General features: G+C 37.5%; 1 protein-coding gene across 1 annotated transcript; it reads left to right on the top strand.

The window, feature by feature from the left end:
• Positions 1 to 86,263: 86,263 nt before the first annotated feature.
• Positions 86,264 to 133,139, top strand: LOC129241916 (kin of IRRE-like protein 3). Its single transcript, XM_054878467.1, has 4 exons — positions 86,264 to 86,485; positions 106,715 to 106,925; positions 107,533 to 107,660; positions 132,945 to 133,139. Exons 1-4 carry the CDS (start codon positions 86,264 to 86,266, stop codon positions 133,137 to 133,139), a joined length of 756 nt encoding a protein of 251 aa, XP_054734442.1.
• The last annotated feature ends 11,040 nt before the right edge of the window (positions 133,140 to 144,179 follow it).

Below are 144,179 nucleotides of genomic sequence, written 5' to 3'. Positions count from 1 at the left end.
GCTTGAACTATAGGTCCCTCCATTTATGGAACAACATCGAGACGCACACACAAAAAAGGTGTACGCGCTAATTATATATATGTATAACTGACCTGGTAATCCAACGTAGAATCTCTCTTGCCAACAAGTGCTACTTTGGACTAAGTAGGCAACTGAGTAGTAAAGTCCTCTCTCGACGAACAAAACTAACACTCTACAAGACTCTCATCATGCCCGTCCTAACGTATGGCGCAGAAGCTTGGACGATGACAACATCCGATGAAGCGACGCTTGGAGTGTTCGAGAGAAAGATTCTGCGTAAGATTTTTGGACCTTTGCACGTTGGCAACGGCGAATATCGCAGACGATGGAACGATGAGCTGTATGAGCTTTACGACGACATAGACATAGCGCAGCGAATAAAGATCCAGCGGCTACGTTGGCTGGGTCATGTCGTCCGAATGGATACAAACGCTCCGGCTTTGAAAGTATTCGATGCGGTACCAGCTGGTGGTAGCAGAGGAAGAGGGCGGCCTCCACTGCGTTGGAAAGATCAGGTGGAGAAGGACTTGGCTTCACTTGGTGTGTCCAACTGGCGCCGGTTAGCACGAGAAAGAAACGACTGGCGCGCTTTGTTAAACTCGGCCAAAATCGCGTAAGCGGTTATCGCGCCAATTAAGAAGAAGAAGAAGATAACTGACCTGGTTGAAAAATTGAAAGGCTTTAGAAAGGTGTGAATAATGTTACCCCTTTTATTCAATATTTACTCTGAAGCAATTTTTAAGAAGCCATGAATAGTAAATGATTTTTAACAACATGAGGCATGCTGATGACACGACACTTGTTGTAGACAGTATGAAAGATCTACAAAGACTTTGAGATAAGGTTGGCGAATAGAACAATAAATTCATAGATGTTTGTAAAAAAATATTTGCAATAACTTAGCCTTATGGATGAACCCATAGAAAGAGTACCCAAATTCAGATATTGTATCCAAATCCTTTGATATTGATTATTAAGAACTGGGACTGCACCGAAGAAATTAAGTCACGATTATCATTGAAATTAAGACAATCAATCATTTCATATCATTGAAATTAAGATAATCAAGAAATTAAGACACGATTATCATTGGAATTGAAGCAGTTATGAAATTAAAATCTAGTTAAAAATTCGTTTTATCAAATGCTACGTAAGGTCAGTACTTTTGTATGCTGACATTAAGCCTTTCAAATGCTGATATACAGCAGAATGTGTAAAATCCCATGGACTGATCACGTTTCCAGCAGTGAAGTTCTTCGCCGAATAAACTAGAGTAGGCAGCTTCTCAAGGAAGCTTACTCAAGGCATATTATACGCAATCGAAAGTACAAAATGTTGCCATTCTTCCTGGAAGATAAAACAAGAGGAAGATGAAGTATTGGAAGAAAAAAAAATATCGTGGCTGGCTAAACACTGGACAGGCATAGGAAACATTAGAGACAGACAGACAGATAAGCTTTTAACGAAATCAAAAACAATGGTTTTTAGAAACTTTAAATAGTAAATTGTAATTGAATTGAAATTAAACTTAAATTGAGTCGCTTTTGTTGGAAAAGAAGAATAAAATGCCTTCATTTTGAACGCTTTAATTTAACCAAACATATAACAGTCAAATACCTTTCTTAGAATCGTAATGTTACCTTTGAAAGCATCTAGGGGAAGAAATTCAGAGTTTTTTCTCATATTAATATCGGGTGTTTTTTTAGCTGCATTAAAACTACCAATATCTACAAGCTCAGAATGGCAAACTGTGATGAAATTTCTATTCAATAAAGTTCCGCTTTCGCTTCCAAATTGTTGAAATTTACTTTGAGAAAAGGAAAAAATTACTGTTCCCGAAGTACAAAGAGCGAAATGTGAAGAATACGTCTAAATGTCGCTTTGCCGTTGTTTTCAACATGTTAGTCTTTTTCATTTGTCTTTTTATAATATTGCATAACAAAGGCCGAGTTAATTAAATTTCCAAACTTTGTACGAAATTCACAAAAATTAAACAAATTTCAAAAAATTGTCATACATACTTTATGCTTTTTAATCTTTGGAAAACTCTGGGTGTGCAGTTTTATTCTCCAATAAATTTTAGTACAATAAAGTGTAAGTTTGAAGTCGCTCAAAAACGCGTTGAGTTTGGATCTAGTTTTTCTTTTTTTTCATATTTCATATTATTTCACCTATCTGCAGGAGCTGTGGAATTGAAGAAGAAATAGAGTTGGCACAAGAGCTCCTCTGTGAAGCTCCTGCACTTCAAAGAAGCCGTGCCAAATATCTTGGCAGGAAAAAATGTACCGCTAAAATGCCTAGTATGCTGGCTGTGTGAATGCGTATCTGAAGGACACAATTAACCCAGAAGGAAATCAATTAAATCGGAAGGTTTAAAATGCAAAACACTTGTTTCCAGTATAGAGAAAACTAATTATCGCAGCCGAGTAAGGATATTCGATCAAGTGTTGGCAGAAGCAACGGCTGCCAGCGAGGACTCTGCTCATCGATATCAGCTTTGAGCACCTGGGAAATACCGCGTGTGTTGCCTTGGACAAGCAACTTGGCTAACCTAACCTTACATATTTCACTTCCAATGCCGACAGATGGTTTACAATTATGTTCTGCACCTTTTGTTATCAATTTTTATAATTACTGCTAATGAGGTAGTTATTTTCCAAAACAAAAAAACATAAAAAAACAAAAATAAAAATAAAAAAATAAACAAAAAAACAAAAGTGAGTATTCCATCCAATTTCCCAAATGATGAAAGAAAATAAAACAAGGCTTATGAATTGTCTTGCTTTCATGCGCCATTTATTTTCGTTCCTTGTTTTTATTGGCACCACAAACTTTTTATCACTCTAAAATCTAAATGGCGAATATTTCACAAAGTAAGTAAATCGATAATTCGTATGAGCAAACTAACTGTATTCATAAATCTCACAAGTTCCTTTAATGCTTTTGGTATTGAGGATAAATATTTTCGCTTATCACAAAAGAGAAAAGGATCCCTACATTTTGTGCCGTGAAGTGTCACATTTTATCCGATTCGTATTTTGCCAGTGTTTGTACTTTGTTTTCGTTTTTCCACATTATCTTTATTGCTATTCTATGAAGCGGTTTGCTTTATGATATTTGCCAATTTCCAATTGGTTTTACGTGTATGCGTGGTGTGTTCAAAAAGTATTTTCGCAGGTTACGTATATTCGAATTTCGATTTTTTTGTGGCGATCTCTTGGTACTCATGTCTCTCACTCATGCCGCCGAGTCCGGCCATTTTGAATGTTCAGTTAATTGTTGATAGCTGCGCTGCTTGCCTGTGTTTTGGCTCGTCTTCGATTTTTACCTATTCAAAATGATGGAACAAAGAACCTGTATCAAATTTTGTGTGAAAAACGAAATTAAGTGCGTGGATGCATTCCGAATGTTGACTGTGTAATACGGAGAAGCTACTTTGGATCAAAGCTTCGTTTATCGGCGGTACAAAATGTTCTGAGAAGGCCGAGAAGATATTAACGACGAAAAGCGTGTCGGACGCCCGAGCACTTCAACAACAGTCGAAAAAATTGATGAAGTGAAGAAAATGGTGTTGGCCAATCGTCGAATCACCGTTAGAGAAGTTGTTGAGGGCCTAGACATATCGATTGGCTGGTGCCATTCGATTTTTTTCAATGATTGAGGCATGAGAGGGGTCGCCGCAAAATTAAAATCAAAACTGCTCAATTTCGGCGAACATTGTTAATGGGATGTTGGACTTTGTCCGCGACGACCCAAATTTGCTCCAGAGGGTCATAACTGGTAACGAATAGGTGGGTTATGATTATGGCGTGGAAACCAAAGCTCAATCATCTCAATGGGAGCTGCCATACGAACCAAGACTGAAAAAAGCGCGCCAAGTGCGGTCGAATGTAAAAGTTTTGCTTACCGTTTTCTTCGATTGTAGGGGCGTTGTGCATCATGAGTTTTTGGCATAGGGTAAAACGGTCAACAAGGAATATTACTTGCAAGTTATGCGCTGGGCAATTTGCGCAAAGCAATCCGCCAGAAACGCCCGGATTTGTGGAGGAACAAAAATTGGCTCTTGCATCACGTTAACGCCCCTACTCACAGATCGTTGCTTGTGCGCGACCTTTTTGGCCAAAAACAACACAATAATGGTGCCACAGTCACCGTATTACCCAGATATGAATCCCTATGACTTTTTCTTGTTCCCGAAACTGAAGAGGTCCCTGAAAGGACGACGCTACGCTACGATTGACGAGATAAACAGGGCATCGAAGGAGAAGCTGAACAAAATTAAAAAAAAAATGACGTTGGCACAAGTGCATAATATCTCATGGGGATTACTTTGAAGGGGTCAAAATAGATATTAATGAATAAATAAATAATTTTTGAAAAAAAAAGACAAAACTCGCGATACTTTTTGAAGAGACCTCGTGCTATTGGGCATATACAAGCATTTCTTGTTGTTATTGTTTTCGATTTTCACAACATAATCTATCATATCAATGTGTCGACCTAACAATGATCTACCTAAGTCCATACTTATTTAATGCTCCCATAACATCTCGATAACAATTCATAATTGTATAAACAGTTATAATATAACGAGTGTAATTGTTGAAGCAAAAGTTTTCTGCGAATGTTACAGCCATTCATTTCACTGATAAATACATACAAACATATGTTTTGCTATGCTCATCACTATGTACATACACACTCGATTGATTTCTATAGTTCCTTTTGTGCGTAGTGCACATGTAATAGCCTGGAAAAAGGTCACCAAAACATATCAAAATACATCTGAACGCACATACATCCGTACATATGCATGACCGCTTATGGGTGAGTATTCAGCCTGTTGTCATAATAAGCTGAATAAAAGATGAATAACCCATTAATAAAGCGAGTTCCTAGAACGGATGGCAGTTCCGGAACGTTACGTGGCTGGAATCATACCTTTTACTTTTAGAAAAGTTGGAGAGCTTTGCATTGTTTTAGTTTTAGAAACATAACCCTGTCGAATCTTATGAGGCAAATCGGGGAAGATTCGGGGTAGATTCGCGGTTGAGAAAATACCGCTAATCGGCTTTCAGTGTATCTAACAGAGTCAGCGGATGAGTTGACGCAATTCATGATATTCATTAAATGTTTTGTTTGCTTATGAATAATATTTGCTCTTTCTATCTCTTTTGGATAATTCGCTTTGTTTATATTAACTTAACCTAACATTTTATTTAGGTGATGTATTGTATTGATGACTTTTCTAGACTATAAAAAAGCTTTTGACACAGTGTAACATGACAAGCTCTTTGGCATTATAGCATCACCTGGCGTTAATAGAAAAGAGTTACTATGTTTAAGGAATCTTTATTGGAACCAGATGGCCGAAATTAATGTTGACAATGGAAAATCGCAAGAAATCTTCATTTTCAAAGGCGTGAAAATCACACCTGAGAAAATCTTTCAAGAATCTCTTTAGGATCCACATGAAGGCATAAAAGAATTTGCAAGCAAATCAACGTTTTCTGTAATTTTTTTTCCTTGTTCACTCCACTCGGGAGCATAGAGCCTCGACAAGACTCAGTCTTGCGCTGGTTTCGTTAATCTATTTGCTTTCTGACAGGGTAGGTGATTAGCATGCCGCTACCAGTCCTAAGTAGTGGGAAGGCCCACATGTCGTTGCTTAGGAACAAAGCTTTCTTACTGCTTGAAGCACCATCTGTGTGAAAAATTTTTCTGGCAGAAGGATTACTCAGATGGTTGAGGAATTCGCTAAATTTGGTGTGTCTGCGCTATTACCGCGATTGACTGTTTCCTCTTGCTGGCGCCACTGATGCAATGTGTACTTGTGTCTTTTTCTTTATTTCTTATTCCTTTTTGTTTTGCTTGTTTTAGCAGCCACAATGCAAGTAACGCCCTGAGTAAGGATTGGAAGGATAGGCTTCTTGAGGGTTGTGGGATTATAATTTTTTTGTTGTTTTTTATTATTTTTTTTATTTTTTTATAAAAACTAGGAAAATAGGTAAGTATGGAAAAGTGCGAGGACCGTGCTTTACGTGGGATTCGAGCCAACAACATCTGGCATGGCAGGCTAGTGCACTTTTTTGGGTATATCTTTAAAAGCACGTAAAACGGATATGAAAAAAATGTTTTTTTATTTTTGTTTTCAGTATTTTATTGTATTTCCTGATCTATTGTTAAATAAATTTTTTTTTGGGCTTACGAAGTTCGTTTAAAAGGTTGTCAGTCTTCACATGCACCATGGACACAGATATAGCCGGTTCTGCTGAACCGATTTTGATGAAAGAAAATTTAAATGACATAGAATTAATGTTGTTATCGTGTGAAGTACGATCATTCGGAAAAAAAAAATTTTATTACTTTTTCGGACTCTTAAAATAAAAAAAGAGTAAAAAACGGGTTTTCACCTATAAACTTCCGCCATTTTGTCAAACCTTTTTAAAATTGTAGTTCACACTACCAACAAGAACCTTTTTGTCTTTTTGATTTCAGACACCTGAGAGTCGTGGAATCCGTGCCACCATCGACATACCCTGTTTTTGGAAGACTCCGAGCGGCAGTTAGTTTTGTATTTCACGAGTTTATACTAGAACAAATGGGAAATATAAATAACCCCAAAACGTTTGAAAGTTTTCAAATCCCCTATCGCACTTACTTATAACAATATTTATAAACAAGTTTTCGCATTTTATTCATTTATTAATTTAAGTATGAAACGACTTGCATGCCAAATTATTTTAATATCTTTCGTGTCTCCGCCGTACATCGCCTTATTGTGCTAGTTGTTAACGGATCCTACGTATACACATACGTATACTCGTATTATAATTCATGAGCTTTTTTGTTGCTTGCAAAATGTTTTCGTAGTGAGCATTTTTATGCACTACTGTCAGCGCCACCAAAGCTGTTTCTCCAGACGTTTTGTGAATGCACTCAGAACTCATTCATAAATATGCTTCCAATATCCACTGGATGATTATTTACCGGGTCCGAAAAGTCAGAACATGCTGGTGCCGCACATTTTTCTTCGATAAGCACCAACACGCAAACACACTTACATACAAACGTACAGTTACCCAAAGTATTGATCGAATGTGGGGGATATTTTTAAACATGTTGCTTATACCGTGCTGCTGCGAAAAATATACTATGTATAAATATGATATATGCCAAAAATTCTGTATTGTTAGGTTACTTTATTTATTCTTTTAAATTTTAAAATTTTTACCTCTGGCTCCCTCACTGCTGGCTAAAGGCTCCAAAATTTCTGAAGCTCAACGAAGCATTTCCTTTACCCAAAACATACAAATATGCAAAGGTACGTAGGCTGGTGAAAATAATGTAGAAGGTATTTTATTAAGAACTGACCTTTAATTGTCCCGTATATGACAGACTCAGCTGATGGGTTGATGTTACAGGGAATATGTTTATAAAAATGAGATTGTGTTGGTGATATAGGAAAAAAAGTCAATAGAATGCCACTTCGTTGCTCTCTGAATAACGACTGATTGACGAGTGTGTGAATATTTGTGAAATGATCGTGCAGAAATCGGCTGCCGAATCACCTGTGGCGTGCCAGCCGAAATTCCCATCATAGCTTCTTTTTTCACCACCGTTTATGACCAAACCTGGTAAATCTATCTTACGGGCGTGCGCAGTTGAATCGTGTTCCAGACATAAATATTCGTATTTTTTTATTTTACCAGTAATAAACTGGAAAACACGCCAACTTTTGTGAGGCACAAAAAACTTTTTAGATTGCTGGGAGGTGTTAAGGATAGGATTAGTGTAGTAACTGCAATACATCGGTGGCCAGCTAAGCAGTTTATGAGGTTAGGGGTAGTCAGAATTTTCAAAAAATTGAATTTTTGTTTGCATTTTTTGAAAGTATAATATTTTAAAAATATTGTGTGAAAATTTGAAGTGAATGCGAATAATAATTTTAGAGTTATTCAACAATTAAAAAGGGCGCTCGGGCGCTCCGGAGCAGGTAGCAAAACTTTAAATGCGTTTTTCTCAAAACTATGTGTTTTGAATTGGTGATCACTGTAACTTAAAAACTGCTTGGGAGATTTCAATAAAATTTTTACTGCTTTTGAAAAACATAAAAAGCTTCAAAAATTTCGATTTTTTTAAAGAATTAATCGTGGTTTTTTTCTCGAAAATCTGAAAAATATTTCCTGAAGATATTTTGAAAAAAAAAGCTTCGATCACAGGCATAAGATTATCTATTAATAAAACTAATTTCTCTTGTCCAATTAATAGATGATTCTCCAATGACTGTGATGATCATCGCAAGGGACTTCTGGAAAAACTGGCTCCACAAAAACAACGATAACTTTTATAATTATTAATTCTTGTTTTTGAAATTTTGCTAAAGTCAAGTCGAAGCATGTTGTATTAATGCTATTTTTTTATTTTTGTAAAATTAAGCAATTGCCTATCAAAAAAAATTATTGAAAATCATAATTTTTTCGAGTCTCTGACTACCCCCAATTCTGCTGCTAATGCAATGGAATGAGCTGGAGTGGAGTCGGAATATGTTACAATAATGATGTAGGAATAATAGCGTAGGATTATATAAAAAGTTTGAATCATCATCATCTGTTTGAACGCTCCAGTGTTTTTCGTAGTAGTGACAGTATCACTTTCACATTTACATATTCAACAGGATACTGACCACAAACATATCGCCAAGGGAACAACATAAATGTGATTTTAAGAAAAGTGTATCGAAGTACCCGACGAACCCGGGAGTGCTGAGCTAAAGATATGCTTGGAAAAATTATTCTCCTACCCTCGATCCACCATATACAAAAGTGGAAACAAAATGCTATCAAATTATTAAAGATACTTGCCTTATACATGAAAAGTCAAAAAATGAATACTCTATATTTTATATTACAGTTAGCCGGAATCTTTGTTAAATTTACATTTTTTTTTTTTTGGTTCCTAAATATATTAATGATTTTGTTTGAGAGTAAAAATGGTTTAAATTCATATAATATAACTTCAGTAATATTTTTATTTCACTACTAAAATTCGATCAATAATTTTAGCCACTGTTACCGTTTGCTAGTTGCCTTTACTATACTAATTCCCGTTTTCATATAAACTTTTGAAATTTATTATTAAAATATGAGCACATGCATGCATATGAGGCCCATTATTTATATGATCCGACAATTGTGCGCGCTCGGAATTCGGTGAAGTTGCGGAGCAGCGTTGAATATGAACATATTTACATATGTTTGTGTGTGTTTATTCACATTGGATTGCCCTTAGATATTTATTTTCTGTAAGAATTTTTCAGCAGTAACCAAATCACGTAATCCGTGTGCTTTGATTTTTTGTGGTGGAAATTTTATTTGATTTGTTTGGTCTATTTAATAAAGAAAATCCATGGGGTTTTACTACAGGTTTGGGATTTTATATGTTACAGATTTATTTGTCTTATGGATGTTCGCAAAAATTCTTTACATATATATACGAGTATATGTGTATGTGTATGCATGTAAATATGTGCATTTTGCAAAGGAAATCGCCAATTTCTTTTGCTCTATTGTTACTCCCTAAGGCCAAGTGAAAAGCTATCAGCTGAAGTTTCGTGAACTTCATTTTCTTCTTGGTGATTGGCGCGATTTGGCTGAGCTTGACCTAGATATGCCTAGCATACATATACATATATATGTATAACTGGCGTGTACACCCTGTTTGGGGTGGTGTGTCTTGATGTTGTTCCACAAACGGAAGGACCTACAGTTTTAAGTCGATTCCGAACTGCATATATTTTTATGACGCACTTTTTCGTGGCAGAAATATGCTCGGAGATTTGTCATTGCCTGTCGAGGAGCGACCGCTGTTAGAAAAAACTTTTTCGTTTTGGTATTTCATGCACGGAGATTCGCATCTACGCACTTTCGAATGATGGTTACGCGCCAATCCATTCGGTTACAGCGGCATTTTAGTTTTGTAATACATTTTGTCACTATAAACCAAGAAAATTCTTCCGCTAGTAAGTTTGCTAGGTTACCTGTATTCTCCTAACCCTTCCTCACCTAATCTCCTTACCCTGCTACGAATGATTTCACAGTTGTAGTATTAGTCATTTTTATAAAGCATGAATTGCATTTCATAAGCTAAGTAGACTGTGGCGATCCCGCACCCGGTCACTAAAAATTAAACATAAAACCTTCATTACCAGCGTAAAACCAGCCCTGCATCATGGTCCCCTTGTTGGAAGTGTGGCAATACAGTTCAGCAAATTAAGTCACGGGCAAAATTTTATGAGGAACCAACATCAACAAGTCTCTTTCTAACTGAAATACGTCAAACTTGAGACTTCCTTGGTCACTCTCCGAAGTTAGCCCGATCGAAAACACGACTGTAGGTTACTTATTTTCAGCATTTAATCTTGCATTCTGCACGAGCTATGCACCAGCGCATTATTGTGCTGCAAGATTCATTTTTGGCAAGTTAGGCCTCCATACGGGAAATGAAAACCCGACGCCGCTCCAGGAAGGCAAAAAAACTGCCGGATTACTGTCTGTTCAGGAGGATCAACTTTTATTTTAGTCGCGATTTGGACATATCCTCTTTGGTTTTGTGATTTGGAAACTTTTTTGAAGTTCGATAATATCATTTTGCTTGTACCTTCATTAGCTTAAGGGTATTTTCAGGATTTTTGTTTTACAATGAAAAAGCAATATATAATTTTTTTAGGCTTTTTATTTAACTTCTTTTACATAGAAAAATTATTTTTTTTTTAATTCTAAAAATGGCGCTGAAGTTGACCCTCCCTAAAAATTTAATCTGGACGGTGTTGTCCATTTAGGCTCTTCTATTTATCTGAATCACAAACAACAAATAAAATAATTAATCTGTATGACTGTAGCTATGTCCCGCTACCAGAATAAAAAAAAAATAAGACAAAGTGGCGGGGTTTGGAATTTGCGACTCTAAAACTCGGGTTTTTTACAGTTTTTTAATAAAAAAAATAGGAAATAATCGAAATAATAATATGATTATAGTACGGGCGATAGCCATTGATGTTGTGATTAACATAGCAAAATTTCAGAAGATTCGGTTGGCTATTTTTTTCTGCCTTCTTTTTTTTTATGATAACACCAGGCCGAACAAAGTCGTTTCGTGATAAACTAGTTTAAAGTTTGAGGCACAGGAGCTCTACCTGGCTGATGTCCTGTAGAAGCTATAATATTCCACATTCCGCATGAAAATTTCGCAATATATTCTTAAGATACTGTACTTTCAAAATATTGAAAAAACAAAAACTCGATTTTTTGAAATTTCTGGATCACCGGGTGCCCTTAATACAAAAAAAACTCGGCCGAAAAGCAGACATTCTTAGAGCTTTAAATCTGCCTGTGGCGAAATACTTATTAGGCCCAAAATGCTCAGGTTGCCACATTACACCAGGGTCTCATAGGCACATCGATGTTTTGTATACTCACGTCTTAATACCTAAATCCCTAAATCTTCATCAAATATGTAAGTAGATAAATAAAATCTGACATATCTCACAGACATTCCTTAAGTGGAAAAATCACTCCAACACCCCTCATATATTCTCAGCTAACATATCTACCTTTTCTATCTTTTGGTTTGACACTGTTTAGGAGGTAAGTTTCCTGGGTATTACTTCAAAATATTACTGCAACAACAACAGCTTCATAGTTGACTCTTCATTGAATGAAAGTCAAGTTAATTTAAAATTCGTAGACTTTTATTTTTCAGACTTCTGTTCACACTGTTTCCATTGAAACGTTGATATTTCTACTACCCACTTTCCACATTTCTGGCAATGTAAATTATTAAAATATGCTTTCTATTTACAACTCTACGCAAAGGTAACTTTTTCTCGCCATATACTACAAGTACATTTTATGAAGTCACAAAGCGCATATATTCAAGGTCATTACTGTAACTTTTAAAAGACTTTTTCTCCTTGGCCGAGTGCAGTGGCATTTCTGCCATGAAGTAGAAAACTTTCAAATCACCTTAAAGTTTTTAAGACTCAACTTGTTTTCCACTTTTTAGCTGTGGTGATGTGTGACAAAATTTGCATCATACCAGAAAGACTAAGAGAGAATAAATTCTTGAAATTATGCGGCAGCCAAAAAAAGTGGGATTGCCTCGAAAAGGACTAGTACTGCACTGTACTCTTAGTGACTATCTTCGTCATTGCGAAAAACCAATACCAAGATTGGTAGTTGCTGTGCGATTTGGTGATACGGCTCATATTTGTACTTTCACCAGCTTTTTGCATGAATATTTTTAATTTCTTCAAAATGTATGTTGCAAATTTACTGAAAAATAAAATATTTTCAAATAGTCATTGCAGTAACTATTTTTTTTTTTATATTTTTATTATTGTTATTATTTTTTTATTGCAGGAACTGATGTTGCAGTTATCAGGGACGTTCACTGGGCGAGAAGTGTGGTCAGTTGAGTTTAGTGATTTATACCGCTTTTGGTTCTTTGGATTAGTTCGTTAAAACAGGTTGTACTTGTCTTCAAAACTAACAAAAAAAAAAACGCTTCAAACAATTAAAAAAATTAATTTAAAAATTGGTATATTGTTGTATTATTTTTAATCAGTAAAATTATTATAAAAAAAACAAAAATGTATATATACAAATGTATATAAGTACATGCAGCTTGAAAATGTTTTGATATACTAAAATATTCAATCCAGTTATATACGTAATATATATATACAGGGTAGGCCATTTAAAGCGGGCCCATCGGGCAACCCTATAACTTTTGACAGGAACGTCAGATCGACTAATGACATAGCGCGTTGGAAGCGTCAGTCCAAGACAATTTTTACCATGGAGCAGTACACTCCAAAAGAACGCGCTGAAATAATTCAGCTTTACATCCAAAATAACTTCTCAATTGTGAAAACTCAACGTGCGTTTAAAAAAAAAAATAAAGTTAAAAGTGCGCCATCCAAAAGCACTTTACAGCGTTTATACGCAAAATTTATTAACCACGGTAGTCTCAGCAATACCAGCCACGCATCCAGACAACGTACACGACGTTCTGCTGAAAATATCGAGGCTGTACGAGCCAGTGTTGAGGAGGCTCCGCGAACATCGAGTTATCGTCGTTCTCAGGAATTAGGCATCGCCAGGACAACACTCAGGCGCATGGAAGGCTACTGGTTCCAACAGGACGGGGCTACATGCCACACTTCACGCGCTACAATCGATTTTTTGAAGCCATTGTTCCCTGGAAGGTTGATTTCGAAAAATGGTGATTTTCCGTGGCCACCGAGATCACCAGATTTGACGCCACCGGACTTTTATTTGTGGGGTTATCTGAAATCCAAGGTATACATCAACAAGCCAAGGACTCTAACTCAACTTAAAAACAATATCCGACGCGAAATCGCCGCCATACCGGCCGAAATATTGGCCAAAACGATGGAAAACGCCGAAAAAAGGACACATTTGGCCATCAAGGCCAGAGGCAAACATTTGAAGGATATCATTTTCAAAAACTAGCTGGAACAAATCTCCTTGAATCAAAATAAATGATTTTTCATATCAACACAAAAAAAAATGTTTTTTTCAATGTTTTTGTGATGTGGGTTGATCTCCATACCTTGTCTAACATGCCAAATGCAACGCGTTCCTTAAATATTCGCTTGCGTATGTCAGTTGCGGATCCGTCGTTTTTTGAAATTATGCTCCCAAGCTAGCAAAATTCATTTACATCTTCAAGCGACGTGTCTGCAATTTGAAGGGCTTGCGTTTCGGTGGTGTTAATCCACATTCCATTAGTCTTTGCTATGTTAATTCCTAGACCTGTTTGTGCTACTGCATATCGCTTGTAGTTTAGCTGATGTATTTGAGTATTTGTGCGATAGTAAGCAAATGTCGTCCGCGTAGTCTAGGTCTTCAAGCCGGCCGCATAAACCCCACGAAATGCCCCTGCTGACCGCATACGCTTGTCGCATTGCTAGGTTCAGGACTAGGTTGAACTAGAGTGGAGATAATACACATCCTTACCTAACACCGGTTTGAACTTCGACACTATCACTTAGAGCATTTTCGAATTTCCTTTCAGGCACTCCTTTGCAATCCAATTGCACTTCTTTAAATAAAACCATCGCTTCTTATTAAATTTGGCACTTTGTAACGGTAAACTTTTTGAATCCACCAAAGCAAACAAAAACCAAAATACAAAAACAAAACAAATGTTTCTCTCAGTTGTCAAGAAAGTGTTTTTACATATCTCTTTCAGCATCGAGTTGTTACACGCGCGCTAGTCATCAATCGGTCATAAAATGATCGTAACAATGATTTGCTGATCAAAATATCAAATCGTACGTAATTTACATAGAACGCAATAATGCCTACGGATATCCTTTGAAGGGACGCAGTCGGTCTATTATCATTATACAATAGGAAAAATTGTGCAACAGTTATCAGAAATGTATGATTTAGCCCTACAAACTATTTATAACATAATAAATCGTGCAGAAACTAAAATAGGCTGGAGCCAAAATCTGCATGTGGAAGACCACGAAAAGTATGTGTCCGTGCCGAGAATAGTTTTTTGAGAAAAGTAGACACAATCAGCAGATGTCGACTAGTTAATGGAAATACCGACAGTGAAATTTGACAAAATTTCAGACACGGCGTGGGGAAGCATATCCATCAAGTCAATGGGTTATTTGGTGTTTATAGAAGATAAGATGTATGAACGGCTATATTTGAATATTTTGCAATGCCGTTTGAAAAATAGTGCAACAAAATTTAGCTTGGCAATAAACGTCAGTTAAAATTATAACGGGATAACGATCCAAAACATAAAACTCATATTTCTGAATTTCTGTGGCTTTTTATTTTTGGTACAGTAATAAGTATTGGATGCCACAACCCAAAGCCCGGTTACTAGTAAGAGTAATAATCATACATACAAAGAACTGATTCATATTTCATGTTTTAAAACTTATGACTTAAAGCTAACAACTTCAAATATAAAAAAAACAGCTGTCAGTGTTTGAAGTGTGTACTCCGTTTGATTTTTTTTTCGTAAATTTTGCCTTAACGGAGTAAATTTCTTTTCTACTATTGGTTTATAAATTTTTTATATTACTCAAATAAAATTCAAATAAAATGAAAGATTGAAAGAAAACCATGGAAAAATACATATTTTCTTACGCAATGTGTTTGAGTTTCGCTAGATTAATAGTTGTCAAAATATTTGCGATAACCTGTACCACAAACTGCATAAAAAACAAAAAAATGCGTATGTATGTGAAACTATATATTTTATATAGTAACGCTGCATACTCAGTTTTTCATTTTCTTTTCAATTTAATTTTTCAAAGGTCTTTGGAGCTTGAGACGAGTAAATTTCGAACACTTATATTCACTCTGGATATCAAAAGATATCAAATACACGATCAAATTATTGTAAAGAATTGTATACTAAAATATGAATATTCAAGTATTTTGATTTGTTTTAAATTTTCTTCAAATAAGCACATAAGAACCCATAGCAATTTGACTTATAGTGCAATTACTCCAGACGTAAACTTAACTGAAGTTACATAAGAACTTAAAAATGTTTACTTAAGCTGTAAAATCAGCTTACCTATACAGCCTCGTGCCACACAAATAAGAGCACACAATTTTTTCTTATGTTCCAGCTTCATTGAACTCGATAAATACTCATAACAAAAAGTACTCCGTACTTCCTGTACCTTGGTTCTAGCTCTAGACCTGGTCTTCTGCTTTCCCTCACCTAAATAATGCTTTTAACTCTAGGAGCCACTTTTTGAATACCCGCCGATTCGACGACGCCTATTTTAATGTGATGTCCAGTGCTTCCGATGTTAAACAAATTAAGATTTTCTTATGCATTTAATCAAATGCTTTATTTATGGATGTAAAGTTGATTTTTTAATTTTTTGTATACATTTTTAACTTATAATTTAAATAGGGAAATAATACCGCTTTACGGTGAGCTCAAACGCCAATTCATTGAAAGCCTAGTAGCGTAGTGAAAAATGTGTCCCAAGGGAAGTTATGCTTATTGAATCCCAATGAATTATTTTCACCAAATTTGGTAGTATTTGATAAAATTGTCTCAGAGTTACAAAATTTTATTTAAAGCCCTTTCCGAAAATTTTGTTATATCGTAATTTTTTTATTACAATTTTTGCAATACATAATCGAATGTTGCTACAGACTAAGTAAATTAATTTATTAATTTAATTATTAGCTAATTTATTTCTTTTTTTCAATTTTATTTATTTTCAATGCCAACTTACCCGTAGCCAGTGTTTTAAATTTCGTTACCTCTCGCAATCTTTATTCGAGTTATTGTTTGCGAACGGACGGACATATGGCGCAGTCAAATAAATACGGCTAAATCGATTTCTCTCAACATTTTGATATGTAAATTTAATCACCCAATTTAATTTTTGTTTAACTTTTTTATTCAAAAAAATCATTTTGAGTTATAGAAATCTTTATTTTGACCTTTACGCGCCCTATTACTTGTCTGTTTGTATACTGCAGCTGTCTAGTTCCTACGCATCAAATATGATTGACCTACGACGCCATTTGTAAAAATTATAAATCTTCTGAAAGGGTTATTAATTTTGCGCCACCTTATACCTATCATGGCCGCCGTAGCCGGATGGACTGGTGTATATGGTAATTTGATAGCGCTCGGGTTCGAAATATCGCTCATGAAACACTAAAAAAGTTTCTAATAGCGGCACGCAATGACAAACCTCCGAGTGAATTTCTGCCATGAAAAAGCTCCTCATAAAATAACTTCTGCCATGCAAGTTAAACTACACTTCTGTGACCTAGTGTCTCAAATGTAGCAAGTTGAAAGCATTGTACGGGGATCAACAGTGAACCAGTATTGCTCTCAAATTATATTGTATACAGAACTACTCGCTGTTCAATTTACTGCAGGGTACATGCGAAGAGGACATATGAGAATCCACTGCCGTCATAGGTCGCTTGGTAATACAAAAGTATGGCGTTAATTTTCTTATGTTGCAATATTCTACTCAACTTTGTTGAAATTCCACAATTAAGTTAAAGTTACCTAAGAATTTTAAAACAAAATAAGAAATGCCAGTAAAGGTAAAAAACAACGTAAATATTTGCGCCAAAAAGTCACTTGCGGAGACTTGTAGTCCCCCGACAGTGTTGCGTGAAATGCCGTATGTTCCAAGCGCTCACGCGTTGTGTACAAGTTTGTTATCCAATTATCCCATCCTTTTTGCAAATTAAATAGCTCTTGCTCCAATTTTCGTAGCAGTACATTCTGGTGAAGCAAAGCGCATGATGCGGCGTCACAACTTGAATTAATAGTTTCAGTGTTTAATTAATTTCCAGTGGATTCATTAATTTTCAACATGAGAGCAGACGAATTGTAGTGTGACTTAGAATATATATTCCTTTTTTTTTCCTAACGTTGTAATATTTTTGTTTTAAGTTGTGTTATGTTTGAATATTTGTTTTTGTGAATACATATGCGTTTTTTAACTTATTTCTGAAGTATTTAGTGGACTTGACATAGATTTGGGGCGAGCATTTTTTTGTTTTACTTTTGGGACAATGAATATGTGATACATTTTTTAGTTGCTTCAATTTCCTTTTGAGTTGTTGTTGTTGTTGAAGACGTTGAGTATTTCCAATTGAAATAATTCTAATTAGCGACTAGCGCCGCTTTACTATTACTGTTCGTGCGCGATGTCCAGTTTTTTTTCCTCTGTAATTGCTGTGAGAAAGGCTTACTTGCTTCAGCTAGACCTGGACATTCGCATTTGCTTCCACCTTCTTTCGGATGGATGTTTTTATTGTATCGAATGTGGTAGCTACTGGCACGGCCTCTGTTATGTCTAGCGCAGAACCTCTTGCTAGCTCACCTGCTATCTCATCCCCATCTGTATTCCTGTGACCTGGAACCCATATCAGAGTAATTTCAAGCCAACGACCAGGCAATTCTAGTTCCTCTCTATACTGTAAAACTAGTTTGGATGAAACGGAATTGGAATCTAAGCTATTGATAGCTGCTTGACTGTCTAAAAAGATTCTTTCCCAATTTCTTTGTAGTATTTTAGTATTTATTTTCTTCTTTGATTGCTAATAGTTCTGTCTAGAATTGATTTGAATAATTTGTGCGGGTCCGAATAGAGGCAAACTCCCACATCACAGTTTATCTTAGAACCCCGTCAGTGTAGATTTTAACATCAAATCAACCAATCATCTTCACTTTCCTTCATTCGGCTCTCTATGGCAACCATACAGTAAAATTTTCCTTCGTTAAGTTAAGGTCGCGGATTGTGAAGTCTCATGTGTTTTTGAGCAGTGAAGGTCGCTGTAGGACGATTGGTCGCTGAAGGAAGTTAGGCATCTTGATTATTTTAGTGAATAGCATCAGTTCAGTTTTACTCCGGTTTACACCTCAAATACAGTCTGTGACCCAATTGCTGAGTAATCCCAGAGCTCCTTCCGTGATCTCACTATGTCATCCGCATACGCCACTGCTTTAATTCCCTTTCGGTCGAACTAGGAAAGGTTATTGACAATTATAACTACAGCAGAGGGGATAAAACTCCCCCTTGTGGTGTTTCCGCGTTGGTAGGGCGTTTAACTGTGCTACTGCTCACCTCGCCGATTATTACTCTAGTTTTCAGCATGTTCTTTATCCAGTTATTGAGACCTAGGTCCGAGTCTAACGTATTAAGTGCCTCAGTTGTGGAGCTTGTGTTAACGTTGTTACAACATTTTCTATGTCCAGGAAGGTGACAAGTGAATATTGTTTGTGTTGTATGCCTCTCTCAATCGTAGTTTTGAGTACTTTTGATAAATTTAATTGAATAAAGCAAGTTCGAGCAAATAATTTGTTTTCCTGGTAGATTTTCCTGAAATCAAATGGTAATCATGGAGATACATAGATATGGATATTTCTTCACATGTATGAGGAATACATTTTGACTTGAAAATCTGGTGTGTAATCTTCTCTTCATTGTGCACTTTCCTCTTCTTCGTTTACACCCAATGATATATTATTATAAAGTCAATCAGTCTTTTGTTTTGTGGTGTACGTGGTTGTTTTCTTCTTTTCTTCGAGATGACATCGCATACGACTAAAATTACTTTTACCATAACGTTAGACTGTGAAAATTACCTCTGTAATGAGCCGCGAGCAAGCCTGTGAGTATTTGCATTACGGAGCACTTCGTCTTCGGAGGGCTTATACAACATTTGAATCCTTCAAACCTGCACACTACCAGTAAGAATATCGTGCATTCCTTAACGTGATTCCACATTTTGTTACCTGTGTACCTATTGTAGCTTTTTCTCCCCTCAGGAGACCTCAAATCTTTAATGGTGTGCTGCTCAAACACCAGAAAGTGCGCGGATTCTATTGGTCTAGTTCCGCAACCCCTCTGGTCAACCTTTCAGTTTCCTCGTTCTCGCTAATGCCTTATTGGCTCAACATCGGCGGGATGCGATTGTTTCCTTATGAGCCCCATATCTCGAAAATATCCTCAATCACATCAGTCAAACAATTGATGCAGCTGTTCGTAAACAGTATGCGGACTTTAGAGCCCACCGTTCTTGCATCGATCAAATTAACAATTTACGGATTATTGTTGAGCAAATAAACAAGCGACAAACTTCGCTACAACTGACATTTATTGACTGTCGTACGGCCTTCGACAGTATTCACCGTAACTGCATATGGGAAGTGCTTCCAAACTGTAAAATTCCAGGCTCTGAGGTTATTACTTTGTTGCGACAACTTCAGCTATATGAGGGTAGACACCGGCCGACTATACTTATCTTGCTAGTCATGGACAATGCTCTGCATAAATCTCTTGATGACAAACACTGCAGCATCCAATGGATTTTTCGGAGCGTCTCGCAGATCTCGATTATGCTGATGACTTATTTTAAATCCTAACGAAAAACCAATATATCCTCGAATTTCATTATAAAGGGCGACTATTTTCAACACCTTAAAAATGAGATTACTATGGATGGTGTTCAAAGAAAGATATAAAATACCGGTTAACAAAAAGAGCTTGAAATTTTACCAGCTTCAGTTAAATTTTTGCATATGTTAAGTTAAAAATTTAGCTTGACTTTTTTTAAGCATACGCATACATGCGAACATCGTTTACTAGGCATTCTAGAGCTGTTAAAAAACTAAAAAAAAAATCTCAAACAGTCCTAACAATTAACAGCCGTTTGCTGTTTTACAAACCAGCGGCCTATTACGCTTGGCTACACTGTGGCACAAAAGAGTTAGAACGCAACACTTCAACTACATAAAAACTGCAATCGTTGCGCAGTCACAAAGTGGAAGAAGTGGTGCTAGTTTAACCGGCCTACTGCAAAGAAAAAAAACCACATACGAAAGGCAAAACAGCAAAACAGTAAAAAGAAAGAAAAAAATAACTAATATATAAAAATATAAAATAAAAAGCTGCCTTCTGTAGTAAAACAAGTTAGAAAGTGCTAACTACATTCGGTCCGGACCAAACTTTATATAACCGCGCACATTTAAGTAAAATTTAATTTGTCTCAACTTTTCTTTTTTCATATTTTTGATTGATTGATTCAACTGTCGTAACAATTGAAGGCAATTTAAGTCCCTTGCCCACATATACATATTGTGCTTATATACATATTTAAATGACATCACGGAGTCTTCCTGAATATGAGCAAAGAATTGCTTAACCTGGGAAAGAGCCAAAAAGGAGCCCTATGTTACCATTATTGCAGAAAATAAAACTAAAAAACTGAAGTTTTGCAAAGCTTTCTAATAATACAATATAATGAAAATTGGACAATTATAATTATTTATAAGGGGTGATTTATTCATATCCGTTTTTGCATAGAGCAGCACTCTCCTGATTATGTATTAGAACTATGGAGCCCCAAAGCACAAGGGAATTATATTGGTAGCTGTGGACATGTACGAAATATACCAAACTATTCAGGATTTGAAAAAATCGTTTCGAGATAAATGAGTTTTAAGTTTGAGAGGTACAGGAGCGCGCGCACCGCTATCTACCTACATAGTCAATGAACTGTAGAAGCTGTAATATTGGGAAGTCCCGCATGAAAATTTCAAAGTATATTTTTAAGATGCTCTGGAGACAATTTCCTGTAGGACATAGTAGCATCTTGAAGCAGATCTACCCTTCCTTCTCTTTTCTTCGCACTGATCTCTCCATCCGCAAACTGTGTTTTGAGGGTTGTGCTAGGGCTACCTTTCCGAGCAGGCAAGACTGGAAGGAAGGGAGAGTCGGCACGGCAGGTACCTATACCTCTGTTTTCACTGAAGGATCCAAAATGGAATTTGGAGTAGGAGCGGGGGTTTTCTTTAAATCAGCCAGCATTTCGGTCTCCTTTGAACTGGCGTAAACAAGCATCGTTTTCCATTCGATGCATTTTTTAAGAGATATTTTTCATGGCACAAACACATCCATAGATTGTGGCCTGTAATTAGTCCTATCAGGGCTAGCATCTAATCACAAAGGAACGCACACATCTACTGGTGTATAAGTAAATAAATCTATATAAACATGTAAGCAAAAAACAAAAAACCACTATTGCCACAAGTGTCAATTTAACTGTCAAAATCAAGGCTAATGTAAGATGAGGGCAGTTTAACTGATTCACAGGGCGAATTAAATTTTACTGCAGGCATTTCGTATGCCCGAGATTACTTACTGCTGGGAATGCAATTATTTCTAATTATATTTCTCGCATATATAAAAGTATATATATATATATATATGTATACCTATTTAGTGGTTGTGTTAAATAGCTGTCGTGGGCAAATCATAATTGCGTCAAATCATAATTGCGTAGTTGAAACAGTTTTTTGTGTGCGCCATTTCACTTTATTTAATTACAAATTTAGAGTCAAAGTAGTTATTACTTTACCCAGCCAGAGACTAAGCAAAATCATGTGAGTGACGTGATAAAATTCAAACACGTTAATAAAGGGTCCGCCATATAACTTTACGGAATTAAAAATGCTATAAAAAAGGAACTACTCAATATTTTTCCAAACTGCTTTTTTTATTTTGAAGTACAATCCTTCCGGTTAATGACGGAACACAATTTCATTCATATGGCTGCCTCGGCTAGCCATGCACCATCCCATACGATCGGTCCAATTTTTCAACACATTTTCGATTGTATGCGGCTGTATATTAGACCGGAGTGAAATACGTAAATTTTTTCAAATCATATCGTAATAGCAGGGAAAAGTTGCTACATATCAATACAAATTCAGGAAAAAAAAGAAATTTCAAATCGGTTAATATCTTCCGATCGCGCATTGCATTGTGCTATGTATAAAAAGGGAGCTCGATCTTTAATCATTTACCACTTCTACAAGTTTTCGTAAATCAGCTAGATTTGGGATAAAATTTGTAAATTTTAAATGCAATGCGCGAACGGAAGATATTAACCGATTTGAAATTTCTTTTTTTTCCTAAATTTGTATTGATATGTAGCAACTTTTCCCTGCTATTACGATATGATTTGAAAACATTTACGTATTTCACTCCGGTCTACTGTATATCAGCTATGACATCGCGTTTGTTGGTCTTCAGTGCATCAATTGCTGCTGGTTTGTTGGCATAACACTGGTCTTTGAGCAACAGCAATATTTTCGGATGTACGCACGGTTTTTGGTCGGTCACGCGTTGGTTGTCAATAAGCAACCCAGTTTCTCTTACTTTTATCGCCAAGTAACGCACATACGCTCCATTCGGTGCTTTTCTTCTTCCCATTGCCGTACGTAATTTTCGTACACATTCTGCAACATTACCATGATTTTCAAAGTAATGTCGCAATATTTCCCAGCGTTCTTTGAGCGTATACACAACCATTTTCGTTCAGCGGAAGAATAAAACTAATTTTCTGTGAAATCAGATGACAGCTAAGTGTTACCATTCTTCAAATAATACCTAGTTCAAATCCGTAACGATAGATGGCGGGCCCTGTATTAGGTTGACGGTATTAAGATTTAGTAACGGGGAGTAGGATTCCTGCTAGGCATACAAATGCCAGGATAGATATTAAAAGTATAACCGAATGAGTGATACATAAGTGTTGTTGACTCAATTAGCTGGGTAAAGGGTGTTCCACATATGTATAAGAGACAGGAGTACCTTCTTGAACATTTGGCCAAGTTCCTCTTCCTATCTGTGGTGTGCGTCTTGATGTTTTTCCTCAAATGGAGACACCCGCAGCAGTATGCTACCTCCAGACGGCGAATGGTTCTTTATGAGAAGATTTTTCATAGCAGAAATACACTTGGAGGTTTGCCGTTGCCCGCCGAGGGGTGATCGCTATTCGAAAAGCTTTCTCTACAATTTAATGTTTCGTTCCGCGGGTTTTTCAGAATTAAATAAATAAAATAATTTGTTGGTTGACAACTCGCTTGACACTTAGTGTGCAATCAGCAGTAATAAATTTTAAAGAACTACCTGAAATTTTCTGCTTTATGGTTAATATTTAAGAAGCAACTGTTGTTTGAACTCCATATTGCTTTAAACATTTTTTTAAAATCTGTAATTCTTTTCAGCTTAGAAATCAAGTAAGCCTTGAAAATAAATTATTTATCATTTGAAACGTTTGAAAGCAAATTTTTGTCGCGTTCACTTTTTGTTACGTTATGGCCAACTTTGATTTGTGAATGGCTTTTTGTGTGTTTTAATTTTTAGGCAAGCGTTTGGACTTCTGGTGTACAAATGGCCATCCAAAACATCTTACTCCAGATATTCAACGGGGATTCCTACTCTGATCGATGACAATTTCGAAACAGGCCTACGCCTATGGCATACAAAAATTCTTAAATGCACGATTATGCTTAGCTTCGCCCTAAGAAGAGCAAGAAGTTTTGAATTTTATTGTTGTAGATTAAACCCTAAGTGTCAGGCAAGTTGGAGTAACCACCTGCCGATAAATGTCAAAACACAATGATGAGACAAAAAATTGACAAAATAAACTTTTCCTTTTTTTGTTCGCTTGTTGTAAGTGTTTGATAAGAAACCAGAATAATTTTTATTGCTATCTGGTAGTTGATGAACCTATTCTTGTGTACACAACCAGTTTTAGCTCTCTTTTATCTTGAAATTAATCGAAATTTGTTCTTGTTTTTTTTTTATTGTTATTAACATTATTGCATTAAGTTATACATATTTTCATGATCGAGCAATATGCGTTAAGAGTGTCAGCAATCTCAGAATTGTACTCTAGATGCCGATACTTGCTTGTGTCACAATTTGCTTGTACAGCAGGACTTTGATGAATATTGATCACTTGGACCTTTTGCCCATGAGCCAATAGAGATTTTTATATTTCCCTTCAAGTTCTTCTCCCTTTATCTTAATGTGTTCGTTCCACTTAAGCTCATCATCTAGTGCCGTACTTAAGTATTTCGCGGTGTTATGATACGGTGTTTGGATGTCAGTTAGATACAATGGAAGATATCCCATTTTATTATAGGAGAAATTTGTATGGACTTTTTTGATTTGTTAAGCTTAATTCGCCATGTTTTCGTCCAAGCAAGAATATCATTTAGAGCGCATTGAAGTTGTGTTTTAGCCTCGCTTTCTATGTTACCATAAGAAATTATTGCTGTGTCAACGACAAATGTTGCAGTAGCGTAGTTTTGTTGACTGGTAAAATGACATGTAAAATTAAATAGGTCCCAACACGCTCCCCTGATGAACTCCAGCTTCAATTTCCTTCAGCTCACTGTATTCATCATCTTGTTTGACCCGGACTTAAGTAGATGACAATATTGTTGGGGCATATACTGGAAGACATCATGAAACACCATTTACTGGCTTGTTGAACATAATTACCCCAGCGGTTTTCCAATATATGGGGAGACATATTTTATTTTTAACGATGCGTTCATAGTTTGAGTCAGATTTTACATTGTACTTTAAGGGAGCTGCCTCTATATTTCGCTAGTTATAAGATCCTATCCGGCTTAAATTTATATACCTCTTCAATTATTTTTGATGATACAGTAATTTGTAAAATATCGGTATCAGCATCAAATTGGCAAAGTAGACCAAGTATCTATTTTTTCTTTGCTGCCTCTGGCCCACGTGTTATCGAGTTTCTTCATTGGAGGATGTTGTGCAATTCGTCGTGTAAGCGGTTTTGTGTATTTTAATGAGTGAGCCATTTTTAAAAACCTTGCTTTTTTATAACAATTTTTTGGAATTTTATTGAGAAGTTTTTGGTCCGCGGGAGACCGTTATGCCAGTGTTGGCGTAGTCTACGCCAATCCTTAACCTTTTCTTTATTCCTTGTGGGTACTTGTACCAGCCGAGTGGCTTGTATGATACGCCGAGAATTAAATCTTAAAGTCTTTGTTCGGTAAAAAACAGTCTGTATTTAGTCTTGCCATAAATTATGTGATAAATTTTACAATGAATACGGCGAGAACAAGAAAAGAAAAATTTTGTAGGAATGCCTTTAGAAAGCTTAAAGTCATGTCCAGAAAAATGAATGTATCGACCAGATCCTTGTCAAGACTAATTAGAGATGTTCTCCACATGAAAATCTTTCGTCGATCTACTGGTAATTTTTTGGCAACGCGTTTGAAGAAAATTAGACTCGGCAGATCCAAGCAGCTTCTTCGGTGGCACGCGGTCAACGGCCATGAAAATAATCTTTTCACAGTTGAGACAATTTTCACTGTTGAAGTAGTTTTTAATAAGCAAAACGTCATAGTCCATTCCAAAACTTCTAAAGGCTCAAAAAATGTTGGTTCAAGGGTTCAGCGTAGTCACCAACCATCCTCTGTGATGGTTTGGTGGGGAGTGTCTTGTAAAGGCGTTACATCTTTTCTGTGAAAACGGAGTTAAGATATGGGCAAAAGTGTACCAGGAGAATGAGGAAGACATTTTAGAAGGTATGAGAAAGCACTTGAGCAGTACTCTTTTCCAAGAATTTTGGCAAGATTCCTCTCCAGCTCATAAGGCAAAAACCACGCAGCAGTGGCTAAAAAACAATATTCCTGGGTTCATAACCGCAGAAGAGTGGCCGTCTGGAAGTTCAGATCTGAATCCATTGGACTACAGTTTGTGATCAGAATTGGGGAACATGGCCTGTCGAAGACATCACCGAAATTTGGAGAGCTTCAAGCAATCTATGGTTGGAACAGAGACGCTAATATCCATGGAAACCGTGGTGCTGCAATAGATGGATGGCCTGATCCTTTGAATGCTTGGGAAAAGCAAATAATTACATAATTAAATAAAACTAAAACAGTCTAGCAATCTGAACTAGCGAGATGCATGTATGTATTAAGTAGGTTTATTGGTCAAAGCAAAGTTTACAGTGCATTTGCATTAGTGAGTTTGGTAGCATGCCAATAACATCTACGTGGTTGGTACGCTAACACTAATGAAATAGTTAACTTACCAGTAGTAGCGAGGTGACTGACTGACAAATGGGAATGCAAAAGGAAGGTAATCGGCCTCCTCTTGAGGTATGCGAACGCAAAATTCGTCAGTTGATTACAGGGAGTGCATATAAGTTGGCCTGAGACTAGTGACGACCGCCGAAGTTTACTGAACTCGGTTCTTCAGAATAAGACTGGGTTCGCTACAGGGAATTTCGGTATTTTCGTACATGCGTTTGCTTATTTGTGTATGTGTGTTAAATTCGTTTAATTACCAGAATATGTATTTTAAATATGCAAACTTAATTTTATTTTGAATAACAGCCGCCAAGTGGTGAGCCTCTAACCGCTGTTACCTCCTTCGCGTTTCATGGGCATATAAAGTTGGTTTGGAAACTTTTTTAATATTACAAATAATTTTTCTCCTGAAATGCCAAATTTTGAAAGCCATTAAATGCGAAATTCAATTTATGTATATTTCTATATATGTATGAATGGAAGTGTATGCGTATATATAGACACTTGGTCGTACTTTGGTGTATAAATTCACGTAACTTAAAATCAGTTCTTTTTTGCTTTGGTTTTCAGAGTGTCTTCAGAGAATCCTTTAAACTACTTAATCACTGCAGAGTTTTTCATGCGGAAATAAACGCTATTCATGAAGCCTTAAGTTGGTTGGAGATAAACAGAATATCATTAAAAGTTGTTTGCATTCTATCAGACAGCCAAGTTGTCCTACAGGTTCTGGAAGCATTCCAAATAAAATCAAGGAGTGTCTTACATTGCCGCCAATCTTATATAGTTACTAGGCAATTGTAGGACTAACCAATTTGCAAGAGAAGCTGTATGCCAATCATTAATCATTTTATGACGGTACCTCTCCTAACTTGTTAGCTTCTTGTTATGGGCGCACTAATCAATTCTTCGCTACAGACATGGCGAAGGCTGCATTTACCTCTATCTAAGAATATTATAAGATTGAGTAGATCTCTAATAAGGACCATAAAGGAGCCTTTACAAGATTAGGTATTTATATGCATGATTTCTGTCGTAGCTGTAGTAGTGAGGAGCGGTTGAAAACAATTCAATACATGTTTTGCACATGCCCGGCTCTAACCAAAAGCAGGAACTGATATTTAAGACCCTACTTCTTAATGAATATAGATAATCTATATACTTTAGGTATCAATAATCTTTTACGCTTTGTTCAAAATGCAGAATGGTTTAATCTGGGCGGGGAAACGCAGCCCAGCCCCTGCAACTCATAACGGACCCAACTACCCTCACGGATCTTAACTGGGAGCATTCGTTTTCAATTCATTACTATGCTATATTTCATTTCATATGCAATTGGCTGAGGAAATTCCGAAGAATAATAGAAGAAGAAGGGTGGAAAAGAGGAATGAAACATAGTTCCAATACGTTTAATTTATTTACTGACAGCTCGAAAATGTAAGACGGAGTAGGTGCAGGGGTCTATTGCGCAGAGCTGGGCAACAGACAGCCAGTCGAGCTGCCTGATCATTCCAGTAGAAAAGTCTTTGCTGTAGGAAAGACTGTAGAATTAGCAATCGCAAAGACTTCGAGCAACTCCAATATAAATATATATGCGTTGGCAGCCAAGCTGCAATAAAAGCAATAAACTCATATGAAATTTTATCTAAAAATGTTCTTAAAAGCAGGGATGGCCTCCCTAGAGAGATTGGTCGCAGGCAGACGGTTGTACATCTATCGGGTAGCCATAAGGGCATTTCAGGTAATGAAATAGTAGATGAGATTGCCAAGAGCACAGTTTACATGTCAATTGAACAAGAAAATGTCATATTAAAGCTCTTAAAGACGATCTACAATGACATCGTTGCGGTCATGAAAAGACGGATAGATAGGAGGTGGTATAACCCGACCTCTCGAAAAACCGCTAAAATCATGTGTAAACAGAATGAAGATAAATACGCCAGATTCGTACTAGATATATCTCGAAACGAAAGCGGAACTATCATAGGTATAATGACAGGACAAAACTTGCTAGCGGCACACGCCTACAAAGATAGGAATTGCAAACAATGATACCTGCAGATTTTGCAATGAACTGGAAGAGAAGGAAACTTTAGAACACTTTCTATGTTCTTGTCCTTGGTTTAGCTAGAACACGAATGAAATGCTTAGGAGCTCTACGAGAAGTTGGAATATATCTCGGGGTTAGAGCTTCAGAGTTTACTTAGATTCAAAAAAGACGCAAACTTATCAGAAGATGTCCATTATAGAGAAACGTAAAGGTCTAGGTCCATCTCGTACCAATAGGTCTATGTAATGGCTTTCAGCCAGCCAGGTCAACCTAACCCAATATTTCATTTCATAACATGGCCAAATCGCATTTCTTTGAATGTCTCTCATAACACTGGTGGGCGGTGGAACGCTCCTCATATACGCCGCTATAAAACATATTATATGTACGAAAAGTCACTCATACGCCACGTGCAACGCTTTATGTAGCAGTAAAAAGAAAATATACAATCAAAAAAGCAATTGAACTTCATCCAACTTATAAATAAAATTGCTTAAATTGCATGAAAAATTCAAAAATTATACCAAAGCATTTGGCACCGCATATACGCAAAGTTCGCTCTAAGTCAAGTGTAATAATTATTGAAACTACAATAAAAACACAAAAAATATTTCAAAGAAATTAGGCGAAGGACAAACATAATTATAGGTCAAAGTTTAAATTAAAATTGGGTGCAGAAACATTTCAAAGCAAAATGTCAAAATGTTATTAAAAAATAAATGAACGCACGTGTGTGATGTTGAAGTCGGCCTAGCAGACGGCGCACCGCAGCCATGTAATTTGCGAATAAATATTACATTATGGGTATGGGTACCAGTATGTAGTATATAGTATGCTGAGTAAATGTATACATCATATGCAGGCGTATATCACAAATGTTAATGAGAATGCTGAGAAAGTGCCTGCCATGTGTTTTGGTATACATAATTGTGAGTTCTGTAAGAAGTCTGCGGCAAAACGTTGAAAGAAATATTTATTTTGAAGTGGAATTACTTATGAACATTCAAGTAAAAAGTTTTTGTATGAATATATAAATATGCACATATGTATCACATACTCGTGCATACAACATCTTTCGGTTCAGCGCTTGCCTGATCATATTTTTACCATTCGCAAGTCAATAAACTTTGGTTGCAAGTAAATGAATTCAAACAGATGTGTAAAAGCGGTTTTTGTTAGCCTTGTCGAGGTCTCTCATATCACTTCGGGTTTGCTCAAGTTAATGCTGCAGACAGAAATAAGAAAAGTTGTTTTTTTCCTTGTCTTTTGTTTTGTAGTAAAATAGCACGCGCCGATTGATTTATTTGAACTTTGACAAACAAATTTCTTCTTCGGCTAGAATGTAATGAAACCAATGTGAAATTCATGTCAAGGACAATTAGGAACCTATAATTCTTTAACGTGGCCAAGTACTTGTGAAGTGATAAGTGCGTGTTTTAAATGCATGAAAAATTGACTCAGCTTGCAAGTCAGAGACATTGTCATTAACAAATATATTTCATCGTAATTTTTAGTTATTTTATTCTTTAATTATTTGTGGGTTGGGGCGACTCTACCATTTGACAGTGCGTAGGTTCGAATCTCCGCGCATGAAACGTCAAAACGATAGAAAAATTTGTTTTTAATAGCGGTTGCCCCTCGGTACGTAAACCTCCGGTTTTATTTCTGCCCTGAAAAAATCTTTCATAAAAAACCATTTGCCGGTCTCTCCATTTGTGGAATAACATCAAGACGTACACTACAAATAAGAGTAGAAGCTCGTCCAAGTGCCTAAATGTAGTGTACGCGCAGACACACAGTAAAATTATAATGAAAACAACTTTATTGATTTTTCTTGTAATATATTTGTTTTTTTTTTTGATGTTCGAGAACAAAATGAAATCGTTAGATGCCAGGTAAGGTGGATGACTCATTAATTCGATCTTTTGGGTACCAACAAGCTCTCTTGCGTGAGCAGATACGTGAGAGCTTGCATTGTCTTGGTGAACAATTATTCTTCTTCGGCGATAAGTTTTTCTTAATTCTTCTAAAACTTGTGGTTTTATATCACTCAAGATTGCCTATTTTAAGTTTTTCTAGTTGTGCGCTTTGCGACATGAATAGATTTTCCGAAAAAACAAGCAACCATATGCCTTGCAGTGCTGCTTCCGTGAACATATTTTCTTGGAATAATCTCGTCTCGGAAATCTATACTATCGATTACTGCTTTATCTCGTTTCATATACATAGAGGTAAGGTTCATCGTCTGCTACCACGTCATAGATGTGATATGAACCACTGCGGCTGAATTTCTTCAACATTTCTTTAGATCAATCGGCACGAGCTCGTTTTTAAGCAATTTCCACATTATGCGGCATTTAAGCCCAATAAATCGCCTTGCATATTCAATGCTATGCAATATTGAATGTATGCTGGTCACACTAATGCCTCTAAGATACTTCTGTCCCACGATATGTCACATGACGATCTGGCGTTCAATCTACAAGGATCAACGGCCACAGTGGTTAAGTGTGGTGCTTCAACGCCAAGAGTTGAGGTGTGCAAAGTAAGGTGATAAACGCACTTCTGCCTCGATAATCACGTCGAAAGTCTTAATAAATTATGGTACTGATACGCGTTCATTCCATCTTTTGGGTGAAACTAATTTTTCAACTCACCGGAAAAAATAACACATAAACTTCGCATGTGAAAATGATCCATGTAAAAAATATCAAACGTTTTGATAAATAATTAATAGTAATAAATAATTTATAATAATAAATAATTCATAATAATTAAAATAAGAAATTATTAAGCGTAAGAATTCAAGAGATTTAAAGGAAAAACCGCCTTTGCTAGAGTAAAATCAGTCACCACAGCGTTGCTTAGAGCAATGAATTCTCGAAGAGTATGAAAAGTACAATCAATAGACTTTTTTTCTACCAACAAATATTAAAGAAATCGAGGAAGTTGGGAAAATTAAATTTAGTCCATTGCAAGTGAGGACAGCTAGCAACACTGTAAGTAATAGATACATACAATACGGGTTTGCGGCTATCAAAAGACTTAAAATTTAAATGTATTGTACTAGGGGAAAAGAATACGACGGTGTTGGATCTGAAATGTTTAAATGTTCAAAGAGCCAAGAACGAATTTGAGGAATATTTTATGAAATTTAGAGGCGGTACGTCCTAGCTAAGCCCAGCGAAGAGTAGTGATTTGACGTTAGCTAATTAAAGTGTTTATTAAAAGAAAATCTTTAAACAAATTTTACGCCAAGGTCCTTAACAAATATATAAGTAATGCCTAGTGGGCAGTGTTTTAAACACATTCGTGCAAGCTACCTGATAATATTTGCTGAAATTCAAGAAGAGGTGAATCTTTAGGTAGCACATTTCAAGTTGATAAGCTATCGCCGTGAAAACCAGCTGCATCTGAACTATTTTTAGTCACAAATTTGACATTCTGTATGGAGCAGAAAATTCGGAAGGGAAAATCAGTTATTAATATCATTGATGAAAAAGAAAAGGAGAAGTGGGAAGTACTTATCTACCTACTAGGGCATTACCTTGGTGAACCCCCAAAGATGGAACGAAAGGACTAGAAGTCACTCCATCAATTGATACAACAAAATATCTGTTACGCAGGTAGAAGTCTAATCATCAAAGAAAAGCCGAATGAGAGCCAAGAGATCCCACCTCTCGACCAATTTGTTGATGCCCTTCCGCCAAAAATCGTCTGGTCTGAGAAGTTGTTGGGTCATATTTAAGGACTTAATTGTTATCGAAGGTAACACCTTTCAGATGGTAATCGGTCCGTGTAAAATCCGGAAAATACGTCGGATGCTGAATGACCTCCAATTTAGCCATTGGAGGGCGGCTTTGACGATTTGTGCAACACGAGTCCTGGTTTTGTCGTGAAGCAGTATGGTTTGACCATGTCAATCAGGTCTTTTCGGTCGAATAGCCTCATTTACACGGTGTAGCTCGACAATGTAGAACTCTTTGTTCACCGTGCCAGTCTTTTCGAGTATTTTCCAGTGCAAAACACCCTCCCCGTCCCATCAAACACAAATCATGGTCTTCTTTTAATGAATATACGGCAGCTTTTTGACCTCGATGAAAAGCAAATAAGCAGAAAAGCTGGTGTCGAAAATATTGATTTTTGCCTCCTAGGTGTTCCAATTCTAAACCTCGAGACTAATAAAAAATTAAATAACTGAAAAATAGAATTAACATAGTTTTGTAGAGCAGAAAGAGTTCTATAGAATGAATATTTACCCTTTGCCAAGCAGCAAACAAATCGTTGTAAAATAAAAGAAAATATAAAAACGTTACGAACTTATTTCCCAACCCAATACTTGAAAGCTAGATAAAAATACGCGAAGTAATATTTACTAAAGCTAGGAAGATTGGGAACAATGCATCTTCCAGCAACAAAACCATGCTGATACGTAGTAATATAAAATTTTGCTACAAAACGGGGCTTAGCACCCTTGTAAATATTTCATGACAAGGACTGTTGAGAAAATAAAGAATTACGTGAACCAGAATATTATAGATTTCGCTCCGTGCTAAGTTATAAAGGCGGTTGCTCGAACACGAGATCTACTGTTCACACGAAACATCAAATGACCACCTAAGGTGTAGTTATTATTATTATTATTGTTGACGTGCTCAAAAAATATAAACATATACATATTTAGGAATTTCGTCTAGCCACAAAGTAATTCCAACAATTTCTATCGCGTGATAAAGCACTGAGCTGACTATTTATCTCTAACATATTTCGCTCACAGGTTTGCGTAGGGTGTGGCCGTTCCAGCCATACTTTATTCTCATAATTTGTTTGTTCAGTGGTTGTTGTTGTGTTAAAGCCTAGCTGTTCGTTGCTTATTGTTCTCGGCCAGCATATTTTTTAAATTTAGCTCAAGCATCTATTAATAAAAATTCGGAAGTTATATGTGATGGAAACTGTCACAAACCAAGCTTCGGAGGCAGAGAGTAGCTCGCTTTTGACACATTAAACATTTTTAATTTATTATTTAGGAGCAAGCCTCTGTGTCTCCAGATCTTATTTAAATTGGCAAAAGCATACATGTCTGTTTTTAACCGGTTGGTGATGTCAATGATGGTATCCCTGTCAATAGTAACAATAGTTCAAATGTACTGGAATAACGTCTTTTACTAAATTGCCACTAATATAAAACTGTGCATCATTGCATTTAGTTTTGTCGTTGTTGATATTCGAACCAGTTTTTCTCTTTAAATTAATTTTTGGTCTACCACGGGATCATCAGGATATTGATTTTGAGTGATTTATTGTTTTTATTATGAAAAATTGGCTAGTAAAATTGAGTCTGCCATTCGGTAGGTGACTCGTTCCATTTGTTTACTATCAGAAATAATGAATAATGAAACGCCTACGTAAATAAATATAAAAGCTTGACCAAAAATACTTAACAGAGAATATATAGAGGAATAATCTGAAAGTTGGTCGTGAATTATTTTATTATTATGATTTATATCATCCTTATTATATAAACCCCAAATTTTTCATTCATTAGTACTTATTTCGTAAAATTAGATTTTCAGCTTCCGATGAGCTTCTATTACCGCCACATTCAAAGATATGCACTACACTTGTATAGTGAGATGACTCTCACAAATAACTCATTGCGGATCCTTTAATTTTTCGCTTTTTAGCCAGTCTTTGAAGCCCTATGCTTCAATGGGAAATAAAGGAAATTATGATGATGATGATTTTCGGCTGTTTGTAGTTTCCATTTAAACTTTAGCAAATTTTCTGTTCAAGCTCGCAGAATAATGCAATCCGATTGAGTATTAAACAAATTTCGAATTGAAATTCATATTTCTATTTATTTATAAATTTTTTTTTCTCTAGTTTAATTAGCCTACTCTTGCCATAAGAAATAAAGGCGGAATTTGGTGGCTGTTGTTGGCATTGTTTTTACAACCATTCACGGAAATTTCATTAGATATTGAAAGTTGTTTTAATCAAATTCTCACCAAGACATATCCCTGGAATGCAATTCAATTAATTTTTGAAACATTTCAGCCGCGTGCCATTTATTTGCTTTGAAGTGAACAATTTACGAAATTTTAGATTGAATATCCTGTAGTACTATATATCAATTATTGCTACAGCAACTCCAAGATTTCAAAAAGCATTGCAGATCATACACGCATGCAATCAAGGTGGTGCAAAATGTATAACATTAGCAAATGGCAAGGCACGTCAATCTTATTTGCCACGTGTGAGCTAGGCTATGAAAAACATATAAATGCAAACGGAGAAGGAAAAATGTAAGAGAATATTTGGAGTCTAGTTAAATAATTCATTTAGTAGCAATTTGAAGTGGTACTTTGTGGACGAAACATCTAGGCTAATATGATCTGAAAGCCTATTACATTCTCACAAAACTCTAGAAATCGGAGCATTAGAATAATAATTAGTTCTATTAATCCTTAACCAGAAAATATCATGATTTCGTAAGCTTCACTGAAGAACATTCAAATTAATTTTCTCAAGTAGCGATGGTGACTCAATTGCCCTACTTAACAAATCAAAAACAAAAGTGAGAGAGATTATAATTGTTATTATGGCTAGTGTTTTGCAGTTAATTAGAAAGCACGAACCGAATCAAACGTGTAAGCTTACTATGAAATACAAAAAGCATAATATGGCTTCTAAACAGAGATGGCAAATTCCAGCTTCGAGCGCACAAAAGAGGTATATAACAGCTATTGAGTGTATAGATCAACAAGTATCAAAATCAAGTACGGCATATGACTTTGCAATTTTTTTTTCCTTGTTCATTCCTCTCGGGAGCATGGAACCTCGATAAGACTTTTCCATCGTACAGGGTTCTGTGCTGTTGTTTTTACACCTTCCCATGAGACGTCGGCATCTGTTAGTTCGCGCAGCATCTTCTCCAAGTGTTTTTTGGTAGACCGCGACCTCTGCTCCCTTGCGGGTTCTAGTCCAGTGCCATTTTCGTGATGCTAACTGGTGGTTTTCTCAATGTGTGACCTATCCATCGCCACTTTCTGCATTTCATTTGCCTAAGGATGGGTTCCTCGTTCATTAACCTCCACAGTGCAGCTTGGGCAGCTTCACTATGATGCCTTTTGTCCAGGACGGAGGCAGCTTTTCATTGCTCCAGACGGCAGTGATGTGGGGATGGAGAATTTCCGCTGATAATTGCGGGTCGGCTGTTATTAGTTCAGGCTGTATGCCATTTTCGTCCGCAGCTTTGTTGAACTCCAGCTTCTTAATTGAATCCCTAATCTCCGCTAGGCTGGGGCAGGATGTTGTTATTTTATTGCTGGTTGTTATGCTGCCCACTTCAAAGCTAGGTATACGGCTAAGAGCAATGTTGCTTCAAAGTTTTCCTTCCATCTACGAATCTGGTACTACTTCGCTAACTGTTTATTCGGCCAACTATGCGGTACATTTGACTTTGCACTGGTTTCATCTAAATGACCACCAATATCGATAATTTCACCTAGATTGGGTACACTGGAACCATCAATGTGATAGGAAGTAGGTACAAAGTATGGAGATTTAGAATGAGATACACAAAAAAACTTGCTTGTATTGAAATTTAACTTATTTCTCTTACTCTACGGACGACATTATCTAAATTAGATTGACGGTTTATGGAGTCTGCTGTAGTGGCAATCTATCTTCAAATCGTAAGCACACAAACAAAACCATTTAAAAAAAAAAAAAACAAAAAATAAATGGAAATGTCATTAACAAAAATTATAAAAAGTAGGGTACACAGAATATTACCTACCGCAGAGGGGAGCATCATTTTTGTATTACGGGCCAATTTAAATTTTAAAATTTTTTGAAGGGCGCATATAAAATAACAAAACAAACCCAAACAAAAAAAAAACAGAAACTAAATTTATATTAAATTTTTCAGTTTGACACTGTTTTTTCGATGCAAGCTAATCAATATCACCCAGAATTGATGAGGAAGTTACACGTACGCAGCTGTCTAATCTTGCATTACTCAGTTTTGACGATGGTTTGACTAATTTCATGGTTGAAAATATTATAATTGTTTGGAAATTATTAGGGCTCACATAAGATTTATAAAAATTTTAGATGTTTATTAAAAAATTACATTTTTTATATTATTATTATTCTGTATGTCAATCGCTTCCATTTGCAAGCCTTCGCGAACTGTATCCATATCGGTATTAAATGGCGCGGAAAATATTTTCGTGGAACCTTTGTCTTCTCAGCTCTAAACATTTGAAATTGATTAAATCCATTGGTTAAAATGTCTACATATTCTGCGTATTTTTGAGAAGTAGAAATGTTTTCTTTTTCTAAATGTGGAGAGTGAAATAAATTGTTCCACTATTTTAATTTGCACTCAAAGCCCTGATTTGTATGATATAAATTGTGAATAAACTGTCCTTTGCCTTGAAGTTGCATATCAAGATCATAGAGTTGCTGAGCCATATCGATAAGAAACTCAAAATCGTACATCCATTCTTTATCATCAAATGAGGAAAGCCATATCCTTTCATATCCAAGAACAATTGTACTTCGTTTTTTTATTCGTAAACTCTTTTATTAAACACTTAATAACCTGTGTCCTACAAAATTTTTCAAAATTTTAAAATTTTTGGAAAAACTTTTAATAAAAAAAATTGGAATACCTCCAAGAGCCAACTTGGAGAAATTTCGACCCACATGCTAAGTATTGTAGCTCGTTAAGGTTTGAATAAGAAAAGATAAAATAAATTTTCTAATATTTTAATAAGATTTTTTTTTTTGTGTTATGCAATGCTATAAGCCTGTTTGATATACCTGTATATAAAAAACAAATACGATTAATATCAGCGTGCATAACTACGTAGTTAGTAAAAACGTGCAATTAGCAAGAAGCGCAGAACACATTTTTCTATCCGCGCTAAGCTCAACGCAACGACCGTAGTTCAAAAGAAGAAAAAAAAGCATAAATCAAATGAGCTACATGTCAATGTCCCAACTCACACAGCGTCAGAATTTGGTTGCTCGCCGACCCTCTACTTTTGCTTCCTACCTGTTCACTTTCATTTTGATGTGCTTTACTTTTCTACTGCAGAGATATGTACGTGTAAGAGTAAGTGAGATTTAATGTTTTTAATGAATTTATCGCATGTTGGGAATTTCACAGCATATTCAGCTGAGAAATGAAAACTAAACAATAAGGACATGACATTCAACTTTGCAAGGTACCTATCCACTATAAGTATGTAAGTAAATACCGAAATGTGTATAACTGTTTGCATAGGTTGAGAGTTCAGTAGCGGCGTTCTTCTAGTAATTTCCATTAATTTTTTTGTGGCTGTGCATAATACAAATTAGTGTCGCTTAACAGCGGTTTTATGTATACACTGAGGTCACATGGAAAATAACGTATACGCCCAGGTGGCCCAAAAAAAACTAGTACGTACAAGTATGTAACAGTACTTATGCAGGCATTTATAAATATGCAGTGCTTTTGATGATTAAACATTTTACTATCGCGCCTTAATGAAGTATTTAAATGCACCGTTAACTACGGAAAAACAAGTTTTTTCATTAGGAGCGGTGCTAATGTGGCAGCTTTAGTGCTAAGATTTTCACAAAAATGAGTCATTTACGCGAAGGCAAAGCAAAAAAAAATGTTTTTATTATGGAGCAGGTACATGTGAGAAACTACTTAAAATTTCGCGAAAGATTAGCGTTTAGTCTCCATTTTACTTATCCTCCATCGTAATAAGTATTTTTAAAACAAAACGAATATGCAGACAAGAAATGGCAAAAAAAAACGTTTTTATGTTATTAGGTGAAGTAAAATTTGTAGTGATGTATTAGGTGAAGTAAAACGCTTGCTTTACTTTAACAATGGAATTAAAGTACTTAGTTAAAATTACTCGCACACAAATGATTCAAAATAGTTTTCTGACTAATCGTCAGTTCCTCGGTAATGGGCTATGTAAGTGCTCACACGTCAATTCGCCAGGGGATTTTTAATACTGCCCTACTGAAGGCAATTATTAAATCTTTGGATAAACTGAGATTGAAGCCGCCCTCATCAGGTTTACCTACAGAATTCTTAACTACAAAATAGTCGTGGCAGAGTGGGGTGCCATTTCTCTCCGCTGACAGGTGGAAAAAAATTAAGTTCTATTCTTGATATCAATTTTTGAAATCCAGAAAAAAACACATTTAATTATTTTTTTTCTTTTTTGGTTCATTGTAGAAATAAGTGCTAAACTACAAATATTGATAAAACAACTAACCTTAAAGCGTTCTCTGTGTCAATTTTTACAACTTCTAAATTGAAGTGCACATATCTTTACAATTTGCATACAAATTCAATTGGGTTTTAAGCTCAACTTGAAAATTATATACCGGCTTTCATTTCAGTCGGTACACAATGACATCTCATTCGAAAAAAAAAAATTAAAAACATATTTTGCAAATAACCGTTAGAATTGTATAGTTTATAGGCGATAGCCTGCAGCAGCAAAAATAAAGAGTAAAAAAATGAAATTTATTTAGAACTAAAAATAATTTAGTAATATTTATATATGCTCGTCAACAATTTTCAATTACTTTTGCCAGAACTAAGCTGATAGAGAAACAATAAAAAATTGAGAAGAGAAATACAATTTAAAATTCAATTCAAATTCGCATTCAAACACAAGCGCTTATTCACTCAACCAGTATCAGCAGTTGGCCACCAATCCACAGTCTGTGGATTCGAACACCCTTTCACTTGTTCAACTATTCATTTCAGCTTCGCGAGGTTCACGGGTGGCCCGCCCGCACCCTAAGCAAATTTAAAAGAAAATCCATTTCGAAAAGTGCACAAATCGAATGATTTGAATGAATGAATGTTGTTGGCACATGCATGCAATGTGAAAAGCATGTGGCATACACTCACACACAAGTACACTATGCATATGCGTATCTAAATACGTTTGCGTGCATGTGCATATGCTTGAAGTTATAAAACTATTCATTCAAGTAGAGAAATCGCAGAAATGCTGTGCAAGATGAAATCAGACAAAAGTGTTTGACTTACACAATAAATGTCGGTTTGAGTGAGTGCCATAATGACTAACGTTATGCACTACCATTTGCACATAGGGTGATCCAGGAGTGATACTGAACTTTCACAGCGATTATTTCTGATATGTTAGTGCTTTTTATATATTTTTTCTTTGCAGAAAACTGCTAGTACAGGCTCTTGCTAACTTAGCCATGGAGCGATACTCAGTTGAAAAGTGCATAAATTATTATTATTATAGTTTACTCAAGCGCCGCTTATGTGGCGCACAGTGACAAAGTTAATGATTTCCACTTATCTTTTCGTTTGCGCTTTGCCTCAGTTGAGTCCGGGTGACCTCATAGCGAGTTATTCCGACTGTGTCATATACTATCATACTATGTCCACGCCAAATGCGTAAAAATGATCTAAAAATATATAAACAAAAACTAAAAAAAAAAACATTTTATGAAAATGGTCACTCTGAACGGAGTACATTTTGCACATTGGGTAATTTGTTGAGCAAAACTAGCGCATTTCATTTGTAATTCAAGAAAAAACTATGTACCCTCAATGAATCAGTGCGTGGTGTGGTCTTGAGTTGATTTATGAGGCTTGCACTTTCGTTCACGGCTTGGTTTGCATTTGTTGTGACTCGTGACTCGAATTAAATCACTTGGACCTGGCCAATATGTGGCTCACACAGGACGATGGCATTTGCCCAGCAGCACACAAAACGAAGAGCATATTGTGAATAATGGTTACATAACCCATTTTCTTACGAAATAACGAGGTGAAAAGTCCATTGTAATTTGGAAATTTGACACCTTTGGACTTTTCTCTGGAGCAACGTGAAAAATATAGTTTATCCTGTTAAAAATTAGAACTCTTTAAAGACAAATCTCTTAGTTCACATCGAATAATTTATTGGAAGTTTAAAATGTTTAATATAAGTCAGTTTAGTACGTAAAATGAATCATCACATCATCGCGAATTCCTGTAAAATATATTGCCACAGTTGGGATGTTCCCATAATCGCAGATGTGCCCAAGATTCCAGAGCTGAAGAACGAAATAGTGCGCATTATAAATTTCATGTTGCCCGAATCATGCCAAAAGGTAATGGAGAAGTTTGATATGTGCATCCGGTGTTACTATAAGATTTGAGTGCATGATGAAAAAAAAAAATATCCGCAAATTTAAAACAAAGTAACATTTACTTCATAGCCCTAAAATTTGGTTTAGGAATGGGAAATCGGTGTCTGATTCACGAATTTATTTATATCAACAGATCAAGCACTTCCTTAACTTAAAGGAACACATATCCGTTATATCGCTTGGCTGTTCCAAAGCGTTCGGCGTATATACAGTCCTAGATTAACGTATAACCGAAAAATCAGAATAAGAATCGGCTAATATTTCTATCCTATCCATTTCGAAACGCCCAATGCCTTGGGGGCTTTCCTCTATCAGCCTTTTTTTAATCGGCTACAATGAACTTTCTGATATTCTTTCCTTATATAAAGATTATAAAGAGCTAGATTTTCTAGCTTATGCAGATAGATTTATATTAATAAAAAAAATTAATAAAAATATAAACTTAAGCCTACCTGCGACGACTCAGATGTAGAACTTTCTTTAGAAAAATGCTAACATATGCCCTAAACTGCCGCACAGAAATATTTTCGAATAGTTCGGTAATGAACACACTAAACTCAAACTATTAAGATCCTAGGCCTCGACTTTAATTCAAGACACAATTGCAATACATTCATTCAAAATCATCTTTTATTTTTTTTAGATAAACGTTTTAATATTACAAAATGCCTATCTAACCAAAACTACAACTGAACCTATGACTATGACTTTTATCCCTCTAGATACTCTTCAAAATCACTATTAAACAAATTAAAAACCATATTAAATGAGGCTAAAATAATTCGACGAAGCCAACTTTACCCCAATAAATTTAAGCCGAAAGCTCATTACCGAAAAATACTACAAATCAATGCTTGTAAATCCATCCCCTATATCTATCTAAATAACTGAAATTAATACATCTAAAAGACTCAAAAGGATGCCTTCAATAATAAATAGAACTACCGGCTATGCTAATCGTTACGGTATTCCAATAAATATTTAGTAAATATCGTCTCCTAAGTTTCCCAGTTGGCAGATCCTTTTAAACTCTGTAGAGATGATTACTTTTCTTTTCCAAAATATCAACAGAAATGTACAACAAACACTTCTTTGAACGCACAAATAGGTTTAAAACTTTTAAACTTTTCTACATAGATGGCTTTAACATAGAAAGTTATGTCAGTTTCAGTGCAGTCTACAATGATGAAAGAATTATTGTAGGATAGTAACCAGCCTATAGCTGGAGTTTTGCGGCAGAAATTATAGCCTTCTCTGAAGCCCCAAAAATTTCCAGCTATAGGTGAGGTTAATTTGCAATTATCACAGACTAACTTTCATTTTTCGAAACCATAAAATCCTAAAAAATAATGATATTTATGCAGAAACTAGTAGAAATTCATTTATAAAACATAAAAATAAAATAAAACTTGTTTGAGTACAAAGCCACGTATAAATTAAAGGCAACGAAATAGCCTATTTAACTGCAAAGGAGGTCTTGAGACGCCTCCTTATTGTGTTCAATAATCACTTAGACAACGGCATTATTATTAAAAAAATTAAACCGCAAAGATTAGCTATGAACGAATTCTCCAAAATCGGCTACAACTGTGAACTAAAAAAAAGGAGAATAAAGCTTACAAAATAAAGATTAGGATACACCACTTTGACAAACCAACTTTAAATAAATAAAACACAACCAATATATGTAAATACTGCAATAGATCCCTAACCAGCATAGAAGATATTTTAGAAAAATGTGAATTTTTCAACCAATATACAATAAAATCAATCAAATTGACGGCCCGTGCTGACTGACGGCAGTTATCATCTAAGGTAGGTGTCCACAAACGGCGTGCGAAGTACTCACCAGGATGCTTAGAGAGATCTGCAAGTGAACGACTATGGTCGGACTGGAAGTATGTCCAAACAAGACGGACTTAGCACTCTTACAAATTAATATTATTAAAATTAAAATTAATATTATTCCATCGATCCACATTTCCAAACATTCATTGGAGAGCTACTGTCGTAAGGCACAAACGTCAGTATAAGTTTTTTATTTGAAGCGTAAACAACAATATTTTTATCACACTTGAAAATGTCGAATTTCGTGCCAAATAATGTGTTTTTGCGGGGAATTTTTTAATATGAAGAAAAAAGCAGCCGAAAGTCATCGTATCTTGGTGGAAGTTTATGGTGAGCATGCTCTAGCTGAGCGAACGTGCCAGAAGTGGTTTGCACGCTTTAAAAGTGGTGATTTTGGCCGCGCCGCCAAAGTTCATGGATACCGAATTGGAGGAATTGCTCGATCAAGATCCGGCTCAAATGCAAGAAGAGGTTGCAAAAACTTTGGGAGTTGATCAATCAACCATTTCCAAACGTTTAAAAGCCATGGGAATGATCCGACATTCAAATTTCGAAAAAAAACCGCACGAACTTATTCATAGTCCTATTACAATATCCCTAACGGGTCACCTCAAAGGCTGGGAGGAGTTGTGTTGATGCTAAAAACTTAGGCATTGTTGTGGATAGCAAACTGTCAAATGTAGAAAAAAGCGCAAAGAAAGCCTCTAATACCTTATAAGCATGTAGAAGAATGCTCGTTAAGACTTGGGGCTTATCTCCTCGAGTCGTATGGCGGTCATTAGACCAATTATGCTCAGGGTCATTAATATGGTGGACGGCGCCCAAAAAAGTGACTTACGTGAAAAGGATTGTACGAATATTTATAACCGATGGTATGAGCTCAACTCTAACAGCGTCAATAGAAAGAATTCCCAACTGATATCCAAACAACTATTAGGAAGAAACTCAGCCAAAAAATCTACGCTAAGACTGAAGATGTTAGGAAAATTCTCACAGCGGCTTTCTGGTCACAGCCACATTCTGGATTCAAACGGAAAGTCAGACTACGTGATTCCACGAGTTAAATTTGGTAAAAAGTCTTTCATCATTATAGAGCAAAATCGTAGAAAAGTCTGGAATCTATTTACAATTTATACATTTCTGTACAGATGGGTCCAGAAACAAACTTTATTTTATCTCTGTTTAGGAAAAACTGCAAAATATTGGTTGAACTACTTACGGCACATTGTCTCCCCCCATATCACGCAGCCGAAATGGGATTTGCCCAGAGCGATGCGTGTAACACATATAACAACAAAGGAACAACTGCACTGCTCTTTGTTGGACTCGACAAATGTGCCTAGCATCAACATATTTTTAATCCTTGCAGGCTATTGCTGACAAAAGGCTGAAGAGGTTGTTAAAACTTGCGAAGACATGTATTATGAATTATATAAAATTATATCTTCGACTCCAGGTACATAGCACTGGTAAAATAGTGGACCCTAAGTGCGACCTTTTCACAGATCAGCCAGCACTACCTAACCTTACTTAACCAATATAAAATCACTTTGCCCAATACAAAGCCAATGCACTTCCTTACCAATACAACCCTAGAAAACCTCAAAACTTTTTTAAGACATTTAAAATCTTGGAATATATACGACAAAGTCTCGACTTCGTTTTTTCTTTTTCTTTTTCTTCATTCTACTTTCTTATTATTCTATTTACCTTAGGTCACCGCAGTCATAGCTTAGATATTTGTTGTAATTAAGATTTAACTATGTATAAGTAAAAATTTCTTAATAAAAACCAAAATAACATCCACAAATTTTGTTGTGTTTTGGCATATTTATAATAGAGCGCGTGGGTCAGCGGTCTTGTTACAACACCCTATATTACAAAAACAAGACATGTTCGACAGCAAATAGGTGGTATTCTTAGACGTACCACGACGGATCGTACTGAAACCATTCCAAGTTTTCAGCTCCTTCCAACAATCATATACCTATTTTCGAAGAAAGCCAACAGCAAACAAATTTATCTTATGTGGCGGTGGGAAAGGGTGCGAAAAGTAAGAAAAAAGTACTATGGGAGCATTGCTTTCCTCAAGCAATATAATGCCTATTTTTGATATTTACAAACTTTTAAATCACCTGATAAATGTACAACGTAACTGAATACCTCATGCCTGTCACTATGCCCGCACATGGCTTCTTGAGCTTTCATGGCAATAGGCAAATCATATGTCTGTCTTGTCTGGGATTTAAGAGTACTCGTATCTAAGAGGCGGTATTTCCTTTTGTTCGTATGTCGACGCAAGTAAATGTGTGCGGTGCGCTCATGGACGAAGCATTTCAATATTGAGCTTCTTCAATTAGAAACGTGCTGCATGTTTTATTGCGCCATCACCTCGAGGTTCCTCAAAACCAAGGCTTCGCAATCGATTTGCCCAACTGCAAATGTTTTTAAATGACTTGCATGTTACAACAAAAGCAACAATATTAGCAGAAATCAACTGTAAAAGCACCATTCAGCTTCTACCATTCGCATTAATTTGCTTTTTGCCTTGGCGTTGATGAAACGATTTTTGCATTTTAGGTTTGTAAGTACGTCGCATAAGCATTGCTGAATTGTAATGAGTTGTAGATGTGGATTGAGTGTGCAGTGGAGTGAATGCGGTGGCGCTGTTTGATATTGAATTGGGTCGAATGGAAATTTTAGCATAGAATAAATGTCGAAACTGATGAATTTTTGGATTAAACCCTATACGCGCTTCACTCAATGGTAATTTATGTTTATCTCTTTTAGTTTGGCTGGCGATCTATGTGAATAGTTTATAAATTAAAGCAGCATTTTGAGAGTTGGAATTTATTTGCAATTCATTATTTTTTAAGGATATGTTGCCAAATCGGGACATTAACCTTTGAAGGTGTTCAACACTTCAAATATTTGGGAGTGTTAATAAAAAATGACAACAGTATAATGGCAGCAAACAAAGCATATTACGCCCACACAAAATTGCTGAAGTCCAAACTGCTCACACGTGAATGTAAACTTCGCCTCTACCAGGCAATAATACTACCGGTGCTGTCCTACGGCTGCGAGTGCTGGACATTGACAAGCAAAGACGAAAGTAGCTTAAGAGTTTTCGAACGAAAAGTACTCCGGAGGGTGTTTGGCCCCATACGCAGCAACGGTGGAACGTACCGAATACGCTACAACGATGAGTTGCTAAACTTATGTCAGCGAGAAGACGTCGTGAAATTCATTAAATCCCAAAGGCTTCGATGGTTATGGCCCACTGTGCGCATGGAAGACAGCCACCCCCAAAAATCTTTTTTATCAGCGGATTGTCTAATGACCCGAGCCCGAGGACGTCCAAGGTTAACCTGGCTTGACCAAGCCATAGCCGACCTGAAAACCTACGAGTTAGGAGCTGGAGATCTGTTGTTATGAACCGTGCAGATTGGAAGAGGATTGTGGATGAAACTAAAGCTCATCCTGAGCTGTAATCGCTACCTGATGATGATGATGATTGCAAATGCCTAGTAGCTTCGGCAGCCGCATTTGTTGGCGAGTGATTGCTAATTTGTAGTTCACATGTTGGAGTTTCGAAATGAAGTACCATCAAATACTAAATAACAGAAAAGGTTTCATTTTTTTTAATAGCGGTCACTCCTTGGAGGGCAATGGTAATCCTCTGAATGCATTTCTGCCATGAAAAACTTTTCATATAAAAAAATCAGCAATTCGGAGACGGCAAAAAACTGTACGTTCCCTCATTTGGTGAAAAACCATCAAGACGCACACCCCAAATAAGAAGAGAAGCTCGATCAAACAACCAACAAAGGATGTAAGCGCCAATTATACGAAGGTGGCTCAATAAGTACCCGTATTAAAAATGAAGACACCTCCTCGTTCGAACTTAATTTTTTTCCCCGCGAGTCATTTTTTCATGTTAGGGAACACGATAAAGTCGCTGGGAGCCAGATCGGCTAAATACGAGGTATGCGGCAGCAATTCATGCAGTTTAGCGGCGACAACTCCGGATGAATGTGCTGGTGCGTTATCGTGGTGAAACAGCACCTTCTTTTTCGCCAAATGCGGCCGTGTATCCATCAATTTTCATGTGAAGACGGTTAAACAACTCACTGTAGTAATATCCAGTGATCGCTCTTTCTTTTTTTAAAAAAGCCATGACTGTTTTCGCCTTTGGAGCAGATTCACCATTCGCTGTTACATTGGCACTAGTCTTGTCTTTAAAGATATATGGGCCGATGATTCCTTCAGTCCATAGGCCACACCAAACGGTTGTTTTCAATGGATATAAAGGCTGTGCTTGAATGACTTCGGATTGCTTTTCAGCTCAAATATGGCAATTTTGCTTATAAGACAATAAGCCATTGTTATTTCTTTGAATCTCGCTTAAATTGCTCCAAACACAGCTGCGAAATTAACAGCCTCATCTGCTTCTTGTTCTCTGTGAGCTATCACGGCATCCATCGGGCCGATAATTTTTTCATCGCCAACTTATCACGTAAAATATTAATTGCCGTTCCGGTCGACACACCTGTGGCCTCTGTTACTTTGCGCACTTTCGTTCGTTGATCAGCGAGAATCATGTCGTAGACTTTTTGAATGATCTCCTCGCTAACCACGTTTGCAGGGCGTTCTGGTCGCTCCTTATCAAAAACAGAGATGGTAGTGCACGATGCTAACACCAACTTCCCTCAGCAACTCTTTCTGTCATCAAACACGGGTACTTATTAAACCACCCTCGTATATGCTGAAAATACTTAAATAACTAAACTATGTAAATTTTAAATTATGCTGAATGCAGTAGTGCATAGATGCTTAGAATGCAAAGCTGTCGGTCGAATTTTTTAAACTCAAATCACAGAAATAAGCTCTATTCCTACAAAAAACTACAGCAGATGCAGTTAGAAAATGTTCCTATAAATTTAATAGTAATTAAGAATCCATATTACTTATAAAAAAAGATAGCTTCCTGTGCGACGTTTTGACTTTTTCATTCAACAAAAGAGCTGTAAGTTCATCTGTTGTGTACTACAACGTAGAAGAGGTCTTCCTCTGCTACCACCAGCTGGGACCGCATCGAATAATTTCAAAGCGGATCTTTTGTATCTATTCGGACGATATGACCCAGCTAACGTATCCGCTGGATCTTTATTCGCTGCTCTATGTCTATGTCGTCGTAAAGCTCATATAGCCCATCGTTCCACGTCTGCGATACTCTCCGTCACCAACGTGCAAGAATATTTCTCTCAAACATTCCCAGGGTCGCCTCATCGAATGCTGTCATCGACCAAGCTTCTGCGCCATACGATATGACGGGAATGATACGAGCCTTATAAAGTGTGAGTTTGGTTGGCCAAGAGAGGACTTAACTACTCAATTGCCTTTTTAGTTCAAAGTAGCACTTGCTCGCAGGAGCGATTCTACGTTGGATTTCAAGGCTGACATTGTTATCGGTACTAATTCAGATTCCCAAATGAACGAAGTCTTTTACAACCTCGATCTCATAACTGTCGACAGTGACGTGGGTGCCGATACGCGATGCGACTGTTTGTTTGAAGACAGGAGATACTTCGTTTTATCCTCGTTCACCAAGAGCGAATCACCCTGTTTGAAGCCTCGTTTGGTATCAAACGGCTCGGAGAGGTATTTCCCAATTCTGACGGCGCTGCTGGTATGGAGCAACGTCATCTTGCATAGCCGTATTAGTTTTGCGGGAATAGCAAATTCAGACATCTGGACATATAGGTAACTTGTTTTCGTGCAGTCGAATGCATCTATGAATCGACGAAAAGATGATGTCTGTCGATTCTCCTTTCATGGGTCTTTTCCAAGACTTGGCGTATTGTGAATATTTGGTCGATGGTGGATTTATGAGATCTAAAGCCACATTGATAAGGTTCAGTCTGTTTCTTGATGGTGGCCTTCAGCCTTTTACACAATACGTTGACTAGGACCTTATACGCTATATTTAGAAGGCTAATCTCACAGTGAATTGTGGATTGGGAAAAGCACAGCGAAATTCCAATCAGCAAGCATGCTTTTATCTGACAATATTTTGTATCTAACCAGCTCCTCACTGCCGTGTTTGAATAGCTCAGCCGGCAGTCCCTCGACGCGCTAGGCTATGTTGTTCTTTAGCCGCGTTATCGCTATGCTCACCTCGTCATGGTCGGGTAGCAGAACGACAGTCCTGTCGTCAACGATTGGGTTATCGGTTACCACTATTTATATATATATATTAAAAAATTCTCCTGGTCTAGAAGAGTGTCTATTTAACAGCCAATGACCGGTGACAGTAGCCACGACCTTCGAGATGTTCTCTCTTCAGAGGTAAAGTAATTCTCCCGATATTTTCTTACCTATTTGCAACCAAATCAGCCTGGCTGTAACACAGGTACATATTTTCTTCTCATCTTGGCCATGACGACTAGGTGCAGGGAATACTTGTGAAGATCTAATAAGAAGCAGCCCCAACCTTTTCCGGCGTTTGGAGACATATTATGTTGCTCTGTGTAGCCCTTTTAGTTTTATGCAAAGTAATTCTAAATCAAATTGAATTGGGTTGACCATACGTTGCGCAAGCCCAAATTAACATGAACGCGATTAGTAGACAACATTGCAAAGTATTTATATCGGCGCTAAGCGCACGAAGACGGCGCGACAGCAACAATTATCAATAATAATAATGACCTTTTTGGGGTGCTGGAGAATATTATTTTGCAATCTCGCCTTGCAACTTCCTTTAAAATCACTATGTCTCGGCACCCATATAAGACTGATCTTGAAGACGGTGCTAGTATCATTTAGGGCTGCCAGGCATTCCTGAGCAGCCTTTGATTTTAGTATAACTGCTTCCATTGATTTGTAATTTCGTAATTTTTGTTATGGCGTGTGTATTAAGGTACTCAGTTACTTCCTCTACGGCTAAGACTACTGCTTGGTAGACGTTAGAGTACTTTGGAAGTCTGACAGATGATTTCAGTCTTAATTTTTTGATAAAACTCCAAATCTTAATTTATTTTCTAGCTTGGATCCATCCGTGTAAAAATTTATTTCCTCTTTTGTTCATGGTCTTTGAGTTTGCCACACTCTTATTGATGGGATGTTAGCCTTCAATTTTTTTTTTATTATAACGACTGATAGTATTTAATATAGAAGCGTAGCCTAACCGCGGCTGCTACGTGTTTTCCTATCAGACTTAGAGTAGGCAAATAGACGAGCATCTCGAGCGCCTTATATGGGGTATTCCTACAGCGTCGGTGATGCATAGAAACGCAGTTCTTTGGACCTTGCTTAGCAGTTTCGTATAACTTGCCAGTTGAGTTTACGGCCACCACACAATTATTCCATATAGCAAAATAGGCTGAAGTGCCGAAGTGTAAAAGTCAATGTGTAATGTGAGGTGTTAATCTTCATTAAATTGCGACCGCTTTTTTGCATGTGTGCGGTGCAATGTTGGCTGTTTGAATCCTATTCTCAATATTTTAAAATACCAAGCAAACTAAAAAAATATTCAAGTCATTTTGCTTGCAGTCAAATTAACATAGCAGCAAATTTTTTTAAGGATCGGTATACAAAAGCGTATTTATACTTAAAAGTGTAGATTTTACAATAATGAAGTTCCGCACAATAAGGCGCTTGTTCTCAATGTTGCACAATAAAAATGTTAACTTCAAAAGACTGTTTCTTGTTTTCACAAAAAAAATACAAAAACAAACAAACAAAAAACACACACACAGAAAAATAGTGTATTATAAGGAATTAAAATAAAAATATTAAAAAAAAGAGCAGACTTTATCTGATATTTTCCTCTATTATAAATTAATATTAAAACTTTTTTGAAAATTTTAACTATGCATGAATAAAATATAAGAAATCAATTAGCCCAAAGTGCCCTTCTGATTGTGCCAATAACTGCTGTTATTAGTTTGTCCAAATCAACTCCCTTAAAGTATGCTTGTAATTTCGTATTATGTTTATAATTACGGAATATGTACTCAATAAGTATTGGCATCAGCAAAGAGAAGCATGCACTCTCTCTTGCTCAATTGCGCACTCCTACATCTGACCTCTCCAAAGAACTATGTGCACATACATATATGTATACACGTGAGAGCGTGAACAGTAATTACCATCTTAAAATCTATTAAGCAGAATTTCACTTATACACGGATATATACACACATATATGTTGTATTTGCATATGACCTTCATCGTCCGCAGGAGTACAGCAGAAAGCATAAGTTGTGAGAAGGATTACGATAATGGGCATGCCAAATGAGTAAATTGTTATTGTTATAAGAACCATACAATACTAAATACGACTACCTACGTAGTCCCAAACTACTCACAAGTTGGCTGACTTTAGCCTAGTTGAAGGAAGTGTACTTATGTTAAATAAACTCTTTCCGTAAGTGGTCATGCATTTTATATGAAAATGTGAGATATTCAGAAATCTTCTGTTATTCTTTTGATTTAGGGAAACATTTTTCTAGTATTGAGCATAGGAAATAAGTATGAAATATATGTAGAATATCATTTAGAAATTCACATCATTTCATGATGCATACTCGGGTTGTAGAATTTGGCATATTTTCTTCATTTTGTTGACTTTGAGGAAATCAATTGGATAAGGGTTTTTTAACACCTAGAGTTTTCATTTCATTTCATTTAGATACATACGCACATATGTATATTTACTTAAGCCTAGTTCTTACATGCCAGAACAAAATATAGATATTATGAGTAATCGAACTCATTCTAGAACTATAGAGATACATTGGCATAGCAAAATCTTGATCAAGTAATCTGTAGCTACTTTTTATGCAACTCTGTACGCGCCTTCGTAATAAGGACAAAGTTAGCGCAATTAGAGAAATTTTTCTAAAATTTCTGAATAAAAGTTGTGAAATTTTTATGAACATTCTTAGATTTTCCTTTAACTTGCTCACATTTTGCATCCCGATTTATATGGCTTTTGTGGGAGAATGAAAGTATTTTCATAAAAAAAATTTTAAAACCAAATAAATAATTCATAAATTGTGCAAACTTTTCAATAATTCCAATTTCTATACTTTTCAACGCAGTCTAACACATGCAACCCAGCCTTAGGCAAATCAAACGCAGAAAGTGGCGATAGATGGTACCCGCAAGGGAGCATAGGTCGCGATCGACCGAAAAACACTTGAGGAAGATGCTGCGCGAACTAGCAGATGCCGACATCTCATGGGACGGTGTAAAAACAACAGCACAGAACCGTGTACGATGAAAGAATCTTGTCGTTGCCTTATGCTCCCGAGAGGAGTGAACAAGGAAAAAAACACAAAACGCTGAAAAGCCAAGGGCCTAACAAAAACACAGGTTTTTTTTCGTCCAAAATTAACTTTATTCATTGACGTACAATAATTTCCATCTAGAACAACGCAATCATTCTAGCGCGCTCTAACATTTCAATACCACTTTTGTAGAACGATTTATCTTTTGCCTTAAAATATGCCTCAGTTTCAGCGACAACCTCTTCATTCGAGCGCCATTTCTTACCGACGACCATTTTTTAGGTCTACGGACAGCCAGTAGTCGCTGGGAGTTAAATGTGGCGCATAAAGGGGATGTGGGAGCAATTCGAAGTTCAATCCACGTAATTTTGCCATTGTTTTCATTGACTTGTAACACGGCGCGTTGTCTTGCTGAAGCAAGATTTTTTTTTTTGCCATATGCGACCTTCACTGCTCCAATAATGCTTTGTAATATTTATCTACTGTTGACGGTATTTCTCTTCTCAAGATAGTCGTTGAATATTACCCAACGCACATCCCAAAATACCGAGGCCGTAACCTTTCCTGCCGATTGCAGTGATTTTGTGCACGTGACGGGTCCATATAACATCCACTGTCACATACCGATGCAAAAACTCTTTATGACGTGGCCACATGACCAAACACTGCTCAGAGTCATCAAAACGTTCCCGTTTTTGGTGAGCAAACGCAGTGGGTGCACTTTGAACAGAGCTTTCTAATGGTCAAATGCTCATGCAATAAAAAGACGAAACGTTTTTTGATATCTTTACTATGTCAGTTAACTCATGCAGCTTCACTGTTCGATCATTCAAAACGATTGTGAGGATTTTTTTTATGTATTCTGGTATTATCACCTCATTTGGCCGACCACTGCGTGGTGCATCATCGGTGTCTCTACGGCCACGGTTTAAGTCAGGAAACCATCGTTTTATTGTTGTTTCTGATAGGGCGGAGCCGCCATAACACTTTTCCTACTATTGCTTTGCTTGAACGATATATTTTCCCCATCAAAAAGCAGTGTAAAATTAAAACATGAAATTATTTTTGATCCATTGTTTTGAAAAAAAAAACTAAAGTAGCAAAGAAAATAGCAAACATTTATTACAACTTTAAGTGAATGCTGCTAAAGTCAACTTTTTGGGTGTTTAGTTTCCTCCTATTTATGTTATGCGTCTTTATGTTTTCCACAATTGGAGGGACCTACCAAATTAAACCGACTGCGAACGGCAGATAGCTTTTTACGAGGAGCTTTTTTTAGTAGAAATGCACTGGGAGGTTGGCCATTCAAGCAGATACCACTATTAGAAACGCTTTTTGTAATAAGAGAGTGTGCCGTGTCTGGGGTTTCTAACCTGAATTAATCACCCACCAACCCACTGGGCTGCAGCATATAAATCATACTTACAATATAATAATATTAAATTTCAATTGCTATTTTCACAGCAAGCCCCTAAAATTTATTTAAAACCTTATAAATATTAAAACTTTTACGCAGAAATATGTCTCTTAGCAGCACTTTATGGCTATTAAGCGTGATTCAATACTGTTCCGAAATTGAATAGTCCCAAGTAAGTCTGTATACAGTTTGTCATTTATAACGGATGATGTGCATACATCTACATACATACCATATATACACATAGCCACCTTAAGGAGGAAACGAATTGAGTTTTGCGTTGAAGCGCTCAGTTGCCTTATTGCGCTGCGAGGGGTAAATGGAAGTAGTGGTCAACAGCTTAGCTGGTCATTAAGTAGTGCGAGCACAGATCAACTGACCGCAATGAATAGATGACAATAATTTAGAATTGCAATGGCGGCAAATTGAGGAGATGCGACCAGTAGCAGTGGAGATCTATTGATTATATCAAAGCCACTCACAATGGCGTTTAGTATTTATGCGAGCATAAGTAAATATGGCCTTCAGGGAAAACATGTAGGCAGATTTATAGTTCAATGCCGCAGTTACACATTTCCGTGACTGAATCAGTTTGTTAGTGATTAAAATTTCTCCTACTTTATATAGAGTAAACGCAATTAGTCATTATATGGCCTATTTTACGCTTGATTGTGTATCGATAGGGAGTTTGGTTTATGAATATTCTACAAGCAGTAGATTAAGTTTTTTAAGGTAGTATACCGAATTGAAATAATATTTAAAAAATATTCAAACGCACAAATATTGATAAGCGCCGACGTCTAAAACTGTGAGGGTAAAAACTGAGGTAAAACTGAGTAAGAGGTGAGCTGTAAAAAAATGTTGAGGCATACCATCGTCAATCGTTTATAGAGAGATAGATTATACAATATTATTATTTTCTTAACGATAAAAAGTAAAAATGAGAGTTATTATCTTGGTTTATGGATTATTTGATCATTAAATTTAACTTCGGTCAGAAGAATTAGGCCAGAAATATGAACTCATATACATTACTATAATCATCATCAGCATCACCATCATCTGTTAGCGTTGCAGCCCGGGGTGGGCTTTAGCTACCTCAGCACTCTTCCTCCATTCAACACGATCCAGCGCTAGAGGTTTCCAGTTCTTGACGCCTAATTATTTGAGGTCATCAGTGACATTATGCAGTCAAGTAGTTTTTTGTCTGCCATGGGGTCCTGAGCATAAACGATTGTAGTCCAGCAGCAGTTTTGTGGCCTACCGTCGTGCATACGGATGATAAGACCTGTCCATCTGATAAATATTATAATTACTCGTTAGCAGAAACTTAGCAGCTCCTTATTGTATGTGATTCTGTATTCGCCATCTTCTTCGCGTATTGGGCCAAATACTTTACGCAACATTTTGCGCTCAAATATTCTCAGGCGCTCCTCGTCTGTAAAAGATTCATGCTCCAAATTTTTGCGCCGTAGGTCAATACGGGTCAAATGAGCGATTTATAAATAGCAAGTTTGCATTTACACGAGAGAGATCTTTTATTCAGGAGTTTTATGTTAGCGTAGTATGCACGATCCCTGCAATTGTCCTGTCAGATGTACAGTCCTGCATGCTGGGGTTGTTACCTATTAGTTCGCCGAGATATGTAAATTTGAACGCGCTCTCAAAACTGTAGTCTTTGCCCCCTCTCTCTCTCTCTCTCTCTCTCTCTTAGCTTCACAGTCCATGGCTTCATCAAGAATCTTCCTCCAATTCAGTCTCTCTCTTATATCATTTCTTCAATTACGAACGTTCATCGCTTTTAGGTCTACTTCGATGTCATCAAGCCATCTCTTTCTTGGTCGGCCTCTTTTTCTTCCTCCTATTGGACGCAAAACAAACACCCTTTTTTCTTTCGATTGACCAATACATCTAACCCGCTGCGCTTTAATAAAACGTATTACATTTTCGCCTTGTTAAATTTCCCTCTTATTCTTAGCCAACAGATGCGGTAATTTATTGGGTTATACACCAAAAGATGTTTATTTCGCCTACGTCCCTCCAGCGTATTTATTGCAACGCGTGAATATCAGTTTTTAGCCGTAACATTTCATTGGCTGTTTCGATCATGACGCCTGGTCTTAGTACTGTTCTACTATGCCATGTTCCAATAGTCAAATCCCGAGTCCTTTTCGTTGCTAAGTATGGCGATCTGGTTTTTCCGAGGGCGTGACAGAAGTTTCATAACAAGTTTTTTTTTGCGAGGTGGGTTGCTAATCCAACGCTCAGCCAAGATTTTTGGGTAGTGGATTACTTCTACCTTCGGTGCTCTTCTTCTACCTTGCCGGAAAGGATGGCCATACCAGTAGCTACGCTATCGCCGGCATCGCTCTCTCTGTCATCGCGCCTACTAAGCCCTCCTACAACGGCAATGAGTGAGAGATATACAGCACTAACTAAATATTATTCATACTAACTACAAATATTATTCCTAGTATTTTTCTACGACGCGCTAGAGTGGAAAATTCGATGAGTTTTTACGACTGCTGGGTGAGAGTAGATCACTTAGCCTTTTCAAATCTTTTTTTTTCAATATGTTTCTCATTATTTATATCCTACTCAATTAGTGCCAGGTCTAAATAAACGTGAAGTTTTTTTCTGCATTTCATTTGACATTTTTCAATTTTAGACTAACTCAATTTGAACCGGACTGATTTGAAAGATACACAATCGAGCAACGCGTTAAAGTTATTCAGGCTTATTATGAAAACGAGCGTTCAAATCAAAATCGCGCATTTCGTGATTTCAGTGATGAGGCACATTCTCACCTGAGTGGATTCATCAATAAGCAGAATTGCCGCATTTGGGCGAATGATGATCCAAGAGTGATTGTCGAAAAACCAATGCACCCACAAAGAGTGACTGTTTGGTGCGGTTTATGGGCCGGCGGCATTATTGGGCCGTATTTTTTCCAAAATGAGGCCGGTCAGGCAGTTACTGTGAATAGTGTTCGCTATCGTGAGATGATAACGATCTTTTTATGGCCCGAATTGGAAGATATGGATGTGGACGATATGTGGTTTCAACAGGACGGTGCCACTTGTCACACAGCTAACGAAACAATGGCTCTTTTGCGTGAAAAATTTGATGGCAGAATAATCTCACGTCGCGGCGATGTCAATTGGCCGCCAAGATCATGTGATTTGACACCGTTGGACTTCTTTCTTTGGGGTTATTTGAAAGAAAAGGTGTACGTCGATAAGCCAGCAACAAATCAAGGGCTAAAGGATGAGATAATTTGGCACATTAACGGCACAGAACCTCAATTATGCCTCAGCGTCACCGAAAATTTGGGCCATGGGATGGAGGTGTGCCACCGAGGCCGCCGTGGCTATTTGGCCAATATTTTGTTCTATACGCAATTTAGCCACACCAATATTATCATAATAAAGATAAATGACAATAATTTCCTGAAAAAATTGTATTTATTCAAAATCAACACCGGCCCTTGAAACTTAACCACCCTTTATAACTAATTGTGCTATGAAGCGCAATTTATAGTAAATAGAGAACATCTTTGAACCAGCCTACTTCACTATTAGAGCATCAGTTCAAAATTATTGTATTTCCCTACAGGCTACTGGGTTGTTCAATAAGTTTTGCGGTTCGATAAGAAAAATATTATTTATGGGTTGAAATGCACTTCATTATTCAGTATAGTCTCTTTGAACATCAATACACCTGATCCAACGAGATTCCAATTTGTAACTTCCATCCCTGAAGTGAGAATCTGGAAGGGCGGCAAAATATGCTTCCACAGCTGTGGATAAAATGTTTTCCACGCATGCATTTTTTTAGGTCTAGAAACAGATGGAAGTCGGTATTGGTCAATAATTCGAACTATATTTCGTGGATTTAAGCCATTGGCAAAATGTTCTTGTCACACGGTGCATTGCCCTGAAGAAAAATAATATTTTTCTTTTGAAAACTGGGTCCTTTTCTCGAATTTTTTCCTTCGACTGGTCCAAAAGCATACAATAATATTCAGAATTTATTGTTTTACCAGCTTGCAAGTAATCCACAAACAAAATTGCTTTCACATCACAAAAACTGATGCTAACACCGTCCTCGGCCTATTTCTGGACACAAACTCGTTTCGGAGCCGAAGAGTCAGGTTCACACCACTCTTTGCTCTCTTCTTTTGATTAAGGATGATGGTGATAGACCCAAGTCTCATCCATAGTGATGAATCGACGCACAATATCCACATTATCCTTTCACAAACGCTCTAAATCTTTTTGAGAAAGTGACATTCGAATGTGGTTTTATTCCATTGTTAGCGAATGCGGCACCCATTGTGAAACCCAACACTTAAGTCAAAATATTGCTTAGACTACCCAATGAGATGCCTAGGGCTTCTACTAAATATCTTTCAGTCAGTCGGTGATATCCTGTATTTTTTCAAAGAGTTTTGGTGTTGTTGCTGTTTTTGGGTGTCCTTGACGTGGATTGTGTTCAAGGCTTGTACGACCGCGCTTACATTCAGCAACCCATCTTTCTACTGAACTTATTTATGACGGAAAGTCCATAGTTTATATGAAGACTGTACCAAAATAATAAAAAAACATATAGGCTAACAGCAACACCCTCTCTTAGCGAACCGCAGAACTTATGGAACAACAAGTAAAGGGTTTTCCAATAAGAGGTGTTATTTTGGTAAAATATCAATGGTTTCGTTGCTTGTGTAGCACGTAGCGTCGTTTTGTTGAAAATAAACGTTGTCCAGATCAATACCACTCAATTTCGGCCATAAAAAATCGTTAATCATCTCTCAAAAGCGCAATCCATTCACCGTAACTGTTGCTCCAGCTTCATTTTCGAAAAAGTAAGGTCCAATGACTCCGCCGGACCATAAACCGCATCAAACAGTCACACGTTGAGGATAGAGAGGCTTTTCAACAATAACTCTTGGATTTTCTGAGCCCCAGATCCGATAATTTTGCTTGTTGACGAAGCCACCGAGGTGAAAATGGGCCTGATCACTCAAGATGATTTTTCGATGGAATTGCGGATCATTTTCATGCATTTCAACGACGCAATCAGCAAAGACACGTCGTTGTTGATGATCGGCTGGATTGAGTTCTTGTGTCAACGGGAATTTATATGCCTTAAGACCCAAATCGGCCGCCGTAGCCGACTGGGTTGGTGCGTGACTACCATTCGGAATTCATAGAGAAAACGTTGGTTCGAATCTCGGTGAAACACCAAAATTGGCAGGTAATGGCAAACCCATGAATGTGAAACTGTAGGTCCCTACATTTGTGAAACAACGTCAAGACGCACACCACAAATAGGAGGAGGAGTTCGGCCAAACACCCAAAAGGGGGGTATACGCGCCAATTATATATATATATGAGACCCAAATCTTTGTGTAATGACGTTTGTGGAATGCCTAATTTCAAAGAACGACGGGGAATGGACAAACCTGGGTTTCTTCAACACTTTCGGCTACAACAGCAATATTTTCGGCTGTTCTTGAGCGACGTGCACGGGTTTTATTCTTTACATCCCTAACTTGTCCCAATAGCTCGAGTCTCTTCACCAATTTCTGTATTGCGGTCCGACAAGGTGCTTCTTGATGACCCAAAAATATTCGAGTTTTACGAGCCATCTCTGCCAAATTTTCACCATTTTTGTAGTGAATTTTAATAGTTTCAATACGTTGTTTAAGCGTGTATCGTTCCATTTATATTAATGGCGTAGTTTGTACTTGTCAAATATCAGAAAATGGCAGCTTCAAAAGTGACATCTATCGAAATAGCTGGCTATTCAAAATAACACCTGTTACTGGAAAACCCTTTATATGTAATGCTTTAGTTCATATTGAGGAAGAAGCATCGAAAGCCGGTGCCTAGGCAGTGTTGGACTTTAACCCGAACTAAATCTCATGCCGTCTAAGTACCGAACTCCTTCCGGTATTCGTCGGGAGGCGGTTTGAGCACTAGGCTCTACGTCAGTTACTCTTCACATACAGTCAGTCAAAAGGTGCATGCACTTTAATCTTAAATTTATATTCTTATATATCTACTTGTAATGTCACAGCAAGGCCGAGCATACGCATTCATCTACGTTCACTAGTCATTTATACACGCACGTTATGCAACATATTTTATGGATATGCACCCATTTCTATTCGCATGAAATATATAATATATAATTATAAATATATACATATATTCTTTTGAAATATATTTATATTTAAGCGAGAAGATTCACACTTCAATTGGCCTCTTTGTAATTGTGGTCTGAGTGCCTTGATAGCAACGTTCTCTTTCTCGTTCTCACTCTCCTCTTTCTTTGTAATTTTCGTTGTCGTTGTGCACTATGTAATTGACATTTATTAATTGGAAAACAATAATTCCCCATGAACAAACTTTCTTCTGTCACCGACTCAATACTTTACGACTGCTAGCTCTGATCATGGACGCTCAGCTCATTGCCGGATTGGTTAGCTTCCGCTTCAGTTATCTTCAATTACATGGCGTTCACATTCTTCCAGTTCTCCGATTTTTCAGTTGCTCAGTGGCTCATTCAGTCTTTAGCCCATTTACTATTCGGTTTGATATAAGTAATACCTTTCATATATGCGGCTGTAGTTACTTACAACTGTAATTTGTATTTTCTTCCGCTTCATGTTTGCAATTTTGTAATTGATAGTGGTGCAGATATGAATATGAATGCATGGAGGCGTACAACCAAGATTTATTTTCAGGGGCGCGTGGCGGTTTTGTAAATATATAAAGTAAGAATTTATTTATAGGTTTTTATTTATAAAATGCGGGAAAAACTTAAAAACAGGCACACAAACTCGGGCACATAGCCACAGAAGTGTATAAAAATGGAAATAAAATAAATGTCTAATTTCTTTAAAAAGGATTAATAATAAAGCAAAAACAGATATATTATAATACAAAAACAAAAAAAATAAATAAACTAATGGCGAGTACACTTCTGTTAGGTTTTTGGCGGACCTTCTCCTCCAATTTGTGGAGTGCATCCTGATGTTGCTCTACAAATTGACCTAGCCGCCTCTAAACGGCAGATATTCTTTATGAGGAGCTTTTTCATGGCGGCCGCCGTAGCCGAATGGGTTGGTGCGTGATTACCATACGGAATTCACAGAGGGAACGTTGGTTCAAATCTCGGTGAAACACCAAAATTAACAAAAATATTTTTCTAATAGCGGACCCCCTCGGCAGGCAATGGCAAACCTCCGAGTATATTTGTGCCATGAAAAAGCTCCTCATAAAAATATCTGCCGTTCGGAGTCGGCTTGAAACTGTACGCCCCTCCATTTGTGGAACAACATCAAGAGGCACACCGCAAATATGAGGAGGAGTTCGGCCGAACACCCAAAAAGGGTGTACGCACCAATTATATATATAAATTATACATATATGCACTAAATAACACGCCTTATTAAATAAAATTAAAACAACCAATTAGAAAAATATTAAACAAATTTACTTATCCAATTTTGTTTTTAAATAACTTTTGTACTAAACAAAAAAACTTCTTTTGAATGATGGAAATCTTTACTCTGACCTTTACGCGCTCCATTACTTGCCTGTTTGTATACTACAGCTGTCTAGTTCGCAAATGTCAAATGTGATGGACGACGCCATTTGCAAAAATTATAAAATTGCCAACAGGGTGATTCATTTTGCGCCACTTTTTACTAATTTGCTATCTCTACCCAGTCGATAAACAACATTTCTGACCTGCCCCATTCGGGACTGTTAATAATAAAAATGTGTGCAGTGAAAACACCTTGTTACCGGATTTTTAGTTCTTATTAAATTTCATGGCTCATATGAAAACAAATTTTAGACAAATGTCCAATACGAAAAGCACAGAATATATATATATTTTTTTATTTTCGAATGCCTCTTCATATAAATTAGTTCTGAATACTTGGATAGTCTGAAATTTGTAGAATATTAATGCAGAAATGTAAGGAACATAAAAAACATATTTCGTGTCACGTATATGTATTTTGTAATGTAATACTGTTCAAGTGGCTATTAAGGAATATGGCAAGTTATTGATTGCGCTGTAAGAATCTTTGTCGGGAGAACTAGCAAGCACATCACTCAGACAACATTAAGTCTTTTGGACTGCACTTGGGTCCCCTTTTTAATTTTCTTTAAATCTACCCGACCTGCGAAGAAATCTGAGTACATCTTGTGGTGCCAAGGAGCGAAGGTGGTCGCTTCTTAACCCATCAGTGTCAAAGACCTCAAATCTGATTCGAGCGAAGGTTGTGCAGACGCACAGGTAGTCGTCCGCCGTCTCATTCTCCTCTCCACATGTTGGGCAGAGTGCATTGTCTGAGATGCATACCCTTTCCCGTGCTTCGCCCATAGAAAGTGACCCGTCTTCAGTTCAACCAGCTGCCTACAGTCCCTTCTGCTTAATGAAAGGAGGTTATGCGACAGTCGGTGGGACATGACAGGTAACATCAGTTTAATTCATGATACATGGAAATCATTTAGAAATTTTGATGACTTTCGATAGTATTCATTAGTATGCTGTTTTTATCAAATCTACGTTTTCAAGAGGTGGCAACCCTATACAAAACATATTTCAAATAAAGACTTTTCACACATATTTCCTTTGGCTTCCAGAGCAGTATTTTAGTTCATTTTTTTATCCAATTGAACTAATAACCCTTGCAAACAGGTGGCAACCATATCCACAAATATTTTTTGAAATCCTTTTCTTTTTAAATTCACACATATCGAAAATATTTTAGTGATTTTTTTATTTATTATGTATCAGGTCAGTCCATAAGTTAATGCGTTTTTTAAAGGTGGTTTTAAAATTAATAAAAATGATGTTTAAAGTATTTATTAATCAATAATATATTTTCCTTCATTATTTACAATGTCTTCCCAACGCTTAGGCAAATTTTTAATTCCCTGCTCAAAAATTGTTTGTCGTTGGAGCCAAAATACGCTTCGATATCCCTTTTTATGGTATAGCTTCTTTTGAGGAGTAGTTCTTGTTACTCATATGGGACTAAAGTCCACTGAAAAGGTGATAATCACAAGGTGCAATATCCGGAGAGTATGGTGGATGCGTCACTAGCTCCCATCCGAGCTCGTTCAGCTTGCCTAATGTTTGCCTTGCGGTATGAGGTCTTGCGTTGTCGTGGTGGCAATAATAATCAGCAGCAATAATAATCAGAAGTTCACAATAAACAATACCGGCCATATCCCACCAATTAGACAGGAGAATCTTCTTGGGGTGAAGGCCATCTCTAGGGGTCGGTTGTGGTGTTTCATCTTTATCTAACCATTGGTGTTTGCGAACAGGATTATTGTAAAGGACCCATTTTTCATCACCAGTAACGATACGGTACAAACAAAACTTTCATTTTCTAGCCGATGCAGCAGCTGAGTACACACATTCACTCTCTGCTGAAGGTTGGCGACAGAAAGTCTATGCGCAACCCATTTCCCCAGCTTTGAAACCTTTCCCAACTGAACCAGGTGCCTGCGAACTGTTCCACGCGATGAATTTGACCTCTCAGCTATCATATCGACTGGCAAATTTGGCTCAGCTTCACCGAGTTCGAGCAAGGCGAAGGAGTTAAAGGCTTCAGGACGACCAGCGCGCGGGGCATCCTCCACATCGCAGCTACCACTTCGGAATTCTGAAAACCAGGTTTGCGCAGTCCTTTATTTTTGCAGCAGCAGTTGTTGCATTTTTACCACTTTTATAAAAAAAACTAGCACACCCGGCCCGCTTCGCTGAGCACACTAAAATAGAATAGATATGGTTTAGAACAGAAAAGATATGGTTTTCATATTATTTATTTCTTTATTCTTTATTCAAGCGCTTTGGCATAAGCAATATTTTTTGTTTTTCTATTTGTTTTTGAGTAAATATAAAATATAAATTGAAAATCAGGAAAAAAGAAGATTGTTTTTGAATTTCAAATCAACGCAAATGAATAACTAAGAAACAATCGTCTTTTTTCTTGATCATCCATGAATTTTCCGTTTCAATTTATATGTTTTATTAAGCATTGGAGCTTTTTTAACCATTATCCATTTATATTTTTCAAAAAAAAAAAAACGAAAAAATTTTTTTTTTCCACGAACACATAATTTTATTTGAACATTCCCCAGTCACGGAGCGGCATGAAAAATACTCTGAACTAAAGCATTAACTAACAGCTTTCATTTGATACCCATATTGTACATACACTTCCGAAAGTTACCCGGGTCCACGTTTTGACCTATATCTCGAGACCCTATCTACCAATAGGTATCCAAACTATACGGAAGCCATCTTCAATACCTACTTAACAATGTGTGTAAGTTTGGTTTAATTCGGTTCGAAGGCACGGCGGGTCCACGTTTTGGCATATATTTCGAGACCCTAGTCATTAATAGGTATCAAAATTACCCCGTATTAAAGCACTTATCAACAGCTTTCATTTGATATGTACCCATATTGTACATACACAACCAAAGGTTACCCGGGTCCACGTTTTAACCTATATCTCGAGACCCCAGTCACGGAGCGGCATGAAAAATACTCTGTACTAAAGCATTCACCAACAGCTTCAATTTGATATCCATATTGTACAAACACATTCTAGGGTCCACGTTTTGGTCTCTATCTCGAGACCCTAGTCACGGAGCGGCATTAAAAATACTCTGAACTAAAGCATTCACCAACAGCTTCCATTTGATACCCATATTGTACATACACATCCGAAGGTTACCTGGGTCCACGTTTTGACCTATATTTCGAACCCTATCCACAAATCAATAGGTATCCTATGTTACTTCTATCACCTCCAAAAACATGTGTACAAAGTTTCGTAATAATCGGTTAAGTAGTTTTGGCGTGAAAGCGTAACAAACAAACTTACATTCACATTTATAATATTAGTAGGGATAGGGATACAAAATATGCCTCTTATACGCATTGGAAAATTCCATTTTATTTTTTAACAACACGTGCTTCTATCCGCGATTAAAATCACTTGTTGAATGCACAATATATCAAAGAAAATATAAATAGTTCCTTTATATTCCGCGAATAATTTTTTGTATGCAAAAATCTTACAAAAGTGAAATTATGAGTAAAATACGCGCGAACTTATGGACTGACCTAATAATTTATTGAATTTATTTTTGAAACATGTGGCAACTCAATTCAAAAGTATATTTGAGATTTTTCAAACCTCTTTCCTTTCATCCCCATTTCACCTTATTCCATTTTTTTTACCATTTTTATTTGAACTTATTTTTTCAAACAGATGGCAACCCTCTTCAAAACTATTTTCACAACCAAGCTCTCTTAATCTTTTTTCATTTGGTTTTTGATTCTTAATATTTTACGTTCACATATGCAGTAATTATCAATAAATGCAGAAAAATTAAACTACCCGTTCACATATGGCGGATTAACTGCAAAATTGACACTCAACTGAGAAGACTATTTTGAGCGGTTTTTCTTTATAGAAATTGGTTTAGTGGAATATTTTAACTTGCTTAATTATAACTGACGATATAAAAGAAGTAATAGTTAATTTAAATGTGCTCCTAGTAATAGACAGTTGAAAGAAATCCGTAAGCGACGTCTACTTAGGCAGCAATACGCATGCGAAATTCAATATTACATTTTATAATAAGAAATAATAGGGCAAAGCCTCTAAAGATAAACGCTTGTTTCGGTTATATGAATGAATAATTAATAATATCTGAAAAAAATTTTATTACAATTGTGTCTACATATCTCCTTTCTTTGCCGGTGTCCATTTTATTTAATTTTTTTTCAAAGGTATATTTATAGTCTAAGATTATAAAATAATTTGGAGGAGAGATTTTGTATGGGCAATCTTGCTTTTTTTCGCACGACACAAATAGCGGCAAATAGAGCTCGGCAAAAACACCTAACAAAAATTTTCGGGCCAATTTTTTAATCTCACTTTTTAATTACGGATTGAGAGTTAAGCTCAAAAAAATGAAACATCTAGTATATGACCTATTATATAGACCTATTATTAGCTGGTTTATCAGGTAGTCAATTTTTCAATCTAGTTCATAAAATAATTGTGTGCATAATTGAGTTAAAAACGCCCAAACTCACAAATATACAATGATTCTCATTTATTATATTTGCAGCATTCCACAGTGTAACTTTTCAACACAGTTCAATGACAATTGTCGCCCTATACCAGGACTTTATATTGCAAGTAGTTGTACAACAAAGACTTCCATCGAAGTTTTTTTAAAATCTTCTACTATAAGTCATCACTATAAAGAGTGTAACATATTGAAGAATTTTGTATAGCAGTATCGCCAAAACTCGATGTATTATCGTCGAAATATGTTGAAAGCCAAGTAGTGTATCTTTTTTTTTCTTTAAATTGATCTTGTAAATCGCGAATAAACTGCATATAATGTACTTTGACACATAGTGCTTCAGAAATCGTAAGTCCGGTTTTTTTTTAAATCAAGCCATTATTTTCAATTTACTTCCCATTATTACGGTATACGTTTTTAAACTGAACTTCGGCATTACTTCTTATAAGCATTAAAAAATTGCCTAACCGCTTGCTACGAGTTCGAAGAAATTCGCACAATAAAAAGAGGTTTGGAACCCCAAAACTGCTCCCTTGGGTGTGCGCGTGCATGCATGTGCGTGTAAGTACACATAATTTTATGTGCATAGATTCATTTAGTATAATGAAGAGAAATGCTTTCAATTTATTGTTGTCACACGCACTAAGCTCTATTCATTTTTCCTTGTCATCAATGCGTTTATTGTTCTGTTGCTCAATATACGAGTACATTTTTTGTTGTTTGTATCATGGACACTGGAGAGTGTATGCCAGTTAGAAAGCCTTTAAGTTCCGAAATACAGTGTGAGCTCTATTACAAACGTATTGAATAAGAATGCAATTTCGAGAAACTTTGTCTGTCAATTGTAGGCTTAGAAATAAAAAATAGTTTAAAAAAACTAAAAAACACGCTTTTATTGCTAATCGAACTAAAAAGTAGAAAATAAATGTTAATGAAAAAGGGACCTATAATGAAGTAATAGCAAATCGAACGATCAGTCATAGTCAACTACCTCAGAACAGAATTATAACAAAAATTAAGATACAAATAGAGTAATTTAAATTAGAGTTAAAAGCGTGGGATGCTTGATATAGTAAATATTACAATCATTCTATTGGCAGCTACCTATGTACAGAAGGTTATGAAAGTGAAGCAAAATGCATCCCACGCTTTTAACTATAATTTGAATTGCTCTATTTGTATCTTAATTTTTGTTATAATTCTGTTCTGAGGTAGTTGACTATGACTTATCGTTCGATTTGCTATTACTTCATTATAGGTCCCTTTGTCATTAACATTTATTTTCTACTTTTTAGTTCGATTAGCAATAAAAGCGTGTTTTTTAGTTTTTTCAAACTATTTTTTATTTTCTACTTTTTAGTTCGATTAGCAATAAAAGCGTGTTTTTTAGTTTTTTTTTAACTATTTTTTATTTTTAGTATATGTAGGTGTTTACGAGTAATATACTATATTATTACACAACCGCACACTAAATACTAACCTCAATGGTGGTGTGGAAACTAAAAATTCCCAATTTTTGTTTAAAAAAATACTCAATTCATGGTTCTACCGGTGTGGCAATATTGGCAAATGTTATAAAAAATGCACATTTTTCAGCGCTCTCACGAGAAAAAGAGTTTCCCATCTAAACCAAATTCCCCTTACTTTTTGCCCACAGTAAAAAAAAGAAAATATTAATCCTGGCAATCCTAATAAGGATAATGGAAAACTTTTATCAAATTATTGCATTGTCATCGGTCCTTGATAGGTGTGCAAAATTTCAAGTCGATCAGATTCTTAGAAGCCAGTGAAAATTAAGCTCAAAGATTCCGTTACATACATACATACATACATACAACCCGACCTAATAAAAGTGTGTTAAAAAAGATGTGAAACGAAATTTTTTGAGGACTTTATCCATTGGACCTGGCAAACATTAAAAATCGTATGAATAATCCAGCCATTATCAGTTCACTAGTTGTTTGATTATGGAATCATTTTTCAATAATCCAAATACTATCTCTGGGAATATTGTAGTCAATCAACAAACCGGAGCCGATAAACTCACAGCGAAGTGAGATTGTCGTCGTTGTCTACAAGGAGCCGAAAGGCTTCTTCGAAAAACTCGTTTCTATTGTACTCGTGTTGCGTACAAGAATCCAGTATGTCAACAGAACGCAAACATCTCTTATACATGTTTTGCTTGCCTTCTTTCGAATCCATAAAGGAATACTATTTCATATTTTAGTATAAATTTCATTACAATCACCTTTTTTCTTCAACCTTTTTCAAAATGAATCAAAATAAAGAATCAACCAAAACAAAATCAGAGACACTTTTTTTTCACAAAGCAAAAGATTTTCAGCGGTGTGGCGCAGTTGGCACATATTCCCATACAAATGCATGTAAATATATAGGGGTCCAGCCAGACCCGAAGGTGTAACTTTTTAAATCTCTTTTTTTCGCCCTCGATGCTTTTTAAAAGGTTATATCCATAAATCGATAGAAAATTAAATTTTAGGAAGCTAATTTTAGGAAGATCAAGTCGTTAGCTATGGTAAATTCACGTCCAAAGTCGAAAAAGGTCTGGCTAGACCTGAGTAGACTCGGAGTTGCTTATTTTACGGGGCCAGAAGATTCGTAGCATGCGTTGGAGGTAGCGATTGATGAAAATTTTAAGGTGTTTTATGATTGTCACTGTAACCTTCCAAGTAGTGCACCCATATAGGAACACAGACTTAACGCAGGCATTGAATATTTTCAGTTTGGTACCGACGCTTATGTAGTTGTTCTGCCATAGACGCGCGAGAATACCAAATGCAGACTTCGCTTTGCATACTCTTTGTTCAACTTCTGTGCAGAGCCTCCACTTGAGTCGGCAATACTCCCGAGGTAGTAAAACTTCTCCACGCTACAGAACTGCTGCCCATCGACGTCCATTGATTCAGGGGTGGTACTGTTGAGATACAAAGATTTAATTTTATTGACGTTGATTTTAAGTCCAGTCGAACAAAGACGCTGCTGCACGGACGTTGTCATAACCTTAAGATCAGAAAGCTTGAGTCACAGTAAGCAGATGTCATCGCCATAGGCCAGGTATCTCAACCTGGTGTTATCAAGGTTCCATTGAATGCCACTCCGATCACCAACAGGAAAAGTAGAGGAAATGATATCTTCAATAACCAAAAGAAAAATAATTGGGGAGAGGATACACCCTTGTCGTGCTCCACTCTCAACTCGAAAAAGCTCTGACAACGCACCTTTGTGGAGAACCCGGCAACCATAGCACATTTATATCAGAAAAATGCAAAAAGTAAACACAATTTGTCGCGTATACAAAGTTATTTAAATAATTCAATAAACATTTGGTATTTTCTTTTCTTTAAATTGGTATTTTAGTGCCTTTTTATATCCAAAAAAAGCAACTCTGCAGATGTGAGGGAGAGATTTTTTACACCGGGCCTAGAGTTCTCAGAGGTGCCCGGACTCGATATTATACGTTTTTATATGAATTAGACATAATTGGAAAGGGCCCGCATTTGTAATTTTCCCCCGGGGCCCTGATATGCAATTGGAGCGGCGAATCGAAGCCGCCTATAATCAATTTATATCCTAATGTCATCAATTATTTTCAAACTGGATGTAGATCAGTAGGATGGCGGCAACCGTAGCCGAATAGGTTGATGTGTGACTAACATTCAAGAGTGCATAGGTTCGAACCTGCGTGCATAAAACCCTAAAATTATAGAAACAGTTTTTTCCAAAAGCGGCTGCCCCTCGGCAGGCAATGGTAAGCCTCTGAGTTTATTTCTGCCATCAAAAAGCTCCTCATAAAACACATTTGCCGTTAGGAGTCGACTTAAAACTGGAGGTTTCTGTTTCTCCATTTGTGAAACTCCAAGAAGGGAGTAAGCTGTGTTTAGGTCTAAGCCATGACTGCAATGATAATTGCATGTTATTTTGTGACATTTCTGACTCATATGCTTCGAAAAAGCCTGACAGAATGTTTATCAGCCTTTAATTATAGGGTTTAATAATAATTTTATATCTGTAGGGTGTCCGATTTTCCACAATTCGACCCAAAAGAAAGTTTGTATTCTGATTACAGGGCTTAGTGGCTTTCTACTTTTTGGCAACTGGACATAAAACTTCAATTTATGACAGATTCTTAGATAAATTTTCACTATGGAATCATATTTCCTGTGCGCCTAATTATCGCTTTGCTCAGTTTTGTAAGTTACCACCATACATTTTCGACATCGACATCATCAAGAACATTAGTGACAGGTGGATTGAATATAATTACATCGAATAAATGAGTTAGGGCTTCTAGAAGCTTAATTGTGCTGTTGCAAAATAGCTTACACAACAAATTTCCTATGATTTATTTTCAAATTTTTTGTGGGTCTCGTTTTCATTGTGCTCGTATGTGTTTGGTAATATCGTAGGTAGTTTTTTTTTTTGGAAAATGCTGAAACTCAGTGATTTATTTACAATAATATGCGACTGCGTTAGTTGCCAATTTATTATTTGTAACAAACAAAATCAGAGACGTCAACAATGCTTAGATGTTTGTGGTTCGGAAAAATAATGGTATGGTGGAGAAGGTGGTGAGAGTATTACATAGTATTGCGAATATATGTGAAAAAAGTATAGCAAATCCCATAAATAAATGCATTAATAAATATGTAAATACATATGCATGTAGTAGAAAAAGTGTATAACTAGCGTATGCGTGCGTTTTCTAATTTCAAAAACAAAATTCTTGTAAATCACAGTAATTATAGATCTGAGCCCAAGCTATGCACGTGCCATCATTCACGCGCACACATACCCCCATACATACATGCATTGAATGTTTACTTTGTTTTGCCTTCAGTAGCTTTCGCACCTTCTCTGCCCATTTTTTGCTTCTCCTTCGAGGCTAGTTGTGACCAGGTATATACATATATATGTGTACCGCTAGCCATAGTTTAATTTAGATTTTTTCGCCCAGCAGTTACCAAGTGTTTAACTAACAAACTCGGGTACCGACAATGTCGTCTGCTTGGCATTCCGCCAGCTCCATTTCACACTTCTGTCTCGGTATAAAATCTACACACGCGCAGTGATTTATGTGCCTTCTTCAGTGGTTATTATGCAATTTTCCAATTTTTCTACGAAGGCCATTGCCGCTACACTACTGAGGCGTTTGCAGTTACAAACGTAGCATTTACCAATCCCGAGGGCGCAACCCGTTAAAGTAAGAATTGCAATTTTACATTTGCGCGAAAATTGTAGATATGTAGATGAAGAAGTTACAGTGGCGGTCAGGCAATTAGGAACGCTGGAGACCGAAAGCCAATGAAGTGATCCAAATTTGGTGCAAATCGTGGACCACGAAAAATAATATCACGCAAGTAAAATTTTTTAAAAGATGCGCGTTGCCACACCCGTTGTTGGATAAATGCGTATATCTCGATAACAACTTTATAAAACTCTTCTAAGCTTGATACACATGGTGTTCCGCGCCTCTTTTAAATCCGACTGGAATGGTATTTAGATCGGACGAAAGTCCAAACACTTTTTATGTGTTAGGCATAAACTTCCGTCCGTTCACCTGATGTTACGAGATATAACTCAGGAAAATTTTAGATATTTATGCGAAAATCGTCCAGGACATTGTCCTTGATCCTTGATGTAAGGTACGTTTCTATTAAAAATCAAAAATTGCCGAAGTTCAGACGGAACCAAACTTTGTAAGGGTTACCTTTTATATTTTGCGTCTTTAGAATACTTCGTGAGATGAGCTACAATATGAAATTTTTATCAAAGAGTTAAGTAGTTTTTAGCATCAACTTACATAGAACGTTTTCACTTACGAACTTATTTTTTTCATCTGATGATTTATTACGAGTTTCGAGACAGAAGACAGGAATGCATTGATCAACTTACTTCGATTTGGCGTTGTTCGCGGAAGAAGCACTTCAAAACAAATGGACACGCCTGTTTTCGGAAAATTTGATCATATATGCATATATAATGTGCGGACACACCCTTCTTGGGTGTTTGGCGGAGCTCGTCCTCCTATTTGTGGCGTGTATCTTGATGTTGTTCCACAAATGGAGAGGTCTACAGTTCTAAGCCGAGTTTCGCACCTGAGTTCTCTCTGTATACCGAATGGTAGTCACACCAACCTATTCGGCTACGGCGGCCGATACCACTAGAGAAACAGCCACTACTAAATGATGCAATACCATTTTTTTGCCAAAAAGTTTTCGGAGAATTAAAGAATTAAACCAACCGTAGAATAAGAATTCTCCTCTATCAAAGCAATGCAAGCTCTTAGGTATCGGCTCACACAAGAGAGTTTTTGAGTACTCAAAAGATCGAATTAGTGAGTCATTCGCCTTACAACCCTGATTTGGCAACTAATGTTTTCTTTTTGTTCTCGAACAGCAAAAATAAAATGCGAGGTCAACGTCTTTCGACTCCCGAAGAACCTGTTGAAGCCTTTAAATAGCTCATATTGGAAGTATTCACATCTGAAGGGCATAGGTGCTTTGAAAATTGGTTCAAGCGAACCCAGAAAGAAAATATTTTGAAAAATACTGAAACCATTCACTTTATTATTTTCCTTATTTTTCATTATTGAGCGCAAAATACAAAAGATACATACCAATTTTAGCAAAATATATAGCAGCCGCCGTAGCTGAATGGGTTGGTGCGTGGCTACCATTCGGAACTCACAGAAAGAACGTAGGTTCGAATCTCGGTGAAACACCAAAATTAAGAAAACCATTTTTCTTATAGCGGTCGCCGCTCAGCAGGTAATGGCAAGCCTCCGAGTGTATTTCTGCCATGAAAAAGCTCCTCATAAAAAATATCTGCCGTTCGGAGTCGGCTTGAAACTGTAGGCCCCTCCATTTTTGTGGAACAAACACCTAAAAAGGGTGTACGCGCCAGTTATATATATACATACATACATACACAAGTCTGAACTGATACTAACTTTGAAATCAAACAATGAGAAATAATATTTTAATAATATTTTTACCTCTCTAGACCATATTAAATTTTACTGAATTGTTCGCGGCTCCAAAGAGTTCGATCTGGCCTGAATTTAGCACCTCACTACTTGCTTCTATGGGATCTGATGGAAAATACTACATAGATATAAAAAAACTTGGCTATGACTAACTCATAATGGCGGCGTGCTCTAATTAACTTATCGAAGTTAGTTTCATGCAAATCTTCCCTAAAACATTGCCTTGTAAAATCCACTAGTTCTAGGAAAAAACATGAAAAAGGGCGACTATATTTTGCCAAATTTAGTACTGAATTCACTAGGCAGTTATGCAACGGCTCAGAACGCATTGATTTTTCTACAGCGCCACAATATTCATTTGCGTGTGTCAACAGTTTAGTTTGTGCGTTTGTTCGATGTCCAGTGCTCGTACTCACTTTTCATCTGCGCCTTGGAAACGTTGGATGGCCGTGCTCCACTTCTTCGTTTACTTTTCTCCGTTTTCTGTGCTTTTCCACCTTCAGTGAAAATCCTCTATGTGTGTGTGGGCCAGGGGGGGCTGTATTTCTGTTTTGTGTGTGTATGTATGTTTCATTTAATTTCTGCATTCATCTTTGCTGATGGCAGAACTCTGACGCTTTAAGCTCCCTGGTGGCGCTTGTGGTGCACTTCACCAGTTCGGTCAGTTGTCCAAGCCATCCAATCGACTACTCAATGATTTCCCATTTGCCTGCATTGTGACACCATTTCGTTCTGTGCTCTTTATTTTACTCTTCTACTTTATCGTCCCCAATACCCTTAGCTACGATTATGTGCATGCAATTTTTGTACTTTAAAGGTACATACATATCTTTTATTTTCTTATTTTACCATTTGTGGGATTATTCGGGTAGCCGATGACACATATTAATACTTTTACTGTCCTCATTTTTTAGCAGTGGCAAATATTGGTTATTTATATATTTTTTTCGGTTTTTTTTTTATAAAATCTTTGAGGAACAAATTAATGCATTCCTTAGAGACTCTCAGTATAGTTTGAGATAAAAAAATAAGAAAATTGCTATAGTTGTTAATATCCGAACATCAAAATTAAGAAATGTTCTAACGGCGAAGCAAACAACGGGCATCTTACTAATTCTTTTGCTTGTTTTTGGGATGCTTTTAAGTTTTACAACTTGTGAAACAATGAACTATCAAGCAGCCTTCTGGTCTTTAAAGAAAATAGTATTAAATTTCCATGCATAAGCAATGGTGTGTTAAGAATGACTAGATATACCCTACACCTACCCTTTGCGGATATAAGAGCTGTAAGCTCTGTGTCGAAAATTTAACTTTGATCAGCTGAGGAAAAAGGTGACCAAAGAACAGAGGAGAGCGGTAATATTACCGATTTGGTCTTTATAGTTTCTGCAGTCATTTAATGCACTTTGATGCATCTAACTATCTTTTTTTCAAAATTATTTAGACATTGACTTCAGGCTCGGTAGGCTGTTTAAGACAGTGAATGAGCTTGACGCAACTATCATAGTTAGTTGTAGTATGCAGGTAATTTTCGCTTAAAATTCATTAGCCATTTGAGAAATGCGGACATGTGAAGCGAGATGCTAAATGGAGATGGAAAATGTTCAGTCTTGTCACTGAATCTAACGCAGAAAAAATTATGTCGAAAGACTGAAATTCCACAAACCAATGATTCGAAATCAGAAAATTATAGAAAAAAGTAAAAACAAAACAAACAACAAAAAAACAAAAGAATCATTCTTGGAACAGAATTCTATAATGCATCCCCCTTAACCTTCCGTTGAACACATTTTTTTTAATTTTTAGTTGTCCTGTTCGAGGATTCTTTCTAAATGGTCCTGCGTCCTTCCTCGAAGAATTGAGTGTACATCTGCCATTTTAAATGATTTAAATTAAAAAAACATTTTTATATTATTGGGTAGTCGAAAAAGTCTTTTCGTATTTCTAATCAAACTTCAACTCATTTTTTTTATATTTATAATGAACTTTATTAAACCAAATATGTACCATTTTGGTCGACCACCTTTTGCCATTTTTCTTCTAGAGACATTCTTCCATCAGTGTAAAACTTTTGTGGTTTTTCGGAGAAAAACTGCGACAAGTAATTTTCACAGGCTTCTCTTGAAGCCAACTTTACTCCATTAAAGGAGTTCTGCATTGACCGAAACAAATGGTAGTCCGATGGTGCAAGGTCAGGGCTATATGGTGGATGCATCAAAACTTCCCAGCCAAGCTCTCCCAGTTTTTGCCGAGTCATCAAAGATGTGTGTGGCCTAGCGTTGTCCTGATGAAAGACGACGCCCTTTCTGTGGATCAGTTCTGGCCGTTTTCAATCTCATCAGTTGTTGGCAGCAAAGTGTAGAATCAATCGTTCACGCAGGCTGGAGCAGCTCATAGTGGATGATTCCTTTCCAATCCCACCAAACACACAGCATAACCAATCGAGGCGTCAATCCTGGCTTTGCGACCATTTGTTGAGCATCACCACCCTTGCACCATGATCTTTTTCGCAAATTATTGTCGTATTTGACCCACTTTTCGTCTCCTGTTACCATTCCAGAAATACCCGAATCGCAGATGTTAATTCGGTCCATTAAATTTTTCACAGACAATTCATGTGGTACCCAAACATCGAGCTTCTTTTTGTAACCAGTCTTTTTTAAATGGTTCAAAACCGTTTGATGGTTAATGTTTAGTGCCTTGGCGATGTCATAGCAGCTTATGTGACGGTCCTGATCAATCTTTTCCATAATTTCATAGACTTTTTCAACGATAGGTCGACCGGAGCAAGGTGCATCTTTCACATCGAAATTTCCAGAACGGAAGCGATAACGGCATTGTTGTGCTACACGAACTGATACAGCATCGTCTCCGTAAACTTCACAAATTTCATTGGTGGCTTGCGTGGCATTCTTCCCTTTTTTATACAAAAATTGCAAACCATAGCGAATTTCTTCATTATTTTCATTCATTTTTGAACAGCTATAACTTTTTTCAACTTCTCCGAATTTAATTTGTTTTGTATTAAATGAAGCTTATGTCACCTTTCTAACACCATATGATATGACGCAATGTGATTGGTAGCACTCAAGATAGATGACTCCAACGACATCTACTGACAAAATACGAAAAGACTTTTTTAACTACCCAATATTTTAATGTATAAATAAACTGTATGCCAATTTTGAAAAAAAAAATATTGACTTCTTCATTTTAAATAATTTTAATGAAAATCAGGGAAAATATGGCCGTTTACAGGTATCCGTCCCCTTAAATTTACGTCCAAAGTCGAAAGGTCTGCCCAGACCCGGGTGCCCAAGGGAGGTATAATATTTTGCTAATACTGTTTAAGTGCCAGTCAGTGGTATCTCGTAACTGAACTCTATTGAATGGTGATTCTTTGGCGTGACCGACCTACAGTTAAAAACACAGAGTTTCTCGAAAATAATGTCACCGCATTTTTTATCGCCAATACGAAAGTATTGTCATTTGCTCTGTAAAAATGTTTCCTAGTTCTTATAAGAATAGAATACAAATAATTCAGCACTTCCACAAATTGTAGATTTTATATGATCAAATACAATATAATATATATGTGTATGTATTGAGCGTAATAAAATATCATAGAACGATTTGCTTTAAATTTTCGTAACAATTAAAGTTTCCGTACAACTATTTTCACGCACTTGCGTACACAGATAAGCAAAAAATCAGCTGAAAAAGGCTTACTGCCCACACTTGGTAGAGCTCAGAAAATTTGTTCCACTAGACTGGTCAGAGTGTAACAGTTTAAGAAAAGAAAACGAAAATTTTACACCTCTGGAGAAGGGCGGCGTAAATGCGACTTTATTGCGAGAAAAGAAAGCACTAAAAGATTCAGTACTCATACGTGACTTCGAAGCTTTGGTGAAAAGATTTTTACAGATGCGGCCAATATCCAGACCGTTAGCCGGCTCTCAATGAATTTGAGAGAATCAGCTGGTGGGCTGACTAACGCATTTCGTTTCCGTCTGAACAACGACTGAATAAGTTGGAAGCGTTTTTATCGAAGAATTTTATTTAAACAAACAATAGTAATTATATCAATACGTTAATCAATTATATATTCGCCGTTGTTGTTTACAACCATTTCCCAAATCTCGGGCGTCAAAGAAGTTGTTGAGCCAGTTTTTAAGCACCTCTTTGTTATCGAAGGTAGCCCTTCATATGGCTCGACAGGGAGCGGAAAAGATGATAATCGGTTGGCGCAAGGTCCAGAGAATACGACGGATGCTGAAGGACCTCCTATTCGAGCTCTTTTTGCTTCATATTGACGGATATCCATCACTTCTCATCTCCTCTGACGATTCGGTACAAAAAGCGCTGTTTATGACTGCGTGTTGCTCGATGGCGGGCGAGATGCTGAGAAGCACTTTGATGGTGACTTTCTTTATTCCTTTCGTTGAACTCTTGAGGCACCCAGGCTCCCAATTTTTCGGTAGATCCGATTGAATGGAGGTGATTGAGAATTGCTTTATGATCGCAATCATTTCTTCCGCCAACTCACTGGTTTGACGACTGTTCTTCTTCAAAAGTTTCCATTGCGAGACGTGTCATCGACGTCAAAGTCGCCATTTTGGACTTTGCCAACCATTTCCGTGATGTAGACTCGCTTAAGACACCTTTGCCGTATATAATACGTCGCAAATGTCCCGGACGGCTTCGGCAGCTTTTTAACCTCGATGAAAAGCAAAGAAAAGCAGGTGTCGAAAATATTGGTTTTTGCCTCTTGGGTATTCCATTTCTAAGCCTCGAAGCTAATACTTAAATAATTCAAAAATACAATTAACGTACTTTCGTAGAGCAGAAACAGTTCTATCAGATGAATACTTAACCTTTGCCAAACAGCAAACAAATCGTTGTAAAATAAAAGAAAATATAAAAACGCTATGAACTTATTCCCCAACCCATAACATATTGTATTTTCCATTTCGCAAGTTGCTCTTAAGTTTGTTAAGTTACGTATACTCATAAGTCTATAAAAATTACACCATAAAACATGTAGAGAAATTTTAAGAAAATTTGATGCACATTTCACCTGTTTTAAATGCCTTTAGAAGATAATTCAAACAATGTGGCTGGAACTTTGAATTTATATTTTATATTTTCCATCATAACTCTTAACATCTGAAAACCTCAAAAGCTATGCGATGAGAAAAAAATGCAAATAACAATAAAAAATTTCATTTTAAAATGCACACACACACAATCAAAACGAGGCGAATCAAATATAAAATGCAATAGTGGCATACAGACGTGATACAATTTTCACACCAAGCTAAATTACAGTTATTGAAAGAAGATTTATGACGCCTAGAGAAAGAGTGCGCATTTTTGTCATTCCAATTTGTATGTATGTGTGCATTTATTTGCATGTATGCACATCTGGAAATATCCTGTAGTGAATGGCAAAAGCTCCAAACTAATGTAGGACTAGACCATTTCGGACAAGAGTAAATAAAGCGAAAATTTAGATATACAAAACAAGTGCAGTAAATCAGTAGATGTTTGCTTTTGGATGAGCACGCAATGATTTGCTGGAAGTCGAAATTTAAGAGAGAAAAGTTTTAATATTAATGCATTCTTCCAAGATGACAAGTCTTTAGAATCCCTATCAAATAATGAAAATAATAAATTCGGATGTGTAAGTGCCCTTGGCGGCAGCCGTAGACGAACGAGTTGGTTCGGGACCCGAATCTCTGTGCACGAAACCCAAAAGAATAGAAAATATTTTTTCTAATAGCGGTCGTCTCTTGGCAGGTAATGGCAAACCTTCGAGTGTATTTCTGCCATAAAAAGTGCATTTCTCCCCACAAAAAAATTCGTGAATAACTTTTGTAATATTGACAAAGTGTTTAGACTTTACATAACCTCACAAATAAAAGTCCGAAAGTGCGGTATCACACGATCTTGTTGCTCAATCCACTGGTCTGAGATGAGAGATAAATTGCTCAGCGAAATGACGACGCAGGGGGCTGTATGACAAGTAGCGCCATCTTGTTGAAACCAAATGTTGCTCTTCAGTCCAATTGCGGAAGTTTTGCTTATTGACATATCTGTTAAGCCAAGAATGTTTAATTAATTTACATAGAGTGTCGATTTTCGTAATACAACTTTGCGATTTGTAAACGTTGATGAGGCGTAAGTCGTTCCATGTTGAAATGTCAGTGAATACTGAAAAAAGACAATGGTCACGCGTGATGTGCCAAAAAGGCTCTATTGGAGAAAGTACTTCCAATCTGATCACCCTTTACACTTTATTGTCGCAACAAAGTGAAAAGAATACAGTAATTACATTTTGCTTCAGCTAAGGCAAATATATTTCCTGGACCAGCTAGGTGGCGCTACTCTCAAAGTATTTCTAAACATCCTAAGTTTTATTGGTCCAGGTCGTATTCATACTATGTATTTAACTCAGTAAGAGCCATCGTATTAGGGGCCAAGTAATAATAGTTTCGTTTGACTGTTTTGAAACTAAATGGATGGTAAAAGCATTGAGTAATATGAGGAACATTGAAGATAATATGTTCAAGAACAACAAAATGACAAATAACATCAAAAACAAAGGATACGTTTATCGGCAAGGGAGCCTAGACGTATTATATATATTATAGTGGTGGAGACAGACCCCAATGTCATTAATAAAATTTCAAATAAAATATGGTCAAGAGTAATCCTCTGTGGATACCCGTGGAGGCTACAAAAACTTGAGATTTAGTGTACTCAATTTGTACAAACGATTTTCTTTTGGAAAGATAATATCTGAACTATTAGAGTCTCCGCAATAGGATATGTGCGAAACAATGACCTCGTTTCAGCCTCCTTTGAACGGCGCCAGGTGGTTCGCGACCCGCCTACATTTCGCCCATCTGCTGGAAGTGGTGCCAATGGAGCCCCGGTTCTGCTATGTCGTCATCAGTCTTTCAATGTTAGGTATAGTTCGAAGCCAGAAATAATTTTGTAATGGAGTCAAGAATTCTCAAAAATTGTATTAAGGGACCCAGACAAGAGTCCTAAAAGAGTCCTAACACTGAGAAATGCCAAGTAAATTTAGAAATAAAAGTGTAGCAATAAAAAAACAATAATTGGCACTTACACTTCTATTGGGTGTTGAACCAAAATCTTCATTCTATATGTGGCGTGCGTTTTAAAAGCAGTCGAAAATATTTGTCACAAAAAACAGAAAAAAAATTAATTAAATTAATTAGAAAAATAAATAAAAGAAACTCAGAAATTTGCACAGCAGGATGAGTCGGTACGGCTTTTTCCGAGTTTTGTGAAAGAAATCAAAATTCTAAGCTATTTCTTAGCAATTCAATTGATAACTGGTTCTTTTCGGAGACAATCGCATTCCCTACTGCACACAGTTTACTCCCATGAATGCAGGCGCAGACACAACAGAAAGGCCATAACAATGCATTGCGTAAAATATTAACTTCACGTCGCTACCGCAATACGAAATTCGACGTTTGCTAAAAGCAAATACTTGCATTAAACACTCACTTATGTATATGCATGTGTGACTATGAGTGAGTGAATGTGTGAGTATTAGAACACGCAGACCATAAACATAGGGGCATACATGCATTCGCTCTCATATGCATATTTACACAAATGCATGACACAACACCAGCGGAAGATGAACTTTATTTTGTGCGTGCTGATGCATTTCAATGAAAACTACTTTGCGCACAAAAGTGTGTGGTAGCCGTACACATAAACATGGAATATTGTTTTTGCTTGCACTTCCAAGACGTTGGAGAAGTGATGCATTTGAAAATATTCCTAGTGTGCGCACTTGCGTGTGTGTGCTCGCTTTCAGATAGTACTAGATTTGCAGTAAATAAACGAGTGCTGCTAAAAATTTTCCTTTTTGCACATAACAGACACTATTTACTGTACGAAAAGGAAAATAAAAAATATCGTGAAATAAGAATGGATGGCAACAAAAAAAAATAAGGTTTTTGAAATTTTAGAAATCTTTTTGAATGTAGGTGGTAAAGCGTAAAAAACTGTGGTGAAGAAAGTAAAGTGCAAACAACTCGAAACGGAAATGAAGAGAGTTGTGGTAAGACTCCCATACTATTCTATATAATATAAATATGTATATATAAACCATCTTCATATGTGTATGTGAATCGCGAGTGGCGGGCACACACAATAAAATTGCTGCTAGCATTTCAAACTTCAGCAGAATAGAATGTCTAGAGTAGGGTAGAACTGCTAATGCAGTCGGAGCCGCAGAAGCGCCACCGCTTTACAACCAACAGAAATGCTTTTTACCCTATTATTTGGCGAGTGTTTTCATGTTGTGTTAAAAGTACTTTTTCAAATTATGCCAACGCGATGTTAGTGACTCCATTTGCATTCAAGCTGAAGTTCATTTTAAGCATTTGCTTTCAGATCATTTCCTCATTACAACTATTATTTGATAAAAGCACACAGCTCTAAAAAAAATTGTCAAAAATCAAAGTGTTTCGAGTCAGTTTGACTGACTAAGAAGCAAATAAATTATCAAAACATGTCATTAAGTCTTAGTGCTAAGGTAGTAGTATTTTTTTATTTATTCGTAAATATTCAAATATTAAAAAATTATTATTGTATGATACAATAATTCAATTAAATAAATAAATTAGTAAATGACAAGCCGCGGCCGCCGTATCCGAGCGGGTTGGTGCGTGACTACCATTCGGAGAGAACATAGGTTCGAATCTCGGTGAACCAGCAAAATTAAAAAAAGTTTTTTCTAATAGCTATCGCCCCTCGGCAAGCAATGGCAAATCTCCGAGTGTATTTCTGCCATGAAAAAGCTCCTCATAAAAATATCTGCCGTTCGGAGTCGGCTTGAAACTGTAGGTCCCTCCATTTGTGGAAAAACAGCAAGACGCACACCACAAATAAAAGGAGGAGCTCGGCCAAACAGCCAAAAAGGATGTAACCGCCAATTATATATATATATATGACAAATTTGTGGCAACAACAATGTTGTTTGTCACAGCTCAAAAATTAATGAGAAATTCTGCATAGCGTAAGGCTGACATGGGTCCCGGGACTCGTGGATTTCGCGGGTAACGAGACCTCTCACTCTTTAGCTAGGATGAGCTCTGGGGCCAACTTCTTCCGTTCTGCTACTACCATCTGCTGTCGTCAAAGCTACGGTTAGCAAACGGGTTACTTCAGCTTACTGCGAGCTTGGCAAATTGAGAGAGGCTGCAGATGGAAAAAACTGCTGTTATCTGTCTTGCCCGAACGACTATCGCAGACCTTTCTATCACTAAGTAACGTAAGGGTCTGTAGGCAGTTGGTTGGCCACATGACGGGCAACTTCGGTCAAAGAAAAGGTAGGCATCTCACATAGTGCACTCTGGCAGGCATGTGGAGAGGAGGATGAGACGGCGGACCACTTTCTGTGCGTCTGCCCAGCCTTCACTCGAAGCAGGCTTGAGGTCTTTGGCAGTGAAATATTAAGAAGTGACCGCCTCGGCTTTGTGGCTAATCAAATTTCTTCGCAATCCTGGTAGATTTAAGGAAAATTAAAAAGGGAACCTGAGTGCAGCGTTATCTAAGTGCTATACTTGTTAGTTTTATCAATAAAAAAACAGGCTGAGTATATAAACAAGTTAAGATTTTCCAATTGTGGCCATAAATGATATCTACTATTTCTGCTTCATTTAGCTTGAGTACCGGACATCTTCCTAAGAAGTGCTGCATGTCTTCTTCTTCGTTTAAATAGTGTGCTGGCCGAGCAGCAAGATATTTGTATTCTGGCTTTAGTTCCTTCACCTAGATACCACCATTTTTCTGACTTGGAAGGTCGTCCACGTCATCTAAAGGCCATGATCTCCAAATTATTTGGGCTTACTTCCATATTCCACTCAACGAAGTATTTCTCCAGGTCATTAATCATAGATTGCATGACCTAAGAGTTACCAGCCAGGAGAATAATATCATTGGCATAAAGAAGAAGACGTATATTCATGCCCTCAATCAATAGTTCACCTTCCAGCTGATTCTTTCAGATCCCAAATCTCAAACCAATGTGTTGTTGCTGTTCCGCCAAAAATCGTCAGGTTTGGTGTCAAAGATAGAGCTCCTTGTTGAACGTGGCTTTCTTTTCAAGCATTTTCCAATGTACCACGCCCTCCCAGTCCCACCAAACGCATATCATGATCATTTTGGATGAAGATCCGGCTTGACTCTTGTGAAAGTACTAGTACTGCGCTCCAGGTTAAGGCCGGTTAGGCTAGTCGAATTTTATGTCTTCCGAGCTCCTTAATACTATAAGGAGATTTGTGGACGGTCCGGCATTAGAAGCTTAATTTCAGACGGGTGTGAATCTTGGATCTAGCATTAAGTGCTACACCAATAGCATACTCAGTTTTGAATCTTATGGAAGAGCTGCGGAAAATTTGTCTGTACAATTTTTTTAACTGTCCACGACGGGTAATTGTAGAACTCACATGCTCCGTATACATTTCTGCGACCAATCCCAAGAGACTTCAATGCACCTTTTCCTTGAATGTGATGCTATAGCGCGGAGAAGAAAGGAACATACCCAGCTCTATCTTGAGTTTAACAAGGGAACTGGGTCTGGATAAGATAATTTGAGAGAACTAGAAACCAGGAGGTCGAACTGCAAACTTCGAAGTAATCTAATCTAATCTAAGACTTACGGATGTTAAGTGCATGACTTTTAGCGGGATAGAAGAATTCTTACAATTAGCGGAAAAATTATACACACTTATTGCATATTCTTCTTCCTCTTCTATGTTATATGACTGCTTTTTTTTTAGTAAAAAATTTAGTACCACAACCGTTAGTATTTTAATTTTCTTCTCCTTCTTGATTGGCGCGATAACCGCTTAATAAATTTTGGCCGAGTTTAACAAAGCACGCCAGTCGTTTTTTTCTTGTGCTGACCGACGCCAATTGGAGACACCAAGTGAAGCCAAGTCCTTCTCCATCTTATCGTTCCAACGCAGAGGAGGCCTTCCTTTTCCTCTGCTACTACCAGCTGGTACCGCATCGAATAATTTCAAAGCGGATCTTTTGTATCTATTCGGACAACATGAGCTAGCTAACGTAGCCGCTGGATCTTTATTCGCTGCGCTATGTCTATGTCGTCGTAAAGCTCATACAGCTCATCGTTCCATCGTCTGCGATATTCGCCGTTGCCAACGTGCAAAGGTCCAAAAATCTTACGCAGAATCTTTCTCTCAAGCAATCCAAGGTTTTGTTCGTCAAGAGAGGACTTTACTACTTAATTGTCTACTTAGCCCAAAGTAGCACTTGCTGGCAAGAGAAATTCTCTGTTGGATTTCAAGGATGACATTGGAATCGGTTAAGGCTGGTTCCTAAATAAAGGAAGTCTTTTACAATCTCGAAATCATAATATAACTGTCAGCAGTAAAGTGGGGGCCGACACGCGAGTGCGCCGACCATTTGTTTAATGAGAAAAGGTACTCCGTTTTGTCCTCGTTCACCCCCAGACCCATTAGCTTTGCTTCGTTATTGACTTTAAAAAAGGAAGAACTAACAACGTGGTTGTTAAAGCTGATGATATTAATCTCATATTTTAATTATAGAAAAGGTGTGCGTCTTGATGTTGTTCATAAAATGCTGGGACCTTCAGTTTTACGCCGCCTCCAAAAGGAATTTTTTTTTATGGGCAGCTTATTCTTGGCAGAATTAAAAATGCTAAGTACATATTTTACAAATATCGATTATTACTCAATAATTCAATGTTTGGTTATCACTTTATTCTTGATTGTTTCGTTCATACAGGGTGGCTGATGAATTTTGCTACATTAAGAAACTCAAATAACTTTTTTTTTTAGTGCATGGAATTCATTTATTTTTTTTTCAAGTTGAAGGTCATTAAATTTTATTAAATGTAGCTTAACTAGTTTTAAAAATAATTGAATTTAAATGCCCCCCCATGCTCGTTGACACAAGTGCGGCATCTTACTAAAAAATTGTTCATTGCTGCTTTGAGAGTTGCGAAAGGAATAGCCGCAATTGTTGCCCGGATGGATTGTTTTAGTTCATCCAAATTTATTGGCTTTGTTTTATAAACTTCTTGTTTACATAAACCCCACAAGAAAAAGTCAGGTGCAGTAAGGTCAGGCGACCTGGGGGGCCAACGAAATTCGGAGTTTCTCGAAATCAGTTTATTGGGAAATTTTCGTCGCAACTCTGTCATAACAGTCTGGGCTATGTGAGACGTTGCCCCATCTTGTTGAAACCACACAGAGTTGAAAGGAATTCTCTTTCGGCGTAGTTCTGGATAGAAAAATTCTTTCAGCATTTTCAAATAACGGTCTCCAGTAACCGTAACGGTGTGACCATTTTCTTCAAAAAAATAAGGCCCGACAATACAGCGTGAAGAAACCGCACACCACACTGTCACGCGAAGAGGATGCAATTCCGTCTCGTGGAGTATCAGTGGGTTAGAAGTACTCCATATTCGACAATTTTGTTTGTTCACAGTGCCGTTTAAATCGAAATGGGCCTCATCAGACATGAAAAGGCAGTTTAACATGTTTTGGTCTTCTTCCACCATTTGCAGGATCTTCTGGCAAAATTCCAAGCGAATCGGCAAGTCTGCTGTATTCAGTTTGTTAACCATTTGAATTTTGTAGGGAAATAAGTCTAAATCTTTGTGCATTATTGTTTGCAAAGACTGTCGGCTGACACCAAGTTGAGCAGATAAGCTTCTTGTTGAAACCCTTGGATTGCTTTGTATAGCTGCAGCTACAGCAGCGATCGTTTCCTCCGTCCGAACTGGTGGGTTTCGATGATAAGGCCTTCTTGCGACTGTTCCTTGCTCAGCAAAATTATTCACCAGTCTCATTATGGTCCATCTGCTCGGGGGATCGCCGCCAAACATCCGCCTGTACTCTCTCTGTACCAAAACTACGGACTCCAGTGCGTGATAGCGGCGGACTATCCAAATTCTTGTTTGCGTGTCCCAGTTATCCATTTTAATAAATTTTAAAGATCAATTTGCAAATTAAAACAAAAATGGAACAGATAATTTAAAAAGAAAAAAAGTTATTCAATTTTTTTTGGTAGCGACTTTCATCAGCTACCCTGTACTTTTCGAGTTCCAAAGTAATTTATTGTTATTAAATATTACTAAGCCTTTCTAGAAACTAGTATAATAACTTATGAAAAAGCTTTATTAGAGACTTAAAAGCTTATATAAATTAGTTAACTGTAAAAATAGACTGAAGTCTTCAGGGTCAACGAAGGTGACTCATGGCGCCGTCGCATCGAAAATGAAATATAATAGAAGCTGTGAGAAAAACCCCGCGGTCGTGGCAGCAAAAGCAGGGAACAGAACGGAGTAAACAAATTTTGCTTTATAGATCTGTTATGCGGCACGTTTGTGCAACAGACCCATTGATCCTTTCCTCCGCAATGGAGCTCGTGGAAATATTATATGATGATGGTGAAATTGCAATAATAAGAAAATTTCCAAATTCCACATTTTATTCTCGCAAAAATATCTCACCCCGATGTATATAATTTTGCCAAGCGACCATTCCTGCATACTCTTACGGACGTGCATACCTGTATATACATACATTCATTAGTAAAACTCTATAAGTAAATATACTCCTGCGGACGTGTTGAAAATACCCTTATATATGACTGCACAGTTTGAACACTGCACAATGGCTTAAAATTTCAATTTTCTTCTTTTGTTTTCTCTTCTCTTTCCATGTACGTATTTGCTCCGCTTCAAAAGATATGACAAATGGTGGCATGCAAGGATCTATGGAGGGCTACAATTTGTTGGAGGAGCATATGCTATCCATGAGTACAACGCAATTCCCACCTACCACCCTTAGCTACGTACATCCAAAGTGGATGGAACCATACTTTGATCCATCAACGCCGCGCAATGTCACCGCATTAATGGGCAAATCGGCGTATTTGAGTTGCCGTGTGCGCAATTTGGGCAACAAAACGGTGAGTACTTACGCGTAAAAGTGTGGTACACTTACTCACACCCACTCATACACACACAGCAACATGCAGATTCCACAATACCAATACCCACACGAAATTACTTTGATATACACGCACACATACGCGCATATGCACATAAATCCAGAAATGTAAATGCCAATGGCACCGCAGATACTCTCGTCATACTGAACAGTGCAGCGCTACCCAATGAACCAATTGTGTTAAGTAACGGAAATAAATGTTAAAATCGTTTGATATGTTTTTCTAAAGCCATGCATTGTTCGCAAAAACTGTTTTCAAACTTTTCGTTTTTTAAGAATTTTTTACAGGCCTACCAGGAAAATCATCCTCGAGGTAAATGATAGCAAAGCATTCAGAATTACTAGACGTATCGATTTAAGTCTATTTGCCTCTTCGACCATCCATGTAAACATTAGCGTGGTTGCAAACATACAAGTTTTAACCTTGGTTCTAGGTGGAATAGTATAAAATTTGGGCAAAAGTTTTAACTAACCAAATCTACTTTTCATATGGCGATAAGTTTTTACAAATGAAAAAAATACGGCTTCGTCAGTATTTACTAAAGAAAATTTGCTAAAACTTGTTTAAATGCATATTTTTAAAATTGTCCGGTACACGACTTTATAAGCCTGAAGACCCAAATCCTTTTGCAAAATACGGTGTAATGACGTTTGTGGAATGCCTAATTCCAAAGAACGACGAGGAATGGACAAACCTGGGTTTTCTTCAACTCTTTCGGCAACAACAGCAATATTTTCGGCTGGTCTTAAGCGACGTGCACGGGTTTTATTCTTCCCATCACTAACTTGTCCCAACAGCTCAAAATTTTTCACCAATTGACCCAAAAATGTTCGAGTTTTACGAACCGTCTTGCCAAATGTTCACCATTTTTAAAGTGAATTTTAATAATTTTATTGCGTTGTTTAAGCGTCTTTCGCTCCATTTTTATAAATAGCGTGGTTTCTACTTGTCAAATATCAAAAAATGACAGCTTCAAAAGTAACAAAAAAAAGACGAAATTCAAAATGTCATCAAAACATCCAAGGATAATAAAGCAACAGGTCCGGATGAACTTTCTTCTGAAATTTTTAAATTAATAAAATAATGAAAGCAATGAAATCCTCGAAATAATTTTCAGCTACATTTACGACACGGGAAAGTATCCATAAGACTGGCTTCAATCTACTTTTATTGCATTGCCGCAGAAGAAATCTTCAAAGAAAGAATCTGCCAAGAAGCACTACAAGGATTAGAAGCAGTACAAGGAAAAGGAGTTAAATGGGATACATTTTATATTAAAAACATCAGGTCAACGTATCAAATGCAACCCTCTTAGCAGATAGTCTATGTTCTCTACAAAGAACTAGTAAATGCTCTTACGCTTTGCATTAAAACCTTTGATTCAAAAATAAAAGTCAATAAAGCTAAATATATGATCGTCAGCAGAAGAAACACCTATACTCATACAAGCCTCTAATCATGAGCCCATGGAAAGAGTGCGAAATTTCAAATATTCAGGCTGTTGGAAGAACGAAAATTGGGATTCTTCAAAAGAAATGCTCGCATAAATACGAGTTGAAGCTTCAAGGACAGCAACCATTAAGTGCAAAAAAGTTGTCAATAATCACGACTTCTGGGTGAAACTGAAAATTTGATTTGTTAAGTGTTACGTGTTGGACTTTAAAAACCACTATCATAAATAAAATATAAGTATTTTTCAAAACACCCTGGCCAGATAGAGTAACAAATCCTGAAGCACTGCGTAAAATTTAATATTCTCGGCAACTGCTTACTACGATCAAAAAAGAAAAACTGCGTATTTGGGTCACAAGCTTTTCAAAGAAGGTCGAGAAGATGTGAATGACGACGCCCCAGCACATCAACAACCGATGAAAATGTTGAGAAAGTGATCAAAATCGTCGAATCACAAGTAGAGAAGTTTCTGAAGATGTCGGCATATTGGTTGGCTCACGCCATGCAATCTTTTTGGAAATTATTGGAAATTGGTTATGAAGCGTGTGGCAACGAAGTTCGTACCAAAAACAACGTCATATGAGCATCGCTCAGAAACTGTTGAATGACGTCAACGATGATTTAGATATGCTTGAAAGGGTCATTACTGGTGACGATCATGGGTATATGGTTATGACATCGAAAACCACTGACTGGCACAAGTGTATTATATCTGAGGGGGACTACTTTGACGGAGAAAAAATAGAAATTGATGAATAAATTAATAATTTTTGAGAAAAATTTAAATGCACCTTATTTTTTGAACACACCTCGTACAATACAATATTTAAATGTAACTTACGTAAGTTAAACAATTTCATATATATAAAATTGTATGATCGAAATCGAATTGACAAATAAAGAACAAAATAAAAATCTCTGCAAATGGTTCTCGAGTTTCGGTACTGCTTTCTTCCCTTTTTTAAGTCTTGCAATACGCTCCAAGTTATCAACGTCAAACTCATCGCCTTTAAAACGTTTAAACCAATCTCGCATTGATTTGCTATGGCGCTTGTTCGCGGGATGTCTCCTGAAGGCCAAATACTTCACCTGTATTTTTGAAGTGAAACTTCTTTTGTCTCGAAGGATGAAACGCTGTGAGGAGTAAAACCATAGCGTTTCATCGATATGTGACGCTACGCCAGCGCCATCTGTTAAAAGCGTGGCGTGGATGAAACGCTGTGAGGAGTAAAACTACGCTAAACTACGTAAAACTCACGCTATGCCAGCGCCATCTGTTAAAAGACTGGCGTGGCGTGTCGTCTTATCGAATGTAATTTGTAAATATGACATTTGATTGATGGCCGCCGTAGCCGAGTGGGTTGGTGCGTGATCACCATTCGGAATTCACAGAGAGGTCGTTGGTTCGAATCTCGGTGAAAGCAAAATTAATGAAAACATTTTTCTAATAGCGGTCGCCCCTCGGCAGGCAATGGCAAACCTCCGAGTGTATTTCTGCCATGAAAAAAATCTGCTCATAAACATATCATAAAACAAAATGAAATAAATGTATAAAAAAAAAAAAAAAAAATTTTCTTGTGATTCGAACCAAGGATTTCGGATCGGAAGCCCACATTGCTAGCCGCTGGGCTATCGCGCTGTGCTGTCGCCGCAAAATAATGTATCATAAATCTGTTTACCATACCAAAGACCATACACTTTGCGAACGCATTTCGGTGGAAACAGTTGACAGTTATCCCAAACACAATATTATTAGTAACGCGAGACGCGTCATAGAGTGTGTGTGTAGTTTTGAGCAAATCTTTCAAACATATTTTGTTTTGTTGATTGATTTCTGTTAAATATGGCATCAAATCAACAAAAACGGAAACCGAAAACAGGTGCTGAACGGCAACGTGAGTATTTGGAGCGTAAAAAATTAAGAGCTACTGTTGAACACCGTGACAGTGAATCCTCCGGTTGTACGATAAGTGATAATTTGTAGTACCAACAACAAGATGCGGAACTACCATTGATGCAGTATTTCATCGATACCTTGATAGATTAGAATGTAGATCATTTTTTACGTATTTCAGTTACCATAAAGCCCTTGTTTCATTTTTGGAAAACGAATCCAATAATGATAATGGCAATGCCGAGAACCAAATGTAATTGAGTACAATAAATTCATTTCTTTTTATATTAAAATAAATAAATAATTCTGTTTAATAAAATTCCATTCCATGCTTTCCATGACTTCTGCATGCATTATATTGAAATAATAGTTAAATTATTGATTTGTTGATAAAAGAAGTTTCACTTCAATCGTGCGGGTTCCGTGAACTACCACACACTTTCTTTTTTTGTTTTTCAAAGGATAATAGGGAAGCAGACCTGCCAGAAAATAGTATTTATTTTGTGCACGATCTCGGAATTCCGAAATGTGTTAATATTATTCTTGGTATGCCCCATATATCAAATAAATTCCAGATCTTTATCTTTTTTTAATCAAAGAAAAACACAATTTTTTTGATGTTGACGTTAATAATCATTTTATTTGGTTCAAGTATATTTGTTGACATCACTTTTTGAATATGATATCTCTCAAATAGCCGCCTTGAGCCTGTACGGCGTATTGTGCCCGTTTTGCAGCATTTTCCATAGTTTTAGCTAACATTTCGGCTGGAATAGCGGCTATTTCCTCACGGATGTTATTCTTGAGCTCTTCTATGGTCTTTGGCTTATTAACATAAGCCTTTGATTTTATCGGCGAACGCGATGCCCAGTCAAAATCGCCATTTTTCGACATCAAACGACGAGGAAACAATTTCTTCAAAAAATCGACTGTGGTGCGAGCTGTGTGTGGTGGAGCGCCGTCTTGTTGAAACCAGAACTGCCTCATACGCTTTTGACGAATAATTGGCATCACAAAAGCGGTTATCATAGCGCGATAACGCTCCTGATTGACGGTAACAGCTTGACCATCTTCATTTTCGAAGAACGGCCCAATAATCGTTTTCGCTCTAACGCCGCACCAAACAGTGACTTTTTCGTGGCGTAAATACGGCCATTTTGCTTGTTTACCGCCTCATTCAATAAGAAATGAGCCTCATCGGACATGATGATTTTGTTCTTCTTCTTTTGACTTCTTTTGTTGAATGTAAATTTCAACAATTTGGGAGCGCTCGCGTAACATGTACTGTTCCATCTGCTTAGACCGACGCTTCCAACGCGGAATGTCATTAAGCGATCTGACGTCTCTGTCAAAAGATACAGGGTTGCCAAATAGGTTCGTCGAATATGGGCAACCCTGTACATTGATTAATTTCATTAGTTCTTCAGTGTAGGCATCATAATTGGTCGTTCGCTTGGGTGGTAAGAGAGCAATGTACACAATTCCTTTGTAATCCCACCAAACGGATAGAAAACCCCTTCTTTTGGTGAATATCAGCTTTTGATGTTGCTTGAGTTGGTTCACCTGGCCTGCTCACGATCTTTTCCGCTTGATATTGTTGTAATCAACACAGTTATCATTCGTTTTAAAAATGGATCCTTTTCATTACGTTTCTGTAGCAAATCTTAGCTGTTAATGCGTTGCGTTAAATACGTTTCTTTCAGTTCGTGAGGAACCGATGTATCGAGTTTTGAACACAGAAAAGTTGTTTTAAGTGTTTTTCAATGCATGTATGTGATATGATACATGATGATACAAGCACAAATACAAAAACATTATGGAAAATGGGCCTTCTTTCAATTAAATAAAAAAATGTGGTACACTTGAATTTACTCGGTTTTTACTTGTAGTTCCTTTAAGTTAATATTCGATATCGGAAACTTTGCTTGCTGGGTAGTCCCATTCACACAGCTATGGATGCGTTGTGCATACAGACATACATATGTATATGTACTATTTCGGTATGGTGTAATGACAACACGTCCCAACAAGCGCGATTTATAAGGTCAACATTTCCCATTTTAAATATCGCATCATTTTAATATTTGCTTGACGGAAATGCACTGTAGTACGAATAAGGATTTATTTTTTAAAAAATGGCTGAAATTTGTAATGAGTTAACTGAAACAAAATTTACGCTGTGCATTAATGCAATTTATTTCAACTAAACTTGGCTGATGAATTTTGGTACATTTAGAGAGTCAACTAAATTATTTTATAATATATTTAATTCAAAGGATAATTGAACTTACTTAATGGTTTTTTTAAATGATAGTATTTGAATCGCATCTACGTTTTGCGACGCCAGCAGGGTATTCTTTTACGAAACGAACCCAATTGGTAAAAGTGGGCCGACATATTTTTGTTTAGGCTGGAATTATTGAAAGGTTCGATATCGCAAAAATAAGTAAGTAATCGAGAATCCTCTTTTAAATTTTGGGAAATATAGGGGACCAAATTAAGCAGTTCTCGTCAGAGGCTTTGTTGTCGTTTTCATTGGGGTAGGATTTTTAATGTGGCGGGTCCCAGACCCAGCGCATAACCTGATATCCTGGGAAGCTTCGCCTTCGCACATTAGCTCGTTCTCATACGGATGTTCTGGAGCTACCCAGAGGATACTAGGGCGAAGCCCGGAAGTTGCCAACTGCTTGGACCGTATGCAGAATAATCGTCCTGGTGAATCCCAAGTGAATGGCAATCAGGTACTTACCCCACTTGCGTGGACATCTACATACCGAATTATTCATGTGGGTTTGGTGGTGAACGAGGACAAAACTAAGTAATCAAAAAAAAAAAAATGGGCGCCCTCGCGTATCGGCACCCACGTCACTGTCGACAGTTATCACTTCAAGGTTGTAAAAGACTTCGTTCACTAGGGAACCAGCATTTACGCCGATAATAATGTAAGCCTTGAAATTCAAGGTAAATCTCTCTTGCCATCATTCCCATCCCATTGTATGGGGCAGAAGCTTGGACGATGACGACATTCCATGAAGCGACGTTTGGAGCGTTTGAGAGAAAAAATTTCTGGAAGACTTTTGTACCTTTGCACGTTTATGACGGCGAGTATCGCAGACGATGGAGAGATGAGCTGTATGAGCCCTAGGACGACGTGGACATAGTATAGCGAATAAAGATCCAGATACGAACGCTCCGGCTCTGAAAGTATTCAATGAGGTATCAGCTGGTGGTAGGAGATGAAGAGGAAGACCTCCTCTACCTTGGAAATATCAGCTGGAGAAGGACTTGGCTTCCCTTGGTGTTTTCAACTGCCGTCGTTAGTACGACAAGGAAACGACTGCCGCCCTTTGTTAAACTTGGCCAAAATCGCGTAAGCGGTTAGCGCGCCAATTAAGAAGAAGAAGTGGAACAAAATTTTACAAGAACTTCATAGTTCTTTCTGTATTTGTTTTCTCGCGTGTTCTATATCGATTTTTTATAATAAATTAATATATATAAATGTTAATATGTAATAAGGAATTCAAAGGAGTTCCAGGAATTTTTATTTTTCGCATTATCTGGAATCCAGGGCTAATCTATAAGGGCTAATCTTTATGAGTTGAAATGTTCCAGAATCCTTTCACTAAATTTGTTATTCATTCCCTTAGTTGGCTCTGTAGTTTTCCCGCATGTAAAAGTAAATGCTTTTTGTTTATGCATTGCCAACATTAGAAATGCGAAGAAAAATTTCATCAGTAATGTCTATATGGGACATAGTCACGAATAATATCAAATGCCCCCTCTTACTGGAGCTAATTCCTTTCAATTACCCTACTCCTGACCTTAGACTCAGTTATATGATCCATTTACGAAATTAGAAGGACAATTTTAGTTAGTTTCACTTATACGCTTAGACATATTCTTTAACTCACCACAGACTTTTATGTCAAAACTTAATCTGAAGATAGACTTTTTGAATTGTGACTAATGCATCTCTCCGCATTGTTTCCACACACAGCGTGGGCATTGGAATAATACGCCAGCAACCTCTTCTTCCTTCTCCGTGCAGATTGCACTGTTTGGTGGACCTGGTGCAATACTTTGAGCCTGCTTTTTTCGGAATGGTAGTCAATCACAAATCGATTCATCTATAGGGGCCGCCGTCAAAATAGACTCGTCATTAAAGTAAATTATAGTTTTTGACGTAATTTTCAATGGGATAACTGTTAAAAAAGGTGTACACTAAACTCTAGTCTAACTTAAGTAGACTATTTTCACTGTGAACACACGGGATTAGATTTTATTTACTTTTTAAAAAGTATTGATGCAATTTGAAAATATATAGGAAGAAGAAGAAAACTTGAGAGTTTTGCGAATTTTTTAATTGCATACTAATTTTTAAAAATTCAGTACTCCGATTACATTGAAGTTGAAAACACCTTTTTTGTTTAATTTTGATGATAAAAAATTGGTTTAAAAAATTATAGTTTTGATAAAAAAAATATTTGTGAAATCATCATATTTGTTGTGAAGTGTTTGTTATAAAGGGTAATTCATCAATTTGTAGGATATTATATTAATTCCCTTGGATATTATAATAATGAAGTTGGTAATGTTGAAAAGTATATTCTAAGCGCGAGGTTTCTGTTGTATTTTTAAACTTGGAGTCGCATACCTAACGCTCCATACTAAAGGGTGATTTTTTAAGAGCTATAGGAAAGTTTTTCCAAAACACACACGTAAAGCTCAGAAAAATGCATGAAATTTTTATTTAAATGAATAGTACAGTCCATATAATTTAATGTTTGAAGATTATTTCATGCAAATGTTGACCGCGACTGCGCTTCAAATAGTCCACCCGCTTAGTCCAATTTTGGCATACTCTTTCCTATGTTTCGGCCGGTATCTCACATATAAATGAGTTAATGTTGTCTCCCAATACGTTAATTGAAGCAGGCTTGTCTGAATAGACATGAGATTTAACATAGCCCTACAAAAAATAATCTAAAGGCTTTATATCGCACGATTTGGGTGGCCAACTGACAGGTCCCGAACGTGAAATAAAATGTTTACCGAACTCGCCTCTCAACAAGTCCATTGTTACGCGTGCTGTGTGGCATGTGGCACCGTCTTGCTAAAACCACATGTCATACAAGTCAAGCTCTTTCACTTTGGGCAAAAAAAATTTGGATATCATTTCACGGTAGCGCTCACCATTCACAGTTACGTTACGATTCCCAGCATCTTTGAAAGAGTACGGTCCAATGATACCTCCAGCCCATAAACCGCACCAAACTGGGACTTTTTCTGGATACATTGGTAGCTCTTGCAATTCTTCCGGCTGATCTTTACTCCAAAATCGACAATTCTGCTTATTTACGTACCCATTGATCCAAAAATGAGCTTCGTCGCTGAGCACATTGTTCGTTTGTAAAACGATTCATAGTTAAATCGAGATCAAACTGAAGATGTTTAACAATGAAACAAAACATGAAACGTGCGTCAACTGTTTGAACCAGCTGTTTAAAAAGATAATAGCTAAAAAATCACCCTTTACTTAGTCCTGCCATAAGTTCTGTTACAAGTTAATTCCGTTATAGTATGAAATTACAACATTTTTTAATGAAGTTAGTTTTATTTAAACATATAAATACTTAAAAAAAAAAGTTTTAATTTTCATTTCAAATGGTCACCATTTGCTTTTACACAAGCCTTCAAACGATTAGGCCATTCAGCTGTTGGAGCACGCACGGTTTTCATGGATATTGACGACGCTGCTCGAACTAAAGAGTGTTTGAGACACTCCAAATTTCTATGAGGTCAGGCAGGCCTTCTTTTCCAATTCTGACCACAACCTCTAGTCCAATGGATTCAGATCTAGACTTTCAGATGGCCAATCTTCTGCAGCTATGAACCCAAGAATATTGATTTTTAGTCACTTCTGGGTGGTTTTTGCCTTATAGGGTGGAGTGGAATCTTGCTGGAACATCCAACGCTCTCCATTGAAAAGAGTACTGCTCAACTGCTTCATCACGACTTCTAAGACATCCGCCTGTTACACTTTTGCCACAGTCCTAATCTCTCGCAGAAGTTGAGAGATGTAACACCTTTACAAGGCACTCTCCACCCAACCATTACGGAAGCGTCTTAAGAAATTTTAGCACCGATTTTGTCGTTTTGCTTATTAAAAACTTCTTCAGTACTGAACAGTTTCTCATCTGTGAAAAGAATATTCTCACGGTCGTTTTTTGCGTGCCACTGAGGAAGCTGCTTGCATCTGTCGAGTCTAATTTTCTTCAAGCGTGTTGTCAAAAGATGACCTGTTGGAGGGCTTTCAAGTGGAGATCATCTGTAATTAGTCTTGAAATGAATTAATTTCCCTGGACTTGATTTTCGTCTTTTTAAGGAAATTTCTGCGAATTCTTTTTCGAACGTCTTTTAAGGCTGCACTGGTTCGAACCATGTAAGGACGACCACTTCTGTTTGTGTCTGCCACTTCAGAATTTGTGTCTGACACTTCCTAGATTGAATAACCCACATTGAAAATCGGGTAAATAAGGCGGGAATAGCATTCGGCTCCGGAAAATCTATGTTCATCGAAAAATGGGGGCTCAAGCGAATCTACCAATTTTAACATATGGATACTTGGTTTTGTGGAGAGCTCTTCGGAAGGACTATACTATCACTAAACTGGAAAGGGTGCAAATGACTGCTTGTAGTGGCATCATCGAAGCATGTAGAACTTGTTGTATAGGGTGATCAATTAAGAGGAGTTTTTTTCATTTGCGTTTTTTTTACAGATCGCGCGCGAGTTGTGGCAAACTGTCATCGTGGATTTGTTGAACAGCGTCTGGCATTTCATCCTGGAAAGACTCACACCGCAACAACGTCTACAAATTGTTCAACTGTATTATGAAAATCAGCGTTTGAAGAAGATCCGCTGTTTTCGAGCAAAATTTTGTTCAGCGATGAGGCGCATTTCTGGCTCAATGGTTACGTCAATTAGCAAAATTGCCGTATTTGGGATGAAGAGCAACCAGAACAGGTTCAAGAGCTACCTTTACACCCAGAGAAAACAACGGCTGATAAACCAGCTACGATTGAAGCTCTGGAAGCCAACATTACGCGTGTTATTCACGAAATGCTCGAACGAGTGATTGAAAATTGGACCTTCAGAATGGACCACCTTAAGCGTAGTTGCGGCCAACATTTGAATGAAGTCATATTCAAAAAGTAAATGTCAAAGAATGTCCTTTCAAATGATAAATAAAGGTTTTGAACATAATTTACATTTTTGTTTTTTTTTAACTATTGAAAAAAGCACCTCATGATTGATCACCCTATAGTAATGCTGCTTTGCACTTAATTCCCATCGACTTTCACGATATTTACTGCTTAAAGTGCAATCAAGTTAAAAGAGGCCGGCCTCTGAAGGTGATCTCTCAAGGAAGGGCAATTAACACCGTATTTCTCTGAACTTAGTACAGATCAACTCCTGTAAGAAGGAGATCAATTAATTTGGGTGTGCAGATAATTTTTCTCTGATCTGAGGGCAAGAGCATAGGAAGGGGAATTGCACAACACATTTCTCAAAAATCCTATGATCTCCTTTACAATAGTCGCAGGATGCAGATTTCACGCCATTTAATTACCAAGCTTGTAGATGTGCTTGGAATGGACGATAGGCACTTACGCAAAAAAGCTGGGTTTACGATTTAATCACCATTGGAGAATCTGTGGGCAATTTCAGAGAAGGAAACGATTAAGGCCACTAGCTACTCCTTTCTTTGACCACCTGGGGCAGCCCACCAATCTTCTTCATTACATCAACAGATCTGGCTGGTTGTAAAAATCTTCCCATTGGAGGTCTCATAATGGTATCAAAATGGTGCTCTAGTGTTACTTGGCCAGTGTCCGGGTGATGTTTAGACCATTTCATCTACCTATTCAATTAACAGTGGTTTTATTGTTACTATAAGATACATTCAAAATTTAGTTTCAATAGAACCGGAGTTCTGCATTTTTGGGAATGAGCCTACAAGGCTAAAATAAGAAAATCCGAAAATCTTAATTTCGATGTCTAATATTTAACAAAATAAAAAACCAACTCGGTACAGAATCGGCAAAAAAATAAAAATATTAACCAAACAAAAAACATATATTGATCCGAAAGGTGTGCGACGGATGATACGCCTGCCGAGCTGAAATTGGAATCCCCTCAATTACTGGTCGAATCCACTCTTCTACATAATTCAAATTTGATGATTTCTAAACCTCTTTTTTTAATTTCTAATATTGTCAAACCTTTTGAAAACCATAGAGGTAAAGTGAGTTATCTTCTGACGTATTTTTTTAAAGAAAAAATCCATTTTTTTAGTTTTTAAATAACAATCGTTATTGACCGGTTTCTTCAAAACGTTAAGGACGGAAAATGCAACTTGACGAAACACCCTGCCTCGAACGTGAAGAAGTAGTCTACTTGACAAAGGAAAGTACAGTGAAAATCAGCAAACGCTTGCAAAAAATTTACCCATAGAATCAAATATATCTTTCTCCGAGGAAGGTTAGGTTAAATGGCTGCCCTAGCTAAAGGGCTCACTTGGACAAATGTTAGGAAATTCGTCCGTTGTGGTGCCATACATGGGAGAGGAGGAAGGAGATGGAAGGAATAAGGAGCCTTGGGATTAGAAACGATGATGACCATACATTTTTACGACGGTGCCGACGGGAGCTGATTTGCGTTCGTAGTTAGCCGCAACAAGCTACTGGTGAACTTCACCAAATTTATGATATCTACACCGGCTATATCCGCAGGCGTAGCGAAAAAGTGAGAGCCCAGATTTCTAAGTCTTTACCAGATGAGAGCAGGGTAGCTGAGAAGAAGGTGTTGAGATGATTCCAACTCGTCCTCCAGACAGTTTCTGCAGAACGGACTTGAGACAATCCCAAGTCTTACGGCGTGAACACCTAACGGACAATGTCCGGTAAGGATGCCCACCAAATTTGAGAGCTGGGGCTAAGTTAGCCTTAGGAGTTCCCTTGAGCGTCCCCGATCTACCCGTGGCTAGAAGGATCTCGCGACCTTGCACGTTTGCGCATTAGCCCAGCGCTCGCTGAGTTGACTCGAGGCCCATCTTTCCAGGAGCAGACCACAGGTTCTCAGGGGAACCCCAATTCTCTCATTTCGCGACGAACCCGTCTCCAAAGTTCCCTGTCTAGCCAGCTCATCAGCCCAGCAGTTTCCCTCTATGCCGCTGTGACCGGGAACCCAAATGAGCCTGATGATGAAGTATTCGGATGCAATCGAGAGAGAAGCCGGACATTCCCCGACCAATCTCGAGCGCACAAACAGCGAGCCCAAGGCCCTAATTGCCGATTGGCTATCGGAGTAGATATTTACTTCCTTAACGGTAATTACCGAATTGAGCAGCCAGTCCACCGCTTCCTTAATTGCGGATACCTCCGCTTGGAAAACACTACAGTGATCCGGGAGCCTAAATTTAAGTTTGACGGGAGACTCTTTACAGAATACTCCTCCACCAACCCTTCCTTCCAACTTCGAGCCATCCGTGAACATGTTTGCCATGCCTTGCCGCCAAATGTTGCACCCCGCCCACTCATCCCTTGAGGGGATGTGAGTAGAAAAAGGTCCGCTCGGATCTAGCGTGGGTGTACAGAGGTCCAGCACCATAGGAATGAACTCAAAGTTTTTAAGAATGCTAGAGTGTCCGTAACTTAAGTCTAGCCTATGACCCGAACACCTTAATCTGATTCTCCGAGGAAAATAAATAAAAAATGTGTATGCACCAGCTATATTGCGGTCCGTTTTTTTATTGTGATATGCACACCCCAAAAACGTTTTGAAAGGTTTGCATACATTACCGTCCACTGTAACTAAGCTTAGTTTTAATCCGAACTAAATGAAAGAGAAACAATTTTGCACGCAGATATGAAAACATAGTCAAACATGGCTCCGTTCAATGTAGATACGTAACTAAATAGCAAACCAGTACACACGCGCCCATATGAGACCTGGCTAGTAGAATAACGGATCCTATTTCTGTTAAGCGCAAGAACCACAAATACCGGAGTGCTGGTGAACGCGAACCTACACCCGTCAGTTGGCATTAATGACAATAACCACACGGAGAGGATGTTATCGAAAAATGGAATATGCAAGAGTTGGAGCAAAAAGCATAGAAGAATTACATAAAACAACAGTTAGAGTAGGAAAACAAAAACAAAAAACGAGTATTTTTTGTTTTTGGTTTGCAATGCACCAAAGAGAAAAAAAGTTCAACGCTTACATGGATGGTGAACAATGTGAACACAGAGCGGAAGGAGCTTGAAAAAACGAAAAGAAAAAATTTGCATGCCTGCAATAAGAACAACAATAAATGAACGCAATTGAAAGAGGGAAGTATTTTCCTTACCAAAAATTAAAACACAAGCGCATACGTGTACGTATAAAAAGATAATGGCAAACATTTTATTTTTCGTTGGTATTTCGCAATGTTGTCTCGTTTTTTGTTTTTATGCATTCGCAGGAATTACACTCTCGCTACACACTTTTTGCACAGCTGCGCCAAGTTGGCGTGTTGTCTTCCATGCTTGTTTTCGTTGTAGTTTTCCTTTTTTTTGCCCCACTATGTGTGCAAAAGCATTTGAGATTCTTGGCACATTTTCCCATTTTCTTACTTTTAATGTCACATTCACAATTCGTGCGTCTATATGAAATAATTTCTTGTGTTGGCTATGTAGTGAGAGTGCGGAAGTTGGCGATGAAATGAGCGAACTTAAGCCCAAATAGAAGCTGGCTGCAAGAAATACCAAATAAAATTATAATGTATAACAGTCAAGTGACATTTGGCATTGATTATGCCAGCCGTAAAGATGCGTGTGCGAAAAACCAACACAAAAATCCCACTCCAGTGTGAAGCAGATTGAATATTAAGAAAAATTCACCATTTAGGCAGCAGTGGCATAAATGTAATTGACTTTGTTGTTCCATTTTTCTATATCTGCCCGGCCAAAAAAAAGAAATATAAGTTTGTAAGCATTTTTTTTAATTAGAGCAGTGTTTTGTAACTCAGTATTTACATATAAAACGTAATAGCCATTAATAACAGACATATTCATATGAAACGTTCAATTGCTGTCATATACAATAAATAAGTTTGTGACATCCCCAAGTTAATTGCATATGCATGACGCCTTTTGATTTATATTTTTGCGATCCGAAAAATTGATTGTACCCAAATCATAAATTCTTCTTCTTAATTGGTTGAGTAAACATCTAACTAATTTTCACCGAAATCACAAATCAAGCCCACTGCTTTGCCTTCCTTTGCCACCATCGCAGGTGTCTCATTAAGCAATGCTACTGCATATGCATTCATTCGTAAAGAGGCGCTTTGGTTGAATCGTCTTTCGCTTCCATCAGTATGTGAGCTCAAAATAATGAGTTGTTCAAGCATTTTACTTTGTCCTCGTCCGTCGTAGTGAGAAGCAAAGGCGTTTGGTGTTACATGGCATTTGATATTAGATGGCGTTGATGTTAGCCTTTGTTCTCAAAAGAACATCAATCAGACGGGCTGAGAGGCCGCAAATATCAGAAGCACGCTCTCTAATTATAGTCCTTCAAACATTTGTTGACATCTTCATCACTATTACGTACTTTGCCGCGCTCTGCACTATTTTTTGTGCTGGGCGTGGTATTTAATTTAATCCAACTCTAAGCCTATTAAGAAATTATGCACTTAGGGGGTTGTAATGTCTCAAACTTTGTATGGTAAGGGCCACAAAATCTTACAAAAATCAAATTTTTCTAAGCAAAAAAAAGGGTTGACCTACATAATTTCGCATGATTAACATGAAACAAGCGCCAAAATACCTGCATAACTTAATTTTTTTATTAAAAATCGTTTAATCCTCTAAAAGCAATATTGCTGTATATTATTAAAGTTCGTCATTCTTTGCTATTACCAGCTATTGTTGCTGCCTTCACGATTTCGCATTCCTGTGCAACAAATATCAAATCATTTTTATTGAATTAAATGACGAACTGCGGTCACCGCAGCCAAGTGGGTTGGTGCGCGATTAGCATTCGGAAGTGCACAGGTTCCAAATTCTGGTACGAGACATCAATTAATAGAAAAAATTGTTTTCAAATTGCGGTCGAGACTCGGCAGACAGTGGAAATCTCTGACAAATGTTCATAAAAAAACTATTTGCCATTCAAAGGGGGTGTAAAACTAGAGGCACCCCCAATTGTGGGACTGTGAAGTAGGAAGAGAAGAGAATAATAAGGAGGTGCCTATAGTGCTACCGTTACTTTGCTCTCAGCAATTTTGACAACATCAGCTGATTTTCGTGATGTCACCCTAGTCCAATTGGTGACCCAATTACCAGTTTTTTGACTTAATTTTCCTTTTTTTGTGTTTTGTGTTGCTGAGTGAACAAGGAACGGGAAGAAAAATGATTGCCATGGATGGCATTTATTTATGATCTTTCAATTTGGATGCAAGACTTGTTTAAAGGCGATAATTTTTTGTTCTTTATATCATTAAAAGCAGATTTTTTGTGAAAATCATTCCAATGCCATTGGACAGATTATTTTGGTACTATACGAGTATTTATTTAGTATTGCCATAAATTCTGTGATAAATTTTACAATTCGTGCGACGAGAAGTAATTCACAGAAACAAGTTCCGTTATTTTTGCTTTTGTTCGTATGCATTGAACTATACTGAAAAAACTTAATATTTCGAAAATGTTTTACCGCAAGATCAATCGTTTGCCCCAAACGTTTCTGAAGTGACAGACAGAAAAGGAAGTGGTCGTCCTCTTTGGGTCGAGCAGCGAAGTCAATATCCATGGAAACCGTGCGTGCTGAATGGCCTAATTCTTGTGTAAAAGCAAATGGTGATCATTTCGAGTGAAAATTTGATTTCTTAAGTATTCATGTGTTTAAATAAAACTAAGTTCATTAAAAAAAGTATTATAATATCATATCTTAATCGGATTTAACATGTAACAGAACTTATGGCAGGACTAAGTATATGTATTACAAAAACTGCGTTTGACTATGAGAACGCAGCGCCATTTTCATTTATTGAACTGTAATCACCAACCCGAAAACCATTCCGAAAAGGAATAGTTTGATAGCCCGTTCGATAGCTTTAAATAATGTGCAAAATTTATTTCCAGTAGGTAATTGTAATGAACCTCAAACCTCTTCTAGATCTACTTCAACGAGTATTCCTTCTTTTGGCAGAGCGCAGGCTTACCGCCCTCCCCTCTTTTTATACAAGATTTACTACTTAGTAGTAGTAGTAATAATTTTCTCAGAAGAGTTTCCATACAGGGGGCCAACCGTTTATAGTTGTAATAATAAAAGTTGTGAGAAAAAAGTTATTTTGTTACTTCTATTTTATTTGGGAACATAGTATAGTAGGCTTTTATTTTTCAGTCAAAAAACTGCTAAATAACAAGATTTACGTAAAAACTAAAGTATGGCACCAATCGATTCGTCTTGACTTCAAGAGTATACAATTGGTGATTGGGGCCATTATAACGCAACAAACGAGACACAAATCCGCTGCGTATGCCGATTTTTTAATGAAGATTCGTCAAGTTAGTTTTTGTCAGTTGCCTTTTTGTGAAATTTCGTTTAAATACAAACTTCTTTTAAATCAAACTTATGACGAAAACAGATATTTTCTATCTAATTCAGTTTTTTTTCTAGAGAAGACCGATTATTAGGAATTGTTCAAAATATATGAGATTTATTGGAAAACTGGATATCGGGTATCCTTATGCGTTAAAGGATGATCATTTACCCCAACGCATTGCAACTTACAGGCAACGAAATCAAAACTTGCTTGCTCATTCCGAAAAACGCACTACTAATTTTCATAAAAATAAATTATCGTATTTCAAATTTTTGAACAAGAAGTCAGCACTTGCTCAAAGTATTTTGAAAAGTCGGTGAAAGATAAAATGTACTTCTTTGTACAAATAATAATCGATCAGCATCAAAATGGTTCTGTCTGTGAGCGTTCTGCGGTTAGCAACCTGGTTCAATTCTCCTGATTTTGCATTTCTACATTTCAAGCAGGTTAACCAGTATTTGATGTCTACACAGATTTTTCTAAAACGTACAGTATGGAAAACGGTATTGTAAAGTGCACTGTTCCGATGAACTTTCCCGAGACTAGTTGGAAAAAGTAATTGCGAAACTTCCAGCCAATTTATCTTCTTGAGAATAGCAAAGAAACCCTCGTACGAGCGATTGTCTGGACTTCGGGTACTTCAGCCGAACTCCTCACATGAATCAGTGCACAGAACAAGTATCTTGACCCGACTTTCAAGAGAGGATACTCGTGCAGTAGGCAGAAATCCATTACCACGTCGGAGGTAGGCTCCCACCTGGTGCTGGGTATCGATCCTGGGAAAGCTTCTGAAATGGAAGTACGGGGGCCGTCCTCACCTACATCTGGGGCGAATTCATTTTCGAGTCTTAGTTAAGGCGGAGGGCAAGGCGATATTTCGTTAAGGGGGGAAGTCCATGTACAATTTTCAAAAAATCGATTTTTTTCGATGTTTCGAAAGCATTGTATCTTAAGAATATACTGTGAAATGTTCATGCCGAAATTCCTAATATTATAGCTTCTATAGCCCATTAACTATGTAGAGAGCGGTCCGCGCGCTCCTGTACCTCAAACTTTAAGCTCATATATCTCGAAGATGTATTTTTATAAACTGCTCGGGTTCTAACTCAAAAATTTATCGACTGATTTTGACGTGATAACGTCTTATAATTCGATTTAGCCGGCTGCACGCACGAAAAAATGTGTCGTTACCTTGCTCATTAGTGTTACCTTGCTCATTAGTGTTACCTTGCTCATTAGTCTTACCTTGCTCATTTGTCGTTACCTTGCTCATTGCCGTTACCTTGAATGAACTGAGCGAAAGCGCGGAACGAACAAAGCAAACGAACGGCAACGTTCGACATCTTGCTCTCTCCTACTTAAGTGAGCGTATATATGTATGTATATGCGCATATGTACATATATAAATTCACGTATTTGTACTTGCATATGCCTTCTTATTGATTATTAATAATTTGATTTCCTTGAAGAATTTAAAATAAAACCAAGTTTGTTAATAATACCTGTTGTTTTAATGTAATTATTATTCATTTTTTTATTATATATGAAGGAAAAAATGTAGGGTAATATTTACCATATAGGCACTTATAAGATATGTGGTATACTAATATATGTATATAAACATGCATATACATATACAATTTCGCGCAATTTTCAAAAAGAACAAATCTATATGTAAAGATGCATACAAGTCATATGGACATATCAAATGTACGAATCTATTCCGTACGCAAGCAAATGTAAGCTAATGTGCTTGAACTGCAAGCGAGAGCGCGGAACGACAAAGAGCACAATCGGCCCCCGCGTTCGGCAACGTTCGACATCTGGCTCTGTCCTACTTGAGTGAGCATATATATGTATGTATATACGCATATGTAGGTATATAAATTCACATATGTACTTGTATTTGCATATGCCTTCTTCCTGTGTGCATGGTAATGAACCATTTCTCTGTTGAGAATAGGACGATGATAGAAAAAGTAGGAAATGAAAGGGAGTGTTTCGAGTGTAAAGTGTCTTGAAAAAGGCAAATCGATGATGGTGCCTCTTAGTGTTGTTGACTTATTAACGTCTGATGCACAATCGAAATTGAAGATATCTTTCGTGAATTTGATAAATGTTTCGTCATTTTTCACGTTTGTATAAATGTAACTTGACCTATTCCATTGCAATTCCATTTACCTCCTCCTCTATATGCATACAAAATATCTATCAAACAAATAAAATTAAAATGTTGTTTTGAAAATTGCCACCATTCCATCAATATTTTCTTATGACGTTGTCACGTTAAACTATCGTCAGTAAACCGACTTTACAGACAACCTCTTTTTTTGAAGTTTGGTGAGGCCTTTCTGTACATTACTATCGAAAGAATAAACCTGAAATTTCAGATATTTCGTGATGATAAATTACTTTTTGGGGGTTAAAAATGTCTATAAAATAACCCTAAATTCTGACTTTTTTTTAAAGGCTTATTTTGTAATTAATTTTCTAGTTGTTTTTTTTTTAATTTTATATGTTCAACCTTTCCGTTAATATGTTATGAAAAAAATCAGTTTAATTTTTTTGTTTCAGATCGATAGATTAAGAGTAATAAATAGAGCAGTTTGGGACTTCGCGCCGTAGGCAGCCGACAAGAAATAGTCCTGAGCCGCCATTTTGGAAAAAAAAATTAATTTTTTTTTTGTACTCTCGAAAGCTTAAGTAAAGTTGTGTTAAGGCTTCACAATAATATAATTATTTTATCACCTTTAAAACTATGTTTAAAAAATGACCGATTTTGAGGCTTCTACATGGACTTCCTCCCTTAATGGAACGTAAACAATCTATCCGAATAGAGAAACAGAAGCCAATTTTCATTTAATATCAGTAAATGTTTCTACATGGCCTTTAAAGTTCTAAATTCTATTGCCTTTACTTATATCATTTTTATGATATAATGCATACGGTTCGTAAGCCAGGAAATATAATAGAAAACATTTATTTTAACTACCCCTCCCGCCCTTCTTATTATTATTTATTTACACCACCATCGTATATAAATATGACAATAAATGCGCGTAAAATAACTTATATGTCGTAAAAGAAATAACGCAATTTATCAGCATTCACACACACATGCATGCGCAGGCTATCACACACCTACGTTTGTTTCCGCAAATCCTTAACGTAACTTCCTTAATATTCTAGGTTTCGTGGATACGGCATCGTGACATACACATACTTACCGTTGGTGCGTACACATACACATCAGACCAGCGCTTCCAGGCGACACATCACCACGACACTGATGATTGGACGTTGCAAATAAAATGGGCACAGAAGCGAGATGCAGGAATGTATGAATGCCAAATATCCACCCAACCGGTGCGCAGCTATTTTGTGCGGCTCAACGTTGTGGGTGAGTACAGAACAAATGGGGAGCTAGTGCATAATTTTACTCTTTTTATTTTCCAAACACACTCATTCCCATTAATACTCATTGTAAGTAAGGAAGTAATAAATAAAGTGCGTTATCATACCCACCCACATCTTATCTGCCATTCCATAAACTCCTTAAAAAACTCAAACACACTCTCCCAGCAGCTATCAAAAACTAGTTTAATTTGACCAAGTTTGTATTTATTTGGTATTCATTTCATTTCAACGCTACTTTTACTTCCTTTTGTGCACAAATTACACTCTTAAAATTCTTTTTTGTATTTCTCGCGTTCACAGTACTCACTCATGCCATGCAAGTGCGCTAAAGTACTGCGCTAATATATAAAAATATATATGTACATGTGTAAGTGTTTTTGTATTTTTGTCTCTTTTTTATGTGTCATACGCGCGCACGCTTTTGTGTCATTGCCGGTCAACCAAATAACACGCCCACATCTTACCAAATAAACCAACGCCGGTCATTCATTCCTACTGCTTCACAATTTGCGCCGCATCCTGTTGTGACTTCGTTCGTCCACTGCTTGCTTTGTATGTATATGTGCGTGTGTCTGCTTATAAACGCACAGTGCCAACAGCGACTATCCTTGGTGGGCCTGACCTTCATGTCGACAAAGGCAGTACCATAAATCTTACGTGCACTGTGAAATTCAGCCCCGAGCCGCCGGCCTACATTTTCTGGTATCATCATGATGAGGTAATTAAAATTTACTGTTAAATATTGTGCGAACGCCTTGCTCGAATTTTTATACATAATTTCTATACATACATACATACGCTTAAGCATATACTCGTACTACGATGATGTAAAAGCAGTACGTGTGATTGTTATTGTTGAACTTATGCTGGTCATGACTTGGTTATATGTATTAAGTTTTGTGGTATTTTTGGTTAATTATTGCCAGAATTAGATTAAATGAAGTGAACGCTTTCAAGAAATCCTTACGAAAAGACATTGCAACATGTTCCTTAAAGGCGAGTTAATATTTTCTCCTCTTTGTTGCAGCGACAGAAGTACTCTGCTGCTTCTGAACGAAAAAGTCCAGGGAAACTTAGCTCTAAAATGGATTTTGCGCCTCCTCGTTTTTAATTTTAGTTATTAATCCTCAATCAATTGTATATTTTCCTTTATTCTGCTAAATTGTTGGGTAGAAAATGTATTTATGTAATTTTTGGGTACGAGGAATTCATATATGACGTTTATTTTACCCAACCCCCTCCGCTAGAGAGCATAGCATCAGTTACGATTGCAATTCTTCACATTGCCAGTCCCAGGGGCCACTTGTTTTTGGTTATTCCATTGCATCATAAAGATGACAAAATTGCAGGTCATTCAATAGTAGCAGACACAAAATAGTATTTTCAGTTTTTAGATGTACTATGGAAAAAAACAACAACAACAGAGAACAACCATTTTTCAACCATCTAACTTCTCAAATGGCTCAAATGGCTTTCTGTAAGTTTAGAAAGATTTTATGCCGCCATGACTTCCATCTTAAAGTTCGGTTTGTGCAATGATATGTGTGGTTTGTGTTCTTATATGGCATGGAATGTTGGACATTTGAAAATTCTCTGAACCGATGTCGTTTCTACCTTTTATTATTTTTTATATTATATTTTTGGTCGGGACAACTAGCAAATGCAGCACCCATACACAATTAAGCCCATTGTACTACACTTGGATTCCCTTTTAATTCTCTTTAAATCTACCCGATCTCCGAGGAAATCTGAGTAGATCTTGTCGTGCCAAGGAGCCTAGGTGGTCGCCTCTTAACACATCAGTGCCAAAGACCTCATACCTGATTCGAGCGAAGACGGAGCAGACGCATAGAAAGTAGTCCACCGTCTCATCCTTCTCTCCACATGCTGGACAGAGTACACTCTCTGAGAGGTTTCTACCTTAGAGGTTCTACGAGAGGTGCGAGAACGTGAATTTTTACAAAATTTTTTTTTTTTGGTGGGTGAGGTAGGGTTCAAACTACCTATAGCGACCGTCATCTACTGCGTCGGTGGGTGTGGCCACTAATTCGATTCCTCTTCTCCTTGGGCGGAAACCCTCTTCCCGGAACTACTTTCTATATTACATCGGTAGGGCCAATAATGCCATACATAAAGGACCAATTCTATTTACCCACGTCTGCGTCCACCATATTTGTAGCCAGCTTTCATGCTAGAGTCTCGTCTTCTTATGTATCTATCTGTGCGACTTCGCTTTGTTGCACTATGTCAAGGTCTACCTTTTTTTTCGTAGTCCGTTCTCGATGTATTTCTTTACCGCGTTCCAGCTGTCCTCGCATTCAAGCATTTTGCCGATTATGTTGCTTGGCGCGATGTCGCCAATTTGCTTCCTCAGAGCACCTATTTCCGCGAGCCCCGCCACAACTAAAAAACGTGTGTGCAGCGTCATCGCTCGGCGCTACGCCGTATATGCACTTGGGATGACCTTGCCCATGCAGTATTGGTATCTCCGGAATTGTTCGTCTTCCGAGAGGAACTGAGTTAAGAAGTAGTTTGCATCCCTGACGTTCCTTTGGACCCATTTTTCTATTGATGGAATAAATTTCACCCTCCATCTGCTACTCGGTTCAATATTCCATCGGCTTTGCCACCACATAATGGTTTGGCATCTCCGTTCTGAGATACTAGTGATGACGTGTTTATTCTTGGAGTCTCACGAATCCATTCGTTCCCGGACCATGAGGTGGAAGGGATCACAGAGACTGCAGCACCAGAGACAGTACGGTAAGTTGAAACCTCTCTGAGTGCAATACAGCTTATCTTGAGAAACACCAAATACCACATACCAACGAAGCGTTGGCCGGCGCAGTTATCATAATTTACAAAATATTATATAAGTATTAGAAGGGCATATGCATAAGTTAATGTATTTTAAGCAATGCGGTTGAGGAACAAAAATATATAAAATATAGTATGATCGCTATATACCTATTCGTAAAAAAATAGGCACATAGGGAAGAAAGCAAATTCTTCAATAGGTGAACCTTTCTAGTCTCTAACGAAAGTAACTCTTAAACACATTTAACACGTTTTGTCTGTTCGTATGCTGCACCTGTCTAGTTGAAAATTGTCAAATCAAATTGACGTACGGCGCCATTTGCAAAAATAATATAAAGCGTTTTTCAATAGGTGCGCTTCAACTTTTTTCCGATAGGGAGGGCGAACGACGCAATATTTTTTATTTTTCGCTTGTCATTTGTAAACTTCATTAGTATACATTTCATCATGGAACGCTACACACTTGAGCAACGATTGCAAATCGTGCAAATTTTTTATGAAAATAATCGTTCTGTTGCTGTTGCTGTTTTTCCAAAAAATCAACTTCAGTGATGAAGCTCACTTTTGGCTCAATGGCTTTGTCAACAAGCAAAATATGCATTACTGGGCAGAAAGCAATCCACACGTGATTCATGAGGCACCGTTGCATCCCGAAAAAATCACTGTTTGGTGCGGTTTACATGCCGGTGGCGTAATTGGCCCATATTTTTTCGTTGACGAGAACGATCGCCACGTTACTGTGAATGGAAATCGATACCGCGACATGATAAACGATTATTTTTGGCCGCAATTGAATGGTATGGACTTAGACGACATGTGGTTTCAACAGGACGGGGCCACAAGCCACACAGCACACGCTACAATTGATTTGTTGAAGAGTAAGTTCGATGAGCGCATTATTTCCAGAAATGGACCGGTCGAATGGCCGCTGCGCTCGTGTGATTTGACGCCTCTAGACTATTTTCTTTAGGGTTATGTGAAGTCATTGGTCTACAGTAACAAGTCGGCGACGATTTGTGAGCTCAGAGCCAATATTGAACGCGAAATTGCTGGAATTTCCGCCGATTTATGCAAAAGAGTGGTCGAAAATTGGGTTGAACGATTGGACTTCGTAAAACGTGCACGCGGTGGTCATGCAAAAGAAATCGAATTTCATACTTAAATGTATATGTTCAAACTCGAAAATAAAAAAAAAAATAGTTAAAAAAGTCAAACCGTTTGTGTTTTATTCAAAAAAAATTGAAGCGCTCTTACTGAAAAACGCTTTACCTTCTGATGGGGTGACTAATTTTGTGCCACCTTGTATGTTATGTGAAGTACTCGGCCGCCGTGGCCGAATGAGTTTGTGCGTGACTACCATTCAGAATTCAGAGAGAGAACGCCGGTTCGAATCTCGGTGAAAGATCAAAATTAAGAAAACGTTTTTTCTAATAGCGGTCACCCCTCGGCAGGCAATGGCAAACCTCCGAGTGTATTTCTGCCATGAAAAAGCTCCTCATAAAAATATCTGCTGTTTGGAGTCGGCTTGAAACTGTAGGTCCCTCCATTTGTGGAACAACATCAAGACGCACACCACAAATAGGAGGAGGAGCTCGGCCAAACACCCAAAAAGGGTGTATGTGCCAATTATATATAACGGGTGATTTTTTAGCTATTATCTTTTTAAACAGTTGGTTTAAACAGCTGACGCACGTTTCGTGTTTGGTTTCACTGTCAAACATCTTCAGTTTGGTCTATAATTTAACCATGAATCGAAACAAACGATCGGTCCAAATAAGTGCTAGTTAATGCCGCGAAGCATAACATTAAGTGAATCTACCTTTGAAGGTTTTGAAAGCGTCCTAATCACAAACGACAATCACGCTAAAAAGTGCATTCAGAACCGAATAGTTGCTACAAATAAAACATACTTTGACCAAATACATCTACGAGTACTTAAATCGAAGATACTATTTAGGACTTGTGTGGCTTGGAAGAGCGGTCCATGGCCGCATCCGAAGAATAATCTCTCAGAGTCTTTGAGCGAAAGATACTCAGGAGGATATATGACCTCAGGTTAAACGAAATAGGTGATTACCTAATATCATACAAACCAACCATGCATGGCGAGAACATTGTCAAATTCATCCAAAGCGCAAAGGCTAATGGAAAGCACGCCTGCCCAAAACCTAATAATGCAGGAAAAGCTAATGATAATGAGAAGTAGAGGTCACCCCCGTAGGCAATCAATGGACTGCATAGAAGAAGACCTACGAACGCTCGAAGTAACCAACTGGAAATATCTAGCAAGAGACAGAGAGGCCTGGATGAGTATTGCAGAGAAGGCTAAAACCCACCCCGAATTGTAACGCTAATTGGTGATGATGATAATAGTGAAATATAATGAGTAGAATTCCTAAAGTTTTTCTTATTATTATTGGGTTGGGGAATAAGTTCGTAGCATTTTTACCGAAGACTTTTATTTAAACAAAAACCAATAATTATATCAATAAGTTCATCAGTTATATATTCCCCGCTGCTGTTTACAACCTCTTCCCACCTCTCGACCAATTTGTTGATGCCATTCCGCCAAAATCGCCTGATCTGGTGTCAAAGAAGTAGTTGATACAGTTTTTAAGGACCTCTTTGTAAACGAAGCTAAAGCCCTTCAGATGGTAATCGGTCGGTGGAAGATCCGGAAAATACTGCGGATGCTGAATGACCTCCCATTTGAGCTTTTGAAGTGCGGCTTTGACGACTTGTGCACCATGAGACATGGCGTTGTCGTGAAGGAGTATAGTTTGACTATGTCGATGGGGTCTTTTTAGTCGAATAGCCTCATTCACGCGATGTAACTGGGCAATGCAGAGTTTTTTGTTAACTGAGGCATTCTTTTCGAGCATTTCCCAACGCACCATGCCCTCCCAGTCGCACCAAACACACATTATGACCTTCTTTGGATAAAGATCCGGCTTGACTCTCGGCCTAGGCGTATCTCCAGGAGCCACTCCCTTCTTTGCTTCATATTGATGTATAGGCACCATTTCTCATTTCCCGTGAAGGTTCGAGCAACAGATGGCGGGCGAGATGCTAAGAAGCAATTTGGAGGAGACTTTTTTGTTTCTTTGTTTTTGGGTTGAGCTTGTGAGGCACTTAGGCTCCCAATTTTTTGGGAAATCCCGTTGGATGAAGGTGGTTGAAAAAAGTCTTATGATCGCAGCACATTTTTTCCGCCAACTTACGACTGGTTTGGCAATCGTTTTCCTTCAAAGTGATTTGAGACGTTCTTCATCGAATTCAGAAGGCCTTCCGCTGCGGAACGTATCACTGACATCAAAGTTGCTATTTTTGTAGATACTTTGCAAGCCATTTCTTACCTATGACACCTTTTTCATACCCTTCGGAAATGTCGCGTACTATTTCGGCGGCCTCGCCAGCTTTTTGATCTCGATGAAAAGCAAAGAAGAACAGGTGTCGAAAATAATAAATAAATAAATAACTCAAAAATACAATTAACATAGTTGCGTAGAACAGAAAGAGTTTCATTGAATGAATATTTCCCCTTTACCAAACAGCAAACATATCGTTGAAGAATAAAAGGAAATTTAAAAAAGCTATGAACTTATTCCCAAACCCTATAAATACATTAATGTTTTTCATATATTTTTTATTTATTTGGAAGTGCATAGTGAAAATTTGGTTTAACGTTTTTAATTTTACGCTATTTTAAGCGGTGAGTTGCGAGCAAAATAAATATCAAAAATTCAATTTCTCGTACCTACAACTCACATACAAAGAATTTCGTACAAAAACATATACATATACATATGTACATATAATATTTTGGGTATTAGTAGATAAAAGCTCGATTGCATTTTAAAGCACTGAAGGATCAGAATTGCTAATAGAATACCTCAGTCACCGAAACAAAGTCGGTTATATCTTTTAAGAACAAATTGGCCCGTTCAAATGTGCATACATACACCTGAGAGCTTAACTACTAAATATGAAATATGATCAAGTTGGCACTTACTTGTGTATGCATGTAAATGTGTGTGTACATAAGCAGATTTTTGTCATATCTCTTAATGCGATGTGGTTAAAGAACGAAACTACTCTGCAAAATTCGTGCACATACGAGTACGTATCTACATATATATGTGCATTATCCTTTATAAAGTAAAAGCAAGTAGGGAAGTACTAAATTCACTCCGGACCGAATTTTACATACTCATCCACATTTTAGCTTTTAATCAAACAAACGCAAAGATAAATAGAATTAGAGAATCAGAAATAGCATTCCAAATACTATCATGGCAGCTATGCACGAACTATTCATGTTTGGAAATACCCAATTATTTTTCCTGTCTGCTGGCATCGTAGAATATTTTAAATAGAGAATAAATTTTTTTTCTCTAGGTTTACATATCAACATAAATTTCAATCCAATTCTAAATATTTTCCATGAATTTAAATCATTGCTAATTATAATTTTCTTAATACAGATTTTAAGGCTGAGCACTTCACAATGCCGTGAGTCCAGATTTCCAATAGGGAAAATATTTGTCAGTATTTGTTTATAGATTTTGAAATTCTAGCGACCAGAAGCAAAGTGAAGATACATTGCTTTTGTGGTTTTTGCTTTATTACTGCTAACTATTCCATATGATATTGGGGAAAACATGATTCCTATAAAGCGCTAGTTCATTTCAGTCATTGTTTTTCAACAAAATTACTTCCAAAACTTTAGTACTACATTAGTCAACTGAGCTCTTGCCATGGATATTTCATTAGAGTTTATTAATTTTGTATGAGAGGAGGTCATGGCTATCGACCGGCTTCACTCATTTGCAATACGAACCTACGTTGAGAATCGCAGAAATATTTCAACTATTTCTCGGATTATAGCTTGTAGCATCAGACGAAGGAACGGAAATTTAGTCTGAACATATAAAAGTTCTAATAACCTTGAGCACAGGTGTGCGCGATAATATAAAGGGTTCGTGGTTTTATTCGAACCCAATAATATTTATGTCTTATCTAAATGACGTGGAGCGCATTCCGTTTGCCAATTTTGGGCGGGTTTTATTAAGTCGTTGTTGAGATACACGCATCTATCAAAAACCGTGGGAGCAATCAGACTGAAAAGCAAAGACTACAAAGGAACTTAGGAACTAAGGATTCATCCCCTGGACGACTGATCAATGCGCACCTCTGCTTAATCCGAGCAGAACATTCGCCACTCACATTCCATCAAGGCAAGAGTGGGCGAAGTGCACTGCTTGGAGGCAAAGGCTTGTAAATCTGTTCAGGGATGGCTCAAAATTGGATGGAAGGATTGGTGGTGGAGTATTCTGCATGGAGCTCTCAATCAGACTCAATTATAGGTTCCCGGACCATTGCAATGTATTCCAAGCAGAGGTAGCGGCAATTAAAGAAGCAGCTGATTGGCTGCTCACTCGTGTAATAACTACCATAGAGGCTAATCTCTACTCCGACAGCCAAGCGGTAGCCAGGGCGCTGTTTGTCTTCCCTTTCGATAGCATCCGAATTCTTGAATATAAGGCTCATCCGGGTGCCTGGTTATAGCGAAACTGCGAGGCAGATGAAACGAGAGGATTATTCAAATCCCGTTGACTACCGGTCTGCTCAACTCAGCGAGCGCTGGCTTAGTACACAAACTTGTATACTAAGTCGCGAAATCTTTCTGGCCATGAGTAGATCGGAGGCGATCGAGGAATCTCCTGAAGTTAACAAAATCTCAGCACTCGAATTTCGTAGGTAGCCTTACTGGACATTCGCAGCGAGATGTACAAGCTAGGAGACTCGGCACTATTGGAGTACTTTCTGCGTAAGTTATATGGAGGATGAGGTGGACTCATCTCAGCACTTTATCCAAATGTATATATGTAAATATCAAAGTATATTAACTGTGTATAGGTATATTCCCACTAAGACGAATATGGTACTTTGGAAATTTGTACTGTACAAACTGTACTTAATATTCTTGAACGACGGAATATAAAGACTCCAAAGTTTACCAAAAGGCGTCCCAATCAATCAGATGCGCGAGCAGTGACTCATCAAGTAACTGAAACAACAAAAAAAGCCCCACAAAAGATTTAAAAGCCCATCAGAAAGTGTACAGCTTGCAAAACGCTGAAAAAATCGTGTTGGAGGCCGCCATCAAGCCATAAAAGGCAGCATTATCTGACAAAAATACGAAAGTGAGGTGGAGATTCTGTAAAAAGCACAAACACTGGAGTGCTTGAAGACTGGAAAGGGTGATATAGTCTGATGAGACCCGTATTAAGCGTTGCTACTGCCACCGACCGCATGAAAAGCTGCAAAAGCATCAAATAAACCCCAGACTCAGTTGTAAAGAAGCAACGCTTATTTTGAGTTCGCATCTTCATCGGTCGTTATAATGGTTTCAATGTACAGGCAATTCACCACAGCGCGAAAAATTTAAAATGTGAAGCGACTGATTAAAAATAGCCGTCGAAATTATTCGGCGCTGATCACCTGAATGAGGCATAGCCAGAGAGTAAGCCCGTCTGTTTTTTTTTTTTTTTTTGTTTTTTTGATTGGTGTTGGGTTATAATGATATAAGGTTTGATGACGCAAGGATGGAGGCCGAACGACGGTATACAACTTCATGAGTTTATTAATTCGGCTTTGCAAATGTTGCGCAGAAATCCGACTGTTGGTCAATCCAAAAGCGAAATTTCAGAAGTTGCAAAATCGCCTCTATCTCTTTTTCATTTAGTCATCTTCTGCACAAGTCCTCACTCAATAATAAAAATTCAACTATTAGCTGCGCAGCTAAGTTCTCGCTTTTTTTTTATGAAAATACAACTTTATTCTGAAAAAATGGTTACAAGTGAATCATTGAAAGTATTACCCATCGCTGGCTACTTATTTTTCCCATCTTTCTGGTAGATCTCGTATACAGTCGCCGTAAAACTGTTCAACTTTTGAGGCTATCCCCGGATCAAGCCACTTTTCGATGTCTTCATATGAATGAAACTGCTGCTCAGCTAGACCATGGGCCATCGCTCGGAACAGGCGATAATCGGAGGGCGGAATATCTGGAGAATATGGCGGGTGGAGCAGGATTTCCCATTTGAGTGTTCCCAGGTAGGTTTTAACGGGTTTGGCAACGTGAGGCCGAGCGTTGTCATTCTGTATAATCACTTTTTCATGCCTCTCCGCGTATTGCGGCCGCTTCTCGCGCAGTGCTCGGCTCAATCACATCAATTGAAGTCGATACCGATCCCCAGTGTAGGTTTCGCTTGGTTTTAACAGTTCATAATAAATAACACCAACTTAGTCCCACCAAATATATAGCATAACTTTCGGAGTGTGAATATTCGGCTGAGGCGACGACGTAGAAGCATGACCGGGCAGTCCCCATTACTTTCTTTTCCCCTGTTTCTGAATCATTCCCAGAGCATCAAATCTCTTGAAAATGGATTGGCGGGTAACTTCTAATACTGAAGCAAGCTCTTCTTGCGTTTGACACGGATCCTCATTAAGCAATACCTCCAATTCAGCGTCTTCGAAGGTTTTTGACCTTTCTTTCGGCTCGTTGTTTCACTTAAAGCACCATCGCCATAAACTTTTTGTAGCTCTCGACGCGCTTCACATCCCGTTTTTTTCGGCACAAAATCAGACATTTTCACAAAACCAACAGCATAGGATACCAAAACAAAATCACTAATGTGTCGAAGCAGTTCATTGACCATATGTCTTAGCTTGGTTTATGACGTTTAGGTTATGTTATAATCGATTAGCATACACTGCTGGTGGCATCTATTGATAAACAGCGAGAACCTAGTTACACCTAATAAATTCAAAATACAGCCAGAATCAATTTGATATCTCACAGCGTTTTGGCTTTTATTTAAATTTCTTTTCCCATCGTTCTTATTTGGACATCCTCTATGTTTATTTTAAGTATCCATTTTTAGAAATTAGTTAAATTTGTTTAATTTTTTGACCGAAATGAATCTCACTCTTCTTTTGGTGAAAATACTACTTAGTAATTAATTAAATCGAAAATGTAACCCCAACATCTGTTAAATGAAAAAAAAAGCGTGAATTACAAAAACAATCCATTCAGACAGTGCCCAACTTAGATAACTTAGGGTTGACAATCACGTTCCAAACACTAATTAGATTTGCTGCAAAAAAGCTTGTCACTTTCATTAAACTCATAAATCACGTAGACGAAGTAAGATTCCAACTCCTCTAAGGAAAACTGTCACTTAGCCGTGTTAATTAGATGCAAATATTTGTTCGAAAATATTGTGACAAGAAACAAAAAAATTAGCTCAAAATACTTAAGTGCGAAAACAAAAATACAGAAATATGAAATTTAAGCAAAATTATGGCATCTAAGAACAAAACCAAAACGCAGGGACGAAATGATACTCACGCTACTGTAAATATTCATTAAAAGTAAAATAAAACAGGACGCCATAGTATAGCGGAGTTGATGGCAAGAAAACCTCTCGGAGTATGAAAAAAAGCAATGTTTCAGCATGAAATGGGGAAAATTAGAAACGCAAAAAAATTATAATACAAGTATAATAGAAAAATGTTTAGGTTTTCTTTTGCATCCACTCAACAAAGTCAAAATATTCGCCTCGCACCTAACTTAGCGAAAGATTACGCTACTAATGATGCTATCAGCAAAGGGGTCGTGCTGCTGGCAATTCAAGGAGTTATTTGCTTAGCGCGAATAGAAAAAGCGGGTTAAGGATATGCTAAACGCGTATTCTGCAAGCAAAAGCATACACCAAACAAAAACAATGAAAAGGCTTAAGCGCCGGTTAAGCTTTGCAGCATAGGAGTAAAAGTAGAAATTTAAATAAATGAAGTACAATAAAAACAAAATGAATGGCAATGCTATGTTCTCAGGTATATTGCGGATAGTCTGCAATAATTTGAACATCGCGGAGTCAAGGTAGAATTCCTTGTAGAATAAAATGCAAACAAAATGAATAATTAATGTTTAAGTAGAAGCGTTACAATGCTGGAAATAGCATGAATAGCTTATGTGTTTGATAGCTGGTGTGTTTGATTACTTATTATCATATTGAATTGATGCATTCGTCTCGCTGGACCTGTGGTTAAAATATTCTTACGACGAAAATATAAGAAGCTAACCATACTTGACATGCAGGGTGCATAGGGTAGTTGAGGACGTGCATATATGCGACAATAACTTCCTGAAACCATTATTTTTCTTGTTGCACTTTTTCAGACATGGAGTACTAGAGTACTACGGAGACATGGAGTACTACGACTTAACTCAAGAAATGAAGAGACTTACAGTGATACACGTTTTAGGTACAAATCACACCGATTAAAGAAATTTACAATTTTCTTAAGAGCGCCCATTCATTCGTTCATAAGATTCGCCGTGATGCAGAATTTGCAAAACGCAAAAAATATGACACATGTTTTGTCATTCAACAAGTGCAAGTTATGATTGACGAGGATCATTAAAAATCAATGTTTCTGAGAGTGTTATCCATCGAGCAGTTCATGAAGGTCTGCGGTATAAATTCTATGTTATGCGCTGAAGACAGTTTATGTCGGGGCTAATCGGCTATGCAAAGTGACATTGCTCAATACCAGCAGCGTCGTCAGAATTGGGAAGGGCGTCTCCAAACCGTTGCATACCAAACGAGTTTTCAGACAGGGTGATTCGCTGTCGTGCAGTTAACCCTGAATCTAGAAAAGATCCTGCGAGCCATAGCCAGGCACAATTTTTTATAAGACCGTACAATTGTTGGCATATGCCGTGCGTTTAGTTCTGTCTTTTCCAAACTGGAAAGTGATCGCACTCGCATATCGGCACCAACGTCTCTGTTGACACTTATAATTTCAAGATTGTAAGAGATCTCGTTTATTTAGGAACCAACAATAACACCGAGAGAGTCTCTCTTGCCAACAATTGATACTTTGTAGGCAATTGAGTAGTAAAGTCCTCTCTCGACGAATAAGACTAACACTCTTTATGCTCTATCATACGCCACAGAAGATTGGACGATGACAACATTCGATGAAGCGTCCCTTGGAGTGTTTGAGAGAAATATTCTGGCGACTGGCGACTGGCGTGCTTTTTTATACTCGGCCAAAATGGCGTAAACGGGAACAGCGAGTTTTCCGGTTAAACAACGTTAAACATGGTGTCATGCCATAACACTTCTTTATTCAAGGATTCGCGTGAATTCTGCTTCATATATCGAGGTTCTAAAGGCAGTAAGCAAAAGGCGGCCGCTGTCGCCGAATGGGCTGGTGCGAGATTACCATTCGGAATTCACAGAGAGAACTTCGATTCGAATCTCGGTGAAACACAAACATTAAGAAAAAGATTTTTCTAATAGCGGTCGCCCCTCGGCCGGCAATGGCAAACCTTCGAGTGTATTTCTGCCATAACAAAGCTCCTCATAAAAATATCTGCCCGTTCGGAGTCGGCTTGAAACTGTAGGTCCCTCCATTTGTGGAACAACATCAAGACGCTCACCACAAATAGGAGAAGGAGCTCGGCCAAACACCCGAAAAGGGTGTACGCGCCAATTATATATATATATATATATATAAAGGCAGTAGAGAAATCGTGTAGTAATAGTGTGCGTGGTGACAGTCAAGACTCTGCTCTCTGCTCCTTCACACAAAGCGATGGCGACACCTGGTTGGATAGCTGAAAATTTCTATAACCACAGAACATCGTACTTATGGTCGCCCAATTCCCCTGATCTTAGTCCCGTGGATTACTACGTATGGGGCGTAGTTGAGCGTGAAACAAACAAAGTTCATCACTTCTTGAATTGCATACACCTCCGCTTGAAACACAGATGCATGCATTCCAAGAGCAAAGTGCAGTTTTGTCCCGCTGGATTCCACGTAGACCCCAGAGCCGGAGCCATGCTCGGTCCTGGAGCCATCCGTAAAAATGTAAAAACAGTGTTTGCCGGGCTCATTTTCTGAGTTTGACCACAACTGAGCCTCTGGCAGCACTACACTGTATCTCTTTTAAAGTACGACTCATGATGGCATGGAGGCAAGGTGCATGTAGAGAATCGTTGGATCGAAGTCCATGCCTACTCTGTTTTCCAATACCGGACAGAGGCCGTAGCAGTTTCCATTGGGTTTCAGCCTGCAGATGCCTTTCAAGACCACTCCTCGGATGAAAGCGGCAAGTGGTGTCAAACCAATCAGAACATCTAATGCCGGGCCTGAAGTAGTCGGAAAAGCTCGAGTACAACAGATGGCCCCAGTGCGTTGTAGTCTCGATAAGGTTCTCCTGACTCCCACGAGGGAGAATCTACTCATCCAGACCACTGATGCATAGGAGATAATAGTGATAGATCCATAGGACCTTGCTAGGAGAAAGAACCCACGTTTTCCCAAAGACACCTATGCACTGCCAGAAGGCTGTCAGATATTTAATTTCTTTGAATAGCTGGATTGTGACTCCTTAGGCAGAACGAGTCCATCAAGTTTCCTCCTTCTGGTAAAGAGGACAATACCAGTTTTGGCGGTATTTGTCGATAGCCCATTCGCACAGCTCCAAGTGTCAATCATATCCAAACATTTCTGCACTTTTCTACAGATGTTCATAAGTGAAGGACCCGTTATCAAACAGGCAACGTCGTCCGCATATGCTTGTTTGTGGACTCCAACACCATTTAAGGTGGTGAGTAGAGGATCGATCACTATGCACCAGAGCAATGGAGACAGCACACCACCTTGGGGCAAACTCTATTAACCCCGGTCGACACCAGCAAATCCTCCTCCGCCCGCAGCGTGACGATTCTTTTGGCTAGCATTGAACGAATCCAATTCACCAGCACCCGGTCTACACCATGTCTGCTGGCAGAGCTGCGCATACTGACGAAAGTGGCATTATCAGAAGCCCCCTCTATTTCCAAAAAGAATCCCAAAGCGTAGTCCCTTCTGTCGATGGCCTGCTCTATCCTAGCAACAAGGTTTTGCAGTGCCAACTCGCAGGATTTTCCGCTTTGATAGGCATGCTGAAATGGAGAGATTGGGTAAACCTTCAGCGACTTCTGACGCATATGCAAATCCACTAGCCGTTCGAGACTTTTCAGCATGAAAGAGGTCATGCTGATAGGTCTCTAGCTTTTGGGGCTGGTGTAGTCATCTCTCCCAACCTTAGGGATGAAAGCGACCCTCACCATCCTCCACGAGCGTGATATATAAGCTTGACGCATGCAGTGAAGATTTTCTTCAGGGCTGCAGTCACTGACTCTATGCCTTCCTTCAGCATGGCGGGATAAGTGCCATCTGGTCCGAGGAACTTGTAGCTGCCAAAAGATTCGACGGCGAATCGAATGGCGGCTTCATTCACCACAAATCTGGCAACGTCACCTTACTGGTCGCTGCCTTATTGTTCGCATGGTTCAAAATTGAAAACAAGCGGCAGAAAGTAGAAATGAGGCTTACGTGCCAACCAGATGTGTTCGATTTAAGCACACCCAGAAAGCCGTTTCTAAAGCTTTTTTTATCGAGTAGGCAGCTAATGATTCGATCGGGAGCAAATATCTAAAACTCTAAGTGACGAGGCAGTGATTTTTTAAAATAAACTTATGACTGAGGGTAAACTTCGTTAAGAATTCAAATTGGTCTTACCCCGCTAGGATCGAGAATCACTTGACTTCCTAAATTCAACTCAAACAAAATAATCAGATAAACAGTAATTGCTGCACCATCACAAATGCCAATTGAGAACATAACACACTATATAAACACTATAAGCTTTTGACGCTTCACTACTCATTCCGTCAAACCAAACTATCTAAACTTATGCTTGAATGGCAGCACTAAGAGCTCCCAGTTAATCGTCGGACAAATTTAGCGTTTATAAACTTTCCCGACGAGTGCTTATTAGTTTCTCAGAAGCAAAATGTATTTAAGAATTTCAAACGCATACGAGGTGTGGCCTTTAAATATTCGGACTAATGTTATTATATAGTAGAAGTACACATCTGAAAAACGCCACCCATCGCCAAAAGTTTAGCGTAAAGCCTTTTCTTTCGAATTCGCCATCTCTTGCTTCTGTAAAAAAAATCAGTATATTGATGTCCTTTATTTGAAAGGAGTCGTGTATTTGCAGGAAAAATGTTAATAAATAAATAAATAAATAATAAAAAAATCATGTATGTAAATTATCACTTGCAACTTTTAAAGACTACTTCTGAAACTTTTGACAAAAGAGATTCACTCTTGAGAGATTCACTGATGATTCTTATTAGACTTGCCGCGTAGATTACCAATTTGTGAGACTCTTGGCTCAATTTTGAAAAAATCAGAGTTTTACCAATATGTCACCCTGAAATAGCTGGCGTAAGCTCGATAATGGCTTAAACAAAAGTATGAACAAGATAACGTACTGGGTTATTCCACATTGTCCGTCAATGGATTTCTATGTAGGCAAATCAACCTTATTTGCTAGATCTTGACCAGTGCGACTTCCATACAAAGATTAAAGGTAAAAAGCATGGTAAAGTTTTCATTAAAGAGAACATGACTCAAGTTCTGTCATACTGAAAGAAGCGTTACACATCCTGAAGAAGCTGTCAGAAGAAAACTTCCCACAGTTTCGAGCAATGGAAGGTTCGCGCGAGCTGATTGCATGAATAGACAAGCAGTGCATCTTGAAAATGATAATAAATAAATTGGTGCCATATTAAAATAAATATCTTAGATCATCAGTAATTTTACTTAATAACCGCACCTAGCAACCGTAAAGTAAATTCACATAGTTTGGATAGCTGGAGACTTGCGAAGAGGGTTTGCTGTAGTGATGATGGTGGTGCCACATAAACTTTGTTATCGGTTGTGAAAGAATAAACGGCAATAACAACAAGAATAACGAGAACAACAACAAACAAAGCATAAAAAAATATGTATATCGACTCATAAAGAAATAGCAACCTAGTAAGGACGCAAAAAGTTGTTGATATATAATTTAACAACAAAAGAAATAAACTAAAACCACCACAAGTCGTATTGGCGTAGGCAGGCTAAGCAAAGAAAACGTCCACATCAATTCGATCTGCTTTACAAATCAGCATGAAACTGACATGTGAAACCCGTTACACCGGGATCCCGATTTTATTGGCAAATAATCGCATTTGCATTGGAGAGCTTGACATAAACGCATTTAGAACGTCTTGATGGATAAAATTCAATTTGGCAAAAATATGGAATTAAACCATGAGAAATTTCGTTCCTATTTTTAGCAAAATTTTCAACGAGGCTGCACAAGACAACAACGAATCGGTGAACTAAAAACATTACACGGCGAGCAAGCACCATTCTTTAGTACCGTTAAAAGTTGGTGCAATGAATTTTTTTGTGGTCAACGAAAATCGGGAAGATCGTCCAAAAACAGTGCTAGGTGTGCCAGAAAATATCGATGCTGTGCGCGAAATGAATGAACAAAAATTGTCGTGTCACGTACCGTGACTTGCCCTCTTAGGCGTTAGTGTGATGAGCACACCACAAGAAAAGTCTCATGTGAAATTAACATTCGGCTTCATCAATTTTACATTTCGCCAAAAAAAGTAATATTAATGTTGAAAATAGTGGGTTCGGATATAAAGACACCCAGTTAAAGTCTTAAGAAAGTTGCTCTTATTTTTCTGAGGAACTCCATGTACAATTTTTTTTTTTTCGATGTGTTGTTTTTTTGCAAAAACAAATTTACAGGATACCAGCTAATCATTACATTAAAATCTCAGTTTTTTTTTAATTCTTCACCAACCTCGAATCTTAACTAAAAATTAGGAAATAAGTTCCAGTTATAAGTGTAAATAATGAGGCTTATTTTCTTCTGAATAAATATGATGTGTGTCTTAGCTCCATTTTTTATCAGGTCGTTTTTCTTTTGGAGCAAATTAATTTTTTTATTCCATGAAAAAATCTGCAGCGTGATGATTTATTTTTTTTTTTTTGGCAAGTTAGAACGATGTTTCTTATGCTTCGTTATATAGAACAGAATAAAATTTCACACTCTTTGCCTTTCGTTCGTTCGGTTTAAGCACGTCCAAAGCAGCTGCGTCGACAAAGGAAACACCTTACGCATCATAGTCCAGCTTCACAATGCTATCATAAGAGATGCATTAACAACCAACACTGGAGTTGGACAAGGCTGTCCTCTCTCACCGCTCCTTTTCACCTTCGTCGACTGACTGCGCTGCTGGTGTTGACCAACGTCATCTTACAAAGCCGTATTAGCTTTGCGGGGATACCAAATTCAGGCATCGCGGCATACAGGTAACTCCTTTCCTTACTGTCGAATGCAGCTTTGAAGTCGACGAAAATATGGTGTGTGTCGATTCTCCTTTCATGGGTCTTTTCCAAGATTTGGTATATTGTGTCAAACCATATTGCTGTAATTTTTTTGAGCTAAGTTGTTGCAAAATAAAGAATATCTAAATCCCCGAAGAATACTCAATAGGCCGGGATTGTAAAAACAAGATACCGAAAATCCCGGCGTGGTAAAAATCAAAAACAAAAAAAAATTAATAAAAATCGCATCCCTAGTATGAACTTACAGATGCTTATGAAGCTATGCATGTGAGCAAGTGTTTACTTGAGTTGAGAATTTTGCCTCCACTTAAGTGTGCTTGTGTTCGTATTTGTATAAGTAAACTACAAGTCACCGCCAAGGGGTGGCAAAAGCCACTTATATACTTCCACTCAAAGCCGCAAGAGTGCTGCCTAATCTTGTTTTCTAATCACAATCGCAAGCAAGCTACAGCTGATACAAAAACAATAAGAGAAAGCTGTACAAAGAAAGAAAATAATAATACGATAAGAGTAAATATGAATAACGAAAACAAAGTAAACAAAAAAGTTGAACAGGAAACTAGAACAAATGGAAGCGCCGCCAAGGCAAGCGGAAGAGTCTTGACAACCGCCGCCTCCTGTACTTGGAAAGAAGAGAAAAGCCGTTCGTCATAGCGGAAGTGTTTGGAAACGGTCTCGGCTTGTAATTGTTACCAAATCAGAATGAAAATCGTTATAACAATCGCAAAAGTTGAGTGAACTAGTTTCATATTCCAAAAGAAAGCACAACAAAAATATTACAAGGAAATGCACGCCCCATTCTAAAGTAGGCAATTTCAATTTCAATAAGCTACTATAGTCAGCTGGAGGGGCCATTGCTGATGGACGTCAGCACTTGACGGCACGAAGTTGGCACAAAATTCATATTTGTATTGTAATTTCTGTTCGTAATGTCAAAAGTTGTCAAGCAAATTGCCTCATTATGACGAACACACATATGCACACACTCATGTACATATGTATGTATGAGTATGTATAAGTACGCAGGCTAAGTGTGGAGAAAAAGTATGTAAGAAGAAATGCATGGTAATGGCATGACTCTTTACGCTAATCTAAAATCATTTTGATTTTTCACTTTGGATGTTTATTTAGATTCTTCACTTGGCCTTTAGTTCCACCCTTCGTGCGCTGAGTTTGCTACTTTTCAACTAAGTACGTATTAATTTTGTTTTTACAACGTGTGCAGTGGGTGCGAAAAGAGGATTTGAGTAGCAAATTGTTTGAGATAAGTAATTGATTGATGGGCTTATCATTGACGCCAGCTCTACTCAGTGCTCGGTGGTGCATAGCAATGGTGTGTCTGCAGAATGGCAAATGAATAATTGTTTGTATCTGAAACTCGAGCCCCTATTACAAACTGCTTTACCTTGTTAATAAAATGAAATAAAAGTAATAATAGGACTATGAATAAGTTCGTGCGGTTTTACAACAGATGGCGTAACTTGATTATTATTCCATCGATCCACATTTCCAAACATTCATTGGAGAGGCACAAACGTCAGTATAAGTTTTTTATTTGAAGCGTAAACAACAATATTTTTACCACACTTGAAAATGTCGAATTTCGTGCCAAATAATGTGTTTTTGCGGGGAATTCTTCTTCATTATTTTAATATGAAGAAAAAAGCAGCCGAAAGTCATCGTATCTTGGTGGAAGTTTATGGTGAGCATGCTCTAGCTGAGCGAACGTGCCAGAAGTGGTTTGCACGCTTTAAAAGTGGTGATTTTGGCTTGGAAGACGAAGAACGCGAGGGTGCGCCGCCAAAGTTCATGGATACCGAATTGGAGGAATTGCTCGATCAAGATCCGGCTCAAACGCAAGAAGAGGTTGCAAAAACTTTGGGAGTTGATCAATCAACCATTTCCAAACGTTTAAAAGCCATGGGAATGATCCGAAAGGTAGGCCATTGAGTGCCGTATGAATTGAAGCCAAGAGACGTTGAACGCCGTTTTATGGCATGCGAACAACTGCTTCAACGGCACAAAAGAAAGGGTTTTTTGCATCGAATTGTGACTGGCGATGAAAAGTGGGTCCATTACGACAATCCAAAACGTCGGGCAACGTATGGATACCCTGGCCATGCTTCAACATCGACGTCGGCGCAGAATATTCATGGCCTGAAGGTTATGCTGTGTATCTGGTGGGACCAGCTGGGTGTTGTGTATTATGAGCTACTGAAACCGAATGAAACGATTACGGGGGATGTCTACCGACGACAATTGATGCGTTTGAGCCGAGCACTGCGAGAAAAACGGCCGCAATACGCCGATAGACACGACAAAGTTATTTTGCAACATGACAATGCTCGGCCACATGTTGCACAAGTGGTCAAAACATACTTAGAAACGCTCAAATGGGATGTCCTACCCCACCCGCCGTATAGTCCAGACCTTGCGCCATCCGATTACTATCTCTTCCGATCGATGCAACATGGCCTGGCTGACCAGCACTTCCGTAATTACGATGAAGTCAAAAAATGGATCGATTCGTGGATTGCGGCAAAACCGACCGAATTTTTCACAAAGGGAATCCGTGAATTGCCAGAAAGATGGGAAAAAGTAGTAGTAAGCGATGGACAATACTTTGAATATTAAATTTGTAACCATTTTACGTCAATAAAGTTTCAAATTTCGAAAAAAACCGCACGAACTTATTCAAAAAGTTCCCGAAATAACCGACAGCTGATGCTCTAGGTCAACCTATTTTACTGTTTTTTTTTTTTGCTGGGCTGCCACATTTGTGACTAGCATTCTTACCTAAATTGTATTGCCATTGCTTGGCATTTGTAAAAGTTACGCCATCTTGAGTAAATCACCCTCTTCACAGGCTTTCGACTTTTACAGTTTTGAGAATTGATTTGATTTTCGAGTTTGTATTGGATTTTGCTTTAAAAATGAGTTCTATGGTGCGAAAACTTTAGTATCTCTAAGGAAGGAAACTGTTTCGTTACTTACACTCTAAAGAAAACAGCCGTTCACGAGTCGCATAAACGCTTTAAAAAAAACGTGAGTCCATCGAGGGTGACGAACATAGTGACAGGTCATCGACATCGAAAACTGATGAAAACATCAATAAAGTGAGAGAAAAGTGGGGCATTATCCGCAAATTATCCATCAGAGACCTCGTAGAGGTCTTGACCATTGCTTATGGATCCAGAAAAGAGGCCGAGTTGATATCGCCAGAGACAGAATTCTCAAGGCTGAATCCGACACAACACTCGTCAAACGCATTTTTACTGGAGACGATACTAGATTCGCGGATTTATGAGTACAACAAGTAATTCGGAACTCAGCCGAGTGAGCGGAGAACTCCGCAAGAACAAACACTAAATAAAAAATAGTTGAAAAAAAATAAAAAACACGCTTTTATTGCTAATCGAACTAAAAAGTAGAAAATAAATTTTAATGACAAAGGGACCTATAATGAAGTAATAGCAAATCGAACGATCAGTCATATTCAACTACCTCAGAACAGAATTATAACAAAAATTAAGATACAAATAGAGTAATTCAAATTAGAGTTAAAAGCGTGGGATGCTTGATATAGTAAATATTACAATCATTCTATTGGCAACTACCTATGTACAGAGGGTTATGAAAGTGAAGCAAAATGCATCCCACGCTTTTAACTCTAATTTGAATTACTCTATTTGTATCTTAATTTTTGTTATAGTTCTGTTCTGAGGTAGTTGACTATGACTGATCGTTCGATTTGCTATTACTTCATTATAGGTTCCTTTGTCATTAAAATTTATTTTCTACTTTTTAGTTCGATTAGCAATAAAAGCGTGTTTTTTAGTTTCTTTAAACTATTTTTTTTTTTTTTATTATGAATGAAAATTATTGTTATCATTGCAGTCAGTGAATAAATGATTCGATATATTCGTGTTATATTTAATTCCTTTCTTATCGACTGTGAGTCTAGAGCTATGCAGTTATCGGCCATGATAAAGAATTAATCTGATAAACTGATTAATCTGATTAAACTGATATACAAGAATAAATAAAGATTTTTCATTTTAGAACCAAATTCACCTTACTATTCGCCCACAGCAAAAAAAAGAAAATATTACTCCTGGCAATCCTAATAAGAATAATGGAAAACTTTTATCAAATTATTGCATTGTCATCGGTCCTTGATAGGTGTGCAAAATTTCAAGTCGATCAGATTTTTAGAAGCCAGTGAAAATTAAGCTCAAAGATTCCGTTACATACATACATACATACATACAACCCGACCTAATAAAAGTGTGTTAAAAACCACATCATTTTCAGTCGAAACAGAAAGCGAGCAAGCAGTTTTTCTAGGTTACAATGGCTTTTATGTATACCACGAATTTTGGCAAGAAGGTCAGACAGTTATTGAAGACTATTAATTGGACATTAAGAGACGTTCACGTTAAAGAATTCTTGAATAAAAAAGATTTGTGGGGAAGTAGCTCGAAGATCTGCACCATGATAACGCATTTGCGCACCTTCGCACAGTGCCATCATTATCCGTGAATTTTTTACCAAGGAACGACTACCATCCAACAGTCATCGAATTCCCCTCATACGGCTCCCTGCGATTTTTTTCTGTTTGATCGGGTTAAAAACCATTACGGAGAATGCGTTTTGATAGCTGAAAGGAAATAAAGACGGCTCTGATGACTATACCGAGAATACAGTTCCAGAAATGTTTCGGGAACTCGATCAGTCGCTGAACAAAACACTTTTGAATTTTCTGAATATATTCCGGGAATTTTTTATCAAGGTGGTATAGTGCTTAATTTCAGCTACACCTCATTTCACATTCATGGTGATTGCGCTCAACTTCTGGTAAATTACAAAAAAACTTAGCTTTTTAATGAATTATTTAATTACATGACAGATATTCCCATATTTAGCTGCATTTTCTTTTTCCCACCGATAGAATTTATTTATATGGTAAGCAAAAACAAACATAAAAAAAGCAAATATATATGTATACAAAAAAATAAGACCAACATTAAATCGCCCAACCAACCAAAACTTTGAGTGAAATTTCGGCCCGAACACCTAACATAGATTGCACGCGTCAATTATACTTATATAATAATTTAATTTGGGTATAATATACCTCAGGGTCGAAATGCAAGCCTCTATTTTCATGTAATAAAAATGTTGGATAATGTACCCGGACAATAATTGCAGTGAAGTATTTGTAAATTATGATCTTAGTCAATTTTATAGAGTAGATGAACTTACTTTTTAAAAAATAAAATCCTACCAGCTCAATTAGTAAATCAGCCTTTATTATGGACTCGTTCGATGAGACTTTATAAAGAAAGAACTTACTCTGGTGAGCTTTTACTTTTAGATTTTTCTCCAGCCCCGAATCAGCAGACTCTTAATCTTATTTCTTTGCTAGATCATCGCATTCTTCAGCAGCATTGCAAAGTCAACATCAACCTTGAGAAGGTTGTAAACATCAAAAGAGTTGACAAGATTCAAAGTCTCACTTCTGTTCTTAAAACCGGCGCAATGTTCACCATACCATCGAAGGCATTCCATATGTCTATGCGACATTAAACTTGCTACCGGTAGATCTACAGGCAAGATATATCGTGCGCAGTGCGGCAATAAGGCTGAGCACTTTAAGGGGACCCAGTGGTCTAGAAATTAAAAAAAATCGATTTTTTGTTTTTTCAATATTTCGAAAGTATAGTATCTTAAGAATTTGCTGTGAAATTTGCGTGCGGACATTCCCAATATTATAGCTTCTACAACCCATTAACCCGGTAGAGAGCGATCGGCGTGCTCCTGTACCTCAAACTTTAAACGCATTTATCTCGAAACGCCGTTTTTCGGTCTGGTGTTGTCAAAAAAAACAAACTATTCACCAAATCATCTGAAATTTTAATCTGCTTTTCCCAACATCAATAGCTATCGCCCGTACTAGATTCATATTATTATTTCAATTATTTTTTACTTTTTTGACTAAAAAAACTGAGAAACCCAGAGTTTTAGAGAGTCAAATTCTGAACCCCGCCATTTTCAAATTTTTTTTATTCTAGTAGCGGGTCATAGCTCAAGTCATACTGACAAATAATTTTTTTGGTTTTTGTGTTCCAGATAAATAGAAAAGCCAAAATGGACAACACAGTGCAAGACAAATTTTTCGGTAGGGTCAACTCCAGCGGCATTTTTAAAATTATGAACATTAAAAAAATTTTTTTTTTCATTTTTGTATGTAAAAGAAGTTAAATAAAAAGCCTAAAAAATTTAAATATGGTTTCTCGTGTTTTTTATTGTAAAAGAAAATTCTGAAAGTACCCTAAACCCGAGCACTAGGCCACCGGTACCCACTAAGCGAGTGGTCAAACACAGAGTATAGCTACGGTAAAATCCTAGCTGGCATGTCGGAGCTTGCCCAACTAGTGGGCTATGCATTTCCGCCTACACTACGCGTTCACGTTCCTCTTACCCTCAATGAAAGAGTGGGAACGGGACCATGTAAGACAGGTAGAGTCAATCCATCTATACACAAATGGATCAAAGCTCAAGGGCAGAGTAGGCGGAAACGTATATTCTGACCATCTGATGACCTCTTTCAGTTTTTGGCTCCCCAACTACTGTAGTGTCTTTCAGCCGTGGCACAGTGTGATGCGAAACCTGGAGATGATATATACATTTTCAGTGATAGTCAGCCGGCCATAAAATCTCTCACAAAGCAGTAGACTACCTCTAAGAAAGCTATGAAATACCACACATCCCGTAACGAGATGGCTGAGACATTTCACTTAGAGGTAGCAATTGTTTCTGGCCTTTGTGACTTTGAGGCTAACTGTAAATCCGATAAACTAGTAGATGAATTAGATAAGTACACAGACAATGACATAGGCATACCCTTACAAACTCGTAAGCTACTTATCTTTGAGGAAATCGTGAATAAACTGTGAATGGAAAATGGCGTAATGAAACCACATGCAGAATCACCCCCCAATTGTGGCCGATTCTCAATGCTAAACGCAAAGAACCTCTTCTAAGTAAAAATAAGCACAGTCTTAGCACACCGATTTCAATTATCACATTTCAAAATATCTTCGCAGTGCATTGAGTGTTATGGCCACTAAACCAATCCCTCCTCTTCTTCTGGGGAGACACCCTTCCCGGGACTACTTTCTCCATTACTACGGGAAGTCCAGACCGGCATACATAAAAAATACCAAATAGTACGTCATTCTGAGTCAATGACTCAAGCGCCTCGGTTGTCGACGGAACGTCAATTTCGGTCGGCCTCCATGCTCAGTGCTTGCTTAATAAGTAGGCATGCCCCGAAGATGGGTGTACAAACACATGACTTCTGTAGAAGTTGTTTAGATGAGGAAGCGGAAGAGATGATCTCATACCTTCTGTGCCATTATTCTGCTCTATCCAGACGTAGATTTTTCATTTTAGATAAACAATTTTTTATTGAATTGGAAGATATCAGTTCTGCAACTATTTGGCATATTCTGAAATGTTTGAAAATTACACAAAGCGTTTAGGAGAGATAAAGGCAAGTTCTCTATGCTATGAGCCTGAGCTTGTCCCACAAGACAACCGCTTCAACCTAACCTAACCTAACAATATACATAAATACATATGTACATATTACTTTGAAACACTTACTTATTCAAAGTAATCAATATATAATCTATACATAATATATATGTATTTATCCAATATGTATCCATACATATACAAACATATACATATTTATAATCCTCGTTTACAATCAATCAACATGCCCCTTAATTGCAAATCCCAAATTGTGTCTCTTGACTCTCATACATTTTACTCCACTTAACAGGTCATCAATTATGATTCATCACGCGGCGGTGTTTCGGTCATTACCGAAAAAGGTGATGTGACTACATCATTCCTACTTATTCAAAATGCCGACTTAGCCGATTCGGGGAAATATTCCTGTGCACCATCGAATGCAGACGTAGCCAGCGTGCGGGTCCATGTGCTCAACGGTGAGTACAAAATGTATACTACTTAAATGTAATCCATTGCCAGGGTATGACTACGCGCATATGTATATTTAAAAGAATGTATATATATATGGATTTGGTACATGATGACATAACCAATGATATACGCAGAAATATATGTATGATATATAAAGGTGAAATGCTACGTAGCAGCAAGCGAATGTATCCAGGAAAGAGATCGCAAGAGACCAAATACAATAAGTAAATGCACGGATATGCCCACGTACATTCTTACATACCCCCATATATTCAGGTCGACAGGGACGGGACTTCGCATTGTATGCCCCAATATGACAGTTACATTGGCATAAAGGACTCAAATATTTTCACATGAATTTGGCGAAAAAATTATTTCAATACGAACTGATGCTCTTTGAGAATAATTATTGAACTATGCGTATGTACAGGTTGGTAAAGCCGACCAACAGTGGATTCGAATGGAGAGAGAATGGCAAAATGGGTTGAGAAATGTTTGTTGATGAAAGTTTCGGAGTAACGCTTAATTGAAGAAATAATTTATGAAACCTTTTTCAGGCTCGAATTAATTACTCTATCAATTAATCAATGGTATTATTAGTTATATTATCGAATTATTATTACTTTTTACCTATAATACTCGTATGTATGACCCACAGATACATTAATAGTTAAAAAACAAAAAAAGGAAAATCAATCGATAGCGATTTTATGTCTACTATGCCAAGGAAACGGGTTTGATTCAATTTTTAAATCTTAAAATTATAGGTTAATAGAAAATGGTATGTGTTAATCGCAATTTAATGAAATGGACAAATGATTGATCTGATGGGAGCAGCTAATGGTGGTTGATTTCCTACAATCTCTCTAAAATCTTCTTGGTAATTAATTCGCTTCAAAAACGTGCAAAGAACTCTCTCTCTCTCTCTCACTGTACGCGCATTTTGAAAGACCCTTTAGAAACAGTTCCGTTGTGCAAATATAAAATGTAAATAAAAATCAGCAAAATCGGCGGCCACCGTAGGCGAATGGGTTGTTGCGTGGCTACCATTTTGAAGGGCGTAGGTTGGAATCTCGGGGCGTGAAACACTAAAATAATATGTAGAAAAAGTTTTTTTATAATAGCGATCGCAGTTTTTTTATAATAGCGCGCGGGCAATAACAAACCTCCGAGTGTATTTCTGCCATGAAAAAGCTCCTCATAAAAAATATCTGTCGTTCGGAGTCGGCTTCAAACTTTAGCTTCCTCCATTTGTGGAACAACATCAAGACGCACACCACAAATAGGAGGAAGAGCTCGAACAAATACCCAGTAATAGGGTTTAAGCGTCAATTGTGTTTATAAATGGTGACTTTTTAGCTATGCTCTTTTTGAACAGTTGGTTTTGAACAGCTGACGCAAGTTTCGTGCTTTGTTTCACTGTCAAATATCTTCAGTTTGGTCTATAATTTAATCATGAATCGTCTTACAAATGAACAACGCTTGCAAATCATTGAATTTTATTATAAAGTTAAGAAAGTTTAAGCCCCCTTTTTTATCGAAAAATTGTGTTCAGCGACGAAGCTCACTTTTGGATCAATGGGTAAGCAGAATTGTCGATTTTGGAGTGAAGATCAGCCAGAAGAATTGCAAGAGCTACCAACGTATCCAGAAAAGGTCACCGTTTGGTGCGGTTTATGGGCTGGAGGTATCATTGGACCGTACTTCTTCAAAGATGCAGCGAATCGTAATGTTACTGTGAATGGTGACTTGACTTGCATGACATGTGGTTTCAGAAAGACGGTGCCACATGCCACACAGCACGCGTAACAATGGACTTGTTGAGAGGCGAGTTCGGTGATAATTTTATTTCACGTTCGGGACCTGTCAATTGGGCACCCACATCGTGCGATATAACGCCTTTAGATTATTTTTTGTGGGGCTATGTTAAAGCTCTATTCAGACAAACCTGCTTCAATTAACGCATTGGAAGACAATATTAACTCATTTATATGTGAGATACCGGCCGAAACATTGGAAAGAGTATCCCAAAATTGGACTAAGCGGATGGACCATTTAAAGCGCAGTCGCGGTCAACATTTGCATGAAATAATCTTCAAACATTAAATTATATGGACTGTACTATCGATTTAAATAAAAATTTCATGCATTTTTTTGAATTTTACGTATGTTTTTTTTGAAAAACTTTCCTATAGCTCTTAAATAATCACCCTTTATAAAGAAAAATCAGCAGTTTAAATTAACTTAAATTAATATTAATTTTACTCTAAACTTTTGTTTTTGTGTGATAAAATTTCCTAGCCGAGTTCTGTTAATAGATTGGGTAGAGAACTGTAATTTCTTGTTTTCATACACTTTCTGCTCTTAAATGCCAATAAATGTTTGGTATAAACAGAACATAAATTATACTCAGCCATCCATGAACAAATTTCTTAAAATGATCGAGGTGGAAGCTCCTGTGCATCAATTTACTTGAGGAAATTAAGGAACCCGCTTTGGCAAACTCATCAGCGACCTCATTCCGAGATTTCTCTATGGTCAAAAACTCAAATTAAGTGCCCCGAGGTTTAATTTTAGATGCTAATCAACGCAATTAGAAATTGCTTAATGAGGCTTAACTTGACTTTAAAAGACCCCAGATCTATAGGCGCAAGTTCATACGCGCCTTACTATGCTGAAAAAAGTATATAAAAGACCTCAGCTCCATTTGAGAGCATTTGATGTGTAAGTATGATAGTAACGCCAGGCACACATGATAAATTTCCTTACTCTTGATTGGCGCGACAACCGCTTACGCGATTTCAGTAAAAGTTTACCAAAGCGCGTCAGTCGTTTCTTTCTCTTATTAACAGGTGGCAGTTGGAGACACCAAGTGAGGCCAAGTACACCTGATCTTTCCAACACAAAGGAGACCTTTCTCTTCCCCTGCTACCACCAGCTGGCCCGCATCGAATACTTTCAGAGCCGGAGCGTTTGTATCCATTCGGAGGGCATGACCTAGCCAACGAAGCTACTGGATCTTTATTCGCTGCGCTATGTTTGTCGTTGTAAAACTCATAAACCTCATCGTCATCGCTGCGATACTTGCCCTCGCCAACGTGCAAGGGTCCAAAAATCTTCCGCAAAATTTGTCTCTCAAACACTCCAAGCATCGCTTCGTCGGATCTTGTCATCGTCCACGCTTCTGCGCCATTCAATCGGACGGGCATGATGAAAACCTTATAAAGTGTAAATTCTTCACTTATCCCATCATATTTTAATAAAAGGAGTACCACACAAGTTCTGCGCCTATTTCAGGGTGTATAAAATCAATCTAGGGCATTATCGATTGTCCCACCAACCGTTTTCTTCCCTAAGCCCCGTTTTTCCTTACTAAGTGTTTTGACTCGAAGTTTTACCTATTTGATATGCAAAGCTTCTTCATAGCTCCAAATCCATTAATGACTGCTCCAAATGAGTCCGAGATACCATTTGAAATTAGAAAGTGCATTCCCAGAGTTTCGTTTGATTGCCACTAAAGGTGCCTATCAATTGGCCAACGTTTTTGGGTAACGAATAGGCATACGATGGCAAGGTTTAGATGTGAAACAGCAGAAAATTCATGTGCTACTTATTTGCTGCGACTGTGACAGCCAACACTTGCTGGTCATTTGGAAACTTTGTATGTACAAACATATGGACAAGAATATGGGCAATAGCTACATTTGCGCACTTATGTCGAATAAACTACATGCCCATAATTATGGCCACCACATTGCCAAATAATTGGAGCGGTGCAGTAGAAAGTTGGCCACAATGAGTGCGACGATTGCATTATCTACGGTTGGGCCGCTCCGCAAGAACACCAATCAACCCAGACACCAACAATGGTCACTTGTTCTTGTGTGTACACGCACACTATAGTACAAGTACACGTACACGGCTGGTGCATGTTGTACGAAATTCGGTTTTACAGGTAAACTACTAATACCATATAATGTACTAACGTATGCACGCGTGTATGTATTTATGTCCATGTGTTCTTGGCACATTTCAGGCGCACACACTTAACCGACATTTTGTAAATGAGGTGAAGATGACAACACTCCGCTGCCACGACCGCAATGACAACTGACACTTTTACTGCATGCAAATGTATCTACACACATGCACATACGAGCACATACACAGCCACATGCGCACCATATGTGTGTTTGTGCTTGTGACCATGCAACATGCTCGTGTAGCACAGCATCCGCATAGCCGCAGCAATAAAAAATTTGCAAGTGCAATGTTGGTAAACTACACTTACTTACGCACTTACGCACTTACATACACATTGTCAGATGTATGTGGCTCTTGACTACGTACAGACGAGAACATTGTACGAATACCTCGATTATGCGAAATGGGAAACGCCGCATCAACAATTTTGTGCGTGACTGCTTGAGTGGTGAATGCGCATACATACATACACGTGCATATCTTTTTCTCACAGCATAACAATAGATTTTGCTCGGGTTGCGAGTTGGTTGTGTGCCTGTTAGTCGTGGTTAATGTGCATTTCCCGAATTTAGGGTTAGCAGCCGTGAAGTTCGTAGTGAAAAGGTAAACATGTCCCCATTTGCATAAATTTATAGATAGCAGCGTCATTAAGCCACTTTTGCTGGTCAGCTTTTTACTCAAACCTATTTTTAACAATGTTTTCTTATCTTCACGTAAATTTATACAAAAAATGTTCTTATATGTAAAGGGTTTTTCAACCAACGTACTGGCCAACTGATTTCAAAAAAATGCCTGATCTAATTGGTTTCTTCATAGGTAACAAAATATCTCGAAATTTTGTAGAAATTGAAGGTAGTGATTATCTAAACTCGGATAACTCACCAATAGTTTTGTCTCTCTTGTCGCATATCGTTTTTAAAGAACATATGGAGAAATTGAGTAACCAATTCATAGATTGGCATTACTTCCAGAACATTCTAGTAAATTGCAAAAATAATAAAGCACAAAGAATAATAATGAGGAACAATTAGATAGTTAAGCTCAAAATGTTACGTCCAACAAGCAACTTGGCGCATGGAGAAGTACTCCAACTATTAAAAAAACGCAGTCATTACACAATATCTATATACGAGGTATGTTCAAAAAGTATCGCGAATTTTGTGATTTTTGAAAAATTATTTATTTATTCATTAATATCATTTGTCCCTTTTAAAGTAATCCCCATGAGATATTATGCACTTGTGCCAACGTTTTTTGCAATCTTCGAGGCTCTTCAAAATTATTTTTTTTAATCTTGTTCAGTTCCTCCTTCGGTGCCGTCTTTATCTCATCAATCGTAGAGGCCCAATCGAATAAAACGGTAAGCAAAACTTTTAAATACGACCGAAGTGGGCGCGCTTTTTTCGGTCTTGGTTCGTGCGGCAGCTTCCAGTAAGATGATTGAGCTTTGGTTTCCACGTCATAACCATAAACCCACGATTCGTCGCCAGTTATGACACTCTGGAGCAAAATTTGGGTCGTCGTAGACAGAGTCCAACATCTCATTAGCAATTTTCATGCGATGCTGCTTTTGGTCGAAATTGAGCAGTTTTGGTACGAATTTTGCGGCGAACCGTCTCATGCCCAAATCATTGATCGTCGTGTGATTTACTCCTTAGAGAAATGCACTAAATGCTTAAAAAGGCCACACATGCACTGTCCTCCTCTAAAGATAAAAGAAGGAAAATGGGCTAACAGCAATTCCCAGAAAGCAGAATTATATTCCGAATGTCTGGCTGATATTTTTACACCTCATGTAGCAACATGCCAAGGCCTGTGCCCATACAGGCTGCAAGAGCTCGAAAAACATGCCCAAGTTACGAGCGCCGAACTAAAAAGAACAATTAAAATGCTAAAAAATAAAAGTCTCTGGCTTCGATTTAATCATTGCAGAAATACTGCAGAAATACGTTCTCGCCAACATAATGAGTGCATCTTTTAAGTTTCATTACATTCCAATTTTCTAGAAAACTGCGGAGGTTATTATGGTTCAAAAACCAGACAAACCTGGGCACAAGGTTTAATCATATAGATCAATTATCACTTCTACCTGTGATCTCAAAGTTTATTGAAAAGATGTTGATTAAGCGACTCAATAAAATAATAGAACGAAAAAACTATTTGTTAAACTAAAATTAATACTTCCCGAAAAATACTCCGAAATCATGGAGTCGTATTTATCAGATCGCTACTTTCGAGTCAAATAAGATTATGCTTATTCAAGTCTTCCACAAATTAAGGCAGGAGTACCTCACTACGTCACATCGACGTTTGCAGATGGCAGCCACATTAAAAACCGCTTTAAATAAGGTCTCACAGTGGCCTAATACATGGAAAATAGACTAAACGAAACTACAAACACTAAAATACAGCATAACATAAATGATCAACAGGTTCCATACTCAAACTCTCCAAAGTGCCTTGGTATGATACTTGATTGTAAAGAATTGTAAGAAAAAGAAGGAAGAATTGGACACCAAACTCAAAAACATGCAATGACTCATGGGTAGCAGATCAGCTCTAACTACAGTAAAAAAAAAACTGTTAATCTACAAGCAGATACTAAGATTATTATTTACGAATGACTAAATTTACGTCAAATGTTTATTTTAAAATTATTTTTTGGGAATTAATCAGCTCAAATCTTATTGAGAAAAGTTAGAAAGTTATTTGGCACCAAAAATGAAATTTCGGTTTCTATTTGCTAATGTTGACTAGTCTAATTTTTTTTATAGTTCAATTATTTTGGTGGACATTATATCGATAGACCAAGCCGAGCTAACCCGAAATAGCCCCGGAAGATAATGTCGGGGTATGTCGACGATATGTGGCCGTATCCCTGTAAAGTATTGTTGTAGTGATCGATGCCTCGTCTAGCACCGATCAAACAATTAAAAGTTTATGCTCGTAGTCAAGATGATGGCCCTTATTATGAGCAACATTCGATCTTCGACTATAGTCGAAAGTGCTGATCGAACGAATTTTCATTTGGTATTATGGTGCTCATTCGTTGAAGAATAGGACTATTGTGAATTTCGATCGCTCGACGCATTTACAATAGATAATTTTTTCTCAGCTGATACAGCAATTCAAAATAAAAGAAAAACCGATTGTGTTGAAATTCTTTGCTAACAACATTTTTAAAAGTTAAAAAAAGTATTTTTTGTGAAAATGAGTACAACGGAGTTGTGGTTCGACGATTCATCGGTAGTGGAACTAGCTAGGTGTAGAAAACAGCTGAGGGGCGCATCCAATCCCCTAGAAATGGCTTCCACTGAGTAAGTTTAGCATTTTCAAAATGTGTTGACGTACTTAATATTACAGAAATTTCTTTACAATTTTTTTAAAGAACTTTAGATTATCTAAACAGGCGTTTATGAACCTACTGCCCAGTACAGAAAACCAGTTGCAGCAGTGCACCCGAGCCAAGAGCTCTTCACTATTCTCCAAAAAAAGCAACACAAATTATTAATGTGTGTGCAGCTTTGCACAACATTTGCTTGTTTTATAATGTTCAACTTCCGGATGAAGAGTTATCCGATGAGACCGTCAACGATGATGCTGAAGATATTGAAGTGGAGCCAAATAACGGAGAAGCAGGAAACATAAGAAATGAAATTCTTAGAATATTATAGAAAAATCTAAAAAGTATTAAATAGACACCTGTACGCCACAGTTTCTGTTTTATTTTTGTTATAAATTTTCTTTATTCAATTATTCGTCATTCAAAAAAAATATGTATATCAGTTCCTCTACGTATTTCAGCCCATACCTGCCAAGGAAAAATAAAAATGTATTTCTCTAAACATCACAAAAAAAAATCCATTATTAACCTTAATCCATTTTGCTGCCATTCTAACTGGTGGTCCCAAGCAATTCAGTTCCGTTGTAAATTCCTCCCATTTTTTTGCTGCTTGTACTTTGGTGGAAATCTCTTTTGCGAATTGTGGATTCTCTTCCATTAATGCAACTAGCCTTTCTAATTGCTGTTTGGTACTCACGACTTTCGACCTGCATAATATTAACAAAATTAGTATATATTTATTATTTGGTTACTATAAAACAATAAATAATCGCAAAAAACTTACATTTTAGCAAGTTTTCCCACAATACGCTACACAATCGAAACCAAAATTGCATTAGACTCTAAATTCGGTATACAACGAAAATTTCGACAGCGTTGCACCGCTCATAATACCAAATTGACATTCGATCTTCGATATTCGTTGGTTGTCGAACTCATAATAGGGGCCGATATCTCACACTAAAATAATTCTGTTGCTGTTTTTTGTTTGTTCCTTTCGGTTGAAAGTTGATTGAAGTCAACAAAGAGAAAATACGATACAGGCGGAAATGCGAAAATGCAAGCCACGCCGCTGAAATTGTGAATGGTGTTTATGGTGCCAATGCTTAACAGCTAATTACGTGCAATTTTGGTTTCGTCGGTTCCACTGAGGAATTTATGATGTTAAAAATGTACCTCGCATACGCAGAAGCGTCGTTGAAAATGTCGATAAAATCACAGAAACAATTGAAGTTGATCGGCAAGTTTGTAGCCGTGGCATCGTTCAGGAGCTTAAGATCGACCATAAGACAATTCTAAACCACTTGCGCCAAATAAAAATAAAAATATTGGCTTTCTTTATCCCCGAACTAATATTTTCGTGTTGTGTAATTTGGTTAGTATGGTGAAAGCTGTTGTAGCGAGTGTCTGAATCCTTGCTTGTGGCTAGGCTGGTAGCTTTTATAAACTGAAAAACTTATAAAAGCGAAGTTGATGCGCTTATTTAATTTTACATTGTTATTCTCTCACTTTTCAAAACTTTGAAGGACGGTGCAGGGTTGGTTTTATTTAATTAAGTTGGGGAATAAGTTCATAGCTTTTTTATTTTATTTTATTTTAGGTAGGTAGGTGAAATGGTTGAAGTGTTGGTCTGGCATTCCTCAACTAGCACTAAAGCGCCGTTTCGATACCATTATGAGACCTCCGAAAGGCAGATATCTACAGCCAGACAGAGCTGTTGATATAATGGAGAAGATTGATGTGATTTAGGTTGGTGCACTGTCCAGGCTGTCGAAGAAAGGAGCGCCCTTAGTCGACGAGCTGCCAAACCCGTACATTTGCAGAGCAAGTGCACAACAGTCTCCTTCCCTGAAAGATCCCCACAGCTTTTCCGCGTATGTGCCCGCTACCAGTGACCGGTAAACACAACTATGAGTTTGGAAATTGAATGGCGAGGAGTGCAAAGGACTTTCTGAGTCCTTCGTATATCGTATTGCGGCCAAATGGTTTTCGAAATAGCACATGAAAAAATGAAGCTCCATCTTTTCACCGCTTTCCTGAAAAATAATTTGTGCAGTTCCCCTTTAACAACTGTCAGGGGTTTGCCGATGATCCCCTCTGATTGTTGGTCTCTGAGGCCAATTCAGTCCCTTTCTTGGCGAGCTCATCAGCAATTTCATTTCCCTCTATGTTCCTATGTTCTGGAACCCAGATCAGAGAAATGTTACCTGCACACCCAAGATATTTGATCTCCTCTTTACTGGAGTTTACTAATTTCGTTCTGCACCATGGCGTTGTCAGAGCCTTAATCGTGGCTTGACTGTCGGAAAAAATATTAATATCTCTCTCGCTCCCGCGTTCCCTAACCATTTTGCATGCCTGCAGGACCGCAAAGACTTCTGCTTGAAAAACTCTAGCAGTATTCGGCAGTTTAAAGGAGATAGTTGAATTAGCTGATTTAGAGAAAACTGCCCGATTCCATTTTGGAACCGTCAGTGAAGACAGAAGTGCAAGCTTTGGTGAAGATCTTCCCCTCGATCCAATCCTGGCTATTTGGAAAGATTATTTTCTTTTATAACGATTTGTTTGCTGTTTGGCAAAGGGAAAGTATTCATTCTATAAAACTCTTTCTGTTCTACAAAACTACGTTAATTGTATTTTTGAGTTATTTAATTTTTAAGGCTTAGTAATGGAATATTCAAATGGCAAAAATCAACATTTTCGACAAACGCTTTTCTCTGCTGTTAATCGAGGTCAATTCCATTCAGGCATTTTTGATGTTAAAGGAAATGCTGGAAAAGAATGCTACGGTCAATAAGGAGCTCTACATTGCACAGCCACACCACGTGAATGAGGTGAAACACCAAAATTAAGAAACATTTTTCTAATAGCGGTCTCCCCTTGGCAGGCAATGGCAAACCTCCGAGTGTATTTCTGGCATATATAGTATATATATATTCGACTGAAAAGACCTGATTGACATGGTCAAACCAAACTCCTTCACGACAACGCCAGGCCCCATGTTGCACAAATTCACAAACCGTGCTCCAAGAGCCTGAATGGGAGGTCCTTCAGCATCTGTCGTATTATCCGGACCTTGCACCGACCGATTACTATCTTTTCTGATTCCTGTCAACTCATATGATGGTTCAACAACTTTTTTCACACCAGACCAGGCGATTTTGGCGGAACGGCATCAATAAATCGGTCGAGAGTTGGGAAGAGGTTGTAAACAGCATACACACTTGTATAATTGGTTAACTGGTTTATATAAAAGTCTTCGGTAAAAACGATACTAACTTATTCCCCCAATCAAATAGAATAGGCAGATAGCAAGCTTAATTACCTTTAATTTCATATATCAATTGCCTTGATCGGGTAATGGGTTTTCAACATATTATAGACTTTTACTGTCTACCTTTTTTTCTTTCATCAACAACCATTATTGGAACCTTAAAATAATAGTGTGGATTTTCGGACTGAGCGACTAATTTTTCATCGGCATAAGATGGTCTGGTTCTTGGGTTTTTTGGCTTTAACCAAGTGAAAACATTTTATAGATATCTCACCTATAAAAACAAGTGCGATATTTAGTTGACAGGCCTAATTCGCCCTTGTTATCGCCCTGTACTTATCACAAATAATATATGAATATTGTAATTTTGACTTGTGAAACACATATTTCACGAAGTTTAGCAAAGTTTAAGTAAAGGATATATTTATTAAACCCCATCTCCTTTTTCATTAATTGCGGTTTAACATCTA

This window comes from Anastrepha obliqua, chromosome 3, assembly GCF_027943255.1.
Source record: "Anastrepha obliqua isolate idAnaObli1 chromosome 3, idAnaObli1_1.0, whole genome shotgun sequence".
NCBI lineage: Eukaryota > Metazoa > Arthropoda > Insecta > Diptera > Tephritidae > Anastrepha > Anastrepha obliqua.
This window is presented reverse-complemented; position numbering and strand designations above follow the sequence as displayed.

Bases quoted from the DNA above. Each gene is read 5' to 3' on its own strand.
- LOC129241916 (XM_054878467.1), top strand. From the start codon at position 86,264: ATGACAAATGGTGGCATGCAAGGATCTATGGAGGGCTACAATTTGTTG. The intron at 106,926-107,532 runs GTGAGTACAGAA...ATAAACGCACAG, and splicing joins TGTGCGGCTCAACGTTGTGG to TGCCAACAGCGACTATCCTT. The intron at 107,661-132,944 runs GTAATTAAAATT...TCCACTTAACAG, and splicing joins TCTGGTATCATCATGATGAG to GTCATCAATTATGATTCATC.